The 144,179-nt window shown below is 41.0% G+C and overlaps 2 protein-coding genes and 2 long non-coding RNA genes across 6 annotated transcripts; all 4 read left to right on the top strand.

Moving 5' to 3' along the window:
* The first annotated feature begins 3,246 nt into the window (after nt 1-3,246).
* Nucleotides 3,247-8,401, top strand: LOC115587622 (ATP-dependent DNA helicase PIF1-like). 2 transcript variants are annotated; one of them, XM_030427544.1, is made up of 4 exons: nt 3,247-5,988; nt 7,173-7,322; nt 7,443-7,618; nt 7,708-8,401. In XM_030427544.1, the coding sequence occupies exon 1, from the start codon at nt 4,746-4,748 to the stop codon at nt 5,931-5,933; it is 1,188 nt and encodes a 395-aa protein (XP_030283404.1). In that variant the 5' UTR covers nt 3,247-4,745; the 3' UTR covers nt 5,934-5,988; nt 7,173-7,322; nt 7,443-7,618; nt 7,708-8,401. The 2 variants fall into 2 exon arrangements, with proteins under 2 accessions (XP_030283404.1, XP_030283403.1); XM_030427543.1 differs by having other exon boundaries at nt 3,247-7,322.
* An 18,040-nt stretch (nt 8,402-26,441) lies between these two features.
* Nucleotides 26,442-109,570, top strand: itgb2 (integrin, beta 2). 2 transcript variants are annotated; one of them, XM_030428391.1, is made up of 18 exons: nt 26,442-26,478; nt 31,386-31,477; nt 33,354-33,419; nt 34,008-34,059; nt 44,408-44,505; nt 75,269-75,470; nt 75,681-75,851; nt 76,784-77,025; nt 93,171-93,329; nt 93,601-93,696; nt 93,799-93,888; nt 94,041-94,178; nt 95,862-96,055; nt 97,352-97,584; nt 102,572-102,791; nt 102,910-103,121; nt 103,768-103,934; nt 108,906-109,570. In XM_030428391.1, exons 4-18 carry the CDS (start codon nt 34,011-34,013, stop codon nt 108,969-108,971), a joined length of 2,337 nt encoding a protein of 778 aa, XP_030284251.1. In that variant the 5' UTR covers nt 26,442-26,478; nt 31,386-31,477; nt 33,354-33,419; nt 34,008-34,010; the 3' UTR covers nt 108,972-109,570. The 2 variants fall into 2 exon arrangements, with proteins under 2 accessions (XP_030284251.1, XP_030284250.1); XM_030428390.1 differs by lacking the exon at nt 31,386-31,477 and having other exon boundaries at nt 26,461-26,478.
* LOC115588081 (uncharacterized) lies at nt 54,468-55,086 on the top strand. Its single transcript, XR_003985272.1, has 2 exons — nt 54,468-54,708; nt 54,945-55,086. It is a non-coding gene; the product is annotated as an uncharacterized LOC115588081 (long non-coding RNA).
* On the top strand, nt 59,430-65,645 carry LOC115588080 (uncharacterized). The gene is made up of 3 exons (XR_003985271.1): nt 59,430-63,763; nt 64,868-65,016; nt 65,193-65,645. It is a non-coding gene; the product is annotated as an uncharacterized LOC115588080 (long non-coding RNA).
* Nucleotides 109,571-144,179: the final 34,609 nt, after the last annotated feature.

Below are 144,179 nucleotides of genomic sequence, written 5' to 3'. Positions count from 1 at the left end.
TTCTTTTGCTCTGTGGGAGATCTCCCACAACAGAGTGGATGAGAAATCAAGGGGGACAGATCTGCCCAGCAAACATCAGAACGCAGAGTGCAGCCTACTTTGTCTGTGACCTGGTTCAGCACCCTGGACAGCTGCCTGCGTAACTGGATGTGGTAATTTGATGCATTTGGCTACATTTGGTTTAGAAACGTCATATATAATAACATTGTTTCGAGTCGTAAACAGTTCTGTAAGTGGAAGAAATAAGAATCAATTAGGCTATTAGTGTTAGTCCTTCTTCATATAAAGTTGTGTTACAGTCGCACAGCTGGAGGCCGCTAACAAAGTTAGAGACAAGAGAGACAATGAATGAAATCCTGCGAAATGATGTGCGGTCAATGACCGCTTATGGCTGAAATAGGTAAAACAATTGTTTACATCGCAGATTGATATCTTAATTGTGATAATGTTCAAAGTTATTATTATTATTATTATTATTATTATTATTATTATTATTATTTCACATAAACACACACACAGCAAGTATAATGGTACTGTGCTAGGTATTCTTTTCATGGTTCTTGGTGCTTGGAGCAATATTGTTGTTGTGGCATTCATGCCAATAAAGCGAATTTGAAATGAATTGAATTAATAAACCTTTAGATTCTTGCCTATAGACTGATAAGTGTTGTGTTTACAAATGAGCAATACATCCAGATTTCTTGAGATTTGTATTGTCAATGGGAATTTAAATTTTAATGTCAGGCGATGTTTTCTTCATGGAAATTATTTTTCGGGCAAACAATTATAAGAGAGAGAGGGAGTGCGGACGGGGGATCCGTTGTGTGACAGCGGAGCGGAGGGTCACTCTCCTGCGCCGCTTGGGATTGCAAATTGAAATTGAATTTTTGACCTTTTTTTGCGGGGGAGGGCTTCAAAACGAAAAAGCAGTTTTCTTTGTCTTTGTGTAACAAAATGAGCAGTCTTGAAGAAGAAAATGAAAATGCAATCTGGATGATTTATTACTAATTTTATTTATGAGTCAAAAATGCAGCTCTGACTTTGAAATGAAAAATTATTTCGGCTAATGCATTTTAATTTTCAAATTTGACATTTCAAATTAAATTTGGGTAGCTATTTGCTGGGCCATCTTTTGAAAATTAAATCTTAAATGTCCTTTTCCTTATCATTTGAATTAAGTTACATAATGAGCAGTCTTGAAGAAGAAAATGAAAATGCAATTTGGATGATTTATTACAAATTTTATTTATGAGTCAAAAAATGCAGCTACATTCTGAAAATGTCAATATCATTCCCATACATTGTATTACACATCAGTTGCTGAAGGCAATATTAAATCCTCTCCAAGTGTGTATGGCTGTTTCTTTTGGGCAATCCGAAGAGCAACTTGATAGAGCATTTCAAAGGTAGCTCACCAACTTTGGCTGATTTTTTCATCAATGTCTGTTGGCCTTGGAGGGATATGAGACAAGTTGGAAGTATTCAACAGGTTTGTCTTTTAAGTGGCTGTGTTGTTCTGTGATCAAAAAAAAAATTAACTAGAACTGCAAGCAGTTATGAACGGGGGCCAAGCCCCCCCACGCAACTCGGACCCCACGCACCGCAGAGCCCACGGAAGTCGGCCCCAAAGGATGACAGGCTCGGGGCAAAAGTGAGGACACAGGCCAACGTCTGAGCTGTGGTATTCACTGTAATGGGAAGTGCACTGGAAGCGCAAAAGGCTGAATGTGTGGCGATTTGGATTTGTTGTAATAAGGCACACCCACATTGACCAGTCATGACCACCTTCAAGATGTGGCCTCAGGATTGGCCCTACATCATACCGACCAAATTTCGTAAAAATTGGTGAAGCCGTTCAAGAGATAAAAACTTCCCATCTTTTTAGCGCTCCCTAGTGACCAAAATTCGGCTGATCCCTTCCAAGTGTCATGGTAACCAAGGAACTCAAATTTGGTGTTAATAGCATTTAGTTTGACCGAGATATGAAACAGTTTACATTTTTATAGCTAGCTACAGAAATTTGTTCGTTAATAAGTTGCGCATTTTTTGACCAAGCAAAATTCTTTTGAATACTTAAGATTAGGTCCAGCTGAAGAGTGTACGTGCCAAGTTTCACGCACATTGGACAAAATCCCAAGGAGGAGTTGGAAAAAGTAGGTTTTGCATTTGTGGCGATTTAGCGAAAGAAATTTGCAGCAGAAATGGTCGTGTCCTATGTCAGAAAACCCAGCTGTGTTCAGGGCACATATGGATATAAGGTTTGCAAATGTGTTATTTGAAATGTGGAAGTTACAGGCAAAAACGCGATTGCATCCATTATAGCGCCACCTAGTGGAGTACATGTGCAATTTTTGGTATGGAAGAACTGTGTCCTATTCTATCTGTACCATATAAATTTCAAAGCTCTCAGCATAATAGTTTGGCTGAAATTAATGTTTGTTGTTGTTAATGTTATCTTGTAATAAGCCACGCCCACATTGAGCAGTCATGACCACCTTCAAGATAAGGCCTCAGGATTGGCCCTACATCATACTGACCAAATTTCATAAAAATCGGTGTAGCTGTTCAAGAGATATAAACTTCCCATATTTTTAGCGCCCCCTAGTGGCCAAAATTCGCCAAATTGGGCTCATCCCTTCCCAGTGTTATGGCAACCAAGGATCTCAAATTTGGTGTTAACAGCATTTAGTTTGACCGAGATATCAAACAGTTTACATTTTTATAGCTAGCAACAGAAATGTGTTGACAGTTTTTGACTGAGCAAAATTCTTTTGATAACTTTAGATCAGATCCAGCTGAAGAGTGTACGTGCCAAGTTTCACGCAGATCGGACAAAATCCCAAGGAGGAGTTCGAAAAAGTAGGCTTTCAGTTTTTGCGATTTTGCGAAAAAACTTTCTACCGGAAGTGGGCTTGGCCATCCGAAAAATGATTCATCTCCATTCAGGGAATCTGGGGATACAAGGTTTTTGAATGTACGACATACGCTTTGGGAGTTATAGGCAAAAACATGTGTACCTAGGTTATAGCGCCCCCTGCAGGCGGATATATGTAGTTTTTTGTGTCTGAGATATTCGCAGGAGTCTAGACCAACCATCCAAATTGCACCGGTCTCCCTGGCACGGTTTAGCCTGCAGCACCACTTTTAGCCGGAGAAAAATAAAAATAAAAATCTTTACAATTACAATAGGGTTCCTAGCACCGCTGGTACTAGGAAACGCGTATGCTTGTGTGTGTGTCAGTTAAGTTGCAGCATGTGCGAGGCGCTGCAAACGGCTTTTAATTTTAGGTAACGCATGAGCACTCTAACGCGTTACTTTTATTCATATGTAACGTTGTAACGTAACTGATTACTTTTAATTGATGGTAACGTTGTAACTTAATTAACTACTTTCCAAAGTAACTATACCCAACACTGGTCAACTTAAACAGCAACGTGATAACAGTCAGACTGATGACCAGCATTTATGGATGAAAAACATTGTGGACCAATACAAAAACAGACCAGACACGCCACCATTTCTAAACATGTGCCTTGCAATATTTGCCTCAGAGTACAGAGTTCTTCCTAAATCGCAAATCCCCAAAGGTGATAACAATAATGTCATCCAGTTGAAAAATAACTTTAGGTTTATTACCAAAAGAACTAATGAAGAGAAACCTGCTGTGATCCGTTATGTTAGATTGTCACCAATGAAGCAGTGTGAAGCCTACCACCAAAGCATACTGCAACAATTTTTGCCCCATTATTTGGACTGCCAACTGAAACCTGCACAGTTTGAAACTTACAAAGACTTTTATGACACATTGAAAAAATGTCAAATCTATATTGGGTAGAAACCGGGCTCTGTTTGAGAAAGAAGCGGACCAAATAGCTGAAGCAGAGAAGATGTTGAAAGACAATGGGGAACTGGAAGACGCATAGGCACAGATTTGCCCTCAAGCTGAGCTTGAAAGACTGGAATGTCAAAAATTAACAGAGAAAGACAAAAATGACACAAATGATGAAGAGTGCAGTAATGATAACATCCCAGATCTACAGCCACATAAACAATCTGTTTACACAATAGAGGCTAATGCAGCTCAAATGACAAGAGCTGATGCTTTACAGTTGTTACAATCTTTGAATGAGGAGCAGTCTGCAGTTTTCTACAAAATTCAACAGTGGTGTTTGCAGAAAGTCAATGGTGAGAATCCTCAGCCCCTAAAAGTATTAATTACCGGTGGAGCAGGAACAGGCAAAAGCCATTTGATCAAGGCTATTTATTATGAGTCAACTAGAATTCTCAAAAGACTCCATCCTGATCAACCAGATGCCACTACTGTAGTACTAACAGCCCCAACAGGTGTAGCTGCCTACAACATAAATGCAAATACTATACATAATACATTTTCAATCAGAACAGACCTGTCCCTACCCATCAAAAACTTGACAGAAGAAAAAATGAACTCTTTGCGTGCAAAACTAGGAAACCTTGAAATATTGATCATCGATGAAATATCTATGGTTGACCACAGACTTTTAACATATGTACATGAGGATTGAGACAAATCAAGCAACCAGGTGACAACACCGCATTTGCTAAAGTGTGTATTCTTGCAGTCGGAGACTTTTATCAGTTGCCCACAGTGAAAGGTTCTGCTTTGTACAATGACTTCAAATACATAAACCTATGGGAGGATGAATTCCATATTGCTGAGCTCACTCAAATAGTCAGACAAAAGGACTCAGACCGTGATGTTGAAATGCTCAAAAGTTGTGAAACTGAAGAAGACAACGACGCATTACACATTTATGCTACAAATAAAGAGGTTGATGAATATAACCTGAAAAACTTAAATGTGACCTGTCCAGAGTCTGTCACCATAGAAGCACGTGATAAGAGTAATGCTGAGACAGGAAGACTACAGCTAAAAGATGGCCATCATCACAGAGTTTACAATACTTGTCTCCAGAAATATATCCATGTAGGAATAAGAGCTCGTATCATGTTGCTGAAAAACATTGATGTGTCTGATGGACTTGTAAATGGTGCTTTTGGAACTATTGCTAAAATGGTAGATGCCAATCAAGATAGTGAAGCCAATGACAAAAATTTCCCAGCTTCCATCCATGTGGCATTTGATGACCCCAAGGTCAGTCAAAAACAGCGGGCAAAAACACGCACCATTGACCCTGAAGGGAGAATGATAACCATCCTAGAACCTGAGGAAGAAAATGTTACCCTTAATGGAGGCTTACGCAGACAATATCCAACAAGGTTGGCATGGGCATGCACTATCCACAAAGTACAAAGCTTAACGATTGAGAGAGTTGTTGTGTCTCTCAGCAAGGTGTTTTCCTCTGGACAAGTGTATGTCGCTCTAAGTCTTGTTACATGTCTAAGTGGCTTAACAATTAAGGACTTTAAAGAATCTGCCATTTATTGTAATGCAAAAGTATCAGAAGCAACTGGCAAAATGCAGCCATTTATACCACCTCTCTCTTCCACCAACAACACACAATCTGCTTTTACCATCATATTGCACAACACTCAAAGTCTTAAGGCTCACTTTCCAGATGTTCAAACTAATACTCACATGAATAATGCTGACTGCATTTGCCTTACAGAGACATGGTTAGGAGTTGATGATCCACCACAGCCGCCCTGTCTTACAGGCTTCCTGTTCACACATGTTTCTCGAGGGGGTAGCTATGACAGTACTCATCCACAATTGCAACACTTGAAACAAGACTATCATGGTGGAGTTGGAATATATCATTCACTGACAAAAGATGTTCTAATATGGCCTACAAAGTGCTACAATATTGAATGTTTGATATTTCACGTGAAGACCATTAACTTGACTGCTGCAGTTGTTTACAGACCTGCAAGTTATCCTGTTGCCATGTTTTGTCAACACCTAAAACAACTGATTGACCTTATCGATTGATGTCCTGGCATGAAAATCATTATGGGAGACTTTAATGAAACTGCACTGGATAATGGTAAGCTGGTGAGATTTTTCACTGAACATAATTACACCCAGTATGTGCAAACAGCAACAACTGACAAAGGCACTTTAATTGATCATGTTTACATGAAAGATTGTGCTAACATACTTGTTGATGTGCTGCCAGTATATTACAGCTATCATGAAATGGTACGTATTGCAGTTCTGCAGATTTTTATTATTTCCTGTACACATTATTAAATAATGCCATTATCATTGTCATCTGTCTGTAAGTTCTGTGACAAGTTTGCAGATGCCTTTTGTAAATATTTTTAACATAACTTATTTTTTAGGACAGATTATACTATGTTTCTAAAATGACAAAAATTTAAAGAAACACATCAAAACAGACTATTAGACATAACTAAATATAGACACACTCTGCAACAGGCTAATTTCAAAGTCACTGTACACCTTGACGGCTAAGAAATTCCATTAGAGGTTTCCATACTGCTTCAAATTTTTTCTGCCTTTCCCATTTGTTATGTAAGTCAGCTTCTCCATTACAATACAAGATGACATCTCCTTCACCCACACCTGTTTTGAAGGTACATCTAATTTTTTCCAATATAAGGCAATCATCCTCCTGGCCTGCAGGAGTCCAAAATCAATTAAAGTTGTCTGTTTTGAATTAATGATCAAATTTGGGGGATATATACCTGATACACACTTTTGCTTGAGAAGGGACTTCCACATTAACAATATCAGCTATGGTTTGAAGGATTGTTTTCCAGTATTGTTTTAATTTGGGACAGTCCCATACACAGTGAAACAGAGTGCCTCTCTCCTCTAAACATTTGATACAAGTGTCAGGGATGTCAGGGGACCACTGGTTGAGTTTGACTGGAGCAACATAGGTTCTCATTAACCACTTGTACTGTTACAGCTTCATCCTTCTATTAATTGAGTGTTTTTGAGCTCTTAAGCATGCCTTTTCCCATTCAGTGTCTTTTATGTTTTCTTGCATATCTTGCCTCCATGCCTCTTATCTGTCAGTGGTAGACTTGTTATCATGTGACAATAGAGTTGTATAAAATAAAGAAATCTGTCTCCTCCCATTTTGATAGAGAACTATGAGATTTTCAAAATGTGATAATGGTGGTTCAGATGTTATCTGCTTATATTTTGATAATATGAAATGTTTCAATTGTAGATGTCATTACACACATTTTCTTACAGAAACCTTACCTGTGGAGAAGCATCCAATATTCCCCATCAAAAGCTGTGGAACCTACACCTGTTTGAACACCACATCCTAATCCAAAGACTCATATGAAGCTATAGTTGTCCAGAATACCTTAAACCACAAGTTCAAGACCACATAGAAAGGTAAGAAACTCATTGAACACACTGATCACATTCACATGCTTTTCATGCTAAATATGTCATTTACAATTCCTAATCCTATGTCCATCTCCCTCAAATTGATTCCATGTCTGTATCTATTAGGAGCCCAGACATCATCTCCAAATTCACCTGGAACCCCCCTGGGCAGACCGTCAACTATGTACAGAAAGCCCTCATCATTACTTTGGGCACTTCCATTCTCCTGCTGCACTACATCAATCAACATGCAGGATTTTGGCCCGGCAAAACTACTTGATCACTTCTTCAATCAGGAAAAGGTAGGCCATCACTCAGTTACCTGTTTACAGACCTTGCCATATATGTGCCACAATGACTAATTCTACAAATGTTTTCCATTTTCTTTCAGGCTTTCCCAAGCCAGTATTATGAAATACAACATCAGGGGTGTGGGCAAAGACGAAGGGACTCATGATAACATTGTCTAGTGTGTTCTACCATGTTTGGCTCAAAATAATCAAATATGACATATTCAGCACTGACTGATTCTTTGGGGACATTGACTTATGACATACAACATCTTGAATGTTTTATTTGAACGATGAATTTTGTAAGGGGAACTTTTGAATACACCAGATTGTGTTCATATAAAAAAACATCTGTCAAGCAACCATATATGCTGAAGGACACACACAAACAAAATGTGTGTTTTGGTATTTTTGCGAAAAGGTTCTTGTTTGTTACTATTATAATGATGAGTGTTTTCAATGGATATTTGGTGTTTACTTTAATGTTACAAGACATTACATGTTACTAAATGTCCTAACAAAGACATTTATTGCAATGATGTGGAAATGCTGTGCTGCCTTTCTGTGGATGTATGGACTCTAATGTCGTTTCAAATATAGTGCTAATTAATACTTTTAATTATAAGCAAAACTATGTATTGTCATATTATTTCATATTCGTATAGCTCATTCGATCGAAAAAATACAGAACTTTACTTTTTTTCATATCATGGACACTGCCATATTTTCAGCAGGATGTATTTCAGCTGTTTCAGTTCAAGTGTGAAACTGTTAATACAAGTACTTAAAACAAAATGGAGTCCCTGTATTCATTGTTCATCAGACACCCTCTGCAGATTTAGAAAACAGATTTAACTCAGAACCCAAACCATTTCATTTCCTGTCAGGCTTCTACTATGAAAAATCATCAAATTTTGTATGCATGCTCTCGGGGCAAGTATTAACTAATATCTTGAGTGCCATGTTGATAGGTGAAAGTGGGCGTGGCCTATTCATCATTAACCATCATTGTTTGCGTTTTATTAATTTATGGCGAGCTGGAAGGACCTAGAGACACAAATCTCGGTATGTTGAGTATAAATGACGTCCAAATGCTGCTCCAAAAATTTGATCCCAATCCGTCAGATGGGGGCGCTATAACATGGGGTGTAAACTTTGAAAGGCTCTCCCCGCCAAGCCATAAGGGCTATTGACTTGAAATTTTACAGTCCTCTACAAAAAAGCCTCTTGCACCGTGAAAGCCGCTATTACAGAGTTTTTTGCTAATTTGCACAACTGTCTCCACATTTCTCCCCAAATTATCAGGACTTCCGTCGGAAGCACGCAGGTGATGGCAACGTGAGACAAAACCTACCTTACCCCCGGCCAAACAAATTTAAAAAAAAAAATGGAAAAGAGCCTATTTTATCTGTACTAAACGATTGGTGGTAAAATGTTATGAATCTACGTTCGGGAAAGGACATACAACCAGCAAGAAAAGCGGAGAGGAGACCGCTAAAACCAACTAACAAACAAAACCCAGAAGAGCGCACGATGGAACAACTGCTGCAGAGATTCACGGAGGAAATCACGGAACAACTGGAAAACTTCAAGAAAGACTTTAAAGTATTCCGGGCCGAAACGAAAGAATCCTTTACTGATTTGAGTCGTGATGTAAAACAACTTAAACAAGAGCTCAAAAACGCCCGAGAGCAGGTGGAGGAGGCAGAGGAGAGATTCGGTATGTGTGAAGAAAGAGAATCAATCCTCCAGGACATAACAACTCATCTACTGCAAAAGCAAAAGGAAATGACCATTAAGATGGACTATTTAGAGAGCAAATTGCGACAAAACTCAATTAGGATATACAATGTGAAAGAAGGAGCTGAGGGAGATGACACAGTTGATTTTGTGAAAGGACTCCTAATGGACAAACTGGGAATAGATCAAGACCTGTTAAAGATAACTAGAGCGCACCGCTCCTCTCCTGCGCGCACAAATAATGCAGGAGCCCGACCGCGCTCCTTCGTGGTGAACTTCCTGAACTGGGATATAAGATAACAAGTGCTGAAAACCGCCTGGGCTAAAAGAGAAATTATGTTTCAAGGAAACAAACTCTACTTTGACCAAGACTTCACCGCAAAGGTGCAACAGGAAAGGAAAAGCTTGTATCCGATCCGAAAGCACCTTCAGGAAGAACAGGTGAAATCACATATAATATTTCCAGCTAAACTAAAAGTGTTCGGAAAAGACGGTGTGACGATTTATGAAGATGCCCACGCTGCAGGACTGGCCCTGGGATATAAGGTCCCAAGGACATATACCTGTGATCTGGAGGAAAAGCTTCAGAAAACAGGCTTATGGGAGGTGATGATACCTAAAGGGGAACGTCGGAGACGAAGGGAAGAGGAAAGACACGACAGGAGAGACTCCGCCGGAAAAAGCTGAAAATGGGAAAACAGCTGTGGGATTGATTTATTGAGAAGCTGCACAGAGAAAAAAAAATGGACTATGATGAACTGAATTACTACGGTGTATATACTTGGAGAAGTCTTTAGGAAACTTGGAGAGGGGTAAGACACCTGTAGAGTCTTGACAGTAACTGTGTAACTGAGATATTAACTGGAGTTGAAGTACTAATCTGCAGTCTCTCTCTCTCGCTCTATCTAGCTCTATCTACTTTCTTTCATTTCTTACTATCTGATTAATGTCAATATGTTAACCTCTCCGCACCCACCCGCCCACCGACGGGCGATTTCAGATAAATGACTGTATGTCTCTGCGCAGTGACGTATCCCGCTTCAACTTTCATCAATATGGACATACTATACGTCGTTAGAAAGGGGAGAATCTCTGCAATTCATTCATCCAGTTGATTTTGCAGAAATCATGAGCACCAAACCATAAATCATTGATATTCACCAGCATGGTAAACGTGAGACACAAGAAACACACGGCGACTCCCTACCTTTGAAGCGGCCATAAAGCCGTAATATGTGTCCATTCCTCAATTATCTATATTCCAGTTGTCCGTAAGAATCCACTGATCAAAAGCATCTAAATCAGGGGTGTCAAACTCATTTTCAGCCCGGGCCACATCAACATTATGGTTGCCCTTAAAGGGCCGGTTGTAACTGTAAGACTGTATGAATGTAACTACTCCGTAAAATATTGTAACAAATAAGTGTCTCTGCATTTAATTATTATTTATTCAACTGTACAAATATTGAACAAGCATTTACATAAATGTAAAAATATATTTAAGCACATTGCTCTGTAATTATAACTGGTCCCTTTAATTTATCAGGTTAAGAAACCCACCATTACTCCATCAATCACAGATCAAACTTTTCAAATTAATAACAAAGATAAGCCAAATATGATCACACACAAGTTATTACATCAACTTTGTTCAAAACGTTTTTGTCACTGTTGAGTTGGGCAGAACTATGGCACACAAATAATTCTGAGCTGCTAAAACACGTCTCACGTGTGTGGCATTTTAGAAAAACAAAAAGAGCCTTGCAGAGGGTAATGAGAGATGGTTTTGATTACAGTAGACATTTGAACACATACACCTGTAAACACACTGAATATGTGGTTTAATTTGGCAGCTAACAGAGCACACGAAAAAGCACTGACAGACAGGAAAGTGGGCAACATTGTCCTGTTCCAACTGGGACCTCCACAGGTGCAGTTTTCACTGGAAAGCTGTGACCATGTCGGACTTCTGTGTGATGACTTCACTAATCCAACCAAGCCCGTTTTTCCTCCACACATTGCAGATGCACCATCGGTAGTTAACCCATCAACTTGTCCCACGGTAATTTAGTTTTACTCACGGACCTTTCCACCGCATCAAAAATGTTCCTGCCCGTTGTCGTCGTCCTATGCATGGCAGCTACATCCAAGAGCTCGTCACTGACAGTGAAGTCTGCCTTCACGCCTCTTATGAAAGTGGACAGATGCGCTTTATCCATGTTGTCCGCGAAAAAGCAGGTAACTGCGTGACTCTTCGGCCAGCTGTGTTGTCAGATTGTCTGCTAGTTCCTTAACTCGGTCTGCGATGGTGTTTCTTGACAAACTGATATTGTTAAAAGTCTGATTCTGGTCGGGGTACACCTGCTCACACACCTGCTCACACACCTTTAGCTTGAACCGCTTCACAAATGCGCCCTCCGAAAAACACTTGGACGCTCGGGTGATTTCTTCAGCCACAATAAAGCTAGCTTTCACTGCTGCATCACTTTTAGCGGTAGCTTTGGTGAACACATTCTGCTGCAGCTGCAGTCTGCCTTTTAATTTGTGGACAACTTCTCCATCACTTCTTAGAAATCCGCTTTAGTCAAACGCTGATATGGAAACACTGGGATCTCGCGGCAGGATGCGGTCTTTTCGCGGGTCACACAATGCACGTCGGGTTATCGGGTCATCGACATGCATTGTGGGAGATGTAGTTTATGGTCACTGTACACTGTAAAGCAGTGTAGACTTTTATTTTAAGACAATTGTATACCTTTTAAGCTCTCGCGGGCCACATAAAATGACGTGGCGGGCCGGATTTGGCCTGCGGGCCTTGAGTTTGACACATATGATCTAAATGGTTTTCCATAAAATTATTCCAGCTTGTGAATATCGTCCTGTAAAGTCCATTTGTTTACCGTCTACCAACTTTGTCCGTCAAATAAAGTCCGTACTTTACCGGCCGCACCGAAATGTTTTCTAGTTCCTGTATGGTGATGTTGGGTATGCTTGTTTTCATCACTTTGCTGGCTACAAAATAAAAGTGTCCCCATCTTTTTCTGTTCAGTTTTCACCCCAGCAGAGCCCCTGAAGTAGATCGAGCGCTGCCTGTTTGAAGGACCAATAGACTTTGTTTACTGTGTTTCGCTGCCTTAGTATAGGAATAGCGTATTGGCTATCGACATGTCAATCACTCAGGCTTCTAGCCAATTATTTTACCTTTCTAATGAGGGCAGGCGTGCCCAGGTCAGGTATTTATGAGCCGAGGGGTTTCCGTGTGTCTGGCGACTTGTGGGCGGACTTTACGCAGCAGACGCATGGTGAAGAGACGCAGCAAACATTTACATTTCTTCGTAGGCATTTTCAAAGTTTACAATGGCGAAAGCCAGGAAGAAATCCAAATATATCCGAGAAGATGACCAGGAATGGACTATAGCATCATCTGATGAGAGTCAAGACAGTGAGTATGACTCTGAGAGAGAGGAGATGTTCGCTCAGGGACTTGACGACATCTTTGATCATGTTTTATTTATTTATTTTGCCATGAGTGAAATTTGAATGAAAGTTAGTGGGTGGGTTTTTTTTTTTATGATTACAGTGAACAGTACAGTATACATTAGCATGTCATAAATGATGCTAGCGCCCCAGGGCCTAATTAGCCTTGCTAAGCCTAGCTAGCTAGCTAGCTACTCAACTAAAGTTATGTAATCCTTGTAATCCTATTCTATAATGTCAGGGTTTTCCCTGCCATTATACGGCTTAGGCGCGGCGCCCAAGCGTTTTTGCCTCCCGCCTAAGCAGGGTTCTCCCCAGACGGTGGAACAGCGGCGCTATACTCCGCGCGTGACGGTGACGAGCGTCCGTCCCCCGGCTGACGGCGATGAGCGTCCATCCGTCCCCCGCCTGAAGGAGTTGGTGACCGTCTGTCCGTGTCTCCCCCCCCCCCCCGGACTGACGTTGATGAGCGTTCGCGCGCACCCCCCCCCCCCCCCGGACATACGGTGCGCCGCAACACTAAACAATTCTGGGGAGAATCATGAATGTAATTCATTTTGAGCCTCTAATTCCCTTTTATTTAGATTTTTTTTTTATCAAGCTTGTAAACAAATTGAACTAGATCTTTTTCACTGACCAGACACTGGGAATATTCCCCCAATTCAATTATTCTGTTTATGTACAGTTATTTCCCTGATGTTTTTGTGTAATATATAATATCATATCCGTGTTTATTTGTTTCCTACGTAAATAACACCCCATTGAAATCCATTTATATATTTTTTCATTATATTTGGTAACATTTGTGCATTGCATTGTGTTTTGTAGGTCACAGTCTGACAGTGACGTGGATTAGGAGCCTCAAAGTAGGACACTCAGACGCCAAACCCCATCTCCTGCTGAAGGTGGTCGGCAGAAGCGGCAACGATCCTCCTCTGCATCCACCAGTGCTACCTCCCCCGCTGCATCTTTCACTGCCCCCTCTGGCTAAGGGGACGCTGCAGCTTCTACACCAACTGCTGGACGTTCCGTGCTGCCAGACGTACCCGGGGGAGGAGCAGAAGAGGAGGATCCTTCAGAGCACCTAGCTCCCACACGGAGGAACAACAGTGGCATGATGTGGGGGATGACGACGTTGAGCCTGCTCAAGTTGCCTTCATGCCGGTGAGACAGCCCGGACCACAGCAGGAGACCAGAGTGGCAACCAGTCCACTGCAGTTTTTCAGACTGTTTTTCACCGACGCAGTGCTTGGGACTTTGCTCCATAGGCATTAGTGTTTGCCATCAAAGAGGCATGAAGGGAAAAAAGAGGTCTGGCATAACATTGGCGTAGATGACATTTTTTCTTACCTTGCCATGGTAATATACATGGGGATGGTCAAGTGCCCTACGCTGGTAGATTACTGGAAAGGGTCCCGCCTCTATAGCCTTCCATTCCCCCCCTCTGTGATGTCCCGAAATAAATTCCTCAGGATTTCTCGTGCTCTCCACATGAGTGACATCACAGCAGATGAGGAGAATACAGCTAAGAGGGGGACACCAGCTTATGACCGCCTGGGCAAGATCAAGCCCCTTTACAGCCAGATTGTCAAAGCCTGCAAAGCCCACTTCCAGCCAGAGCAACACATCGCAATTGATGAAAGGATGGTTGCATCAAAGGCCAGAATCTCCATAAAGCAGTACATCAGGAACAAGCCCACTAAGTGGGGATACAAACTGTTTGTTTTGGCAGATTCTGGGACTGGCTACACGTGGAATTTTTTTGTTTATGAGGGGAAGTCACCTAGCGCTGGAAGGGGACTGAGCTATGACTCTGACATGTACCTCATGGACTTCGATTCCCTTGGTACAGGTTATCAGCTTTATGTTGATAACTTTTACACAAGCTCCCAACTTTTTCTGGACCTGCTAAAGAAGAAGACAGGGGCTTGTGGTACCATCCGCACAAACCGGGTTGGTTTCCCCAAGACCACCATCAATGACTTCACCAGGGGCACTCCTCGGGGGACAATCAAGTGGATCAGGGACAGCGAACTCCTTTTTGTGAAATGGATGGACACTAGAGAGGTTGTCATGTGTTCCACCATTCACAAGGCATTCACTGGTGATACAACCCGAAGGAGAGTGAAGACAGCTGGACAGTGGGTGGCGATCGATGTCCCCATTCCAGCACCAGTCAAGGACTATAACCAGCACGATGAGGCGATGAGCGTCCGTCTGTCCCCCGGCTGACGGAGTTGATGACCGTCTGTCCGTCCGTCCGTGTCTTCCCCCCGGGACTGACGTTGATGAGCGTTTGTTGATATTGGCACAGTTATACATACAGTAATAGTGTATTGATGGATAATACAATCCTTGTTTGATATTCAGTTCAGTATAGTCTGTCATTTTTGTATAATGGTAACTATTCTGTAGTGTCTTCTCACATGACAATATCTCAATATGGCCACCTAGAAGCTTGTGGAAACCCCTCCAACCACCCATCAAATGAATGTGTGAATAAATTATGTTTTGAATCATGGCGAAAGGTTTTATAGTCACCAAAATGCTTCAGTAATGTTTCCAGTGTCACAGTAGTGAGTAAAAGCATTTGGCACAATTTGGCCATTTGGAGAGGTTCGTGGCACCACAAACTAAAACCTCCATAACTCCCATAAGGGTAGGCCTAGAAGTCTAAAATTTCACCCAGGTGTAGTTGACAAGATGAGGAAGGTATGTGCTATATTGCCATATGCCTTACATAAAGCACATCCTAGTTATTGTTATTCAAATATGACATTATTTTCGAAGACAAGAGCCATGTTTGAACTGATGTCATTTTGGTTGTGTGTATGGTACATGCTAAATAAACACATTCACAGAAACTAGAGGTTGTCAGCTTTCAAATGCCGTATCATACATCCACCTCGGACTTGTAGTTCTTGTGTTATCAGCTTTTCCATTTGGGTATGCTAAATAGGCGACATTACCGAAAATGGGTGGGTGTGAACAGGTTAACTGTGATAGGAATTATCATTTATTTTTTATTTTTCTCCCCTGTGAGGTATTTATTTATTTGAATTAACTCTGTTAGTCTTATTCCTTATAAAAATATGTTTTGTGCTGCAAATGTGCTGCAAATGTATTGTCTTTTTTTTGCGATGGAAGGGTCCCATTTTGTAAGGACCCTTGTATCCATGTGATTTGGTACACATGGAAAACACAAAACTACCCATGGGAAGTGGTAGCATCAATGGAGGTCAAATTTATATTTTCTTTACAATTATTTCCATTTTCTTTTTTTTATTTGCTTTTGTTTGTTCGGGTGGTCCATACAAGAGGAAATGATGGGATTTGGCTCAATCAGATGAACAGTAGGAAAGGAAACCTAAGGCAATTGGCTTTTTTAAAGTTGTTTGGTTTTGAAGGCAAGGGTGGGGATCTTGTATAAAGGGAAGAAACTAAATGATAAAAAAGGTATGCCCCTTTAATGATGACAGACATTAAAGTAATCTCACTTAATGTGAATGGATTAAACAACCCTATTAAGAGGAAAAAAATTCTGTTAAAATTAAAAAGGGAGGGGGGGTATATAATATTCCTTCAAGAAACCCACTTATCAAAAGAGGAACATCAAAAATTAGAACGAATTGCTGATGCTGTAGTCTTTTCCTCATCTCATAGTTCTGCAAGACGAGGAGTTGCAATACTAGTTCGAAATAATATACCATTTCAGGTTGGAAAACTTCTTGCAGATAAGGATGGAAGATATATATTAGTTGAAGGTAAAATAGAAGAGACAGAAATAACACTGTTAAACATACATAATCCACCAGAGCAGGGACCGGAGCTAATGGCCAAAATGATAGCATTAATTACTTCAGAGGCAAAAGGGACAACAATAATGGGTGGAGATTTAAACTTAATAATGGATCCAAAGTTAGACTGTCAATATAACGTGAAACATAAAGCAGAGAAAACATCGGCACTGTTAAAGAGGGCAGAAGCAGAAATCGGTATCATAGATGTTTGGAGGAAAATACACCCTAATGAAAGAGATTATACTTATTACTCAAAAGCCCATAATAAATATTCAAGACTAGATTACTTCTTCATGTTTAAATCAGATTTAGAAAAAGTAAAACAAAGCTCTATTGGCAAAATAGATATATCAGATCATGCCATAATATCTATGGAGCTAACATTGGCAATAGAAAAAGGTGTATCAACTTGGAGACTAAACAGCTCTCTTTTAAATGATATCGAATTCAAAAAGAGAATGGCAACAACAATAAAACAATACATCGAGATTAATGATAATGGGGAAGTCTCCCCCCTTATGGTTTGGAAGGGAGCTAAAGCAGTCATTAGAGGGGAGATAATAGCTTTCTCTTCATTTAAGAGAAAGCAAAGAGAAAAGGAAAGAAATAACTTGGTAAATAAACTGACAATACTTCAAGAAGAACATAAAAATAGATCATCCAAACAAATACTGGATGAAATAGATGAAATTAAAAAAAGAATAGATTATCTAGATATGGAGAAAATAGAAAGGGAATTAACCTTTGCCAAGCAGAACTATTATGACAGTGGACCTAGGGCCCAAAAACTTTTAGCATGGAGGCTACGAAGACAGAATAATAAAGCCAGTATATTTAAAATTAAAGATAGAACTGGTAATATGTTAATAAAAAGATCAGAAATAGCAAAAGAATTTGTTAAATATTACCAAAAATTGTATGCCCTGGAAATACAGGAAAATCGGATGGAAAAAAATTTAAAAGTATTTGGAATATATCATTCTGCCAGAAGTAACGGAAGATCAAAACAATCATCTAACTAAGCCAATAACAGAGACAGAATTGTATGATACCATAAAAAAGACAAAAACTGAGAAATGTCCAGGAAGTGATGGATTCACAAATGAGTTTTATAAAGAATTTCAAGTAAGTAGTCTTATATATTTGAGGTGTGTCAAAAATTTTAATTTAATGATATATTTATTAGTTGGTTAAAAATGATATATAATACACCTAAGGCAAGAATACGAGTAAACAGTATAATATCAGACTCTTTCAATCTTTTTCGGGGAACAAGGCAGGGAGACCCTCTCTCACCCCTAATCTTTATTTTGGCCATGGAACCTTTTGCAGAGAGAATAAGACAAAACTGTAAAATACAAGGACTGTTGGTGGGACAAGAAGAGCACAAATTAGCAATCTATGCAGATGATTTGATTCTCCACCTAACTAATATATCACAATCCCTGGAGGTAGTTATGGAGGAAATAAAAGAATACAGCGCAATGTCTGACTACAAACTAAATATGGGTAAATCAGAAGCAATGGTAATTGGGCAGCCAATATGACAAACTATTAGATCTAAATATAACCTAAAATGGCAACAAAATAAACTGAGATACTTAGGGGTGACCATTTGCCAAGATTTTGATAAGCTTTATCAATATCATTTTGAGGCTTTGGAGAGTCAAATTAAACAGGACTTACAAAAATGGATACTGATCCCACTAACAATAACAGAGAGAATTGAGATTATAAAAACAAATATTTTACCAAGATTTGTATTTCTCTTTCAAAATTTACCAATTTGTATATCAAAAAAGAACTTTTCTCAATGGGACAAAACTATAAATAAATGTATTTGGGGAGAAAGAAAACCCCGTATAAAACTTAAGATGCTTAAAACAACCAAACTACACGGGGGACTAGCTCTCCCAAATTTAATTAATTATTACTATGCTGCCCTAATCAAACCAGTCACCATCTGGTTAAGTAACACCTGAGTAGCAAAGTGGAAAGAAATTGAAATTCAACAAATGGGAAAATACTGGAATAGATATGTATCTGTTAAAATAACTATCAATGACATCCGAAAAATTGAGAACACATGTATAAGAAATACAATAATGGCCTGGGCAAAAGTTACAAAACCAAAGGATATCCAAAAGGATTTAATATTTATGAGAGAGATCGTGATGGACAGGGAATTTAAACCAACTTTGAATGACAATACTTTTAAAAACTGGGCAAGCAAAGGCTTGACCCGATAAAGTCAGATAGTCACAGATATAGGAATAGAGACTTTTGAGAACTTATCAAAATTATATAACCTACCCAAATCAGAATTTTATAAATACTTGCAAGTGAGAAGCTACCCGGCGAAAGAAATAGGATCACATAAAACAGTGAAGGACATACACCCTTTAGTAATTTGTGTATTAAACATATCTAACAAAGCTCATACAAAGAATATATTAGGTCAGATCTATCGGATTGTGGAAGGAAAACTTCGAAATCAGGAAACCACAGTAATTACTAGCTGGGAGAGGGAACTTAATTTAACTATATCACCAGAAATATGGAAGGAGATAAGTAATAATACATGGAAAACCACAAGCTCAACCATTTGGAGAGAGTACGCCTGGAAAATTCATCTACGTTTTTTTATAACACCTGTCATTCAAGCAAAGTACTCTAAGGAGGTAACACCAAGCTGTTGGCGAAAATGTGGTGAGACAGAAGCTAATTTCACTCATATATTCTTCTCCTGCCCAGCTCTGCAGCAATATTGGAGTGAGGTATGTGAAGCTATGGATTCCATATTTCAATGCCCAGTTTTTTTGGGGCCTGAGCAAATACTACTTGGTAGAACACCACTGCCTCTCTCCCTGCAGACTGATAAGTATCTTTTTAGAATATTACGAGTAACTGCACTTAAGCAGATAACAAAAAACTGGCTGAAACCGGTAGCGCCCCAACAAAGCAAATGGAAGGACTTGATTAATGAAGTATATAAAATGGAAATAATAAATCACAGGATTAGGAATTTATCTAAGTTGTTTGAGGTGAGATGGAAGAGGATACAGATATTCTTTGAGCCCGGAGATATTCCCCGAACCAAATAAAGACCTACAACTATGAACACCTACAACTGTGAACACACACATATGTATATGTACATACATCTGCAAGCTTTTGTAACTTTAATTTTGTATGTGTGTGTTTTTTGTGGGTTTTTTTTTTTGTGTTTTTTTTTTCTCATTTATTTATTTATTTTGGGGAATTTATTAATTACTTCTTTTTATTTATTTATTATTTTCTTTTCTTCCTTTTGATTGTGGGATTTTGGGAATATGGGGTGGGTTAGGGGATATGTACAGTAGTCACCTTAAAACTGGGTGTCAAGTAACTATTGTAAGGGATTAATTTGAAACAAATAAATAAAGAGTATAAAAAAAAAAAAATTATCATGACCATGGAACTGTGATAACTTAAACATTATAATACCTATTGAAACTTTGAAACACATATCAATAGGTACATTTTAAATTTATATTTAAATGTTTAAATAAAGTGTCTGTGAAAGTATAACACAAATGCCATTAGAATATTGTGTGTACTGTGTTGTTGAACTGTGCCAGTATGCAAACTGCTGAAACCAATTGCCCCTGGTGGGATTGATAAAGTTGCCTGAGTCTGAGTCTGTAGCTGAAAACCCAATTTGGAGAAATCTGGGGCTTATCATGGGTATGTGTCGCACAAATCTTTGAGGAACACGACGGCCGATGTCATCAGCTGCGGGGGATGATCAGGGTGGCCGGTTTGGGCGAAAGAGGTTAGAACCCGCAAATTGCCACTTGTGGCTGTATTTTTTATTTGTTGTCTGCCGCTTGAGCTCAAATTCCCGTGAGCTGGAATGGGCCAGAAACTTGAAACTTGGCCCAATGATTGGAAATGATGTGCATCAACTTTTATTAAAATATGAGCCCAGTCAGCCAGATGGTGGCGCTGTAACTAAGGATTTAAAATGCGTTTTTGGGAAGGCCACGCCCCTCACACCGTAAGTCTGATTAGGCGAGTTCAAGATCAAGCAGCGCTGCGCAGCGCTGCCTAAATCGTGATGCATGCTGGGTAAAATGTGTCCACGATGACCTGGATGGGAGTGGTTTCTGCTCCGCATCTGATGTCACATGACCTTAAGTTATCGCGGGAGCGAGGCTGCTGCAGAGCATTTGCGCAGTTCTTCTCCAGGTACTGTGCGACCCCAGACCCACCTTCATGACGTCAGGACTTTGCCCTAATTGGCTCTCATCTACGCTGACGTATATGACGTGTGTTTCGATGAATTTCCATATCCATAAGGCCTGTGCCTGTTTTCTACTCACATATCAAATACTTTCAGATCAGTAGCAGCCGTGTGGCCGCACCTGTGGGATAGTCAACATGAATAAACCTATAAAATCCTTCATCTGATGCAACAACCCTGAAAGATGTCGTCAATAAACTGCTCAGTTCTGTCAGCTTAGGGTGATGATGGAGAATTGGTTAACTGCTGTGTCCAGTGTTATCTGTTCTATCCACTCTTATTAATTAACCCTTTCTGTTCCCGTCACATTAACAATACAAAGAATTATCCTGAGCTATTCTGCGTGTGATGAGATGGTGCAGCGGGACAAGGCATCTGATTCAGTCATTTGTTCTAATTATTGTATTTTATTCATTCAGTGAAATGTATTTAATTCATTGTGAATAATGTTGCTATAATAAAATGCATCATCTTATGTGTCTATAGTTATGCTTATTTGTTAAATGTGGTCAGCAAATTCCCCTCAGCTGCGATACAATCATGCACATGAGCACAGTTGTCATCATAATAATTAATAACTGTTGTAATTGTACTGTATTGTTATTGGGCAAGACTTACTATAATGTACCAGATAGACAAAGTTCAAATGTATTTAATGGTGACATTACAAGGAAAACAGAACATGATCATTTACAGTAAGACAACATTTAGGCTATTCATCTACTCTTGATGAGCCACTGTGTGACCGTTTGAAGTGAAGCAATTACAAAGTATCCAAATTTGAAGTTGTTGTTGTGACAAAGCTGTCACTTTCTGTTGTCTCTAAATATGAACTGTATATATATATATATATATATATATATATATATATATATATATATATATTCAGAAGAATACATCCTCTGCAAAAACACAGGCTTGACATGGGTCTTGATCCTCGGTCGTCTGCATGCAACACGGCAGCAGTTCCACTGCTCTATTCCCTCAGCCTACATGTTTTGGTTGACCACTATTTTGACCATCTCAGATTGAATAATTTCTGAAGGAGATTAATATGAGGAAAAGGCCAGCATCTTACCCATCAGATAAGAAAACTGATCGCCGTCGTTGTTGATTTTCCTCAAACATTAATGGAATGTCAATTTCCTCCACTTCTTCGCAGATGAAGAAGGCAAACACCGCAAGCCCAGCCAAGTCACGTCACGTCACGTCTACAGGAAGAGAGAGTGTCCGACTTCATAGCAGCGTTTGTAGCCCCGCCCCTGCCGTCGCCAGCAGATCTCGCTGATGCAGTCAGGTAGCAGGAGGTCAACTTGAACGCGCCCAATGACTTGAAATTTGACACACAAGTACAGCTCCATGTGCTCTACAAAAAAGCCAATTGGACCATGAAGCTCCGCCTACTTAGATTTTTTGATAATTAGCATAATGTGAAAAACAGTAAAATGAATAGAACTTTTGAAAGATTGCCTCTATCAACACCAAATTGGGTATACAGCTTTGGGAGACGAAAAGACAAATTTCTATAATAAATGAGCCAGATTGGTCAAAAAACATGGCCGCCACGGACCAATGTATCTTCGCAATGGGCGGGGCTTAGACATGATTGGCCATAACTCCCACACCCTTTGCCCTATCATCACAAAACTTGGTGTGTAGGTTCATAACTGTACTGGCAATCTGCCTACGTGCTACACATGCGTACCTCAAAGACCATTGGACGGAATTTAACCAAATTTGGTATGCATGTTCTGGGGGCAAGTATTAACTTATATCTTGAGTTCCATGTTGATATGTGAAAGCAGGCATGGCCTATTCGTCATTAAATATAATTGTTTACATTTATTTTTAATTTATGGCAAGCTGGAAGGACCCAGAGACACGAAATGCCATTACCACGAAGCTGAAAACCCAATTTGGAGAAATCTGAGGCTCATCATGGGTATGTGTTGCCCAGATCTTTGAGGAACCCGGCGGCCGATGTTATGAACTGTGTGGGACAAGGGTCAGGGTGGCCGGTTTGGGGCGAAAGGTGTTAGAACCCGCAAATTGCCGCTTGTGGCTATATTTTAAGTTTGCAATCTCTAAAACAAGTCATATAAAATGACCAACTTTGTCACAGTCTGAAAATAAAACTTTCGCAATGAAACAATTTTTCAATATGCAAACACTGGCTGAACGTTCTGACCCATGGGACATTCATAAACTCCAAAAATCAAGATCTTGTTCAGTTGAGTGGGATTCTTGTATAAAGCAAAAATCAGTGATATACTGTTTGCAATATAGAAATGTAGCTTTACGTTTGACATGGTTTGTTAGACCTCTCGTGTTTAGTGAAAGAACATATAAAAACATGAAGGATGAGAAGGAGAAATAGAAAAGTACAATAAAATTAAGTGCTAGACCAAGTAAAGTGAATACTTACTAACCAGGTTGCGAACCTATAGTGCGGTTTTAAGTAAAGTAATAACCTGAGGAGACAATAAAATATAATGTAACCCCACTGTAGCAAATATCCTCTCACAAAAAAAAACCAAGGCACTTTTTTCTTCTCTTTTAAACAGAGGTAGGTGCATTTTTAGGTTGGTAAACAACAAGCTGCATTAAACTGTACTTAGAAACGACTTTTATAAAGCACATGTATATCTTCAAAATAACAATACAGCGAAATAAAAACGGCAGCTTTTAACTTGAAGGCATCTCATTCCTTACTAGCATAACCTTGTCATTGAAATTAAATGTCCAATGTAAAAAAACAACCCTCTGGCATTATTCCAAAAGAGAGAAGAAATGAAAGGTCATATTGCAAACCTTACTGATAACACCTCATTGGCTCACCAGTCATATTTCTATGGTGGGAAAATTTCAGCTCCGTGTACAAAAGCACGGCCACCAAGGAAGAAAGCTAGCTTGTTTTCTTTATGTGCCTTTTCCACAGCAGGCCACAGCTGGTTCCTCTTGTGTCTATACTCAACCAACCAGTCCTCTGCCAGCTTCAGGTTGTTGCTCTTCAGGAAGGATGATTTTTTTTGCTGCATGCCAGATGGCATCTCGATAAATTCGGGAGGTGAACTGCATTATGATGCCTCTGGCAGGGCTGTAGCCAGGATTTTTGAAATATCAACATTCGGCAGTCAACTACCGAGTGTGTGTGTGTGTGTGGTGCTGCTGCCTCACAAAAAACTACAAATAAGATGATCTGTAACTGCATACCTTAAGTGTTTGGTATAGGAGAGAGAGAGAGAGAAAGAGAGTGAGAGAGAGAGAGAGAGAGAGAGAGAGAGAGAGAGAGAGAGAGCCTGCTCAGGCTTCTTCTGTTCTGCATTGAATACACATTTAACCCATTTCAAATCAGTTGACTCAAAACTGTTGACAAATAAAGAATGGTATGGTAATACCATAGCTTACAAGAAGTCTTACCTTTTTCTTAATCAGAGTAGTGACTCTGGCCTTTGTATGTAGCTGGGTCATGGGCTGATAATGGGCTTGCATCTCCTGGACCTGACTCCACATTTATCTCACTGGTTCCTTCTCCTGCTCTTTCTCTCTCCTCTCCTCCTGTCTCTGTCCCTTCAACCTCTTTATCTCTCTCTCCTGTCTCATCCTCTGTCGAATTTTTAAAATGAAAAGTGTAAATATACTACTGAGTCATGATTACTATAATTTGACCTAATATTGTAATGCCATGTTTGGTCACATTACACTTATCCATCCAAACATCCAAATAATATTATTGATGGATAAATCATACTGTGACTGAACATGGCCTTAAAATGTTCTGATTCATTGCATGTCCTTTCATTTTTTTAGCCTAGGCTACATTTACAGTAGGTAACAAGTTATCATCTCTATCTGTTGCATCTGTAGGCTAGTTCATTATTTTTCTCTTAGCTTATTACAATTCTCACTTTTCCTTCTCTTTGCCTGATCATCCTCTGCCTTTCTTGCTGCAACAAATGATAACTTGGATTGATGCAGCCTCTTACCAATACCTTGCATTTTTGCTCTGATTCAGATGCGCGTTCAAGTTTGTGGGGGAGTGGCTTTGGACGGAGCACTGACGGGATGGGGAGGGGGGGGGACTTAGAGGAGGTGCCACTTTCAAATCTTGCTAGCTCTCTTGCTAGCTCTCCAGGATTGTAGACCCTAGCTTTAAGTAGCATATTGCCACCCCTCCTAAGACGCCTATGATGTCATTCACCACAACGAGGAACTGTTTAGGACAAAGACTGGTTCCTCACTCATAGAGCTTCTAAACGCAGACGGTGTGTTGGAGAAGGAAGATTTGGCACTTTCCACCAGGCTTCTATCATGCTGTGGAGTAAAAGAAAAGATCATCAGGAGATTTTATGAGGTTGAGGTTCTGGATTGAAGCAAAAAAATAAAAAATGACAGAAAAAAACAACACTGAAAAGATGACCATCTTGAAAGCAAGAACTAAACCAAGAAGGTGAAAAAGAACAGTGGCCTAGGTTCAACATCAAGCAGCCCCAGAACAACTGAAAGTGTTTCAGGACAAAGCCAGCATCACTGCCCCTCCACCTACCTGTATCCGCAAACATCACTGTTCTACCAGCTACCAGAACCAGACTACAATCATTAACAAGAGCAAGTAACATCCTTGTCATCATCACTCCTGAGCTATAAAAACTTTACTCTACAGTTTTCCTGATGTGCAGCATGCAGCATCACTGCTTTATGATTACTTAAATTATTAGATAACTATATATTCATTACAGTTAATAATATACATAGACTCATCACCCATGGCATAAGGCGCACTTGTGCAGTCATAGACAATCCAATTCAACTGCTCTGCCATACGTTCTTCATTTATCAAACTTATATAGAAATATATATATATAAATATAAATATAAATATATATATATATATATATATATATATATATATATATATATATATATATATATATTTCTAGTTTTAGCTGACATTGTTGAAAAGGTGATCATTCTGGTTGCTGTTTATTATGGGAGTCATAGTGGCTGCGGTGCTGCAGTGCATTATATTCATCAGTGTTCCTGATATTTTTGCCCTCTCCATTAAAATACTTGAAGGCAATATATATATATTAAGGGTTTATATATATATATATATATATATATATATATATATATATATATATATATATATATATATATATATATATATATATATATATATATATATATATATATATATATATATATATATATATATATGGCCTATACGGACAGGCTGTGAATGTCTCATTGTTAGAAGTTATGTTGAATTATTTTATGTGTTGAAATACTTGATGTTATTGCTTCCGAATTTCAAGTGAGGAATGAAGTCACAGGAAAGTCAAGTCTGTAAGCAAGTCTGTAGCACAATTCTCACATCTCAACTTCTGGCGAGGTGTGTAATGTGCAATGATGTTTGGCCTATTTCTTTGACACAACTCTTGCTGTTCTCTTGAATGCACCCTTTGGTTGCTTCAGACTTCCTGTCATGTAGGTGGAGTCACTTCATCCAGAAAGTGTTCAACGAATAACTGTCAACCACAAACTAGAGCTGCATCTTCCTGTAACTGGTAAGCTTCTTAATCATCAACTTTATCCAGGGTTGGGTCATGCTGGTTTTCATTTGTTGTTTTATAAATAGTTTATTTTAGATAAGGTTAGTAAATAATAGTTTTTAACTCTTTCAACCCTCCTCACTTGTCATTTTTATTGTTTTTACATGAATGTGTTTAAAAAGAAGTCTGACAAAGGACACAATAAACTGTACTTTACATACTAACATTTTGTGAAGAACATTAATTTCATAGTTATATAAAGTCTAAAAAGTCAGACTAATATAATAAAAAAGAAAAAGTCTAAATAGTCATACCACTGGTTTGTGACAGTCAATTCATATTGAGTCAAAAGAGGAAGACAAGCTTCTTGTTTTCTGGGAGGAAGTTGACTGACACATAATGTGCAAAAACAAACCAACCTTTCAATTTGGTTTCTGAATCCAGAGCAGTTTATTACTTAACGTTAATTCAATTTACATACATAGATACATACTTATGTATATACATACATACGTACGTGTGTGTGTGTGCAGGGTTTCCTCTACATGTAATTGACTGTGGCGCACCGCCACGGCAAAATAAAAGCCACCACACCTTAAAAATTCAGGCATAAATAAATCTAGTGTAGAGAAAAGAAATATTTTACCGTCGTCTTCCACCGCAATATTTGACGTTAACTAGCATGTTGGACATTTAGCTTGATAATTAGCTAGAGGATTAAAATGGTCACTTAGAGCAGAGTCCTGCACGGGTCTTATTTTGCAAACCAGCCCGAACCCGCCATATATATAACCGCATCCGACCCGTTTTCCGACAGTAGCACAAATTACTTTCCGCACCCGAGCCGACCCGCTATAAATTGATACCGACGTCCGAAGGAAAATTGACGGACGCAATTTTTCAAAGTGAAAGTAAGCCAGCGTGGGGAATGGGAGTTCTGGGAGGGCGCAAGCACGCATTAATGAGCTCATATGAAATATAAATGCTTATCATTTGTGTCGCTAATAATGACTGATGATAAGTGACGCCTTGAAAATGGCAATCGTAAAACCCGACCCGCCTCTCCAGGCGTCCGACCCGATCGCATCTGTGTCCGACACAGTACAATATTTTTCACCCGTGCAGGACTCTGACTTGGATAACTCCTCTCTTAAAACAAATAATAAAAATATTTCTTTACAACATGAATGTTCATTCCAAGCCCATGCGTTCATGATGGCTGTGTGAGAGCATTCCCTAAATAGCCTATGACATAAGTAAGTACCCCCCCCCACCAGCGCCACAGTCTCAGAAAATACTGGAGGAAACACTGGTGTGTGTGTCATTTAATCAACAAGCAAAACTCACATTTAACTGTGTCACAAGCAGGATTATCTGTGATGGTGTTTGTGTAGGTTGAATCAAAATATATTAGATATCTAAATTGTCTGACATGTTTTATTCATATAGTCACCTGTATTAATAAAGCACTCAAACTACATTTGAGTTGAATTTAACTGAATAAAAATGATTTCACCAGAAATACATGTATATACTATTCTATATACATATATAGAATAATATATATATGTACACATATACATATATAGAATATTCGGGCATATATAGAGTATATATATATATATATATATATATATATATATATATTAAAAATATTAAATTATTCTAACCCCCTCTATTTAAAAGTTTACATGTTTCCATTCCAAGTGAAAGACCTGAATGCAAAACTTTACTTTAGCAGATGAAAGCATATAAAAATATTGTCAGACAAATGTATGAAAATAGTAATCGGACAGCAAAAACAGCAGAATGTGTCCTTTCAGAGTGTAGCCTTCTGTCAGTTTAGGGTATAGTGTTACTACTTTATTATTGATTTTGCTCACAAATCTGTCTTTTGGATTTTATGTGGAAGAATTTATTCATACATTGAAGTTACATAGTTTCAGATTAAATAGTCTTTTCATTTAGTGCAGCACTGTAGCTCCATTTTATGCGCAAAAGGTGTCTGACAGACAAAATGTATCATTCATATTCATAGTCAGGAGAGTCTCTGGAGTCTCCAGATTGTTTCTTATGAGTTGTAAAAAAAAAAACTATACAGTCTATTCACTGGTCAAAGTTACTAAACTAAATGACTCAAATCTCTGGTAATTTCTGAGCCCATACTCAGTAGGATTAAGGTTATTGGACTACATTTTGGACTGTAATGGATACTATTACAGTCAATACTATTCACAATAATACACCAAATCTAATTTAAAAATGTGTATGGGCTAGTGTTATATACTGTACTCAGTGAAGCGTGCTTGTCAATTTGACCAAAAGAAGTAGCAGTTCAAACCTTACAAAAACTTTTTTAGCCTGAGTCAAAAAGAGGAAATGTAATGATGACACAACACTTCCTTGTAAGTTTTTTGATACCATAAAGGAAGGAGACTTCCTTTTATGGTAGTGAATAGCGTTGACCGAAAAAGAAACATTAGGCCCTGTGTCTACGAAACCTTGTATGCATATAAAATATGTACACTTGATGGATACAGCTGATGGATTTCATATCCACAGAGTGACTATTATTCACAAATGTAGTCCTATGATTGCATGATGCTCCAAGGTCCTTTGACATTTTAACATCAAACAAGCTTTAATTGCAGTAGTATTAGGTATGGTAACCCTAACAATAACCCCCTAATCCTAATCCTAGGTTTTTGCTTGTTTTATTAAACTATTGATTTTATTGTCAGTTGTCAGTGTGCACCAATTTTAATTAACAACAACACATTTTCCAGTTGTAGTTCTGCTGGTTAGGGTTTTGTTATGGTACAACTATGCCATCAGAACTGTCTCACCACCCATTTGCATGCGGCGTTTCACTTGAACAGACACACGGTTTATTTGCCCAGCATTAGTGTCTGGCCCATTGATGAAATAGCAGACAGAGCCATTATGACATCATCGACAAGATTTTGAAGAGCCAGAATGAAGCTCAAAGGCTGCATCCCAGCATCTGCACTTCATCGCACTTGCAGACTCGCAGATTTTGCATGTGAGCTCACACAGTTGTCATCAAGCAGACTTCCTGCAGACTTCATGGAGTTTGCTTTGGCTGCAGACTTGGCTGTATTTCACTGATTTTGATACCCATAATTTGTTGCAATAAGGATGTGACATTGTAGAACTTATCATGAATGTGTGAAACAATAATTTTATTTTAATGTTACTTGAATTGTGTAGGCTAGAGATATAATTCAACAACATCATAAAACAGAAATATCTAGTATAGACCGGTGATTCTCAAACTGTGCGGCGCGCCCAAGCACCAGGTGTCAGGGGGGCGTGAGAGGCAGGGCGGGACGCGAAGGTCTATTTCCTGTGGATACGTGTCCGCTGCGTTACGTCCACCACAATAGCGGAGCTGATAGGTTTCTCCTTCACTTTAAAAGTCTGTGTGTTAACTTCCAGCAGTCCCGCTGCACTGCATATCTGCTCTGTCCCAGCTCCGGCAGTCCGGAGCCCTCCGGTACGTATCTGGCGGATGCTGGAACATGACACAGCAATTCAGCTGAATTTAGCACCGAGCAGACAGGAAGTAATGTGGCGAAATAACAATATAACATCCGGTTACTTTTCAAAATAAAACATTCCGCTTTACAGAAGCAACAATCCCTTGAAACATAAGCTATACAGAATTCAGAATTACCACAACCTGGATGACTGAGAACCTTAATCAAGATGACACTGAACAAAAGCAGAGGCATTGCCATCTTAATAAACAACACCCCAGTGATAGGGAATTTACATTTTATTCCAGGGTGCATAAAACAAGTAGTAGAATTGACCTTGTTTTTACACCCAAAAATTCATTGGGAAACATTAAGAGTCACGAGATCAGGGATATCATTATATCAGACAACACACCTGTTTATATAGTGTTAAATCATTAGTATCCTCTATCCCAAACTTGGCCCTGGAGATATAGCGCTTTCCTGCACCACGACCCCAATTTGGAAACATTTTTAAAAGATAAGCTCAATACTTTTTTCGAACTGAACAGAACACCTGATGTTTCCCCTGGTCTCCTCTGGGATACTATGAAAGCCTACACCCGTGGCTTAATCATATCCTATTCTGCTGGGCTGAAAAAACCAAATCAAGCTGAACAAAGGAGACTGGAGCTTGAACTACATGAACTCCAGACATAAACATAACTCATCCCCTACTGACTATGGCTCTTTCTCTGGATATAAAATTAATTTCTCCAAAAGTGAGGCTATGCCCCTCTGTAGTGCATCTAGGGTAGAGCCTAACCTCTCGCAACCTTTCCGATGGTCCCCAGCTTGCTTTACCTATTTAGGGATAAAAATCTCACTGCGCTTAAAAGAGCTATACAAGCTGAACTTTGCTCCCCTCTTACTGGCAGTGAAGCATGACCTTGAACTATGGTGTGGTCTCCCATTATCTCTTCTTGGACACATACATCTGATCAAAATGAAGTTTTGCAGATGCTGCCTATTTTGTTGTCAAGACATTTTTTGCACAGCTGAATAGTTCGATCATATCGTTTATCTGGCATAAAAAGAGGTCCAGATTAAGATACAACTTTCTCTATCTTCCTGTTAAAATGGGCGGTTTAGCGGCACCTTCCTTCTCATCGTATCTGTGGGCTGCACAGTTTAAATTAATTTCTGAATGGTTTCTAAATTCTTACAATTCGGCCTGGCTCAGCTGTGAATCAGCTTCTTTAGATGGGATTCCCTTGCAGAATATACTTTAAACTTTGCCTGGGAAGGCTGCAACTTTGTTAAAAGATAATATAATTTTACAAAATATGGTTAATTTTGGGAATAAAGTCAGGAAATTAGATGGACAAAATAAACGTTTTTCTTTGTTAACCCCAATTCATGATAACTTTGACTTTCATCCAGGCCTTCAAGCGGGCCTTGCAGACTGGCATGATAAAGGTATTCAAGTGGTTGGAGATCTGGTCTATGAGGGCTCACTCTCCACATTTTGGCAGGTGAAAATTAAGTATGTTCTGACTAATGCTGATTTCTTTAAATTCTTACAAGTAAGGAGCTTTGTTTTGTCTAATCTGATGAGATAGGTGCTGGCCATCTCTCCTATAGAATCTTTACTGATAAAAAACACTGACCTTAAATATTTTACCAAAAAGGTTTATAAGATCCTCTCCTCCCTTAAAGTAGATAACTCAGACAAAGTCAGAAGTAAATGGGAGGCTAATCTGGGTACCACTGATGTTGAGGCATGGAATAAGCTGATTGGCAGATCCCACTACGGGCCTTAGTATCTAACTCTACCTGGGAGAGACAATTAAAAATTTTACATAGATTATTTATTAGCTCTGAGGCCCGGCACAGAATGTTCCCGGGCCCTCTCTGACCTGTGTCTTAAATTTAAAATTGCTACTGGCTTTTTTTTTCACTGCTTGTGGAGCTGTCATGTTATTCTGCAGTTCTGGAATACAATCATACAGCAGCTCACCCTCATCTTTAAACACCATTTGCACCTTGGTCCAAGGACTTGTTTGTTGGAACTCAATGATGAACTTCCTGCTGATTTAAATAATAGAGACCTCCTTCACATTCTGCTGCACTGCTCCAGGAAATCTATCCTAGTCCAGTGGATCTCTGATAAAGCCACATCCCTTAATCAGTGGTTAAAAATTGTGTCCAATACCATTCCATTTGAAGCTTTCTCTACAGCATTAAAGGACAGACCCTCTCTATTTTTCCACACTTGGGATCCATACTTTGAAAACTTAGGCTTTAATGCCTCTCAAAGGATGAGATCTGGACTCACTGACCTGGCCTGGGTATGAGACACTCTGCAGATCTTCATGTTTTGACGTGTAAGCACATGTCATTAATATAAAATCCGGTTGGCAAATTGACATCATGGCCACTGCTTCCTCTTTTGCTAAAGGCTGGTTAGACCAGCATTTTATCATCAACTTAGTGGTAAACAGTTGATAGAACTCGGATGCCCCCCTCCCCCACCTCCCTTTTTTTTTTGGTCTGTATATCTTGTATTTTGTAGCACCTTGTTGATCATAACTTGTTTATGTTTCTGTCCTGTCTGTTTCTACTAGGGGAGTTCAATAAAAATATTGTTAAAAAAAAAAAAAAGATGACATTGAACACATCACATTATGACAGCTGTCTGTTTCAGAACAAATCTGGTGGTTGGACGAAAAACACAGGCATTCGCGTGCATTGTAGCGTCGGACTAAAACTTTTACGGTTTATTCAAACTAGATCCAGTAGTGCAACAGAACGCTGCAGGCTTGTGTGGCGGGGTGGGAGTGTTACTCCAAGGTGCGTGACTTGTTGAAAACCACCGCTGATCTGACTGCCAAAAGGCAAAGCTGCTATGTCTCTCTGCTTCTAGCATGCTAGTCCTACTGGTGATTGTTTGTCCTCATCAACAGATTGTATTAGAAGTAAGCGCATGTTTGTTAAGCTGGGGCACTTGATCTCATGATTATTTGTGTTTCTTTTTTTTTTGGAGCCCACTTCGATCAGTAACGCCACAGTTATAACAGACTATCAAACTGAATGTGAAAACCTGCATTTTGACTGCACTGTCGGATGTGAATCCAGCCTGGGTTGTGCTGAGTTGAGCTGAGGTAGAGTAGGAAAACAGTTTTAGGTTTCTTGGAATTACCATCACTCAGAAACTATCTTGTTCATCACACATCACTGCCCTGCTTAAAAAAAGACAACCTCCTAGGGACTGAGTTATAATATGTTGTGACTGAGACCCTGACCCACCAAACATCCTGGAAAGTAATACATTACATTTTTTGTTCTAAATTACATCATTACATAATCACCATCAGTAAACTGGACACTGTCTGACTCTGTCACTCGCAGGGAGGGAAGCTGTTTTCTGGGGAAAAGTTTACTGAACAACACAATAGTGGAGGAGTCAAACACTTGGTAAGTATAGTTGACTCTCTTGCATTCAGCATGCCAATTGCAAACTCCCTCAAAACTTCTGACATGCAAGAAAAGTGTGCCTTTGAGAGTAGCCTTTTATATTATTGAGTGCACCAATCCTGCTGTGTGATGAGCATCCTGATATTCCACACAGATGGATTGATTATTTATTAGATTTTAACAAGCTTTTGCTCAAACTTTGAGAAAAATTAGTTTTTGTGTGCAAGTTTCAGATCTTTTATTTCGACTTGGGAAAAATGAGGACATAAACAAAAAAAAAGTGTTGCATTTATATTTTGGTGAGTGTAAGAAATGCACTTCCTGTACAGTCTTTGTGAGGGTTTTCTTCTGTCCATTAATGTGAACAGAATATATATAGAATAATATATAATAAATACCAAACAACCTTAAGGGCCCCTAACCCTTTGATTCATTTAAATTGGTATATTAAGCATTTATGTTTCAAGGGATTGTTGCTTCTAGTAATAGTCTGGATTACACTATACTCTATGTAAATGTATGATTTTAATCCTGATCAATTGAATACTGCTCTAAAAAGCCTGTATCTGTTTTGTTTTTTGGCATCAGGACATGGATAGGTGTTTTCCATTTCTTCTGCTTTTGCTGATGGGTACACATGGTAAGTCCTTAAACATCAGTATTACTTTAGTTGTTTGCAGTTTTGTATCCTTTGTTATGATAAGAGGTACTTTGACAAAATGGTGTTGCATACATTTGGTACATGCATTGGGTAGCGAGTAGCTCAATGACAACAAAAGTTCAGACAAAGTAGCCATTCAGTTTCATTTGCAGTAGTCCATAAAGTAGCAAAATCTGTTAAAAAAATAGTTATTCATGCCTTTTTAGACAAAGTCAAAGTCTTCATTTAATCAGGTCTGAAATAGTTATTTATAATTAGGGCCCGAGCAGGTCATCGACCTGTGAGGTCCCTATTGTAATTGGAAGGATTATTCTGCACTTTAACTGCAGTTTTGGAAGCCTGAACATACCCAAAAACTCACCAAATTTGGAATATACGTCACATCTAGTGAAAAATTTGATAATTTAATGTTGTTGGGTGAGGTCGTGACCTGCGGGCTCTGAAGCGCCCCCTAATGTTCTTCCCTGCCTTCCACATGCGCGTAGACGAACGAAATTCGGTACGCAGATTTATCATGAGCAGATGCACAAAAAAGTCTGTGGGGACCATACTGTCACTCCAACAGGAAGTCAGCCATTTTGATGTGTGGCGGCATTTTTGTCCAATTCATGCCTACTTTAAAAAACTATCTTGTCCTAGAGCTGAAACACCACAGTCTTCAAATTAACTCAACTATTTTCTTCATGCCTTGAAGAACAAAAGTTATGGAAATCATTCAGCTGCGCCAAACTTTAGTGGGCGGGGCAGTGGAAACCATTTTTTCCTCACGCCGTCAAGCATCGAGGCTTTATAACTTCAACATACAATTTCCTATCCACACCAAACTGCTCATAACTGTAGAGGCTGTCTCCCCGAATAAATCTCAGCATCAATACTTAGTCTGCCATTTTGCTTTTGGCCACCATTTTGAAATATTGCCAATCTTCGTACTTAAATTATGTCCTCCTACAGATGTAACACCACCGACTTCAAAGTCACTCAGTAGCATCCTCTGACCTTGACGATGAAAAGTTATGGAAATCTTTATCCTACGTCATACCTGCTGGCCACAGTGGAGCGGTCAATTCAAATCCGTCGCCGCAAAGCATCGTGTCCTCATAACTTCTCCATACAATGTCCTATCTCGGCCAAATCTCTCAGGAATGCAGAGGGAGTCGCCCTGATGAGATCTGTGTTGTCATGGGGCGTGGCCGTGACCTGCGGGCTCTGTAGTGCCCCCTATTGTGATGCCCCGACTGCTACTTGTACATAAAAGGACGAAAATTGGTACGCATATTCATCATGACCAGACGCACAAAAAACCCATTTGGATGCATACTCTCACTCCAACAGGAAGTCAGCCATTTTGATGTGTGGCGGCGTTTTTTACAAATTCATGCCTACTTTGAAAACTATCTTGTCCTAGAGCTTAAACACCACAGTCTTCACATTCACTTAGTGTCATCTTCATGCCTTGAAGAACAAAAGTTATGGAAATCATTCAGCTGTGTCAAACCTGGTGGGCGTGACGGGGGACGCCATTTTCTCCTTTGCGGTCAAGCATCAAATCCTTATAACTCCAACATGCAATGCCCCATCTCCACAAAATTCCTCAGAAATGTAGACAGCCTCGCCCTGAATACATCTAGACATTCATTCAAAGTTGGCCATTTTGAATTTGGCGGCCTTTATGAAATATTGCCATGTATCGTACTTTCACGTCTTCCTCCTGCAGATTGGACGCCACAGACTTCACAGTCAGTAAGTATACTCCTCAGACCATGCCAAAGACACGCTAGGAAAATCTTTATCCTACGTCATACCTGCTGGCTGGGGCGGTGCCTGCCATTAAAATCCTTTGTCATGAAGCACCAATTCCTGATAACTCCTTCATACTATTTCCTATCTCGGCCCAATCTCTCAGGAATCTAGAGGGAGTCGCCATGAATAGATCTGTGCATCAATACTGTTTCATATCCATAGCGCCACCCACTGGAAACATTAAGCAAGTTTTAACTCGGTCAATTTGGGCGTCCTACATGCATGTACATGAATGAAATTTGGCACGCATGTGTGTTATGACAAGACGCACAAATGACTCATTTACACCCACACTCTCAGTCCAACAGGAAGTGGTCAATTTTGATTAGAAGCACATGAATTTAAGGTGTAAGTGATACAAGTTGCCACTAGATGGCATTGTTGTCTTTCAAGTCACATGTATCCTATCTGAATAACCTCTGAATAATTCCATTCAATTCCAGTAAGTCAGCCTCATATTTATCAGATTTTATTGAAACTTCAAAATGTGGCAGCATGCACTTCTTGGAATAAAAACTAGCAAACGAAGCAGAACTTAGGTCAAAAGCTTGACAGACAGCCATAAATACATTTTTGAAAGAAGGCAAGTGAAGCATTATTCTACACTCATTTATTTGCAGTGATGACCAACATAGTCAGATGTACATGGCATTTGCAGGTAGTTTTGTCTAAATTGCACATTACAACAGGGCATATTTGAAGGGTAATGGGTGAGCCACATAATGGATAAGTCAGTGGTAGTAAGCCACATCACACAATTTTCAAATAAGCCAATTTGCTAAAAATGCCATTTGCGTGTTGTGTCTGCCCTGTCAATGTGGCACACAACAAGATGTGTGTAGTTGTGATTCTGCCCAGCTTTTCCGCGATGAACGAAGTGGCTTCCCCTGCGATATGAAACAACTGAGTGAGTTCTTTGGTTAAACACAGCTACTGCAGGACGCTCGTCAAACCTGGTCACTTGACCGCTGTCCCTTTCCAAAAGGAAAAATCACATCTGGCTGCACTCCACTACCTATCTAAATCTGTGGCATTCCACTTCCATCCTCCCCTATGATGCGCTGCCTTCCTGCCTTCACAGTGACAACAGAAGGCAGTGTCTTAGCTGTGCCGGTAGTCGAGTGGTTAGAGTGCATGCCACATACGCAGTGGACCCGGGTTCGAATTTAGGGCAGAGGAAGTTTACTGCAAGCCACAACCCCCCCCTTCTCTGTCCCACTTCCAATCTATTCCCTGCAAAAACACAGGTGTCCATGCCTGAATTCCAGACAAAGGCAAAGAGAAGGCCGTAACACTTCACACAACATAACAGTGCAGGATCGATTGTCAAAACATACCTGATTACTAAATGTTTTAGAAATCATTCACCTGTAGTCCATTTGGATTTCTGTGGATTGCAGGAAGTTGTTCTGACTTCACCTGAAAGCGCTTAATACTGGCAGGGGCAACCCACCACGTTACAAACACACATTGGGAGAAGAGGCTGATATTCACCCCCCGCGTGCACTGTCCCAAACACAGGCAGTTGCCGCCTCCGTGAACAATGATCAAGCAATGGGGCTTAAGCCGCAGCGTGTTTAGACGGCAGCACACTCCGACATGTGCGCGGACTGCGAGGGCCCGTTCATCACTGCTTGCAGTTTTAATTATAAAACTGCGAGCAGTGATGAACGGGCCCTTGCAGTCCGCACGTGTCAGGGCATGCTGCCTTCGACGCACGCCGCCGCCGGGCTTACCCGCACAAAACCTTCCGTTTCAGTTTTTCCTGTGATTTGGTGGGCTGTTTTTCCTATGATTTGGTGGGCTGTTCCTCCTGTCGGTATTAAAGAATGTCTGAAAAGGCTGAAAAGCTGAATGCGATACATCATTAGCTTTGGAATACGCAGTACAATGTCCAACACAACATTAGCATAGGCAAAGCATGCTTAACAGCATGATGGCTTGACATACTGACTGTTAACCACAGCTGTGTTTTGTGTTATTTAATGATCTCATATCATAAAAAACAAGGTTTCTCTGCTCTCAACATATATAAGCTGGTCCTCCCTGAGCCTGCCAACTCCCAGAATAAGGAAAACCACTGATTCCTGCATGATCTCTGCAGCCCACTAACTGGTAACAAGGCGCTCCTACAGGCTGTTCAGATTCTGCTCCTTTCGTCATGTAACGTCAGGAGTCATTTTCATAGGCCTGCCTCCTCTGCGCGGTGATAGGAGATATCAGAGAGGGGGGCGTTCATCCCCGCGGTGAAGTTCGGTGTGTCCAGCGGAGAGACAGCAGTGTTTTAACAACGTTGTCGCTCAGAGCTAGACACGCAATTGCTCTGTTGTTGGTCGTAATAATCTACACAAGTGCCTATATTCTGTCCCAGCTACAGAACAACAGAAGAGACCATGGTTGTGTTTCCTTTTTAATGACAACGTGCCGGCTGCGGCACAAACACAAAGTCGGTCAGTACAACGCAGTCTTTGCCTCGGCACTGATCCTCGTAAAACGATCAGTCTCAACCATACCGGACGCAGCAACTGCACCCAAGCCACCTTTAATTGTCGCCGCGATTCGATTACATTTGCCGACGAGTATGGTGAAGTCAGCTGAAAACTGGCTAACTAGTTGGCTCCACTTCGGTGGAGCAATGGCGTTTGAAGCGAGTTTGATAATAATGATATTACGATGGAGCTTGGTTTTCACTGTAGAAAGTCTGGAAACATGTGCAGACTGGAGACAGAAACTATGCGAACAGTGTCCAAGAGTTTTGAGACTGTGTTTGAGATAAACGAAGCTTTCGCTAGCTGTTGGCCATTAGCTACACGATAGCACTGTAACAACACAAAAAAAACTAACATTATTTAGCCACACTAACCATTCTGAAATGTCCTGCTGCAGCCGCAGAGTCTGTACTTCTTCAGCAGCCTCTCCTTCTGGGTCCGATTCTGGGTCAAACTGGTTCGGCTGAACGAAAGAATCTCCGCGAGCCATAGTGTTACATCCACCGTACACATTAGCGAATGCCGTTAGCATAACGGGCTTCCTCAGAGTGACAGTATCCAAAGCTCCCCAAGTACGCGTTGACAGACGGAGCTCATTAGCATTTAAAGGTGCAGGCACAGAAACAGAGTGCTCTGATTACAGCTCAGCAGAGCGACTTTTTGACAGCTGGAATGCAGGACCACGGATGTGTTTGAGTAATACATATCAAATACAGAGTTGTTGGACCTCTGACAGCTGTGTGACATTGATGAAAAACAGTATAATATGGGACTTTTATCCAAAGAAATCACTCAGTTGTTTAAAATGGCAGGGGAAGCCACTTTGTTCATCGTGGAAACGTTGGTCAGAAACACAACTACACACATCTTGTTGTGTGCCACACTGAGAGGGCAGACACAACACACAAATGGCATTCTTAGCAAATTGGCTTGATTGAAAATTGTGTGCTGTAGTTTACTACCACTGACTTATCCATTATGTGGCTCTAAACATTACCGTCCAATTATTCCATGTTGTAATGTGCAATTCAGACAAAACTACCTGCAAATGCCATGTACATCTGACTATGTTTGTCATCACTGCAGATAAATGAGTGTCAAATGATGCTTCACTTGCCTCCTTACCAAAATGTATATATGGCTGTCTATGAATGTCAAGCTTTTGATCTGATGTCTCCTTTGTTTGCTAGTTTTTATTCCATAAAGTGCATGCAGCCACATTTTGAAGTTTCAATAAAATCTGATAAATTTGAGGCTGACTTCCTGCCATGGAATGGAATAATCTAGAGGTTATCCAGAGGTTGCGAAGCACAAAGGACACCTGTGACTTAAAAGACAACACTGCCATCTAGTGGTGACTTGTGTCACTCACAGCTTGTAGGAGCCCTAATGGAATGAGATTAAAACTAATTTATGTTTCCAGTGGGTAGGGCTATGGATATGACAGAGTATTGATGCACAGATCTATTCATGGGGACTCCCTCTCGATTCCCTCTCGATTTGGCCTAGATAGGAAGTTAGTTATCAAGACTTGATGCTTCATGACCACGGATGTTAATGGCGGACTCCGCCGCGGCCAGCAGGTATGACATAGGATAAAGATTTCCACAACTTTTCATCTTCAAGGTCAGAGGATGCTACTGAGTGACTTTGAAGTCGGTGGTGTTACATCTGTAGGAGGAGATCATTTAAGTACTGATTTAAGTATTGATGCTGAGATTTGTTCGGGTGACAGCCTCTACAGTTACGAGCAGTTTGGTGTGGATAGGAAATTGTATGTTGAAGTTATAAAGCCTCGATGCTTGACGGCGTGAGGAAAAAATAGTTTCCACCGCACCACCCACTAAAGTTTGGCGCAGCTGAATGATTTCCATAACTTTTATTCTTCGAGGCATGAAGAAAATTACTGAGTTAATTTGAAGACTGTGGTGTTTAAGCTCTAGGACAAGATAATTTTCAAAGTAGGCATGAATTGGACAAAAACGCCGCCACACATCTAAATGGCTGCCTTCCTGTTGGACTGACACTAGGGGTCCAAATTGGTTGTTTGTGCGTCTGGTCACGAGGAATCTGCGTATTGAATTTCGTTCTTCTACGCACTTGTAGGAGGCGGGGCTGAACATTAGGGGGCGCTACAGAGCCCGCAGGTCACGACCACGCCCAGTGACAATGCAGGATCGCTATTTTCACTTAACCTGACGCAAATTCCAAATTTGGAGAGTTTTCGATTATGTTCAGGCATCCAAAACTGCAGTCGATGTCGGATCGGAATAATAATAATAACGAAGAATAATTCTTCCAATTACAATAGGGACCTCACAGGTCGATGACCTGCTCGGGCCCTAACCATTATTTAAAACTGCAAGCAGTGATGAATGGGCCCTCGCAGTCCGCGCGTGTCGGGCTGTGGCATTGTCGGACTGCACGCTCACCTGTTACAAGCATGTCATGACGGGGAGAAAACAAGCAGTGAACGTCATGTCAATCGGATGATGTTTGTCTGACTTCCTGTGTCCAGTGGGTGTCGCTATGGATATGACACAGTATTGATGCACAGATCTATTCATGGCGACTCCCTCTAGATTCCTGAGAGATTTGGCCGAGATAGGAAATTGTATGAAGAAGTTATTAGGACTCGATGCTTCATGACGAAGGATTTTTATGGCGGGCACCGCCACGGCCAGCAGGTATGACGTAGGATAAAGATGTCCATAACTTTTCATCTTCAAGGTCAGAGGATCATACTGAGTGACTGTGAAGTCGGTGGTGTTACATCTGCAGGAGGAGATAATTTAAGTATGAAGATTGGCAATATTTCAAAATGGCGGCCAAAAGCAAAATGGCCGACTTAGTATTGATGCTGAGATTTATTCGGGGAGACAGCCTCTACACTTATGAGAAGTTTGGTGTGGATAGGAAATTGTATGTTAAAGTTATAAAGCCTTGATGTTTGACCGCGAGGGGAAAAAATGGTTTCCACCGCACCGCCCACTAAAGTATGTCGCAGCTGAAAGATTTCCATAACTTTTGTTCTTCAAGGCATGAAGATGATAATTGAGTGAATGTGCAGACTTTGGTGTTTAAGCTCTAGGACAAGATCATTTTCAAAGTAGGCATGATTTGGACAAAAATGCTGCCACACATCAAAATGGCTGCCTTTCTGTTGGAGTGACGGTATCGGTCCAGAAGGGTTTTTTGTGCGTCTGGTCATGAGGAATCTGCGTATTGAATTTCTTTCTTCTACGCACTTGTGGGAGGCGGGGCTGAACAATAGGGGGCGCTACAGAGCCTGCAGGTCACGACCACGCCCCATGACAACACAGATTTGTTCAGGGCGACTCCCTCTGCATTCCTGAGAGATTTGGCCAAGATAGGAAATTGTATGAAGAAGTTATGTGGACATGATGCTTTACGGTTAAGGATTTGAATTGACCGCTCAAGGCATGAAGAAGATAATTGAGTTAATTTGAAGACTGTGGTGTTTAAGCTCTAGGAGAAGATAGTTTTCAAAGTAGGCATGAATTTGGGAAAAATGCCGCCACACATCAAAATGGCTGACTTCCTGTTGGAGTGACAGTATGGGCCCCCCGACTTTTTTTGTGCGTCTGGTCATGAGGAATCTGCGTACTGAATTTCATTTGTCTACGCGCATGTGGAAGGCAGGGAAGAACATTAGGGGGCGCCACAGAGCCCGCAGGTCACGACCACACCCAGTGACAATGCAGGATCGTAATTTTCGCCATATGTGATGTATATTCCAAATTTGGTGAGTTTTTGGGTATGTTCAGGCATCCAAAACTGCAGTCAAACTTGGAGAAGAAAATTTCTTTCCTTCCAATTACAATAGGGACCTCGCAGTTCTACCTGCTCGGGCCCTAATTAGATTTGTTTTAAATGTTTACCTCTCAGGATCTTCATAAGAGCAGGATTAAAAGCAGCACATCAATAGTTTTAACATAGAATGTGGAAAGATATATCTAAAGAACAGAATGAACAGATGAACAACCATAAACATCAGAAACCCTCAAAAATCTATATTATTATATAGCATGTCATATATTATACATGCAAGTTGTGTTTTCAGCGCAGAGGAAATAGAGTGTTCAAGCTCTGACAGTCATATAGGAACCCTGAAATTCAAAATGTTATGCCTGTTCTCCAGAGTGAGCTACACTGTTCCTCTCGCAAAAAGCTTAGAGAACAGCCAGCCATCAGCCAGTTGATAGGATGCCACAGTGGGCAAAGCCATTAATCAATGCAAAGGAAACAAGCTGGATTAAATGAGTCAGAGGGACACATGCTAGTTGCCACCAGTGTGTCCCCAAATGAGAGGCTGTTGTGTCGGGGAAGATACTAGATATTGTTAGTATTGTGGGCTTAAAGCTGCATTAGTCCAAGTTCTTCAACCTACCTCTGAGTTATAGAACAGCTGGTATTGTGTCTCTCTATGGTTGTTACTTCCTTGCTATGCTCAAAGCATTAGCTCTTGTTTTCCTTCTTTCTCGCCTCTACTAACCCACATGTACAAACCCCAATTCCAGTTATATTGGGATGTTGTGTAAAATGTAAATAAAAACAGAATACAATGATTTGCATATCCTTTTCCACTTAGATTGCACATTTCAACATTGATGGTGCCTTCACAGATGTGCAAATTACCCATACCATGGGCACTAACACACCCCCATACCATCACAGATGCTGGCTTTTGAACTTTGCGCTGATAACAATTTAAATGGTCCTGTTCCTCTTTGGCCCAGGGGACCCGATGTCCGTGATTTCCAAAAACCATATGAAATGTGGACTCATCAGACCACAGCACACTTTTCCACTTTGCGTCAGTCCATCTCAGATAAGCTCGGGCCCAGAGAAGCGACGTTATTTCTGGATGTTGTTGATATAGGGCTTTCGCTTTGCACTGTAGAGTTTTAACTTGCTGTAGTGACAAATTGTGTTAGCTGACAGCGGTCTTCTGAAGTGTTCCTGAGCCCATGTGGTAATATCCTTGACAGAATGATGTTGGTTTTTAATGCAGTGCCAATGAAATGTCACAGGCATTCAATGTTATTCCGCTTACATGCAGAGATTTCTCCAGAATCTCTGAAACTTTTGATAATATTATGGACTGTAGATGATGAAATCCCTCAATTTCTTGCAATAGTATGTTGAGAAACGTTGTTCTTAAACTGTAGGACTATTTGCTCAAGCAGTTGTTCACAAAGGGATGAACCTCGCCCCATCCTAGCTTGTGAACGACTGAGCCTTTCGGGGATGCTCATTTTATACCCAATCATGACCCCAACCTTTTTCCAATTAACCTGTCCAATTAACCTGTTCACCTGTGGAATGTTCCATGTGTTTTGTAAGCATTCCGCAAATTTCCCAGTCTTTTGTTGCCCTCGCCCCAGCTATTTTGGAACGTGTTGCAGACATCCAATTCAAAATGAATGAATATCTAAATTAAAAAACAGTAAAGTTTATCAGTTTGAATTGAAGTGAGTTTGATTAAATATCTTGTCTTTGTAGTGTATTCAATTGAATTTAAGTTGAAAAGGATTTGCAAATCATTGTATTCTGTTTTTATTTACGTTTTGCACAATGTCCCAAATTCATTGGAATGGGCACATCCACAGACACCCTCTTTTATACAGATTGTTTGGAGTTAACTTGGCCTTCATTTAGGAAACAAGATGCCAGTTACACAGTATGACTTATGACTTCGAACAGCAGGATTCAGCTCTGATGCCAAACTTGTTAATGCCATCTTGCCGTCTCTCTCTCTCATGCTTACACATTCTATGCTTGGTTCTATAGCTGTAGTCAGGTGATTGTTTAAAGTATGATTGATTACTGTTCAATACTGTTAATGATGTATTACATGTATAGAACTATTATACTATACAGAGAAGTTGTCTGATTATTTGTGCATATGTGTCGTAACGGCTGGTTGTGACGGTCAAAAAGATTGACGACTGTGTGCATTTCCGGCTGTGGTTGACAAGTACATTCTATGCTTTTAATATTGTTTTTCTTTCCAGGCTTGTGTCAACAAGAGGAAGTCTGCTCAAAGTCTGTGATCAACTCTTGTCGGGACTGTATCAGATCTGGGCCATACTGCGTGTGGTGCAAACAGCTGGTGAGAAATTAAGTTTATGTAACACCCTCAAACTGTCCCTGCTCAGGTATACAAACAGTAGAATGTATCAACATTAAACCATTGCTCAACTACAACAGCTATAATATTAGCAACCTGCTGAATAAACACCCTGTGAACACCCCCCCCCCCCCCATTTAGTCAGGGTGCCAAATGGAACCCTGGCCCCCATATGTCCAACTCTATTCTGAACAAACTACCCTTAAAGCTACTCAGCACCAACAACAATCAATCAATGATAATAATGAGAAAAAAAAAAGGGGGAAAAAAACCTCACCGCCTCTGTCCCTCATTAGGCCCCCCAGCTCCCCTCTCCATCCCCAACCACTGGTACCAAGAAGCTCCTTCAAAAAGGAAAGAGGGAGAGCAGAAGGCACCTGCAACAGAGCAGAGATGAATTAATACAGTATAAACATTAAGCACAGGGAGCCCTCGACAATGCATCTGCGACCACATTGTCCGACCCCTTAATATGACCGATCTCCAAACTATATGACTGTAGCAACAAAGCCCAACGAATCAGTCGCTGGTTTGGACATTGCAAGGAACTAAGAAAAGTCAAAGGGTTATGGTCTGTGAATACCACAACAGGTCCAGAGCTGACATAGACACTGAAATGCTGCAAGGCCAAAATCAAAGCCAATGTTTCCTTTTCAATAACTGAGTAATTCAACTGATGTTTATTGAACTTCCTCGAAAAAAAGCAAACAGGCTTATCAACATCCAAGTCATCAGGTTGCAATAACACTGCTCCTGCCCCGACATAACTGGCATCCACCTCAACTTTAAAGGGCTTATCCCACTGAGGAGCAGCCAAAACCGGAGCCTTACAAATGACGGTCTTCACATTCTCAAATGCAGCCTGACACTCAGAAGACCACTCAAATTTGACTTTACCCTTCAACAGATTGGTCAGAGGCGCCACCACAGTAGAAAAGTTTCTGCAAAAACAAGGGTAATACCCAACGAGCCCCAAAAAACACATCAGCTCCTTTTTGGTTGTAGGCACTGCATAGTCATCAATAGCTTGCACCTTTGTTCGTACAGGACACACTCTACCCTGACCCACAACACGACCCAGATAAGAAATTGTGGCCTTCGCAAAGTCACACTTGGCCAGGTTCACCGTCAAATGTGCGTGAGCCAAGCGGTCAAACAACTTCTCAATGCGGTCCAGATGAATGTCCCAATTGTCGGAGTAAACGACTACATCATCCAAATACAACGAACAACCTTCCAGATCTCCCACAACCCTGTTCATCAGGCGTTGGAAGGTTGCTGGTGCATTCCCCAAACCGAAAGGCATTATTTTATACGAATATAAACATGTAGGTGTAACAAAAGCGGCAATGTCTCTCGCCCTCCTAGACAACGGAACCTGCCAATAACCCTTGAGCAAATCAAATTTGCTCACAAATTGAGCCGACCCCACCTGGTCGATGCAGTCCTCCACACGAGGGAGGGGAAAACAGTACGGTTTTGTAACACTATTAACTTTACGGAAGTCCGAACAAAAACAAAAAATGGGCGTGTTATCCGACTTCGGCACAAATAAACAAGGTGAGGCCCAGGAGGAACAGGATGGCTCTGCCATGTCGTTTTCTAACATGTACTTCACCTCAGCGTCAAGATACTTGCGCTTCTCTGGATGAACACGATAGAACTTCTGTTTAATGGGCTTAGAATCGCCAACATCTATGTCATGTTCAGTCAGGTGCATGCAGGTAGGTGTATCATTAAATAGACATACATAACGTTTAATCAAACCATCCAACTGAGTGCGTTTCGCAAACCTCCAAATGACTGAGTAAACCATTCAAATTCTGTCTCTGAATTTTTAAGCCGGCCATAAAGTACAGCATCATCAGGGCCTGACACGCATCTCCCCCCTGCTCTGCCACAACAGGGGAGAGAGACACAGACACACAAGCAGAATGGACATCATTCAGTTTTACCTCCTGATTACCGGACTCCTGTACACGAACATAGTACGGTTTTAGCAAATTTACATGGCACAGTTGAGTGGAAGATCTACGATCAGGAGTAGCAATCAGATAATTCTGGTCAGACAACTTTTAACCACAGAATAAGGGCCAGAAAATTTAGCCTGAAATGGAGATGTTACAATAGGCAAAAGAGCTAGAACCTGATCTCCTGGGAGAAACACGATCTTCAACCTGCCGATCATAAAGTCTTTTCATGTTGCTTTGTGTACCAGCCAACTTACTCTTGGTCAGCTCCTGGGCCTTATACAACCTGTAACGAAAACCATGTACATATTCAAGCAGGTTCTGTGGTGGCTCCGTTTTCCTCCAATTATCCCGTAAAAGAGCCAACGGACCCCGTACAATGTGGCCAAACACGAGATCATTGGGACTAAACCCTGTACTCTCCTGAACAACCTCTTTAGCGGCCAACAACAGCCAAGGTAAACCCTCCTCCCAGTCACCCCTCAACTGAACACAGTATGCACGTAACATTGCCTTTAGTGTCTGGTGAAAACGTTCCAGAACGCCTTGACTGCGCGTGATAGGCAGATGCCTGATTGTGCTTAACACGCAACTGCTTCAAAATCTGCGAGAACAAATGGGAGGAAAAGTTTGATCCTTGGTCAGATTGGATCACCCTGGGAACACCAAAGATGGACATAAACTGGGACAAAGCACGCACGACAGACCTGGCTGTAATTGTGCGCAGCGGATAGGCAGCCGGATATCTTGTCCTCTGACACATCACTGTCAACAGATAACAAGCTCCCGATCTCGAAGGAGGCAAAGGCCCAACACAATCAATGATGAGATGCTCAAAAGGCTGAGTTATAGCTGGTATTGGGAACAAAGGAGCAGGCTTAAGGGTCTGATTAGGCTTGCTAGTAAGTTGGCATGTATGGCATGACTTTATGTAGGCTGACACATCTTTTTTTAACTGGGGCCAAAAAAAATACCTCAAGATGCGGTCATATGTCTTTCTGACCCCCAAGTGACCACTCACGTCGTGGGAAATCTTCAGCACCAAACTGCGCAACCTGAAAGGCACAACTACTTGGTAAATAGGATCACCAATGAAATTTTCCCACTGACGCACCCACTTCCTCATCAACACCCCTTTATCAAAAAAATAACACTGAGCATGATTTTTCACCTCAACCACCGGACAAGCCTTCTCCAGCAAAGCCTTGAGGGAACCATCAGCCTGCTGCTCTTCCACCAACTCACTGTAGGAGATAGACCAAGGAACATCAGGACATGTCAAATCATACTGCAGTGGACTGTCAGTCTCTCCCACAGAGCCTCTATCAGCCTGTGTGCGCGCCATAGCACACGTCACAGCGCATGCTGTAAATACATCAGGAAACTCCTTCTCGTTTTTATCAGGTTCACTGCTAACCAGGGGTGCTGAAACCAGGATAGGAGGTGGAACATTAGCCAACACTCTACTACCACATATGTCATTATCCAGGATCACTTTGATCCCATCTAAGGGCAAAGCCGGACGCACACCAACCACCACGTTACCCTGAAAGGGATCACAAGACAACGTTATTTCATGTTGAGGCACATGCAGAACTCTCATTTCCATCCCCAGCACGGGAATGAATGAACCAGTACACGACTCCTCTGAAAACGGTAAGACTGATGTTAATATGAATGAATCGAAAGCAGCAGTATCGCGCAAGATCCTTACGCGCACTCTCTCTTCACCACCTACTAGACAAACAAAACCTTCACTGATAAAAGGCTCAAAAGACGTACGCCCCACACCTGACACCTGCGTCCCCGCCTCAACGGTCGTTGGAAAATTATCAGCGACGGGCGCAGTAAACATGGCCGGTTTGGGGGTAAAACTGGACTCTGTGTGCTCAGACCTAGATTTTAAAACATAACAATCATGCCTCCAGTGGCATGATTCCACTTATGACAATAGTTACAAACTTTGTCAAACTCACGAGCACCACATTTGTTCCCTTGCTGCTCCGGTCTTATCGGGCGCCCAGACCACACACCGGCCCCTGAGGAACTGTTCCTGTGCCCGCTACTGCGAACAGCAGGACCAACTCGCTCATGCGTCAACTTGTAGTCATCAGCTAAAGCGGCCGCCTCAGCTGTCGTCTTAACCTTGCGCTCACTTATATAAGTTACAGTGCGCTCCGAAACTGTTCCAGTATAACCAACTCACGCAGATCATCATATGAGTCAACCTCAGCGGCCACACACCAACGATCAAACTGAGTGGATAGGTCCCGTACAAACTCCATATGAGACTTTTCACCCTTCCTCCAAGTCCTAAACCTCTGGCGATAAGCCTCAGGGACCAGCTCAAACGCCTTCAGAATAGCTGATTTTACTGCTGCATACTTCCCACTCACTGCTACTCAAGGACGAATAAGCTTCCTGCGCCCTGCCGGTTATCACACACTGCAACAATAATGTACACGTGGCCTCAGACCACCCCCGAGCGTCCGCCAGATGCTCAAACATTAGAAAAAACGTCTCCGGATCTCGCTTATTAAATTTAGGGACAAGCTTCAAATCCCTCAAATCATTCACAGCAGCAGAATTCATCTGATTTCCCTCAGGCACAAAGGGACCATCAGTCAGAACATCAGACACTGCTCTTCCCTCACGAACTGCAACTTTTGTTTCTGCAGCTCCGGTCTTACCAATTCGGTTCCCTGCTTAATTTTCTCCAAAGACAATTCCTTCTCTGTCTCCCATTTCATACGTAATTCCAGCAACTCTTTCTGCTGCTCAAAAGATAAACCTGGACCAAAACCAAGATCCGCGACAGGTGGAAATGAATCATCACTCACCGAAGCAGTTTCCTTTACAGTGCTCAAAACCTTTATTTTAAACAGATGCACCTTCAGATTCACGCTAACGGCCTCCTTAACTCGTCTGTCACCCACATCAACTTTATAATAGTCGACCAACTTTAGTAACTGATCCCTTGAACACTCGTCTAACAGCTGCTCAGACGGGCTCTCCAAAAATTTCTTAACAATTTCATCCATACCTAAGCTTGCGAGAGAAGACCAGAGAGAAAGAAAAAAAAAGAAAAAATACAAAGGGCTAAACCCACCTATGTGCTTCAGTTTGGAGTTTCTCCGCTAGCTATCTGCCTGACCACAACTAACTATGATAACTCCCCCCTAGTCTTCATGAGGCGTGGTAGCGGGTATTTATGCACCTAGAGCCCACTGGCCCAGAAGCAGCAACCAGTAAACTGGCCACCACCTCTAAACCACGGGCAGTGCTCCCGAGCAAAATTGAGGAAAAGGGGAAAGGGATGCTCTCAACCACCATACCCCAACAATAACAACCCCCCCACCAACGAGTCCCAAAGGGGAGACGCCGCTAAACCTACCAGGAAAAACTCCATCAAAATCATGCACACACACACTTCAATCAACACTCACCTTCTCCTGCAAGGACCCATTACGCATGAATGAATGAATGAAAACCAAAACACGCCTGCGCATCAAGGCTCCACACCTCCTCAAACACCATAAATGGAGACACACGTCACCATCCACTAAAGGACTCCCAAGGGAACCCCCCTTGACGTCAATTACTGCACAAGATCAGTTGACCTGCTTCAATCACTGCCACACGCCACAATTACCGAAACTCAGATGCCCTGCGCCAACACGGACCAAATGCGGTCACACTGCGACAAGACAAATTAAAATAGGCTACCCTAAAAAAACAAACAAACAAACATCAAAACCACAAAACAATCGGACAAGCCCCCAACTTTGTTACGACTGGCTCCGAGGCCGCAACAAAATATGGATAATTGACACGGGATGAAAACAAAAGAGTTGTGTTTATTGATTATAAACACAAATTAAATGTACCATGGAGTGTGAAAGGGTATATCAGTGGTGTAAGAGGGTGCTTGTATGTGATGTCAAATGTGAGGTGCATGTTGTCCGGTGCAGAAAAGAACAGAACAAAAACAAAACAGCAGCAGCAGCAGGGTGTCGATCCTGAGGAAAGAGAGAGTGAGGACTCAAGCCAGCAGGCTTAAATCAGCTGCAGAGCCAGTCCCAGGTGCTCCCAATCAGCCATCCACTGCAACCTGCAACACACAGACACACCCACTACACATAGGACACAGCCAAGGGCTAAGGGCCGTAACAGTAGGGGGCTTTGATATTTCAAGAGATCAGGACTTGATGGAAGACAGCAAGGAGTTGAAGTTTGCGACTGCTGCTGCAGCCATTCAAAGTCTGATGACAACTGGTTAACTATAGAATGAGAATGGGGGTACCTTTCATAGTGGACCAAAATAAGCTGTCCAGTGAAAGGAGCGAGTGCTTGTGATGCAGGAGATGCTGATGAGTACGCCTATGGCCGGATTTGTTGTCGAAAGTATGCCAGGGCGAGAGAGGGTTGAGGAGGAGATTGCGAGATAGAGGGCTCTCTAAAGCCAAGGAAAACCGAATTTTTCTTGTTGGCGGGAAAGTTGCGTATGGAGGAATTGTAGACTTTGCAGCAAAGGATGACTGGTGGGTTGCAGAGAGAAAAACTAACTAGGTCCGATTGACCAACCCAGGGAAGAGATTGTTACAGAGGAGGTTGTGGGAAGAGGATCTGGCAACTCAGTGCCAATATAGTGATAAAAGGTTGCTGCCAAGGAGGTAGTGGGGAGAGGACCTGGCAACATGGTGCCAGTAGACTAGAATAGGTTATTGGGAAGACATTTTGGGGAGAGGGACTGACAGCCTGGTGTCACATTTGATGTGATAAAGAAATAGTGGGGAGTAGGGCTGCACGATTCTGGAAAAAATGTGAATCACGATTTTTTTGCTTAGAATTGAGATCACGATTCTCTGGCACGATTTTTTCACAAATGTTTATTGCACTGATGAGTAAAAAAACATTGTAGTATGGCGGAGTCATACTACTATGCCTCTGCCAAAGCAATGTTTTTTTTTGTTTTGTTCAAGTTCTATCATTGGATGAGAAATTATTTTTGCAAAAGTAAAAAAAAAATAATTAGTCTCCAAGATGAGAGGGCATCCCTTAATCCCTCATGTTGTACAGTGTTTATTGGGGCTGTATCTTTGGCTAGGTGATATGTCATAGCTGCTTTGATCAGCTTTCTAAAACAGAGGCGTAATATTCCTCACGTAAACACGTGACATGAAGCCCGAACTTGGGCTGTGAACAGTTGACAACGAATTTGTCTTCAAAATAAGAGCTTTACATTGCACCCCATTGGAGTTTAGAACTGGGTTCTTAGCGGGGGACTATTAATTTGAAAGCAGTGACCGTTTCTAGCTTGCGCTACAACAACAAGCTAACACAACCAAACAGCTAGAGATCCGGGAGTCAGCGGCTGTCCAGTTGCTCATCTAGCAGGTGAGGTGGAAATAAGTGTACCCTCCGAGAAGGTAAATTGGCAAACCAAAACAGGCCCTCAATTTGCCGCCCTCTGTCTAAAACCGCGGACCTAGCAGCCAAAAGGACGGGCAGATTGGCGGCTTGCTGCCCCGTCTAAAAACGGCTTCTCACTCACTCCTTATAAACACTCAACTGCAGGCGGGCTTCCGCCACTGAATCACGTGTTGTAAAGACACTTTACCACAGGTTGAGGGAGGAGGCAGCGGCAGTGCTGCGTTTGGGGGCGCTTCAAAAAATCCGGGAGGAAAATAGGAGCATTTGTTTGTGATTCAGCACGAGATATAAAATGCTTCAGAATCGCTATGTGTAGAAATAAGATCACGTGTATGTGTGAATCGAGATCGCGATTTTTTTAACGATTTTTCGCGCAGACCTAGTGGGGACGCAGTAGACGTTGCTAAAGGTTGCTGCGAAGAGGTAGTGTGGGGAGGAACTAGCAACCCGGTGCCAGAAATAAGAGATTGCCTGCAGCCAAATAATATTTTGTATGCAAGAACGTATTCAGTAAGTCTAGATGTATGTGTAATGCTGTAGTCAAAAATATTAGGATCTCCTACTTAATCCAGTTGCATTGTGCAGTATGCAAGCCAGCATGCTTCTCTGGCTATTCTGATGCAGAGTCCTCTGCGCAGTGGAGAATATGTCACATACATCACGTCATGCAAATATAAAAGAAGCTGAGAGAGCACAACTATTTGACAGCACAATTGACACAAGGCTCAAGGCGCACTGTTTTGACGAAGTAGTATGTTCCAATTGTAGGCATACTGCATACAACTGTACGTACTTTGTAGGGGCTGCTGTATTGCTACAGTGGACTTACGTACTAATAGTAATGGAAAGTATGCTATTTGGAAAACACCCTATGTCCCAATAGTATGCATACTGCATGCAAAAGTCTGTACATTAGAAGGATGCTATTTGGAACAAATCCATGAAGGTTATTGCAAAAAAGAAATGGTAGTGGGTAGGGCTGCACGATATATCATTTGAGCATCGCGATGTACGTGTGTGCAATAGTCACATCGCAGAGCCTGAAATGTAGGATGCAAATGAACTCATCTAATTTCAAGGGTACCTGACACACACTGTGCATGCACAGCGATCCACCAATCACATTAGTTCTTAATCAGTGTGCCGAAGCAGACCATGCCCCTGCACATGGAGTAAGTCGCTGGTAACAACATTGAAAAATGAGCAACGATCAAGAGAAAATCTCGAAAAAAGAAGACTTGGTGCCAAATAGAAAAGCAACGACAGTTATCTGGAATTATTTCGGCTACAAGAAGGATGATATTGACCAAAAGTGTGTTCTGTGTCAACAGTGCCTTGCATTTGTTGCCACACCGAGAGGTTACACAACTAATTTGTTTGACCATTTACGTTGGTACCACACAGCAGAGTCCTGCATAGGTCTTATTTTGAAAACCTGCCCGTACACGGCATACTTAAAACTTAATCCGACCCGTTTTCCTACCGTAGCACAAATTACATTTCGCACCCGAGCCGACCCGCTATAAATTGTAACTGACGCCCCACCCGCACCTGAAGGAAAAAAAGACAGAAGTAATTTTTATAAATGAAAGTAAGCCAGCATGGGGAATGGAAGTTCTGGGACACGCAAGCACGCATGAATGAGCTCATATAAAATATAAATCCTTATCATTTTGAAATGCAGCATAACATAAAGTGCTCTTCAGGTCATCTGACGAAAATTCCTGTATTTTTTCATATTGCAATACATATCACAGGGTTAAAAAAAACAAAACGCAATGTCGTTTTTTTCCAATATCGTGCAGCCCTAGTAGTGGGAAGAGGAAGTGGCAACCCAGTGCCAAAAGCAAGAGATAGAGGTAGCTGTAAAGAGGATGTAGTGAGGAGTGGAATTGGCAACCCGGTGCCAGTAGAATGAGTAAGAGGTTGCTGGAAAGACGAGATGATGTTGTGTGAAGCTGGCAACCTGAATTTTGTTGTGTTCTGGTAGACGTGTTTATTAATGAAGGTGTAGATGTAGTCTGTAGTGAGATGTTGTGGTGTAAATCGAATCTGACTCTTGCTCAGGACAATGGCCCTCATTTATCAAACGAACGTACGGCAGAAAAACGTGCGTAACACCATTTCCACGCAAACTTTGGCATTTATCAATTTGGACGTGAGCCGAAGCTACGATCAGATCTCACGTCAGGTCTGAGCTCGTGTACGCACATCTGAGTCTGTGGATTTGCGATGCAGCACAGCAATATCTGGCTGAGTCTGAAAATAACAAACCTCAGCTTTCATTAAGCATAAGCAGTCACATATATAGATCAGATCAAAACGGATTCTTAAAACGAGTAAAAATTATTATTATTTTTTTTTAAAAAGGCCACGTTTTTACTGATAGGCTACCACTTTTTTGTAATATAAAATATGATAGGCTAAATAACCTAACATGTCAACTAATTAACGGAATACCTAATAACCCAGTTGGCAAACCCCGCTACAGAGCAGGAACGCAGACACACGCACACCGGTCACAGTGGAGCGCTGCTTCGGGTTGCTGAAGCGCAGGTGGCTCTGTCTCGGACCAGCAGGGGGAACGCTGCTGTATACCCCGGAGAAAGTGTGCGATATTATTTTGGCCTGTCAAGTTTTGCACAACATCGTATTAGAGAATGGAATGCCTTTGATGTGCCGGCGCAGTCAGATGAGCCAATGCCCATGGAATCGTGGCCAGCACAGCCTCCACTGAGGGCTATACGGAGGAGACAGGACCTCATTCATCGGCCTTAAAAATGTAAAGTATACTTTAAACTCTTGCAAATGCTCTGCAGTATTTAATCAGTAATGTGAAGTATTGGTGGAATTGGCTAAAGGCATAATAAACATAGAAAATGGACAACATTTAGTCATTTTTACACTTTATTAAGGCTTTTTTAGAGTTTCATTAATTTCTTTTAATGTGTTATTTATTGCATCAAGTGCGCCGACAACTGAGGCCAATAAACTGCATATTTCTGTTTGTCTGTCCAGGACCTCTGCTGTGATGTTGTTTGGTCTGGGCGCAGCAACGGAGCCAGAGGGCACGCGCTCTGGGGAGGAGACCTTGCCGACATGATGCTGGTGCCTGGCTCTGAAACATTTAAAAATACAATAAAAATGCATACCCATGTAACATGTGTAAGCCTTATTATGTGTAAGAAATGTTAACAGTCAGAGTTTGATAGATTTTACAATGCAAGCAAAAGGGGGTTGTTAGTTACCATTCTGCTCTGGCTCTGACGCGAGTGCGTCTGCGTCACCTCAGCCGGAGTCTGTTCCTCTGGCAACGCTGTTGACTGCCTCCGTTATTCTCTTCCATACAGCGTTTTTATGAGCTCCTTGAATTTCATTTTTCAGACTGCCAAAAAGCACATCTTTGTTTTGCTCCACCTTGGATGTCAGGATGCCGATCTCCATCTCGGAAAAGTTTCTCTTCTTGCTAGTGTTTCTTCTCTCCATGTTTGACCTCAGTGGGCGAGGCCTCCGAACCAAGAATATTTAAGGGCGTAAAATGTTAATGACGATCGAATTCAGCCGCCGCATTTATCAAGACCCGCACATTCATACGCTGAGATTGGTCAAATACGAATGCTTCATAAATCACACGTGTGTCCTGTCGTACGACCAATTCTGCGCTCAGATCTGCACCCGTTTTCACGCAAGATTGATAAATGAGGGCCATTATGTTCTGGGGAAGTCTTGCAGTCGGCTGTTCAGGATGCTGCTGAATAACTTCCCCAGGTTGCTGCTGACACTTATGCCTCTGTTGATGTTTCGCTCAAATTTATTTCCATTTTTAAAGACTGGTGTGATGATTCCTTTGCTCCAGATGTCAGGGAAATGTCCAATGTTCAGAACCAGGTTGAATAATTTTAATATGGCAATGCTGAATTTATGGTTATTAAATTTCAACACCTCATTTAAAATACCATCAGGCCTTCCTTAGTTGTATGTAAGGTCTGGATTTTAGCCAGTAGCTCCTGTTCAGTAATAAAGGGTTTTGACTGTCTTTAATGACTGATTCTAGAGTTTGTAGTTTGTTGAAGAGATCATTTTGGGACAAATTCAGTGTTATACAGGTTTTCAAAGTGTTTTTTCAATATTTCAACATTTTGAATAGTCAATTCTTCATTCTGTGATTTGCTGATAGAGTGCCATTTTTTCCAGGAATGATTTGAGTCAATGGATTCTTCAACAACATCAAATTGATGCTGTTCATGCTGCAGCTTTTTAGTTCGGAGTCTTCTTCTGAATAATTTCAATAATAGTTTCCCAATATTGGAGGCGGAGCTCAGGGTTGTCAGGTTGTCTGTGTTTTTGATTTGATAAACTCCTCAGTGTTTTTCTCAGTCTGTATCAAACCACTTTTTACTGGCTGACGTTTTTGATCTGTGGCGTTGACACTTTTTCAGGTTGGATAAAATGTGCCACATTGTCAAATATGTTAAGACTCCGTAAAGCCTGATTCAGGCCATTGTTACAGTGGGGATAATGGGTGGAAAGAAAATGGTCTAATTGAGATTGAATTGTTTGATGTCTGATTGCTTTCTGGTAGTCGTCCTTGCTACTGGTTGTCCATCTATAAGGTTGTTTTGTATAGTTTAATTTAGTGGGTTCTGTTACTGTCTTTCTGATGTAGAATGTTATTTTACTATGATAAAATAAGGGTGTGAGGGTGGCTGACTGTGAATGATCTGAGACGGAAGGGGTCTAGGTCTGTAATGCTATAGTCTACAGTGCTGTTGCCAAGAGGAGAGCTGTGTGTGTAGAGACCAAAGGAGTCCCCTCGAAGATCTACTGTTGTAATATTAAAACATTACCTTTAGCCATCCTAAAACACAATCTGTTATATTTAATCTTGTTTTTTTACCACATTTAAATAGTCATTGGGTCCTATTGTTCAGTCTCACGATGCTATTGGATAGTACATTTTTTTATAAGTCCCGCCTCGTGGCCATGAACTCACACAACCTCTCATGGTTTCCATGTACATATGTAGTTTTTGTAGAATACATTCATCAAATTTCTTTTAGAGCTTGTTATATATTTGTTGTAATATTACAACGTTGGGTAAGTGTGGTAGACAAATAGCAGGCTTGTTGCAGTGGGAACAGACGGGTTGTATTCCCTCCACTACACCACTGCCTGAAACAGAGTGTTTTTTTATACATGGAAAGTATACATACTATCCTTGTGTTTTGTTCTGGTCAAATTTGACTGATTTAAAAATTTTATCTCTTAAAAAATTAAGTTAATTTGATAAGACTGGCTAAAATTCCTCAGCTTTGTCCACAAAGAGGATATCAACAGACAATTCAGTTCTGGGAAAGGTGAACATTTTCCTGAATATGGATGTGTGGATGTAAGTGGGGGTATGCATGTTTTCCTTTTAGTATGATAATTAGAGAGCATTACAAGCAGTATTGTCATGTCAAGGCAGTATTGTGTGACTTAATGGCTGGTGATTGGGATGCACATTTCTTTTAGCAGAGAGCATAGGCTAAGCCATTTACATTTGGCATTTAGCAGATGCTTTTGTCCAAAGTGACTTACAATAAGCAGACAGTATTGTCTGCCTGAAAAACATTGGGGAATTCATTACGTGGGAACAGCCAAGAAGGTGCGCCTGCCCAACTGTGACCTTGAAGATGAGAAGAGCTTGAAGAAAAAGGGGAGAGGAAGCGATGACGTCAGAGTGGAGGGTAATCACAACATCAGTGCTGTCAAATAGTCTGACAACAGGGCCATCACACTTGTGCCATCCTTTGCTGGACCTGAACCTGTGCAGAAGATTCAACGCTGGGACAAAGCCAGCCGAACCTACACTGAAGTTGAGAGGCCTTACATTAGCCTCTTTCACACTGCCGTTTGCATGCGGGGATCCTTCGCCAATTCTCCACACCCTCCTCTGTGTGAAAGTTTCAGATGTGGAGAGGGGGGAAATTTAGCTCCAGTGCTGATCCGCCTCTGGAGGTAGTATCAGGGCCGCATTATTGGTGAGCCGTCCCAGTGTGAACTGATAATCCGGAGGCGCTGAGCGAGGGCGTGTCGGTCGGACAGTCTGATAACTGCACAGGTCCTTCACTCAACTAAATACAGAGAAATGTCCCACAAAGCAATGTTACAGGACCGTACAAAAGTAACGTAGTAACTGTAACTGTCTTTGGCAACTTACATGAAGAAAACAAATACCACAGCTGTACATGGAGAAGTGTTTGTCCTCCTGTCTGTCCTCCACCTGTCCTCCCGACTCTTCCTCACATTTCTGCTCAAAAAACAGCGTTTGTCACCGGCAAAAAACTTTAACTCACCGAGTGTTTGTGATGAAAATAAATCACAGCGACCGTCAGCCCTCCAGACCGAGACTTCAGGGAACTTTCAGTCAGACAGCGTCTGTGGTGATTATGTATAATTATGTAATTTAGCGCGACAAACTTTCCAGGATGTTTGGTGGGTCAGGATCTCAATCACTACACATTATAACCGCATCCATATGATTATAAACTGTCTGCGGGTTTAGATTAACGGGGGAACACCTGGTGAAACACCGACGTCATCATCATGACGTGTACCGTCATGCCTCTTAAGGAGCCGCAGCGCGTGTGAATCACCATCGGCGGAGAATTGGCGAACCAATGTACCGGAGTTAATGCGGAGACGCTTTGTAAAAAGGACTATTGTTGGTGCCAACAACAAGTACAAGTTGTGGATTTGTTGGACTCATTTACAGCCAAATAGAGGTCCCCCATCAAATCCCGTCGCTGGTACATGTACATCTTCTGGCACACCATCATCCTCTCTCAAGATGTCTAGCAAAGAGACAATGAACAGGAGACAGCTTCAGGCACAGCGAGCATCCTCTCTTATCTTTATGAACACGGTGCTCCAAACTCCAAAGAGAGGACGACCATCTTCAGACAAAGGGAGCCCAGCAACAGTGACATCAGGAAGCCCTCTGACTCCTCAGAGGAGACCATCCAAGAGAAGTGCACACCTACCATTGGATGTACGCAAGGACCTAGTTGCGCATTTCCCCGTGAAGACAGGGAGAGGAAGCTGCAGACACTGCATTAAAGGATACACTAACATGCAGTGCAGCAAGTGTGATGTTCACCTTTGCTTTTCAGAGGACAAGAACTGTTTTGGGGACTTTCACTAAGAATGAAAGTCAGCCATGAGAAGAAAAAAAGGAATGAAGAAGTCACTAGAAAAAGTAGAAAATGTTTAATAAAAAAAAAAGAAAAATCTTCATAAAAAAATGAATGTGTGATTTTTATTAATGTTATATACCTTTATGGGGCTAAGTAAGCAATCAACCCTGCAAATGAGCCCTTAGTTGTTCTGAATTGTTGTTCAGAGAACATGAGTACACAGTCAGAAATTCTGCTCCCAACTAAGCCCAACGTTGCAATATTACAACATTTCTCTAAAAACGTACATACATTTAAAAAAAGCTCTTTCATTTCTGCATCAGAGGACTCCTACAACATCTGAAGGGTCAAAAAAAAAATTTTTTAGGTTTTTTCTGTATTTGGGTTTTACAGGGTTAACCACGTATTATAGACCCTGTGATCGACATAGCTGCAGTAGGTCGAGCCTGCTTTTGTTGACAGTTTTGAAAAAGTTATTCCTGTGGGGGTGTGAAGTGAAGCCTGTTTTATTAACTCTATTGATTGTACAAGGTTTGCCTTATACCAAATCAGCATTAGTCCTGAATCCCTGCCCTGGATTACTCCCTTCAGTTTGGTGGATGGGAATACTATCTCTCTGTAGTCTAAGGGACAACCAGTGGGTCTCTCCTGTAGCTCTCTCTCCTCCCTCTCAGCTCCCTCACATCCGCTGTCAGAGCTGTCAGCAGTACCATGTGGTTCTCTGTATCTTTCTGTAGCTCTCTTACCACAGTCCTCAGGGTGGTCAGCTCTCTCCTGTAGCTGTCTCTGTCCTGCCTTAACTTGGTCAGCTCTGTGCTGATGATACAGTAGTCTTGATGTCCTGTGGTGTCCTGGGTCGGCTGTTGGCTGAACCGCTCTCTTAATTGTACCAGCTCTCTCTCCAATTCTGTGAACTTCACCTTCATATCAGTGATGGTGTGGTTCAGCTGGGGGTCCTGGGCTTGTTCTGGGTCAGTGGGCTCATTCTCTTCAGGGTGTTGGTCAGTAGTGGGGGTGGTGTCTGTGTCTGGCAGGGTGTGGGTGTCAACAACAACAGCCAACATCCTGTAGGACTGAGAGTATGGGTCTGAATGGGTTTTTTGTGAGTCTTGTCATGACACACATGCATACCCAATTTCATTCATGTAAGTGCATGTAGAAAGTGTGATTTGACTGAGGTGAACCTTACTTCCTGTGTCCAGTGGGTGGTGCTATGGATATGACACAGTATTGATGCACAGATATATTCAGGGAAACACCCTCTACATGTCTGAGAAATTTGGTGGAGCTGGGGAATTGTATGTTGAAGTCACAAGGACTTGATGCTTTATGGCGAAGGATTTAAATCAAGCTATCCACCATGGCCAGCAGGTATGACATCAGCAAAAGCTTTTAACAGCTTTTCATCTTCAAGGTCTGAGGATGATCCTGACTGACCGTGAAGTCTGTGGTGTTAAATCTGTAGGAGGAAATAACTAAAGTATGAGGATGGAAATATTTCAAAATGGTGGCCAAATCAAAATGGCCGACTTAGAAATGATGCAGAGATGTATTTGGGGCAACACCTTTTACATGTTTGAGCAGTTTGGTGTAGATGGGAAATTTTATGTAGAAGTTATTAAGTCTTGAGGCTTCACTGCGAAGGATTAGAATGGATGACACCGTCACGGCCAGCAGATATGACGTAGCTGAAAGATTTCCATAACTTTTCATCTTCAAGGCATGAGGATGACACTGAGAGAAGACTGTGGTGTTAAAGCTCTAGGAGGAGATAATTTTCAAAAGAGGCATAAAATGGCGTTTCACATCAAAATGGACGACTTCAAATCAAATTGGACAGACAGTATGGGTCCAAGAGGGTTTTTTGTGGATCTGCTAATGACAAATATGCACACCGAATTTCGTTGGATAATAACAGCAGGGGTTAAATAATTTCAGTTGGCAACAAGTAATTTAATCCCCAATTTAGTAGAATAAAATCACAGAAAAAAAAGCAGTAGAACTCACGGCTATGTTTAATGATGAAAGTAAGAGCATTTCCATACACATAATGCAAAGAGAACTCAAGGGATGGGGTTAAACTAACAAAACCACTAATCAGTGAGGCTGATCAGAAAAAATGGCTTCAAGTCAAGTCAAAGTTTATTATCCCTGGGGGGAAATTAAGTTGCAGTCAGGTATCAACACCCAACCAATGACACAACACATAAGATAATAAATATGGAGACAACATTACAACACAAATAGACAAAGACCAGTACATGAAAGTCAAACAAAATCTTCAAGTGTGTAAAGTTTTTTGAGAAGGGCAGTGTATAATGAGGTGCCAAAAAAGGCCCTAGATCTGGTATTTCAACAACATATGAAGTTGAATTTAATTTAAACTTTGTTTGCCATCATATTCCACATACTTTACACATTTACAAGTGTTTCAGTGAGAATTTGCATTTTTAGACCCAACCCAGCTAGCAAATTATTGTTCCAAAAATGTTCTGAGAATGTTACAGAGAATGTTCTAGCAATGTTTTCAGCGGGAAGTTTTTGTTAAGTTCCCAGAATGTTCTAGGATAACGTTCTCTAAAAGCATTCCAAAAAAGTTTTGTGATAACCTCCTTAAAATGTTCAGTGACAACATTGCTTGAACGTAAGGCCCTAATGTTCTTGAAAACGTTCTCAGCGGGAAGTTTTAGTTAAGTTCCCAGAATTTTTGAGGATAACGTTCTCTAAAAATATTCCAAAAATGTTTTGTGATAACCTCCTTAAAATGTTCATTGACAACATTGCTTGAATGCTAGGCCTTAAAGTTCTCAGCGGGACATTTTCAAATAAATCAACTTGCATTTATATAGCACTTTTTCCAGTACTTGCCACATTCACCCACTCACACACACATTTTGCCATGCAAGGTGCCAACTGCACATCGGGAGCAATTTGGGGTTCAGTATTTTCCTCAAGGCCACTTCAACGCACAACCGGGGGAGCTGGGATTCGAAGCAGTCACATTCATACACTGATGACGGAGGCTGCCATGCAAAGTCAGGAGCAATTTGGGGTAGTATTTTCCTCAAAGCCACTTCAACACGCAGCTCAACCCAGCCCTGGGGAGCTGTGATTCGAACCAGTGACCTTCTGATCACTAGACAACCTGCTCTACCCACTGAGCTACAGCCGCCCCAAACATCTCGTTCTAAATGTCCCCCTAATGTTCGAGGCGTACGTTCTCTAAAAACGTTCTAAAAATGTTTTGTGATAACCTCCTTAAAATGTTCAGTGACGACATTGCTTGAACGTTAGGCCCTAATGTTCTTGAAAACGTTCTCAGCAGGACGAATTCTTTAAATGGACTTGCATTCCAGTACTCAAAGCACTTCACAGTACTTGCCACATTCACCCATTCACACACACATTCATACACTGATGGCAGAAGCTGCCATGCAATGTGCCAACTGCACATCAAAAGCAATTTGGGGTTCAGTATCTTGCTCAAGGACATTTCGACATGCAGCTCAACCCAGCCCGGAGGAGCCGGGATTCCAACCAGCAACCAGACGATCTGCTCTACTTGCTGGCTGAGCTACAGCCGCCCCAAATATCTCATTCTATGTTCCCAGAATGTTCGAGGATAACGTTCTCTAAAAACATTAGAAAAATGTTTTGTGATAACCTCCTTAAAATGTTTAGTGACAACATTGCTTGAATGTTATGCCCTAATGTCCTTGAAAACGTTCCCAGCGGGAAGTTTTCTTTAAGTTCCCAGCACGTTCGAAGATAACGTTCTCTAAAAACATTACAAACATGTTTTGTGATAACCTCCATAAAATGTTTACTAAAAGCCCTGTTAGAACATTATGCCCAAATGTTTTAAAACATTTTTAGATGAAAGTTTTTAATGTTCCTGGAATGATACTATTTTAGAGTTGGATAACAAGCTTTGAAAAAAATCTATAAATGTTTTGCAGTAACGTTTCATTAAAATATTTAAACATTAAAACATTATGACAGCATTCCTACTTAATCTTAAGACAAAAGGTCCTTACTAGGATCACTGATAATTTCCTTAAAGGTCCCATATTATGAAAAACTGACTTTTTCTGGTATTTGGTGTGTTAATTTGGGTCTATGGTGCTGCCACACGCCTAGAAACTTTGAAAAAAGACCATCCATGCTTTTTTGAGTGAGATACAGGTTTCTGACAGTGTCCTCCTGCAGTTTCCAGATGAGCGAGTCAAATTTGGCTTCGGTTGTCTACGTTGTCGACCGATCATTTGCATATTACCACACACTATCCCCTCCCTTCACTGCATACCTAAGGTGGCTCCACCCTCCAGCTACAGCGTTACCTTCGCGGAGATCCGCCATTATGTTATGAAAGCACCATGTCGGAGCCCAACCTGAAGTGCTCTGTTGTTGGCTGTAAAGAGGAGCACACAACACTCCATCGTGTCCCAGCTGCAGAGGACAGAAGAGCGGCATGGATTTATTCATTTTTGAAGGCAACGTCCCAGCTACAGTTAGCAAAAACTGTTTGTGTGTGCTAACCACCTCCAGACTGACTGTTTCTCCAACCTCGGTCAGTACAAGGCAGGAGTAGTCCAGAGACTTTTTCTAAATGGTGGGGAACTTCCAACTTTGCGTGGAATACCTGCAGATGAGGGACATGTAAGTATACAAATAATTAGCTGTGTGTCTGTAGATAAGGGTGAACTCTTGAGTGATGTACGGTGTGTTTTTTGCCATTGAGAACAGGGTAATGTTAGCAGCTAACCGCTAACGTTAGCTTCTCTGACCACACAAGTTGGTGCTACAGCAGAATCATTGTGTGTAGTGCGTTTCTGATCTTGCACACTATGTAATACGTGTCCTAGGGAAGTGTCTGCATGTACAAATATTACCTGTGTTTATTTAGCAATTTTACACGAACTAACCAAGCAGTGTCACATAGTACAAGCTAACGCTAATCACGAGCTTCCAAGCTAATGCTAACCACGAACCTCTAGTTCGCGATCAACACGGTCTCCACATGCAAACCCAGAGACCCGGTCGGTCAAGCAGTACATAACGTTACACACACCCTCCACCGGGTCTAAGTTGTCAGGATTTTGTGAAATAATGCATTTGAAAATGTTTTGTAAACTGGAATATGTTGGCATAAGCCGAGGCAAAACCAGTGTACTGTTGACTGCTACATAGAGTTTAGATTCTCTGCCCAAGCCCCTGCCGCTATCCTTGGCCGGGCCGGGCCGGGCTAGGCTGGGCCCCTGACCAAGTATTTGTGCTTTCTTGTTTTTAAAGATAATGACCATATTTCCAGCTAGAAAACCTGCATCTCTCTCCTACCTCCATTTTTGTGTTGCTCCGTGGTGTACACGCGAGTTATCCTCATGGCTAAAACGTGACTTGAGACGTACGTGACATCACTCCCCGAGACACAAGAAGAAAGCAAAAATATATATTTTTACTAAGGACAATGACAAAAATAATCGTAGGGCACAGTGACTTTAAGAAATAACTTTAATCTGATTACTGGTTTGGAAATATTAACGTGTTAGATTACTCGTTACTGAAAAAAAGTGGTCAGATTATTAGAGTAAGGTTACGCGTTGCAGCCTTTAGTGCTCGAATAATACTGTAACAGTGCTGTCATGTGTTACTCCTATCAGTATCTGGGAATGCTTTGCAGGTAAATTAAACTGTGATCACTTGAGAACATTTGCCCATTTCTTGAAATTGTTTTCATGTTTGATTGTCTTTTTACTGTTCAAGACTCTACCTGGCTGCACTGCATTACAGTGAGAATGCTGATAGAGGACAAGCCACCACATCATCAGGAGATCCTCTTTTCAAACTGAGCTTTCCAAAGTCCAGGAAGGGAGAGTGCAGAGCCAAACCAGCGAAGACAGAGGCAACATTCCGTATGTTTTACAATCTTTTATTTGAACCTCACAAATTAACACAAAAGGATGAAAACAAACACAAACACTTAAAATCTGAATTCTTTTAAGATGGTTAAGTAATTACTGCAGCACAAGGCTTTTTGGTTCTACTGCAATTTTCCTGTAAACATACATTTTTGTTTATTGCACTGCAGACTGAGGTGATGCACTGTTGGACCTGATCTTCGAGAAGCTTTTCCAGGACCCTGCCCCATATGTGAACGAGGTGCTGAAACTCATTATCCCTGAAGACATCTCGGACCACGCAGACACGCAGCACAACTCTCACTCTCCACCCCAGAGATCACCAGCACCAGCTTACAAAGCTTCTGTAGGCTATATTGACTGAACACAATTCAATATAAAGTCAGCACTGAATGTTTACATCCATGGCAACTAGATACTTTCTTTGTTATTATTTTCATATTGATATTGAAGTTGATATATATAGTCAAACTGTTTTACTTCAGATATTTATTTTCTTGTTATTATTTCATTCATGTCAACACATGTTTACAAATGTTTCTTACAATAAAACATCTTTCCTAACTGTTCTGTGTTTTCATCGTTTGATAATAAAAAAAAAGAAAAGATAATAAAACTATAAGCAATGTAAGATAGAGGGCGCAGTTATGTACTTTTAATCCTAACACTTTTACGATAAATGAATAGTATTTATGGGACTAAAAGCTTACTGCACTATTCCCCTCAGACGTAAAGGTCCATAGTCTGTCTGATAAATGTTCAGTGCATTCTGCAGTGCAGATACATTCAGGCAGACAGGTTACAGGCCAGGACAGTCCACCATGCATGATGGTGGCTCAGGAGGCTGCTGTAGTCTTTGTGTAACCTAGAAATAATGAAAGGTGAGTGAGTGACAATAGATTAGAGAAAAGAAAGACAGCAAAATGACAACCATGTTTGCCCAGTGTTCACACTTCATTGTGGTATTTCCATACAGCAGATATTCTAGGGTTCTGTAGGCATTTGTTCACAATTGCCACAGGAACACCTGTTTTTATGCAGAATTTTTATCATTCATTGGAAACTATGATCTCTAATCATGTCGCATTGTTTCTTTGGTAATATATTTAAAGTTTATAAACCGTTGTAACTGGTTAAAAAACTATTCTGATGGTAAAGAGGTGATGGGAGGCAACTGTGGCTTATTGAAAACTAGTTGTTGAAAATTGCTGGCAGTAGCTAATTACACGTCGTCACTGCACTGAACTGCACTAAATAATAATATGGGGTTATGCTTTTCTCTTGTAACGGCTATTGCTAAATTGCATCCGCGTTACTGCAACTGAACAGCAGTAAACACCAGCCGAGGTTTGGCTAAGCTTTATGATGTAAACACTCGAGGCAGGAGAAGAGGGCTGTTATCAGTAACAACGCGGGGCAGACAGCCAGTAAGCCCATAAAACTTTTAGTCTGCAGTAACTAGGGATGCCAACTGTCCCTTGAAAAACGTAATCGTCCCGTATTTAGAAACAAAGTAACGCGTCCTGTATTGAACTTAAAAGGGACGCACTTTGTCCCGTATTTCCGTGAGAATCAAAATGGTCTTTAAAATGTCAATGGAATCAATGAATGACGGCGTTTTATATGGAAATATACGGTAATCTTACTGCCAGCCCTCTCCTGCTCTGTGACCAATGAGCCGACAGCACACTCACACACGAGAATAACAATGCAGAATCCGGCTCCTCTCATTGGTCGAGGTACTGTCGCTTGCAAGAAGATACCAGAAGACAAGAGACTGAGGCAACTGGCAAAACAATCCAGCATGGCTCACAACGACATCGGTTCACAGGACACTGTAGACGGTATGCCTTCCACCATTAGCAGTAACGTTACTCCCCCGATAAAAAAAGAAAAAGCTGCAAAAATACAGACTCGAATGAGAAAAAGAAAACGTGGCTGGAAAAAGTGTAGATGATGTCTGCTGGCGCGCTTTTTCTGTAGCCCATGGTGAACTGTTTGACGTGAAACAGCATGCATCTAGTGTCCTACACGTGAGGGACAACCAGGTGGACCCTTGACTGGTTTGTTGTCCACCAGGCAACACCAGAGGCAGATATGGTATGTAGAAAAAATACGAATGTTTTTTAAGTCCAATAAATGTCAGTATTTTGTGCCCAAAATTTTTTTTAGTGTAATAAACACATACAATTGATAGATGAATACATAAAATAGATAAATAATACATAAAAGTAATACTTAGATGAATAATAGATAAAGAATACACACTATACTATACATACATATATACAACCTTATACATGTCAGTTCAAACAGTCCATAGATAGATGTGACGTGCATAATTTGTACTGCACAGGCACTTGATATACTACACTATATATCAGTAAGAAAGTAACAACTTTCTATTGTTTTCTGTTATTTTATACTGTTTTCAGTAAAGCAGGACAGTTCTGTTAAATAAATAAATATTTATTTTATTCTGTCAAGTTAAGCAGGACAGATTTCTGTTAAAAATATCTTTTATTTAGCACAAAAAAATTAATTGTTGAATAATATTTTTTTCTGTGTATTCGTATCACTCAAAAACATGCATCAAACTAAATTCACATTCGAGTCAAATTATTTGGAAATCGTTTCATACACAAAAAGGGCCCAAAAGGGGGGGGGGGGGGGGGTCCCTTATTTATTTTTCAGGGAGTTGGCAACCCTAGCAGTAACATAAAAGTAATGTCGAGGTAACAAACTTAACTACTAACCACTGAGAAACATAAATGTTCATTCTTGGCTGCTTACTTTCTTGTGGAGCCTCTTGTTGTTCTGGGTCGGACCGTAGTCTGTTGTCCGGCAGCCATTACTCCCACAAACTCCGCCGTTGCCATGGTCACATGATGCCGTCCTCACGTCTTCCGCAGGCAGGAAAAGGTGGGCGGCACCATGGGCGGCGCACGCAGTAGCTCATTAACATTTAAAGGGAAAGGCACTGAAACCAGCCACCTGGAGCAGGGCTGTGAAACTGGTGTTTCAAGAACCCTGCTGTGCTCAATCCTTCAGCTTTTTTCGACCAAAGCATGTTACTAACATTCCATTTAGACATCAAGGAACCATGTTAAGAAGCAGAAATGATCATAATATGGGACCTTTAACTATTTGAATTGGACTATTAACACATATAAAAGTTTGATAACATCAATATTCAAAAGTCTTTCAACAGAGTTATTCATTTATATTCTTTTAGTTAAAACAAGGGTTAGGGTTACATTTTATTCAATTGCACTTACCCCAATAGACATTCTGCTAGAACCAAAAAGACAAAAAAATCAACAAAAACTGGCAAATCCCCCAGACATGTGCACTCTAAACCTAAACTTTAAACTTAACTTTTTGGCAACAACAATAATGTAAAACGTACTGTAAAACAGTTGTGTTGATCTGACATTGTCATCCTCCAGAATTTATCTCTAACTTTGTCACCCAGATTGTCCATACTGGCATTTTACATGCATATTACATGTCTTTCAATCCAAGGAGAGGGATCCGACTCTGTTGATCTTCCTGAGGTTTCCTCCATTGCTCACCCTGTAGGAAATCCGTCCCATGTAGCCTGTGCTGTAGAATACATATTAAAAAAACCCTTGGGGTAATTTTGTGATTTGTAATACTGGTTCATAAAATGATTTGTTTGATTTTACCTGAACATCATTGAATCATTGATTGTGATTGCTTGTGATAAGGTAAGCCTACTAGGCCTATGTGTTCGAATCAGAATGACACTCAGTGCGTTTACATGCACAGCTTAGTCAGACTACAGCCATAGTTCGACTATGCTACTCAATCGGACAACTGCAATTATCCGAGTATACATGCCGGTGAGAAAATCGAATTACTGGCCGAAAGCATGTCATACCCCTACGCTAGGTGGCGCTGTACCCATTTCAACTAGTGTTAACAGGGCCACCTCCGGCTGACCTCTTTACGTCACCAGCTGCCTCGGCATTCAAGAAAGATGGCGTACGAAGAGCGAGACGAAGCTACATCTTTGTACACTTCGTATATGGTGTACATGATAATTACACAAAGTAGGTGCACAATGGCGCTCTTTCTTGCGGTGATTTCGGAGGAAAGACGCCGCCGCCGCCGCTGTCCGTCTACTTCCGGCTCACGGCCCCGGTGAAAAATCTCGCGCCTGCGCAGAACGCAAAATCCGATCCGATCCGCTGGAAATGTATACGTGCAGGAGTAATGCGACTTTCAATCGAATAATCTACGTGGTGTAATTCGACTATGCGAAATCCGATCCGGTCCGATTTTAGTCAGACAAAGGTGTATACATGCATCTTAAAAATCCGAACATAGTCAGACTAACGCAGTAATTCGGTTTTCTTGAGTGTCATGTAAACGCACTGACTGATGGCCATTAGGGCAACTGCAGACAGCAACCTTGCACAGAAGCGTGCAGCCAGTGGCCAGACAGCATGGATCTGGCATTAGTTGCTTTGTAGCTGATAAAGTCATTTGCAAACGGCAACCTAGCAAATTTATCAGTCCTGGGACGGCTGGGAGTCTGGATGGATTAGCGACTTCATTGTGGTGTGTTTGGTCGTGTCTTGGCTTGCATTGGCTTTCTGAGGTAACTTAGCCTGCTTCCCTGAAGCTGGCATGGGTTTATGACATTTAAAAAAAAAAAACGTTCTGTTATCTGAGGCCTTAGAAACATCCCCAAGACATTTTCCAAATGTTGCTTTGAGAATGTTCTTTCTTTGTTAACATATCACATTACAGAAACGTTTTATAAAAAAACATTCTGTAATCTGAAGAACAGCTTAAATTGACACGAATCAAAGAGGTGATTCTGTTTTCATGACCTTAGCTTATAGGTATCGGTGGTTGTTGATGTGGTGTGCTAAAACGTTAATGTTAATTAGCTAACGTAGAGATATTAATGAGATATTTAGCTCATTTGTTTTAGATTAACTGTAGGTTTATGTGACATATGCGATTACACTTTTTGCTAAATATGGTGTTACAAGCTAACATTGGTAACATTTAAACATTTACCTAAGCTGCAAAATTGGACACACTGTTAGCAATAGATCGCTGACATGTCTACTTAACTGAGAGCCCATTTCCAGTTTCTTCTAATTAACGATAGGCCTAAATATTTGACATGTAACCTGTTAAGTCATACCTATAGAGCGCACTTTGAACAACCACACTGTCATTTAACATATCACATTACAGAAACGTTTTATAAAAAAAAAAACATTCTGTAATCTGAAGCCTGAATAACATCCTAAAAGATGTTCTGAACGTGATAATGTTATTCCTTCGTGAACATGTAATGTTGTGGTAATTATTTATAAAACATTGTCCCCCAAACATCCTTAGGATGTTGCAGTAAGAATGTTATTCCTTTGTGAGCATATCACAATACAGAAACATTTTATTAAAAAAAGTTCTGGAATCTGAGGCCTTAACAACATTCCCAAAAAATCCCAAGAATGTTACAACTAAAACATCCTTCCTTTGTTAACATATCACATTTCAGGAACATTTTAGAATGTTCTTTTCTGTGATCTGAGGTATCAAAGCATTTTCCATGTGTAGCTTTGAGAATATTTTTCCTTTGTTATCACATAACATCATGGGAACATTTCATTAAAAAATGTGCTGAAATCTGTGTCTTTAATAACACCCTGAAAACATTTTCCGCATGTTGCTTTGACAATGTTCTTCCGTTGATATTGTGCAACATTGTGGGAATGTTTTATTAAAAAACTTGCCTTAAAGACATGCCGAACTCTGAAAACAGAGTGTTGCTTTGAGAATATTTTTCCTTTGTTATCATCTAACATTGTGGGAATGTTTTAAAGAAGAACATTCTATAATTTGTTAACTGAACTACATCACCAAAACATTCTCAGAATGTTGCAGACAAAATGTTATACCTTTGTTAACATATCACATTACAGGAATGTTGTAGAAAAAATGTTTTGTGAACTGAGGCCTTCATAACACCCTGAAAAAACTTTCCAAGTGTTGCTTACAGAATGTGCTTCCTTTGTTATCATATAACATTGGGGGAATGTTTTAAAGAAGAACATTCAATATATGTTAACTCAACAACATCACCAAAACATTTTCAGAATGTTGCAGACAAAGTTTTCCACCAATGTTATCATATAACATTGTTGAAATGTTTTATAACAAACATGATATAATCTGAGACCGTAATAACATCCTGAAAACATTTTCTAAATGTTACTTTCGGAATGTTCTTCCTTTGTTTTCATGTAACATTCTCAGAATGTTTTATAGAAGAACATTCTATTATATGTTACCTCACCGACATCCCAAAACATCCAGAGAATGTTACAGCTAAAACTTCCTTCCTTTGTTAACATATCACATTATGGGAATGTTTTAGAAAAATGTTTTGGGATGGTAGGCCTTAATAATATTCTGAAAACATTTTCTTCATGTTGCTTTGACAGTGTTCTTCCTCTGTTATCTTATAACATTGTGGGAAAATTTTATAAAAAACGTTCTGTAATTGGAGGCCTTAAAAACATGCCAAAAACATTTTCTAAATGTTGCCTTAAGAATGTTCTTCCTTTGCTATTTTGTAACATTATGGGAATATTTTATGGAAAAATATTCTATAATCTGTTACTTCAACAACATCACCAAAACATCTTCAGAATGTTCCACCTAAAACATTCTTCCTTTCTTAACATTTAACGTTATAGGAACATTATTTCTTAAAATGTTCTCTTAACATTAGATAAAAACATTTTTTTAAAAACATAATAAGAACTTGTAGGGAATGTTAGCCAATGTTGTGGGAACATTCCCTGCTAGCTGGGAAGGAACCTTTTCGCAGTCCTTTTTCATAGTTCTTAGAATCCCCTTTCTTATTGTATTTGCCCTGCAAGAACTAACCACTTTGAAGTGTTGAGAAAATCTTTTAACTCCTACTTCAGAGTAGTACAGCTTAAGCACCACAGGAACTCTGAAGGATGTAAGTCATAATGATTGGGTGATCGGAGGTGCCAGCACCAGCAACCTGCATGTTTAAAACCCTGACGTGGGGTTGCTGTGGTTTAAAAATAAATTACAAGGAAAAACACTCAGTATTTGTACAGTGGTGTGTTAATATAATGTTAACACAAACAACTTCTACTGCAGCAGCTTTACATTAAGCATTTAAGTGGCAAAATGCCTTATGACTAGGGCTGGGCGATATATCGATATAAAACTTATATCGATATATTTTTGAAATGTGATATGGAATTAGACCATATCGCATACATCGATATAGTTCAAATTTGCGCTGTGATCCTTGCTCCGGGCAAACCGCTGACCCGGAGCTCTCTGCACTGCTCCCCCCGCCCCTCCTCCTTCATGCACAGAGAGGGGAGGGGCTGGAACAGACACTCCGGTACTCTTCAACAAACACTTTGGTGGCCGCCGTTGCCCCACACTTTGGCCTTGATACCCCGTGAAAAAATATCATCGCACGGCCACCGGTCAGCGTAGCGAGTTTGCCCTGAATTACAGCCACCTGAGTGCACAGTAGTCACTCACAGTAACTTCAGTGAGTCCGCGGTTCGCGCAGGTGGAGTCTCATCATCACGATGATCTCACGTGAAAGTCTCTCAAACAGCAGCAGCGACTCAAAACAGAAGAACGAAACTTACAGCACAGCGAGCGAGCGAGCTCAGCCGGTTTTGACATGATACGTAACTGACGTATGTGGTAGGATTTAGTCCGGTAAAGTTGGAAATATATTCACAGATTCGAACTTCCCGGATCAATAACTCATAAGTGAAACCTTGTTAAAACACAACTGACGGCTCTTTCCTACCGTAGTACGGTAGGCAACGAGCTACAACCGTATGTTAATCAAAACGAGCGTCTGGACATTAACTCTGGTCTGTATGGTCAGCCAGCTGTGAGACGAGGGCGCAGGGACAGTCTACAAAGTGCAACACTGAAAAGAGAAACTACAAAAAATATTCAATAACTTCACTATTATTCAGAGTGTATTGTCACCAAAATCATTCCACACATCAGTGGTCTCCTGCTGGTTATTCTATAATTTTTTTGTTTGGAAAAAATGTGCTTTGCCATAATTCTGGGGAATTTCTATTTGGGAGAAATATTCAATAACACTAACATTCTGTAAGGTGTCACAAAACTCACCTCACTCTAACCCTACTTAAAAAAAAGTGTTTTGTAATGTAACATTAACTTGATATTGGTATTTAAAAAATGTTTTAATACATAATCCATGTCTTATTATAAATTAGGATGTTATGGTGTCAGTCTGAAAGGTAAATCAGCAAATTTTACTCAGTGGCCTTTGTGCCCTGTCATGTGGCCTTGGTGCCCCTGACAAAAAAAAAAGTGAAGGCCAAATGGACTTGCCCCTAAAATGACGAAATTCCCACCCACATGTCATATTTGGCTTTGATTTTGACTGAACATTTGCTCTCACTTTGCATACAAATATCGGGATATATATCGTATATCGATATTCAGCCTAAATATATCGGGATATGACTATTAGTCAATATCGCCCAGCCCTACTTATGACTTTTACTTTGAAGCAGGCTAGTTATAGGAAATGCAATGTGTACAGTGAGATCAGCAAGCTTTCCACTAATTAAACAACAAGGGGCTGTTAGATGAAGAGCTGCAGGTGGTATGGGAGGTAACAAACTCCATTTATTTCATTAACATCAGGGCATGTGAGCGGAGCGAGCGGGGAGCGGACCGTGTGAAATATAGTCGGAGCGCAGGCGGGTTTTAATCCAAAGGCCAGAGCGATGGTTCCGTTTCACTCCAGTTCCGTTCCGATACCGCTCTCCATGAGTCTAGGGCATGCAGATGTCCACACAGACTCACGTGTGCCTTCAAGGGTTAGCCTACATCGGAGGTCATTCATTGAGAGATGGAGTTTGTAAAATATTTTAAAAAGCAAGCAGACAAGTCATATAGGTGCAACGTCAGGAATTGCTCCCTCTTTTAAATTTGAGCGAGTGTGGAGCAAATGAAATTTTAGGTGAGCGGTCTTTGAGCGGAGCTTTTTGGTATAATTTTGAGCGATTGAGCGAAGGAGCAAACACCCACGTAAGCGGGGAGCGGAAATTCTCGCCACTCAGCTCCGCTCACATGCTCTGATTAACATTATCAGGTTCCCTATTATCACTGGGTTTAAAAGGGGTTCTTCTTTTGGCTTCAATAACAAATCCCTCTCTATCATCCTATTGGTCAATTGTCCCCTTGTAAGTTAGTAAGCCTCACTGCTGCATGGAATAGATCATGGAATAGTTGCCGGGAAACTCCCATGTTGGCAGTTCCTCTCAGGTCGTCCATAGAACTGTTTGGTCTGCAAACACCCAATGTTTCCTTTGTCAATTTGTGTTGTTTTCAGTTTGCTCAGTGTTATTGTCCCAAATGAATGTAGCATATGTTTAGTATGACCATTTGGTAACACTTTCTATAAAGCCCATTCTTATAACGCATTATGATGCGATCATAATACGGTTATAATGAGGTTATAATGATTTATAATTGGTGTTATAATTACTTATACATGTTCATGATGTGTTATAATAACAATTATAAACAGATTATAATGTTTTTTTTATAATGTTTTATAAGGGCTCAAGCATCATAATGTATCATAAAGTATTATATTGATCGATTGATTATAATTTATTATAAGTGTTATGTCAAATAATGGCCGTATGAGAGGGTATAATGCTTAAACAGTGGTTATAAACCATTATAAGCGGTCATTGGATGCCACCAGAGTGTCCTCACTTTACTTAAAGCATCCAATGACCTCTTATAATGGTTTATAACCACTGTTTAAGCATTATACACTCTCATACGACCATTATTTGACATAACACTTATTATAAATTACAATCACGTTATAAAGTATAATAATAGTGATTATAATGCGTTCATGAGAGATTAGTTATAATACTTTATGATACATTATGATGGTTGAACCCTTATAAAACATTATAAAAAAAAAATTATAATCTGTTTATAATTGTTATTATAACACATCATGAACATGTATAAATAATTATAACACCAATTATAAATCATTATAACCTCATTATAACCGTATTATGATCGCATCATAATGCGTTATAAGAATGGGCTTCATAGAAAGTGTTACCGACAAGTCTTATGTCTTTTATGGTCTTTTTTCCTCCTCTTTTTACAGAATTTCACCAAAGCAGGTGAGCAGGAAGCAGCACGCTGTGATACCCGAGCTCAGTTAATAAAGAGAGGCTGCAAATTGGATGAAATCATCTCCCCTAAGAACAATCTGACAATTGTCAAGGAAGATCCTCTGTCACTGTCATTCAGCCAGCAAGAACCTGTCCAGCTGAGACCACAGAAGATTAATCTGAGACTTCGACCTGGTTAGTTGCATTGGTTAATGCTGAGTTTTAATAATTGAAGGATTGGTGTCTGGAGTAAAGCCAGAGCAGTTGTGCTCCAAGGTCATTATTTTAATTTGTGAACTAATGGGCAGGGCAAAATAAGTTCTGAAAATCCTACTGTGTTTTCATGTTTTTCAACACCATCATCATAACACTGAAGTGTTGTGTGTTTCTCCTCTGTGTTTACAGGGCTTTCTACTACCTTTAGCGTTTCTTTTAAAAGAGTTCAGGGTTATCCAGTTGATCTCTATTACCTGATGGACCTGTCTTACTCCATGAAAGATGACTTGGAAAATGTCAAGGAACTTGGACAAGATCTTTTTGCAGCTCTGAAAAGCATCACTGAACATGGACAAATAGGTAACAATATTGCTGTCTAATGAGTATCTAATAATCTTTGCCAATATTGATAATTTGAATAGACTTTAGAATACAGCCACAATTTATAGAGTAATTATCTTGCACATGTGATTTATAGTGAATACCTACTGGTTACCAATACCACAATACGTAAGATACTTTAAGCAGTCAAAAGGAAAGAAGTAGTTTGTCTGTAAGAGGTACACTCAATGTGATGATCATGGGCTGGTAATAGTACATACATTACAATTCAATAAAATTTTAAATATACAATTATTTCTTTTGCAAGGCAAGGCAAGTTTATTTGTATAGCAGAATTCAGACTCAAGGCAACTAAAAGTGCTTTACAGGATCTATTTTTATGATCTGTAAAGCACCTTTAGTTGCCTTTCAAAGACTTAAAAGCAAGCCACCAAACTGACTGATAGTTGTTTTTGTGGCGTATTTCTTAAAATACCAGTGGTTTTTCTCATCATCAATTTCTCACATTGGCAGAATGAGGAAAATATACTTATCTTGATACATTGGCTAGCAATTTGCCTAGGAGTCTATTGAAATATAGGTTTTATTCTTTAGCAGCCACATTTTTTATATAGTTTAGAGTTGTGTTTTACAATCAGAAATAGGCCTACTTGTTTGCAGCTAATGCTGTCTGACAATGTTTTGATCTTAAATTAATGCTTGGTTTTAGCAGCTGATCAACATAGTAATGACAGAAGCCAACGGATGTCATACTCATTCAGTTGGCTGCCAACTTAAACAAAAAAAAATGTGTAATGGAAACAAATATATGGGAAATTTGAGGTATTAAAAACTATTCAGGTGACCACAGACAATCAGATCCTATGTAAATTGATCAACCATTCATGAAGAGCTACCTCAAAGAAGGCAGAAAAAGAAATATGAACTAATTATCATTTCTACAACTATAGGGTTTGGTGCCTTTGTTGATAAGACGGTCCTACCTTACACTAACACCAACGAGAAGAAACTCCAGAAGCCATGTGATGAGAATTACCAACAGTGTCAGGCTGCCTTTGGCTACAGACATGTGCTTAGTATGACAAAAAGCGAGGTGGAGTTCAAAAGTAAAGTGACCGAGCAGTCAATTTCTGGGAACTTGGACTCTCCTGAAGGAAGTCTTGATGCCATGATGCAGGCTGCTGTATGTGGGGTAAGGACATAAGCATACTGAATTCTATGTATTGTGAGTAACACAAAGACATCAAGTATGGGTTTATTAGTTGAAAACTATGAAACAAAATACTCAGTTTGGGACCCAAACACTCATTCAAAATTAACACAGTCTATGCATTTTAACAGGATGTCTAAGGTGAGCACAATGGCTATGCCAGCTGTGAGCCCCAAGCTACTGTAGTATTTGAAGAAAACTTGCCGAAATTACATTGTCAAGGCTCAGTAAGGCTGGTTTCAGAGGATGATTTAAAAAGTTTAAAAAACTGTAATCAATAATTTAAAAAACTGTAATTTGTAAATGGAGTCCACCTGTGTGTAAACTTATCTCAGTGTAAATACAGCTGTTCTGTGTAAGCCTCAAAAGGTTTGCTACAGAACATTAGTGAACAAACCAGTGTTAATTTCGTTGACGAAGACTATGACAAAAAATATTCGTCAACGAACCTTTGTCATGGCAAAAAAACTAAATGAGAACTAAATAAAAAGTCAGATATAATGACAAAGACTGTGACGAAATATAACTGACACTATAGTCAACGAATAAAAACGAGACGAAAATGTCAGGGTGGAACGAATGGAGAAGAGATCCAATCAGAGCGAATCTCTGGAGGGTAGGTTGACCGATGCAGATTACAGCAGAGCCATTCTAAAAAGCCGCGGCAAGCTAAATAGGCAGCAGCATTTACACAGAAGGAGAACATAGACAAGTTTGCAGAACTACGCACAGTTTTGTGGACGTTTTCACAAGAGTTAGGTTGTTTACATGATATTTAGTTGCACAGCTTTGGCGGATTTCCGCTGACTTCGCTCGTTAGCAAGACGCTAGCGTTAACGGTTTGCAGTGCACCTGGTCCGAGGGCAACGGCATGCCTCATGAACAACAGAAATGTCAGAGCTAGGTCCAGGACGAAAACGAATAATTGACATCTGGGCACACCTCACATATGACAACCAGACCATCTGCAAACCGTTTGGAGCAAAAACACCACCAAATTGAAGCGACATTTACAGAGGGAGAGAGAGAGAGAGAGAGAGAGAGAGAGAGAGAGAGAGAGAGAGAGAGAGAGAGAGAGACATTTTCAGTTGACACAAACTGATTGATTCATTGTTATTAATTACTTATTGACTGAGATTCATTGATTGTTACTATGATTGAGTCAGTCATAGTTACAGTATTAACAACAGTATAGACAGTGTTGGGGAGTAACGAATTACATGTAACGACGTTACGTAATTTAATTACAAAATGTACGTAATTGTAATCCGTTACATTACTGGGAAAAAATATGTAATTAAATTACAGTTGCTTTTGGAAATTTCAATGATTACGACTTAAGTTACATTTGAAAAATCGCCGCCAAAGCTCGGATTTATTAAATAGTTTTTCGCCCCCCTGGATTCATGTTTGTTTTTAGTTTTTTTCATATCAACATCCTCCTTCCAAAACTGACGCTTATGATTGGCTCTCTCTGGTCATGTGCCATTCGACTCAACCGACAAACCGTACGGCGGCAGTCAGACTCAGCAGCAACAGTGTCGGCGGCGCACAAGATGTTCCTGGGCTGGAAATACAAAAAACACTTAATACAGACAGAAGCCAGGCTTCCCCGTATTACAAAGGTGGCTCTCTTTTTACCCGGCTAGATCACCATGGTAACTTATGCTTAGCTCATAACCTGGTCCCGACCAGGTTCTGTTCAGAGTTTAATCATAAAATCGGTTATAAAAGCGCCGCTATTTCACTATTCAACTCATTTACAGCTGACGTCACCTTTACTTTGAAAGTCCAGTCGAGCTGGATCAGAACGGAGCATTTGTGCGGAGGGAGAGATCGCGCTGATCCGCTGCTGTTTACTTTCTCTCTGAGCGTCTCCGCCTACAGATGTTCAGCTGAGGGGATACGCTGCTCAGCTGTTGATCTGACTCGCGTCAGAAGGTCATTTATTTACTTTTATATACAGTCAGTCACCACTGAAAGAAGTTGTGCGCTCGCAGCGGGACAGATACTTTAACTTAATGTCGTGGCGATGAATGAATTAATTGTTTCGCCTGTTATGTGTTGCCCAAACGCAAATCTTGAGTAGGGCTACTCTGTTTTCTCACATTTAAGAAGGTCTTTGTACAGAGACAACATGAGATTTGCTTGTAGCTACAGCACCTAAAAAACCCACTGTAACCTATTTTCATACGCACACCAGCCTCGCTTTCAACAAAACACACACTGGCATTTTATAATTGCGATCAGTGAAATATATGAAAACAATATAAAACACAGTTCAAAACAACAGTTGTTGTTGCTCTAAAGCTTCATATTTAAAAGCAGCTCAATGTAGAGCTGTCAGAAATTAAAATCAGCCTCCTCTTGTCATATTTGGAGCAACACTGTTGCTTCAGGCTGTGATCAGGCTTTTTTGTATCGCTCATACTCTCTCCATTAAAACAACCTGCTCCTCTTGGCTGAAATCAGCCCGTTGTCGCTCCACTTAGTGAGGAAGTGAGCCCCTCGCAGTACAGGCCTAAGGTCAGACTCATAATATATGGTTAAACCTTTGAACTGAAAGGCTTATCACACTGTAGGTCTTGAAATGTGAAAATGGTTAGCAGTTGAGAGATTTCATTCAAAATTAAGAAAAGTAATCAAAATGTAATCAAATATAATTAGTTACATTACTTTGAGAAAGTAATTGAAATAGTTACACTACTATTACATTTTCAACAGGGTAACTTGTAATTGTAACCAACTACATTTCCAAAGTAATCTTCCCAACACTGAGTATAGATTATAAGTAATTTGTTGTAAACTAGTGCAGTGCCTGTAAGAAAAGTGTATTCCTATAAAAAAGTGGGAGGTTAAGGAGCTTTTTCATGGATGGCCAAATGAGGCTGTGTTTGAAGGTGGGACGTCAGGGATATTTAGGTTTGTTGTGAAATCCGATATTCCAGGGTATAATTGGCTGTTTCTGACTATTTAGGGTCTGGGCAGCTAAGCTGCCAGGACACTATTGTATTCCTGGGAATTCTTTCTTTTTTTCTTCTTTCTTTCTTCCGAGGAAGTCATACTTCCCAAGGGCGAAAACTCACCAAACTTTACAGAATTGTCCGGCCCCATGCCAGATTGACTTAATTCCAAGGACATGTCAATATTCCTCCTGGGGGGGGGGGGGGGGGGGGGCACAATAAGCGTTTAAATTTAAAAAATTTGAAAATACCTACAAAATCAACAGTACATGCTACAGTTTTGAAACTTTCACCAAACTGTAGCCCCAATACTGCTGAAACTTTAGTCCACTTAAACTCATTACAAATTATGAAGTCAATCACTCAGTTTTTTTCAAAACCTGTAAAACTTATAAGACCTATCTCCTCCCACAATTTTTGCTCAATTATCACCAAAATTGCTAGAGAGCATCTTCAGACCGCCCTCCACAAAACTTGTTTCTCTGATTTTTGATTTATCAAAAATTAAGCCTACAGTGCATCAAAATGTTTGACCATAAACAGTACTGTAAACATATACTATTAAATTCTTGCTAAATACATTTTCAATCTTCCTGAAAAAAATATTTTGGAGTCATGGTTGATGAAGTTTGGTAAATATCAGAATTTTATCTCAAAAACTGAATTTCTGAGAACATTTTGAATTCTGCTCTCATGGGAACAACTGGAGTCAATGTAAGACTGGCATTTTTAAACATCAGATTTTCTCTTATGAAGCAAAACACTTAGAGTTAAAAACAAATCGCCAACATTTCCATGCTGTCAAGATGCAATTTATGTATTATCAGATTTTTGTTTAGGTAACAGAATTTCTGACATTTTGACCATTTTTGAAATCTTCCTTGACAGCAGCTGCCTGGACAGTGAGTCCCTGAGTCGACAAATCCAGCTACACACACAATTAGCTCAGCGGGTTAGGAGCTGGTTCTTGGTGTCAAGGGTTGTGTGTTCGAGACACCATCATCAAGGGTGATGATGGTGATGATGAAGATGATGACAGATCAAAATGTCAGATGTCCTCAATATGAAACACAAGACAATTGTCCTGATGGTGGCATCACAGCAAGCCTCTAAATTAAATAAAAAGAAATAGCTTGGACTGGACCATGGTTGAAAGCTAATTGAATTTTGCATAAAGGTCCAGTCTCATGCCAGATTACTTCAGCTGTAAACCCAAGCCAATAGTCCTGATGGTTGCGCTACAGCAAGCGTCTAAAGTTCAAACTTTGAAAATTCATAACAAATCAACCTGCTAAAACTTCACACTTTCATCAAACTGTAGCCCCAGTACTAAAGAAACTTTTGTACATTTAAACCTATTAAAAATTATGAAGTCCATCACTTTTTTTTTAAACTGTAAAACCGTATGAAGACCTCCCACAATTTTTGCCTACAGTGCATGAAAATGTTTGACTGTGAACACTACTGTAAACATATAGCCTACCTGCAAATAAATAGATAGATAAATAAACCTTCAATGTTCAAAAAATGAACATTTTTTAGAGTCATGGTAGATGATGTTTGACAAATATCAGAATTTTACCTAAAAAACTGAATTTTTGAGAACATTTTGAATTCTGCTCTCATGTGAATAATTGCAGTCAATGCAAGCAGCATTTTTAAACATTAGTTATTCACTTATGGAGCAAATTAATCATTTTTAAAAACAAATTACCAACATCTCCATGCTGCAATATGTGTATTTTCAGATTTTTGTCTTGATAACTGAATTTTTTACAGTGGTTTCAAATCTGCCTGCACAACAGTGAATGGCTTAATCAATTTGTCAAGCCACTGTTATGATGCCACTTGCCAATTAGCTCAGAGCGATAGATGACAGTCTTCGGTTCCAGAAGTTGTGAGTTCAAGCCTCAAGTCGTCCAAAGTGAACATTGTTGTCAACTGTCTTATCTTCCTATTCTCCTGTTTGTTGCTCAGAATTGCCTAATTTTGCCAAAAAAATAGCCCTGACCAGACCCATCGCTGCGCAGCAGCTATAATTTTGATTTTGCCATTATATTTCATCTTAAAAGCTATTTACTTGGTGTCATTATTTTCAGCACAACCATGTGTGACTGTACAGTTATTTTTTTTATTTTGACATACTCTATTAACACAATGGACCTAAAATCACAAAAAAAAAAAACATGAAATCCGAGTAGAAAAAGTTAGCCTAGATTTTTTTACTGTGAAAACCACAAATATGTTTAACAAACAATTTTTCTTTTTTTTTTTACTTATAATGCAAATATAAATTGTTGTTTATCTAAATTTGTGCATACATTTAAAAAAATTACAAAGTTATATGTAACTATTTACATTTAAATGCAGGCAATGCTCAGGTCTGCCTGTGCTCCTTCCAGCTGAATAAATAGCTGGACTGCCTGCTCCACATATAGCTTCTCCTCATTATTCTGACTCATTAAACAAAAAAAACGATTCCACTACTCACTAACTACACACTCCAAACACGCTAAATGTCACAAATCTCTCAACTCTCACACACACCGACCGTCGTTGCATGTCAATCATCCGCCGAGGTCTCTCCCACAACTTCCTGTTCCTCAACAACCAAACTTGCTGCTTGGACACTTTCGTGACAAAAGCCAGTTTTTACTGTTTCTTCCTGCACCAGACACAAAGCAAACGTGACGGCGATGTTCGCAATAAAGCGTGGCGGACATTATTTACCCTACGTCCGGTTTTTGACGTGCCGATGCTTCCGGTCCGTCGCCTCGGGAGGTGGGCCGTGTAGCTAGCGGCTAGCAGCTAGCTGCTAGCTAGCGGCTAGCTACACACGAACATCCACAGATTCCGATTCCACTTTGTTGTCCGGATCTCCTCAGACCCGAACAGACTTCGGTCCGGACTCGTTTAATCTCATTAATCCACAACAGTCAGTTTAGATGCACAGAACAGAACGGAACTGAACCGCCGGCAAAATCCCAGTCCAGCTCGCGCCGCTGCAGGTATAAATCTGCTTGTTTCTTAAGGTGGGGGGTCGCGGTGGGCTCTGCAGTGATTGGCTCTGGTGCGCGCGTGGCTACGGTGTGCAGTGATTGGCTCTGGTGCGCACGTGACTGTAACTCTGGAGGAGCTGCAGAGATCCACAGCTCAGGTGGGAGAATCTGTCCACAGCAGTGGCGTGCACAGACTTTTTGAAGGGCAGGGCTAAAAGAAAAAAAAGGGCACATACAGCGCGTTCTCGCCACTGAAGAGGGCACTAAGTTCCATGTGCTGCCGAGGGCACTTTAGACATGTTTATATGTTATACAAATGGCACATTATATAGCCTTAAAACAGACTAACTAGACAGACTACTCAAGTTAATTTGTAGTTAGGATCAGCATCCATGAGAACTGTGTAGATTCCACATTGGACTGTGAAGAACACACAGAGACATGGATGTATGAAGGAAATAAAACCCTAGGGGGTCTGGGGGTCCCCCAGAACATTTTCAATTAAGTAGATGCAATTTCCTGTATTCTAGTGCATTTTAACACCATATTAGCACCAGATAATCCAAACTGGTTCTGTGAGATATAGTTCTGGCTCAATATAGATCAAAAAGGGGCCCAACATAAAAGACATTAGGCACGTTCAAGTTGACCTCCTGCTGCCTGACTGCATCAGCGAGATCTGCTGGCGACGGCAGGGGCGGGGCTACAAACGCTGCTATGAAGTCGGACACTCTATCTTCCCGTAGACGTGACGTGACTTGGCTGAGCTTGCGGTGTTTGCCTTCTTCGTCGGCGAAGAAGTGGAGGAAATTGAAATTCCATTCATGTTTGATTACAGTCAACAACGACTGCGATCAGTTTTCTTACCTGATGCTATGGGAACTTTGCTGGCCTTTTTCTCATATTAATCTCCTTCAGAAAATATTCAATCTGAGATGTTCAAAATAGTAGTCAACCAAAACATTTGGGCTGAGGGAATAGAGCAGTGGAACTGCTGCCGTGTTGCATGCAGATGACCGGAGATCAAGACCCGTGTCAAGCTTGTCTTTTTGCAGAGGATGTATTAATCTGATTACTTTTATTTATAGTTTTATATATATATATATATATATATATATATATATATATATATATATATATATATGTATATACATACATACATACATACATATACATATATATATATACACACATATATAAATTTGCTGACTACATTTAACAAATAAGCATAACTATAGACACATAAGATGATGCATTTTCTCATAGCAACATTTATCACAATGAATGAAATACATTTCACTAAATGAATAAAATACAATAATCAGAACAAATGACTGAATCAGATGCCTTGTCCCGCTGCACCATCTCATCACACAGAATGGCTCAGGATAATTCTTTGTATTGTTAATGTGACTGGGAACAGAAAGGGTTAATTAATAAGAGTTTATAATACAGATAACACTGGACACAGCAGTTAACCACTTCTCCATCATCACCACAAGCTGACAGAACTGAGCAGTTTATTGACAACATCTTTCAGGGTTGTTGCGTTACATGAAGGATTTTATAGGTTTATTCATGTTGACTATCCCATAGGTGCGGCCACACGGCTGCTACTGATCTGAAAGTATTTGATATTTGAATAGAAAAGAGGCAGAGGCCTTATGGATATGAAAATTCATTGAAACACACGTCATATACGTCAGCGTAGATGAGAGCCAATTAGGGCAAAGTCCTGACGTCATGAAGGTGGGTCTAGGGTCGCGCAGTACCTGGAGAGCAACTGCGCGAATGCTCTGCAGCAGCCTCGCTCCCGCGATAACTTAAAGTCATGTGACATCAGATGCGGCGCAGAAACCACTCCCATCCAGATCATCGTGGACACATTTTAACCAGCATGCATCATGATTTAGGCAGCGCTGCTTGATCTTGAACTAGCCTATAGCAACAGTAATGTTTCATAGTATTTCTTGATCTTAATAGTCTTCTGGAGTTAAGTGTGTTTTCTTTATCCAATAGAGCTCTGTGATAAAAACACAGGGAACAATACACATTTAAAATATTTATTTGACACCTCAAAAGAAACAAACTATGATGAAGCATGGACATACAGTGGCTTGCAAAAGTATTCACCCCCCTTGAACTTTTCCACATTTTGTCATGTTACAACCACAAATGTAAATGTATTTTAATGGGGTTTTATGTGATAGACCAACACAAAGTGGTGCATATTTGTGAAGTGGAAGAAAAAAGGATACATTAAACATTTTAAAAAATAAAAAACAGAAAAGTGTGGTGTGCAAAAGTATTCACCCCCCTGAGTCAATACTTTGTAGAACCACCTTTCCCTGCAATGACAGCTGCAAATCTTTCGGGGTAAGTCTCTATCAGCAATGCACATATAGAGACTGAAATATTTGCCCATTCTTCATTGCAAAATAGCTCAAGTTTAGTCTGATTGGATGGAGAGTGTCTGTGAACAGCAATTTTCAAGTCTTGCCAAAGATTCTCACTTGGATTTAGGTCTGGACTTTGACTGGGCCATTCTAACACATGAATATTCTTTGATCTAAACCATTCCATTGTAGCTCTGGCTGTATGTTTAGGCTCGTTATCCTGCTGGAAGGTGAACCTCCGCCCCAGTCTCAAGTATTTTGCAGACTCTAACAGGTTTTCTTCTAAGATTGTCATGTATTTTGCTCCATCCATCTTCCCATCCCATGGATTGAACAGTGCTCTGTGAGATGTTCAAAGCTTGGGATATTTATTCATATCCTAACCACCTGTCCGGTGTGTTCCTTGGGCTTCATGATGCTGTTCGTTCAACAATCAGTGCGTTTACATGACACTCAAGAAAACCGAATTACTGCGTTAGTCTGACTATGTTCGGATTTGTAAGATGCATGTATACACCTTTGTCTGACTAAAATCGGACCGGATCGGATTTCTCATAGTCGAATTACACCACGTAGATTATTCTATTGAAAGTCGCATTACTCCTGCATGTATACGTTTCCAGCGGATCGGATCGGATTTTGCGTTCTGCGCAGGCGCGAGATTTTTCCCCGGGGCCGTGAGCCGGAAGTAGACCGGCGGCGGCGGCTTTCCTCCGAAATCACCGCAAGAAAGAGTGCCAGAGTGCACCTAGTTTGTGTAATTATCATGTACACCATATACGAAGTGTAGAAAAAGATGTAGCTTCGTCTCGCTCTTCAGTATGCCATCTTTCTTGAATGCCGAGGCAGCTGGTGACGTAAAGAGGTCAGCCGGAGGTGCGCCGTTAACACTAGCTGAAATGGGTACAGCGCCACCTAGCGTACCGGGGTATGACATGCTTTCGGCCAGTAATTCGATTTTCTCACTGGCATGTATACTCGGATAATTGCAGTTGTCCGATTGAGCAGCATAGTCGAACTATGGCTGTAATCTGACTAAGCTGTGCATGTAAACGCACTGAATGTTCTCTAGCAAACCTCTGAGGCCTTCACAGATCAGCTGTATTTACACTGAGATTAGATTTCACACAGATGGACTCCATTTACTAATTAGATGACTTCTGAAGGCAATTGGTTGCACTGGATTTTATTTAAGTGTATCAGAGTAAAGTGGGGTGAATACTTTTGCACACCACACTTTTCAGTTTTCTATTTTTAAAAATGTTTGAAAACCTTGTATCATTTTCCTTCCACTTCACAATTATGCACCACTTTGTGTTGGTCTATAACATGAAATGCCATTAAAATACAATTACGTTCGTGGTTGTAACGTGACAAAATGTGGAAAAGTTCAAGGGGGTGAATACTTTTTGCAAGCCACTGTATGAGTTTCCAACTGAAGAAAAGCATTTTTAAAAATTGAAATAGCATAAAAAATCCTAAATGCTTAGCCTGACAGGGGGTCAACTTAAACCTGGCGGAAACCCTGATATGCAATGCTAACCCCACTTTTAATTTTACTGGCTAGCTTTAAAAAGCTATTCCCGCAAGACTTAGCTAGGCTAGCTCCTCAGCCTAGGCTTAAACATGTGATAGGAATCTCTACCTAATAATAGCACTCCCAGGGTACATACACTAGTATTTAGTAATGCAAAATTGGTAACTTAATAGACAGCTTGCTATATTATCTACCTACCTCACACAGCAGTAGGATGCCGGGTTGCACCTCAGTCAGTATTAAGTCCCCACTGACATGTGACCATTTGAGAGAGAGTGTGTCTAAAACTGAATACTGTAATGGATGGAATGGACTTATTTTAACAACGGGAATGTGTTCTTAAAACTTAAAGGAGAACTTCGGTCGATTTAAACATGCAGCTTCATTGCTCAAGCTACCCTTGCGAGTACCGAAGACGCGAACAAATTTGGTCCAGCCATTACAGAGCTCCGTAAACGGAGATGTAGCATTGAACGCTAACTGCATGGGGTCAGAACTTCACGCTGTGTTTTAAGCATCTTAACATGCTCCACATCTCACACCAGAAGTTATGCAACATCAGCAGACACCTTAGCACACAGCACTGTAGCGTGTATGACTCAAACTGAATAAAAAAGTAGTTAAAATAGTGTGTTTGTGCAAGCAGCTACTTACCTGTTTGTTGACATCCGTGTCTTCCGGTAGCTAGACCAAACTAGTCAATCCGTCGAGCGTGCACTTACTCCCTCACTGGCGGAGACGGAAACGTATTCCAGCATTTTCGTGTGTATGTTCATAATGTACATGTCCATGTTACAACCTGTCATGAGCCATGAGCCTTACAATAGCCTGTTAAGCCTGTTAAGTGCACACTCGGTGGATACGCTAGTTTGGTCTAGCTACCGGAAGACGCGGATGTCAACAAACAGGTAAGTAGCTCCTTGCACAAACACACTATTTTAACTACTTTTTATTCATTTTGAGTCATACACGCTACAGTGCTGTGTGCTAAGGTGTCTGCTGATGTTGCATAACTTCTGGTGTGAGATGTGGAGCATGTTAAGATGCTTAAAACACAGCGTGAAGTTCTGACCCCATGCAGTTAGCGTTCAATGCTACATCTCCGTTCACGGAGCTCTGTAATGGCTGGACCAAATTTGTTCGCATCTTCGGTACTCGCAAGTCAAGGGTAGCTTGAGCAATGAAGCTGCATGTTTAAATCGACCAAAGTTCTCCTTTAAGTTACCATCTATCTAGCTGCTATCAATTTATTCCATCATTTACTAAATACAATGAATCTAACTGACCTAGCCTAAATTGTAAATTGAAAATAAAATCTAGAAAGTTTATTAGCCATCGGTTAATAAAATAAAATGAAATTAATTAATTAATAATAAAAAAAAACTGAAAATATGGGCTAATGGCCATACAAAGTGTATTGAACATAAACAGGGTTGAACTTGTTGAGACCATAAAATTACTCTGGGAAAGCTTGCATGCCTTAATTGGAATCAATATTCTCCATCCAATGGCAGCAGTTTAGTGTGTTTTTCCACCCAAGAGAGCACTTGTGTTTTACCAACCACGAGGGCACTTAAGCACGTGTTTATACAACCCAAGACTAGAGGGCAGGTTATCATGTTTTGCCTACCGGAAGTGCGCTTAAACTTGTTTTAACCACCCAAGAGAGCAATTAACTGTTTTATTTTCACCTAAGAGGGCAGTTTAGTGTGTTTTGCCAATGAGGAGGGCACTTAAAGACGCCCTTTCCACCCAAGTGGATAGTTTATCATGTTTTAACCAGCCAAGGGGGCAGTATAATGTTTGTTCCACCAAAGAGGGCAGTTTAGTGTGTTTTGTCAACCAGGAGGGCACTTTAGCACTCGTTTTTGCCTCCCACGAGGGCACTTTAGCATGCGTTTTTGCCACCCAAGAAGGCACTTTAGCACACGTTCTTGCCTCCCAAGAGGGCACTTTAGCACACATTTTTGCCTCCCAAGAGGGCAAATTAGTATGCGTTCTTGCCTCCCAAGAGGGCACTTTAGCACACATTTTTGCCTGCCCAGAGGGCAAATTAGCACGCGTTTTTGCCTCCCAAGAGGGCACTTTAGCGCATGTTTTTTCCACCCAAGAGGGCAGTTTATCAAGTAACCAGCCAAGGTGGCAGTTTAGTGAGTTTTTTCCACCCAAGAGGGCAGTTTAGCACGCGTTTTGGCTCCCAAGAGGGCACTTTAGCGCACGTTTTTCAACAACTGGGCCACAAGGGGGGGGCAAAGGTTCATTTTCCAGCAGGACGAGCCTAAACATACAGCCAGAGCTACAATGGAATGTTTAGATCAAAGAATATTCATGTGCTAGAACGGCCCAGTCAAAGTCCAGAGCTAAATCCAATTAAGAATCTCTGGCAAGACTTGAAAATTGCTGTTCACAGACGCTCCATCCAATCAGACTAAGCTTAAGCTATTTTGCAAGGACAAATGGGCAAATATTTCAGTCTCTATATGTGCATTGCTGGTAGAGACTTACCCCAAAAGACTTGCAGCTGTCATTTCAGCCAAAGGTGGTTTTAAATAGTATTGACTCAGGGGGGTGAATACTTTTGCATACCACACTTTTCTGTTTTTTATTTGTAAAAAAAAAAAAATAAATAATGTATCAATTTGCATAGCCCTCAGTGATCACTGGTTCCTATGAAGAAATGCATTGCAGTGTCAGCAAGACCACCGTTCACCACTGTGTGTATGGGGCATGCAGGGCCATAAGTTTCAAGACGTTGAGCCAATTTGTTAAATTACCCAACATGGCTGAGGCACAGGCAACAACTCACCACAATGTTTTATCTGATTAGATGGCAAGTGTCTGTGAACAGCATTTCTCAAGCTAACAGAGATTCTCAAGTTAATTTACAGTGCCTTGCAAAAGTATTCACCCCCCTTGAACTTTTCCATATTCTGTCACATTTTAACCACAAATGTAAATGTATTTTATCGGGATTTTATGTGATAGACCAACACAAAGTGGTGCATAACATGGTGCATAGCTCAAACTCAATCTGATTGGATAGCGAGTGTCTGTGAACAGCAATTTTTGATTCTCAATTGGATTTAGGTCTGGACTTTGACTGGGCCATTCTAACACATGAATTTGCTTTGATCTAAATCAAGAGCCACACATCACAGTTTGCAAGTTATATTAACAGAAAGTTTGATACAAGTTATATGTATCTATCACATAAAATCCCCCAAAAATAAATTTTCATTTGTGGTAAAAACGTGACAAAATAGGGAAAAGTTCAAGGGGGGTGAATACTTTTGCAAGGCACTGTACAGGTATTATTCTTAACAACCAGTCATTTACCTTGTTAGTAGACTTGAAAAACAAATGGCTCTACGCAATGATAGCCTATTAATGTAATGTTTGTATTTCACTCATGTTCAGTAGATCATTAGAAACAGCCCCAAGCCAACAGAGATGTTCAGGGGGGCCAGGTGCTTTACTGATAGCCAGCTGGTGACCCAGCTTATCCTTTACCAGCATTGATCATGAAAGGGTTCTCTGGTCCAAACCCTTCAGAGGAGGAAGAGGCTTTCAATGTGCATCTCAGTGCTATTCAGTGATTTGGGCCTTAGGCGAAAGGGTGTATTCTTCCCAAGTGGTCGGATGTCATCCCAAACGTTGTGGTTGCATGTTGTGTTTTACACAGTTTGTGTGAGAAGGAACCCCCTGGAGAACAGTCCACCTCAACTATGCTGTCAGCACTATGTTGATCAACCTGACAGAAAGGCCCAGCAATCACAGATGCCCTTGTCCATCATATGGAAATCAGAATTAACCTGGCAGCTCCCTTAAGCCATAAGGACAGGAAAAATCCAACCATACATCAGGAAAATTCTCTTGTCAACTACTGTTTATTACATGGAAATGGAGGGCATCATTGCTTGGTCTTTCTCTGCTTGCTCCTTCTTGTCTCAGGAGGGCATCAAATATGGTTGTCATCTCCTCCGCTCTTGAAGTAGACCTAGTGTGTGCAGCAGAACATGTCCAGAATTGCTGCTTGTTGCCCATATGATCTCCTGAGGTCCATCGGATGAAACGCTCTCACTCAGTACTGGTGGATCTATTTCAAAGAATGTCCCCATTAATCACTTAGACACAAAACAGTGGGAACATAAGGTAGCTAGCCTGTGGTCTCCCTTTAAGGGTTCAACAATAAACAGTTTGTTATAAATTGTTTTAATAACTTGATACTAACCTGAACTGTTGATGCGAGAAGCCCAAAGATGGTCGAGGTCTCTCTCCATTTCATCAAAAAACCTGAGAGCCATTCTGATTTGCCACCAGCACCGCTCTCTCGTTTCTCTGACATGTACCACTGCTTCAGACTCTTCCACTTGTTGCACAGTATGGACCAGGGTTTTGGCGAGCATTCCTTTTCTTAAGTCCTGGTAGATTGTGGCAATACTTTGCTGTTTAATGGCTGAAAAATTCATTTTGTGAATAAGGCTGAGGAATTGTTTTGTCTCCTTTCTGGTCCACACATGTCTACTGCTTCCAGACCTGTTTTAGCAGACAGCAAACACAGGTCAGCACTTATTCAACAGCTGATCAATGATTAATGAGCAGACACAGCTGATCAGTCATGTGAGGTTAGTGTTTATTCAGAAGGGCTCTTTAAATCAAACTTTTGCACATTGACTCTGCTTATATTAAAGATACTCTTTGCTTGAACCTAGTCAAAGTGGATAAACAATGTTTACTAGATGTCAAACTTCTTATGTATAGATGCTAATTTTATCTGCCAAGAGAACTGACATGTGTTTTTATTGTTGCTGTGTGTATTATTGTGGATGTAAACTCAATAAATGAACAAAAGGAATTGCTGATGTGCAGTAACATGACAAATCTACAGGATGGAAGTTTTATTGTAGCTGGAGATTTTAATCAAGCTGACCTCAGAACTGTTTTACCTGGGCTGCCCATTAGCTCAGTTGGTAGAGTGTGCTTCCCATATACAGAGGCTTTGTCCTACAGTGGCCTCAGGTTTGAGTCCCGGCCTGGGTGCCCTTGCTGCCACAGCACCCCTACTGGATTGTTTTGAGTGAACACACTGACAAATGTTCAGAGATGCTACCATTCAGGATAACAACATCAGTCTTGACAAATACACATCTTAAATTGCATCTTATATCAACAAATGTGTTGTGCATTTGGTAATCCCAAAGAAAACAAAATCTCAAAGTCTGCTGTGTCTGGTCTTAATGACTGCTGCCCTGTGGCTCTCACACCAATCCTGATGAAGTGCTTTGAGAATAAAGTACTCCAGCACATCAAAGACAACAGCTCTGCTAGCCTTGACCTGCAGCAGTATGTTTTCAGAACCAACAAAGGATGCCATATCTACTGCCCTCCACTTAAGAGGGAGAGAACTCTACTGTGAAGTATAAGGACGACACAATCATTGGTCACATAATAAACAACAACTGGAGTTCATCAGGAAGATATCAACAATCTAGAAGAGTGGTGCACAGATAAATATTTACCGCAGAATGTCAGCAAAAAACCAGCTGATTGGGGATTTTAGTGGGGCTGAGGTGGAGAAGTTGAACAATTTTAGGTGAGGGGAAAACATTTCAAGGAGAAACTATCATGGTCTTAACACATAACCACCACCTTTTGAAAAAAAAAAATAAGAAAAAAACAGAAAAGGTTTTATTACTTAAGAAAACTTAAGAATCTGTAAATCTGTAATTTTTCACAAAGTTTGAATTTTTTGCAAAGTTTCATGAGTTCTTGATCATTTTAAGCTGCCCCTTTTCAGACCCTTAGCTACAATTAATAAGTCATACTGCTCTGTGGCAAACTAAAAGAAAGTGACTCATGAAGCAATGTCAAGGGTTCTTCTCCCCACTTTGGAAAAGTTTTCAAAGTAGTCGCTTGGTGATACATGTTGTTTTTTATGTTTCTTGCTGGCAAAATGGTTAAGTAACATGTCTCATGATTCCATTGTTGCGGGGATTAGATCATCATCCTCTCACTTCCCAAAAAGAAACTGCCCAACATGGTTAAAAACTTTTCACATGCACTCACGGTCGATTGGTTGATTGACTATTTTAGTAAGGTTTTCCTTAAGCAAACTTTAAAGCAAACATTTTTTTAGGAGGTAGACAACTTTTTTATGAAATAAAACTTTCCTTTTAATTCAGCTTTTGAAATCTTCTTGCTTACATGGCCCCTATAACATGTTGTTGTTTAGGACAAAATTGGTTGGAGAAACAGTAGCACTAGGCTGATTGTGCTGACCACTGATGCTGGATTTCATATGGCTGGGGATGGAAAACTGGCTGGCATACTGGAACCCAATGATGAACACTGCCACATGAAAAATAATCTTTATACCAAGAGCACTGAGATGGTATGTATGGAATTACATGAGGTAATCTTAATTGTCTTTTGATTTCCATGATTGCCATATAAGTAATGGGGAGAAGTAAGAACATTAAAACCAGTGTTGTCTTAAATTGAAACTATAACATTTATCTACACTGTTTTCAAAAAATATTTTTTCTTGAAAACAACATTAGTGAGTTTTGTTCAGTGAATGGCAAGTCGTAGTTATTTAAAAGGTGTAACATGAGCATTAGGGTGTCAAAACTTCCTCTGATTTCAATAATTGTTGTTTACAGGACTACCCCTCTGTTGGACAACTAGCTATGCAGTTAGCAAAAAACAATATTCAGCCTATATTTGCAGTGACACAGAACGTTGAGATTGTTTACAAGGTAAATGAGATGAACTTTTAATTTCTCTGTCTGTGTTTTTATTTATTTATGTCGAACACATTATATTCGTTCTCTGATCGCAGTGTTTTATTTTTATTTCAGCAACTTCAGCAAATGATTCCAAACTCAGAGGTGGGAGTTCTGTCAAAAAATTCAGATAACGTTGTCAAACTGATTCAAGACGCCTACCATGTATGTTGTCAATTCACTACTGGCAAATTTTGCTGCCTTTCTCCTTTTATGTATGCTTGTGTTTCTTTAAAACTACCCTTTGTGACCAATACATTTTTTCTCAATTGTTTGTCTATATCTAACAACATTCTCAAATATGTTATCCATGACAGAAACTGTCCTCAAAAGTAACTTTGACCCATGTCAATCTGCCTGCCAATGTAAGCGTTGTCTACACCCCTAAATGTGCTCATGCAGGGCCAGCAATGGCTAGTGAAGGGGTTTGTGACAAAGTAGGAGCAGGACAGGAGGTAAGTTCTTCATGTAGTTTGTATTATTATTATTGTAGTTATTATTATTATTCGTTTTTTTTATTTATTTATTTGTTTTATTTGCATTCTATTTAACATTGAAATGAGGGCTCCCAAAGTTTGTATTGTAATTCTAATTAAGGTGTCCATCTATTGCCAACCCAATTATCATGGTACAGGTCCTGGTGGGATCAGACTAAGTAAGGTCCATTTCCCCAAGTCTTCTCCAAGTCAAACATGGTTTTGACTCTTTTGTTTTCAGTTCTGTTTTCCATTTGTTTAGTGAATTTCTTTGGACCTCATTGAAAATGAGATGGTATATTGTAAGGGGTTAATAATGAGATATTACATTTCATGCTGACATGCCCAGACTACTTCCAGAGGGAGGTGGCCTTCTCAAAAGCTTCCAAATTAATGCCAGGGAGCAACAGCTCCCCACCAAGCTTCTATCTTAAACTAACTTGTGAACAAGCAATTAGTTTGAAAAAAAATGTTGCAGAAGCTTGCTGGTAGTTTTACTGTCTTCTTATTTGCATAGTGATTAAAGTGGTTAATGTAGTAAACTTGTTAAGGTGAGGTTATCTTTAGGACCCAAATTCAGAGATTGGAGACAGGAACTAAGTGAGTAAAGAATTTATAGAACAGTGCTCTCTGAAGGGTATAGTGGATGAGAAGACCAGGTTTGCTGGCAGGCAGGCAAGCAGGGTTGACTGGAGCCGGCATGGAGGAACTCAGAAGAGCAGAGCAGAAAGGCGCTCAAGGTTTCTGCAGATGAGCTGACAAGGATATAAGCATTAACACAAGAGCAATCACAGAAACAAGAAATAACTTGGGCTATCTAGAAATGATAACAAGTGGCAAAATGTAGTCACCACAAGGGATGTAATAATCTGGCGCCAAAGTAGAGGAGAGACCAGGATAATATAACCAAAGGGTGATCAGAAACAGGTGCGCCATTCTGCTGCTGCTGCCACCACGTCCACAGACACACACACAGGGAAGGAGCAGGTGAGGGCAAAAGAGTGGAAAGGCAGAAAGGGAGAACTGTACATAGAAAACAGAAAAACAGCCCGACTGCCACCATAGCACCTTGACAAAACTACTTTTGCCACTTTCGTGATGCTAACTGTTAAAATATAGACAATAGACAAACCAAATTGCCTGTAGTAATTTGATTTTAGACAAGACATGGATATGTGAAGAACATGGTTTCAAGACTCCTGCAAATCCAGAAAACACATGACCTACCAACATTCTCTTCTCTTGCAATTGTAAAGAGCTGGTCCATTGTTCCACAAGCAGCACTGCATCCATATTGATTCTTATGAATAAGAGGTTCAGCAAAGATCTTCCCTTAGGAAGACAAAAAAAACTCAGTGTTAAGGCAACAGAGATGAAGATACCGAAATATTTGGACATATTTGGGCTGCTGTGATAGACACTCTTCTTCAATGTTGCAGGCAGGTTAAAGAAGATGCCTATATGTTTTTTTCCATATGATTGAATACTGACATAAAGGTTGAATGCAAAAAAACAACAACAATGCCTTTGCAGACTTGGTTTCTTGCAACTAAGGTTACAAGATTCTGTAAAAATAGGATTCAGTAGGATCTAGAAAGACCTTTTCACCATTGAATCAAAGTATTTTGGCTGTACATCTAAAACTTTAATTGCTCTCTTCAGATTTCCTTTGAAGTCACCGTGACAGTGGCCTCATGTATGGAGAACACAGAGTCTTTCACTATCAGACCACAGGGTATCAAAGATACGTTGACAGTGACCTTATCTACAAACTGTGAGTGTGAATGTGAAGACCCCAAAAACAGTAACCACCCACACTGCAAGGGCAAGGGAAGAGTCAGCTGTGGTATTTGCAGGTAAGCTCTATACCTCCTACAGAATGACTTTGTCATAGAGTTGGCATGTACTGGAAGTTATATTTATTACTCAAATTACAACCTGTGTAGAGTAAATTCAATACATTCAGGTGCATAAAATAAATGTTTTAGGGTCAATAACTGTTAGCTATACATCAATATTATGGCAACAGGAGAAATAACTAATAATCATATTAGTACTGAGTATGGATATGAATGTGCTTATTGTTAAACATGACTGCAAAATTCAGGCCCATGAGAAGGAAGAGGGATCCACAATAATTTAAGGCTTTAGCCCTAAATAGGCTGTTCAAAAGAGTGTCTTGGGGGATGTTTGACTTTGACACCAGATACCACAATCAGTAATCAGTAATGTTCTACCAACAGACAATGTTTGTTTCTTTTAGCCGTGCCTATGATTTTTTTTATGACCTTAAAGACACAAGGTTTCAGTTACCCATATTAAACCTAGGGTTGGTTTGTTATTGTAGATGCATGTTTGATATATTTGTAGAACTCTCTCAACATCCTAACATTAATCAATATATGAGATGTTCTAACAAATAAAAAAATTAAAAATTCACATAACTGGCTTCTGCAGGCCTCTAATAAGCCCCTCCAATTTTAATTTGGCCCAAAAAGATTGGACAGGCTGCCTGTCTGTCTTCCTAAAGAGTTGCCGGAGCTCCAGGTGTATTAAAATCTGTGGAAGAGCAGCTGGCACCCAAAGACCACACAGACTGAGAGTAAATTAAAACAAAGTTTTAATGAAAAGGTTTGTTAAAAAAAAAAAGGGGGTGGCGGGGAGACCATGTGGGGCATGGATACTGATACTGTGATTGTCAGAATTGGTCAGAATCAGAATAACTGAGATGCCAGCGGCCCTGTCAAGGTTTTAGAAGTATTAGCTAAGTGGGCTAAGCAATAATAAGAATCAGTAGTATTCACACCATAAAGTCATTGTCATAAATCAATATGCCATACCAATCACTCTAAGAAAAAGGATAAGTGTATACAACAACATACACATTAATTCACTAGTTAACTCCTTGTTTGTTTAATCACTACGCAAACAGGAAATGCAAGGGCAACAATTCACTTAATGAGACTGTGGATCACTGAAAAATGAAATGTCTCTCAAAACTGATTTTGTAAAATGTCTAGTATGAAATACATTATAGTGGGAGGGATGCTAGCGAAAAAGATGGCAAGCCCTTTGTTGTGGTTTTGTTACAGTTAATAGTATTCTTGGCCAATTTTAGATTTGATTGCTCTCTCTAACTTGTCTTTATTCAGCTGCAGTGAAGGCTTCGTCGGTCAATTCTGCGAGTGCTCCATTGGTGATAAAGATGAGCACTCCCTGCGAGCATCATGTCAGAGGAACAATGGCACCGAGTGTGAGGGTCAAGGAGATTGTGTGTGTGGCAGGTGCCAGTGCCATACCACAGAGAGTGGAAGCAGTTACCATGGTGACTTTTGCGAATGTGACGATGAACATTGTGAGAAGTCCCACAATAAACTATGTGGAGGTAGAGTATCAGTCATTTTCATTTCCACTGCATTTCAAAGCCAAATAATAGTATAAATGAAGGTTGGACTTTAATTATTTTTTTTAAAGTCTCAAGGACTTTCTGCCAGAAAGTCATTTCTAACATCAGCCAATTCTAACTATTATTCTACTAGTTACCAGGGCGTCACTAGGTTTCAAGGACAGGGGAGGCTTAGCCCCCAAGAGATGCACAGGATGTGAGCGAACGTAGCACAGAAGCACAAAATTTCAGAAACAGCTCTCCCCTCTCACTCCCTGGGCTCCTCTGCCCTGACACCTACAGGTCAATAGGGGTGGTGGAGTGATTATTATTAGTATATTATAATTATTATCCACTGATGATAATCATACGTGAATGAGCTCAGCTCTTGTTTCACGGTGTGCATCCATATGTGAAGTGGGAAACCCAGCTGATGCTCTGGAAGGAAGTCACCCCAAAGATAGTATGGTAAAGAGATTGCACACTTGACTCTATAAACAACCAGGGACAGAGACAGAGATTGTCTATAGTGTATAGGGAGCACTTGGTTCATTAATTACATGGGACGTTATGCTGTTAGCTGGGGGCTAATTAAAACTAACAGAAGTGATGAATACTTACTGTCTTGAATAACTTTACATTCTTCTTTCTTCTCACGTTCTTCTCATGCTGTTCTAGTCGGCTCTGTGTGCTTCAAGGTACACACATGCTGCAGGTACTGAGTGCAAGCAAGGTCTCAGGGAAAATGTGGACTGGATTTTCAGTGATGTGGGCGTTCTCTATCAGTACGTTTACATGCATAGCTTAGTCGGATTACATTCATAGTTCAACTATGCCACTCAATCAGACAACTGCACTTGTCGGAGTGCACATGCCTGTGAGAAAATTATTGGCAGGAGCATGTCATAATCTGGTACGATAGGTGGCGCTGTACCATTTTCAACTAGTGGCAATAGAGCCACCTTCAGCTGACCTCTTTATGTCACCAGCAACAACAAACTGCCTCAGCATTCGAGAAAGATGGCGTTTGAAGAGCGAGACGAAGCTACATCTGTGTACATTTCGTATATGGTGTACATACGTCACATTGTTCTGCTGGAGTTTGGCCTCCAGCTTCCTCCTGTAGGCATCTTTACAGGCCCTCAGCATGTCCCTGAGTTCATGCTGCACTCTCTTCAGTTCTTCCCTGTCTCCAGACCTGAACGCCCTCTTCTTCTTGTTAAGAAGGGCTTTCAGGTCATTGGTGATCCACGGCTTATTATTAGGGAAGCAGCGTACAGTCCGGGTTGGCATGGTGGTGTGTTCACAGAACCTGATGTATTCTGTGATGCAGTCGGTCATGCTGTCGAGATCCTCTCCATGTGGCTCAACAAGTGCATCCCAGTCTGTCGACTCAAAGCAGTCCTGTAGTGCGTCAGCAGCCTCCTGAGTCCACCTCCTCACGCTCCTAGTGTGGACAGGCTGCCGCTGAACAAGGGGGATATACTTAGGGGTCAGCAGGATTAGGTTGTGGTCAGATCTTCCAAGAGGGGGGAGGGCTGTGGGACTGTATGTATCCTTAGCATTTGCATACAACAGATCCAGTGTGTTACAGTCTCTGGTGGGGCAGTCAACATACTGGTGAAATGTTGGGAGGGTTTTGTCCAGTGAGACGTGATTAAAATCCCCAGTGATGACAATAAATGCATTAGGATGCTGCGTCTGTATCTGGGCAACAGCGGAGTGGATGACGTCACAGGCCAGCGCTGCATCAGCTGAAGGAGGAACGTACACACCGATAATGATGGCGGACGTGAATTCCCGGGGCAAATAATAAGGCCTCATCCCCACAGTCAACAGTTCAATGTCCGGGGTACAGATACGTTTCTTCACGTGAACATGTGCGGAATTACACCACCTCTCAGTCACGTACAGTGCAATTACTCCTCCTTTTTTCTTTCCGCTGCTTATCACGTCCCTGTCCGCCCGAAAAGTGCCGCAAAAGTGCCACAAAAGTTCAAAAAAGGAAAGTGTCCATCCTCTCACGCTCACCGGAGAAGAGTTGTCATAACTCACAGCAAAAATCTAAACAGAAATACAAAAAACTACAAAAAAAAACTACAAAAAGCTTGGAAACCCACAGGAGCTGCTGCAACAGGCTGCCCCCTAGTACGGCGCCATGGTAACAATGCGACCCGCACATTAAATCCTGAACACAGACAGTTGAAACACAGTTTGTAAACCTGGCTCCAAAATTATCTTTTTTAAACTTTTGAATTATTACATGTTTTAAGGAAAGACATTTATGACCTTTTTAATGTGTTTAGAAGAAAATGGCTGAATTTGCTTTACACTGACTTTAAGAAGCAAGCGAGAATCGCAAAATTTGGTTCGGCTTCCCCGACACCAGCGTGCAATGAACTTGCTCCAAGGTGAACGATCTTTCAGGATTCAGCCTCAGCCATCGTGTCAGCATGCCATTGACAAAGTCGAAAAGTGTTGGCGCCCTCTCATATATTAATGAGCCGGAGATTGTTTCTTCTGCCCCAGTTCTCCAAGTCATCTGTTTTTGATTCAAGACAGGCAATTCGCTTGGTGGCCGAGTCTAGTGCGGCTCCTGTTTTTTCAAGTGCGTTTTCTGCATCACATATGTGACTCTCAGCTTCCTGGATAACCCTAACCCTAACCCTGGATCCTGCATTGGAGGAAACATCCCGCTTTACATCTGTCACCTCCAGTGTTGGTCACGTTAATTTTAAATAGTAATTAGTTATAGTTACTAGTTACTTCTCCCAAAAAGTAACTGAGTTAGTAACGGAATTACTCCAATATAAAAGTAATTAGTTACCAGGAAAAGTAACTCTTGCATCACTTTCTTTTCTTCCCCTTTTGAGCTCGGGATTGATTTTAATGCACTCTGCATCTATGTATTTAGAAAATGTCTTTCTGCATGGCGGACCGGCACCTGCTCTCCCTGGTATTTAGCCAATGAAGGAGTCTGGGTCAGCTGTTGATAACAGGAGCATGTTCTCAACAACATACCTGCCTATCATTGCATTCAGTTCAGTCTGTGTCACAAGTTTTAGTGAAGCTGGAGCAGAAACATCCAGCTTTAGCTGCTCGGACGGCTCCGTGTCCTTCTGCGTTAGCGGAGCTCACGTTAGCCACACCTGCTATCATCATCAACAGTGTCAACAATGGAGTTTTTGGCCACTAGTGTTGTAGAAGCGTGCAGTTGATAGATGCTTCATTAGATTAGAGTTGCTTAAAACGGACGTGGACAAAGGAGGTTAAAGTAGTGTCAGTAGTTCTACTTTGAAAACGTAGACTTTCCCTCTGGACTCGCCATTTCTGCAGCTCACCTCTGCTTGTTTGTGTGTGCGAGGCTGTGTGGTTTGTGTGTAAACCGAACACAGCCTCTGATTGGCTTACGAACTCTCACTCTACCTTAGAGAGCCAATCATCACCTCTGCAGTTGTCCCGCCCCTCCCTCCTGCCTCACCGGAGAAAAATAAAGCAGCCCTGCTGCTCCGCTGGCTGAGAGCCGAGTCGGATGGCAACAGCTTCAATGAGAAACTTCAATTTGTAACGCGCCACATTTTATAGTCGGTAACGGTAACGGTAACGGCGTTGTAAAGATGGGAAAAGTAATTCATTAGATTACTCCGTTACTGAAAAAATAACGCCGTTAGTAACGCCGTTATACTTAAACGCTGTTACTCCCAACACTGGTCACCTCACATTCCAATGCAGCCATTGAGTTCGCCAGATCTGTCAGATGGATGTCAATATTGTCCAACTTTTGTCCGAAGCCTGCTCGGAGTGATTTGAGCTTGTTTAAAACTTCAGCTTAGCCATGTTGTTAGCTTCTGTGTCCCTCATCGGAGTTGGCAAAGATGTTGTTGTTCCAGTTTTGCGACCTCAAGTACAATTATCACACTGTTTGATTGCTGTAGGCTTTGGCATATCAACACCAAGGTTGGTTCAAAAAGTTATCAGTATATATTAGGGTTTTTTGATTAAATCATGCACAGTCGCTCAGAGTGATGCTCTCTCCTCTCCTGGTATGTGTTTTGTTGCATCTCACCGTTAGCCGGTTTCAGTTTCTATGCAAGTTCAATCTATGAAATTGATTCTGCCGCTGAGCCACAACAATCTGCGGGTAAGTGGAGTGAAAAGCTTTTGGCCAATCAGAGTGCTGCATTTTAACACCCTCAACCACCTGCCCCTCCTAGCCGAACACTTAGCGCGTTCAATTCAATTCAGTAGCTCAAGCAAGCTAGGCTGGCCGGATAACTGATCCCTCTTCTGCCGCTTGCTGTCACTGCCAATGCAAACAGCATTGAAAAGGTAAAATTGAAGATGTTCAGTTTACCAAAAGTGTTGTTAACCACTCGTCAAAGTTACTGTTCATCAATGTTGTGTGTGCTTTGCAAATAGTAGGCTAACTGTAACGTTTCCCCGAATCCATTACTGCTACAGACAAAACTGTAGGCTTGCGTGCCATGGCTAAACCGCCTCCAAAAAAAGGTTCGGAAACCACAAAGATTTCTTGAAAGCTATCAGGAGAGATGGCCTTGCCTCCACATGTCCAGGCTTCCTCATCAAGCGTTCTGCACCGTGTGCAAGACAGACATTGACATCAGTCACCAAGGGGCAAGAGGCAACCAGCACAGTCCCGTGCACAAATGTTTCCCATCCTCCAAAACATAATGATATTAAATAGAAGGTTGATAAGAAAAAACATTCATAGTATCAATTGGTTAGCCACAAGGCCCTAGCAGTGGCTCTGCTGTGGGGTTATTTGGGCTTCTGTTGTAGAGTTGCTCATGGTTGTTTGCATGGACAAGTCGTATTCTGTTAGCTGCTGGCTGGTGGGCTGAAGCTGCTTTTGTTTAATTGTTGATCTTGATGCTTTGCTCGATTTCATTCATATTTAAGAAAGTGTCAAATTTCCATAAAAGTATATCAGCACTCCAACTCTCCTGTCTTCCTTTACAACTTGTAGGAAATGGAAAGTGCAACTGTGGCAAATGTGAGTGCTTTCAAGGCTATGAGGGCTCAGCCTGTCAGTGCAGGAAGTCTTCTGCAGGGTGTCAAACACCTAACAACACTGTGTGCTATGGCAGAGGGACCTGCAAGTGTGATCAGTGTGAGTGTGATGAGGGATACCAGCGTCCAAAATGCCATGAATGCCTCGGCTGCCCTGACCCTTGCCAGACCAAATTGTAAGGAGTTCTACTCAGTGTGTACAGTCAAATTATTATTTAACATTTGGTTTAGTATGTGTCATTATGTAGTACTATTGCTGTAGTTATGTTATTGTTGCTATCAACTTCTCTTTAGGAACTGCATTGAATGCCTTGGCTTTGACTCGGGTCCCTTTAAAAAAAACTGTGGGGCTTGCAGCAAGAGCATCTATCATGAGATGGTAGATCAGTTCCCCATAACAAGCAAGCAGTGCCACCAGAAGGACACAGAGGGCTGCTGGATCACGTTTAAGCTGGAGCAGTTGGTCGGAAAGGATAACTATAAAGCTGAAATTCTGAAACGGAGAGGTAAGCTGCTGATGAACATTTACTTGTCTCTTAATGTGTGACATAATGGGGAGCAGGGACACACCTCTGTTATCAGCCACCTTGCTCTGACCATGCCCATCTTGGAACCTGATCTTGTTTATCTCGACTACACACCTGTCAAGTTTTCCTGACTACAGACAGGCAGACAGCGTAAACTAATACCAGTTGTACTAGAGTGGACAGGAATGACTGGCTACTGCTAAAGTGACCACCCTAGTTTGTGTACCTTTACTCACTTTACCATCTACAGATTCAGCCTTCATTTTGATCTCAACTACAAACAAGTATAGTTTCATCACTGTACTTGCACAGTTGTAACTGCATCATGCTGACAAAAATCTGTCCAAAGATGGACAGACAGACAGAGATGACAGTTATAAACACCTGGCAAAATACTTAAAATTGTTTCAATGTTCGTTCCCGTAAAAAAAAAGAGGTTCTCCAGGACCAAATTTTGTCATGATGACACACACGTACACACAAACAAACTGAAAACATTACCAACAATTTATCTAGTACTTCAGACAATTCAGTCTGGACCAAAGTGGTGGACTGGAAGACATATATTTTTGTTTCAACAGTGTTATAGCTTATCATTTTGGATATGTTTTAAATCTTCCTCCAGACTGTCCTGAACCACCTAGCGTCACAGCTATCATTGGAGGCTCCATTGCATCTGTGGCTGTCATTGGCATCCTGCTCCTGATGCTCATCAAGTTATTCATTTACATGAAGGACCTCAAAGAGTACCGAAAATTTGAAAATGAAAAGAAGAAATCCAAGTGGGCAGAGGTGAGCCGATTTCTTTGATTGCCGTTTTTTTCTATATCTTCCTACAAGAATAGAAACAGAAATCATCACAATTAAGGTGTTGTTTGGTTGCATTTTCTATTGTTTCTTGCTAAATGTCATGCAGTGAAGCCTGCTTCCCTTCAGGCTTGAATAGTAAGTCATATGACCAACCAAATATTGTGATTTTCAATGCTGTTACCCGCAAGTAGCACACTGTTTGCATAACATGTGTTGTAAAAAACAGAGGTTGCGGAGGTTGGGATGAGTCTTACATTCATAATTTATCATTTAGTCCCTTGTTGTGCTCAAGACAATATCTTGCAGGTGGCGTGATGTGACACTTCTCTCCTCCCCTCATTTACCCATCCTTTACCAAACTTTATTTTATCCTTATTCTTATTAAATCATCACAAAAGTCTGTTAAGAGGTTGAAGTTTAACAGATTTGAAAAGATCATCTTCTCAATAGTACCAAATATCAACATAGAAGAATTAACAAGATATCTCACATTTACAACTGAGTTAGTGAAATCAGGGTTTCCCACACATTAATTTATTTGTGATGGTCCACCACAATATCAATATTGATCACCACATTATTGATTTTCTGAGCTGCGCATCCCTTTCTCACTCACTCCAGACATTGCACCCGTCAGTGAATACCTTGATGTTATATACTCCGATACAAAGGATGGTGATTTGGTAAAACCAACGAAGACGAGGAGGAGGAATATTTAACACTGGCTTGAACGTAACTTCCTCTGCATAGAAGACGACTGTCCTCATTGTCGAGATCAAACCCCCACAAAGAGCGCCCGGCCTTGAGGCCAGTTTGTTTTTGTGGCCAAGCCGTGTAATTACATTATCATGTTATGCACTCAGGACATTTTCCAAAAAGCTAACATTGTGAAAGATGCGTCTGTAAAATGGTAATAAAAGCCCCGTGAAATGACTTGTTTTACTGTCAGAATTTCGGCAATTCAGTCCAATAAAATCGACTGGAAAGTCTAGAAGCGCTGTCCGATTTATCCCAATCCCAAGTTTGCTCGGTGGTTAACAGGAAGTTAGCCGACTTTCTTTGGAAAACACTGAATATACATTATTTATCTTGGTCTGTGATGTTATAAATGGCAATTCACATGTGGTGTGAAATAACAGACAGGCGTGTACATTAGCATTACGCAGGCCTCAGAACTCTAGGGTCTAAGGTCCTTTAGTCCTGTGAGAATAGTTAGGACTGCTTTGTAAACTTTAGGCCATGTCTTAATATGTGAAATTGGTTACATTTTCTGATGGCCTCATCCTGCCAGTTTTATGGCTCTCTGGGTTAGGGCTGTCACTTTTTCAAAAAATCAAGTTCGAATGAATTTGAAATGACACGCAATTTATTCAAATGAATTCGTATCTGGGTCTGCCAGTTGGACTGGTCTGTGAGCATGGTCGTAACCAGAATTGACGTCACCGAGGTCTGGACCTCCGTAATTTTTTCCAAGTACACACATAAATGTTGTCCAATAATAACCTAAACATAACACTTCTTGAAAGATGTAAAAATATTGTACTGCGCAAAGATAGCCAATTTTATCATCTGACCAGCGGCACTGGAATGACGGTTAATTGGCCTACATACATAGAGGGAATCATTTTAGTAGCCTCTGAATTAAAGTCAGTTAAACAAAGCATTACTTTATCACTTCTATCAACTGATGATGGGGGGGGGCGCTGCAAAAGCAAACCAACCATGAACCTACCTAAAGGCAAGAAAGAAAGAGAAAACAGATCAGTGATGTTTTCAATACGGACAGCGACTCCAGAGTATTTATCAGTCATCCCTGCCAACCATAAACCATAAACTATGAAAATCGAAATGGATGTTTGTTACTACCCACTGGCAAAGCTTGCGCTGGACAACCATGGCTGGTGTGACGTTAGACTCAAAAGTTTCTCAAAATCGACTCACCAATAACAGGCAGTGGGCCGAACGCATTCTGTATGTATGTATGATATGAAATAAGTATTAATTCTACAAAAAAATGTTGACAGCTCTGGTTTAATCAAATGTTTTTGTAGATTTATATTTATCCAGCTGGCGTCAGGTCAGTGTATTTGCCAAAGGAGAGGCAGAGATGTACTTATTGACTAAGTTTGGAAGAGTCCAAGACCAGTCCAAGTTCCATTGCCAAATTATCATGATGGCTTTTTATTTTGCCACTATATGGTTCAGTCTTGCGTATATAAACTACTTTGCTATTCTATAAATGAGTTAATCATTATAACCTGTGTAGGTTTTCTTTAGGCCTAATAAGCTGTATTGTAATATGCTATATGGTATGAAATATATTTTTCTCAATTTATCAATGATCCTCTGATCCCCAAGCATGGAGGGGGCCCAACATTTCTAGAACACTACATAGCAAATTTGAATTTTAGACCACGGTATTCCTAAAATCCTGAATACAGCCCTGTCTGTGAGCACTCAATGTTAAGTGGATCGATGGTTGTCCCCTTCATGGAGTTGAACTTTTGACCTGTTTTAAAAACAGCCCACATTGATATCTTGCTATATCATAATCTGAAAATGGCAATTATCTAGCTGGAACATATGAAGGATTTAGTCTTGGCTTTCCTCTGCATCTTATGTCTATCAATTTGCAAACAACACTGCCTATCTATCAATTCTTATGTAGCTGAAAAAGTATCATTATTCCACCAATAATAATACTTATGAACAGTTAGGTAGTGACACCCCAACAGATGAGGGTTTGTCAACAGAGTTAGATTTTTTTTTTCCCCCTCTTCTTTCCCTTAATACTAATCCATCTTCATTGCAAGCAATAGTCATGCTAGTATGCCATCAGCAACATTCCAAAGACAAAAGGCTTCTGTTTTTTGCTAACATTTTACATGGAAATTAATCTTCAAATATTTGGGGAATTTTACCAGAGAGAAAGGTAAATTAGGGCAGCATTTCAATAATCACTTATTTGAGGTTTTTTCTCTCCTCCTCACACATGGTGGCAGGATTTGAGACCTGCACAGGTGATCATCTTTGTGAGATATATTCCTGTCTCTGAATGCTCTGTTCATAGCCCACTGGTATACCTCTGCCGGTTAGCACATAATAGGCCTAATCAGTACTTCCAAAACATTTTCTGCAAGGTCCCACCTTTTGTAGGTACCCATACAGAAATACAGGTATTTTGCTCACATATAATTTATTTTTAACATTGTCTGTAATTAATACAACAATTAGGTTTAGAGAACCTTTAGTGACTAAATGCTTTTTGAAGCAGTTACTTCCATTCAATTTTACTGGAAGAAATCACGTCAAGGCCACAGATTGATGAGTGGAACCCCAAAACATAAGCAGGTTTGTCTCTGTCTTTTGCTTTATATTAGTTAAGACACAGCCATGACTTTTTAGGACATAAACAAAAGATAAGCAGAGCTCTAGGTTTGCTCACAGAAGAGCAACAGGATTAAGTTAGGCAAATGGCAGTAAAAGAGAACAGGAACTGAATAAATAATAGATGGAAAATGTACTTTGACAGAGTGCAGCCTTTAAAAGTAATGGCTCTTTGGCTCAGAACTCCCTGCCGAAAGAACCTTATTTACAGTACGATATAAATACTGTTATTACTATCAATATTTATCATTTAGGATGTCCCGATCCGATCTGCAGGACTGGGATCAGGGCCGATGTGGACATTTTTCCACTTATCGGGGGTGGGCAATTTTAAACGTGGACCCAAGAAAAAAACATTTCGGGGAGGCTGTAGCTCAGCGGGTGGAGCAGGTCAATTAGCACTGGGAAGGTCGCCGGTTCGATTCCCGGCTCCCCTGGGGTGGAACTGAGCTGCATGTCAAAGTATCCTTGAGCAAGATATTGAAACCTAAAATTGCTCCTGATGTGCATTTGGCACCTCTGCAATCAGTAAGGGCCCTGTGATGAGTTGGCAAATCGTCCAGGGTGTACCCTGCCTTCCCCTAGAGAGATAACTGGGATTGACCCCAGTAACCTCTGCGACCCCTTGAAAAAGGGATGATATAGCGGTTACATCGCCATGACCCTCACGGATAAGTGGCAGATAATGAGATGAGATGAGAGAGAAAAACACTAAAAGTTAAACAAGTTCACTCAAGCAACACAGGCAAAGACACCAAAGCAACAAACACTCGCCTATACTCTCAAAAGGAAAGAGAAATATCCTCGAGACAGCGACAAATATTACAGAGAAGGTAACTGAATGAATCGCTCTGGATAACCAGCTTATCTCTGTGGTAGAGGATCAAGGTTTTCTTTGTCACCTGGAGTTTTCGAATCTCTGGTATGCTCTACCATATCGGCATTACATCACATTGGCTCAACTCTCAAGTTATGTGTCGGTATGCGCACTAGTTTGTATGGGTCTCATACAGCAGAGCATGTAAAACATACAGTAGAGATGTTGAATGCTGTGAAATAGACAAGCAACGTGTCCACATCATTTTACATGACAACGTAAGGAATATGAAAAAAGCAATGGAGGACATGGAGGTACCAAGCGTGGACTGCATCTCACACACTTCAGCTGACTGTACACAAGGGTCTGCTGTCACAGCGCAGCATCACAGACTCACTGGTCAGGTTTCAAGCTCTTGGAATGGGCAAAGTTTCACTGACTGCACTGATGGTAGAATAGTAGTGATAACACATGTGTAAATAATTGCAAACAACTGCATAGGTGAACTGGTCGAATGCTTTGGAAATACACAATATTCTGTAGTTATGTGGCCATTACAATACAGGAAATTCACTTTCCACATTTTATGAGAGACCTTTGTTTGTGCCAGCCACTGGCTGCTATTATTTGAGATTTACCAAGTCTGCCTTCTACATCGTGGAGATTTACACATGGGCAGACTCTCCAGACCTGTCCTAGATTAAAACATGGCTATAATAACCTTATCATCTGGATTTCTCTTTTGCCAGGCTGACAATCCACTGTTCAAAAATGCCACCACCACTGTGGAAAATCCAACCTTCACTGGAGAGTGATGGCTTCCTCCTCAGGACAGGGTGTTCAGTACATCACTGTTATTGGAGTTATTTCTTTATGTGAACAGTGTATTTTTTGTAATGGTCAGATATGAAACATACAAATGTCTACATTCAAAGACATATATTCTGGCTCCCATGTTGACTTGCTTTTTTTCTTAATAATGAAATACTGCCATTTACTGTCTATAGAATTGCATTGTATTTCTTTACTAATTATACTAAAAGATATTAATATTTTTGCTCATTGCTTATAATACTTAGATTTTAGATATTATGTTGCATAGTGAAGCTTATAATGTATACACTAGGGGAGTTGGTCATGTCAAAACATGTATTATTTTTGGACAAAGATGCTCATTTGATAGCTCAAAACTCTGTTTTTCTGTTTATGTGGTACATACTTTTAGTGATTGCTTAAATGATTCCTTTGATATGAGGTTTTGAACAAGAATGGGTTTTGAATATGTTGTAAAACCAAAACAGTGAACCAACAGACTCTTTTATGCCTCTTTTCACATTCAAAATTGCATCTAACCTCTCAGTCTTTTCTGTATGCCGCTTAAAGTGAGTAAAGTACAGGCTGTTTGTTGAAATAACTTGATGTCCTTAATGTTTTTTAACACACACACACACACACACTGTTTCAATTAAATTAAAGTGAAATCTGGATTTTATTTAAAATTTGTTACACAACTGATTAAAAGTAGTCAGCTGGAAATTAACCAATTCCAAACTCCAAGCTAGAATACTGTAATGATCAACACAAAACTGATGGTACAGAAAATCTAGTTAATGACAGGTTAAAATACCATAAACTGAGAAATTTAAGAGACTAAATTAAACAAAAGGAAGAATAAAGAAAGATATTATATGAAAGCAACTGATAAACATGACAACAAATGACTAATCATTCATTAAGGGAGATTGATACCTCAAAAATACTGGGACCAATATGCTAGCTTTACCCTAAGACTATGACAAACTGGAACTAGAGCTGCAAGCAGTTATGAATGGGGGCCAAGCCCCCCCCGCGCGACTCGGACCCCCAACACCGCAGAAACCACGGAAGTTGGCCCAAAGGATGACGGCTCGGAGCAAAAGTGAAGACACAGGCCAACGTCTGAGCCGTGGTATTCGCTGTAATGGGAAGTGTACCGGAAGGGCAAAAGGCTGAATGTGTGGCGATTTGGATTTGTTGTAGTAAGCCACGCCTACATTGACCAGTCATGACCACCTTCAAGATATGGCTTCAGGATTGGCCCTACATCATACCGACCAAATTTAGTAAAAATCGGTGTAGCCGTTCATGAGATATAAACTTCCCATCTTTTTAGCGCCCCCTAGTAGCCAAAATTCGCCAAATTTGGCTCATCTCTTCCCAGTGTCATGGCAACCAAGGAACTCAAATTTGGTGTTAATAGCATTTAGTTTGACCGAGAAATCAAACAGTTTACATTTTTATAGCTAGCTACAGAAATGTGTTTGCTAATAATTTGCGTATTTTTTGACCGAGGCTAATTCTTTTGATAACTTTAGATCAGGTCCGGCTGAAAAGTGTACGTGCCAAGTTTCACGCAGATCGGACAAAATCCAAAGGAGGAGTTCGAAAAAGTAGGTTTTGCATATGTGGCGCTTTAGCGAACAAAATGTGCAGCAGAAGTGGGCGTGTCCTATGTCAGAAAACCCAGCTGTATTCAGGGAACATACGGATGTAAGGTTTGTGAATGTGTTATTTAAAATGTGGAAGTTCCAGGCAAAAACGCGATTGCATCCATTATAGCGCCACCTAGTGGAGTACATGTGCAATTTTTGGCATGGAAGAACTGTGTCCTATTCTATATGTACCATATAAATTTCAAAGCTGTCAGCATAATAGTTTGGCTGAAATTAATGTTTGTTGTTTATCTTGTAATAAGCCACGCCCAAATTGACCAGTCATGACCACCTTCAAGATATGGCGTCAGGATTGGCCCTACATCATACAGAACAAATTTCGTAAAAATCGGTGTAGCCGTTTAAGAGATATAAACTTCCCATATTTTTAGCGCCCCCTAGTGGCCAAAATTCGCCAAATTCGGCTCATCCCTTCCCAGTGTCATCGCAACCAAGGATCTCAAATTTGGTGTTAGTAGCATTTAGTTTGACCGAGATATCAAACAGTTTCCATTTTTATAGCTAGCTACAGAAATTAGTTCGTTAATAATTAGCGCTTTTTTTGACTGAGCTAAATTCTTTTGATAACTTTAGATCAGGCCTAGCTGAAGAGTGTACGTGCCAAGTTTCAGGCAGATCGGACAAAATCCCAAGGAGGAGTTCGAAAAAGTAGGTTTTCCAGTTTTTGCGAAAAAACTACCTAACCGCAAGTGGGCGTGGCGAATCGCAAAGTGATTCAGCTCCATTCAGGGAATCTGAGGATACAAGGTTTTTGAATGTGCAACATACGGTGTGGGAGTTATAGTCAAAAACGTTTTGGCCTAGGTTATAGCGCCCCCTGCAGGCGGATATTTGTCGTTTTTTGTGTCTGAGATATTTGCAGGAGTCTTGACCAACCCTCCAAATTGCACCGCCCTCCCTTGCACGGTTTAGCCTGCAGCACCACTTTTAGCAGGAGAAAAATAAAAATAAAAATCTTTACAACAATTACAATAGGGTTGCTAGCACCGCTGGTCCTAGGAAACGCATATGCCTGCACACGCGTTCCCTCGGCCCCTCGGGCTTGGCCCCCTAATTAAAGCTGCAAGCAGCGTTGAACGGGCCCTCACAGTCCACGCGCGTCGGGGCATGCCGCCGTCGATGCATGCTGCCGTCGGGGCATGCTCAAGCAACACCTTCCGCTGAGGAAGTCGTTGCTTTATAATTCGGTGGCCTGCTATTGCCGGTGTGAAATAATGTACGCTGAAGTCAGAAAAATTATGTGAACTGCTGCATGATACCCTGGACAAAGACTGAGTCGATGGTCCGCCTCTTGAGCTGGCTGAAGAGAATGTGCACACGAGGCATGATGCAATGAAATAGTTTCAGGAAGAAGTTGAAAGAGTCATCCTCCAGTAGCCTCACAAACCTTCCAGCTTCTCGCACAGTGGTAGGCTCAAACTCCCCTAATGATTTCAAAACACTGGATGATGTCACCTTTGTGCTAAACAGTGTTCATTGCACAGATATGGAAGTTCCATCTTAAGAGGGGTACACACTACAGGATAATCGGGGTGATTTTTGTCCCGATTTCCCCCTTACGATCAAAGCCAGCAAAGGAACGATTATCTGATGTTTGCAAAGGACTGTGGTGTGGGGTGTGTTAAGAGTGATTTTATCCGGTCAGATCCGCTCGGAAGGCGTCGGAAGGAGAGATCGTAAATAATGAACATGTTTAATATTTGCGACTAGAAATCCTGTAATGTGTGGGGTGTTCCGAGCGGAGCCGAGCACGCACAGCGTGTGATGTCATGTGTACCGGACAAACAGCCAATCAAGACACGAGCTGAGTCAGCTGTGTTTCTCCGTCAGCCTTTTATTTACCTGTTGCCATGGTTACCCGCAGTACCGAGGGCAAGAGCGCACAGCGCTGCTCTCGAAGCTATCTGTAATACTTGTGACAATTTTTACTCACCTCCAACTCGCGCTGTAACGCATACAGCCCACACTCTCGCCGTCTCCATGACTTTTTCAGCCAGTAATAGGCCTAAAACAACCACCACTGCATCTTCCAGTTCGTCCGCCATGTTTGTTTACACTGAAGTCACGTTTGACCACGCGAGATTTGCAATATTAAGCGTGAAGAACCTGATACTCTGCTGAAGAATCAGTTAGTGTGTGAAGTTCCCTACGGAGAACACCACACACTGTAAGATCAGCAGAGAGAGATCTTGTGCGATCTGTCTTTCGTTATCATCAAGTTTGTGGTCTCCTAATCTGTGAAGGTTTGAAAAATCCTGTAGTGTGTACCCGCCTTTACTCTGTTTTTTATTGGGAGTCTGGGTGCCACCACTCTGTCACACACACTGGTTCTCTTGGATGATCTTGAAAAAAATCCAGAGAATCCAGCCAGGTCAGAGAAGAACTGATTAACTGATGGGATGGGAGATGTCACCTGCTGCATGATAAAAGCTGAAGAGGAAGAAATTGCAGCTCATGGGGGAGTTGCTGTTGTGCTTTTCCCTCTGGGGCTTTAGCAGCCAAAAGTGTAAGTCCTACCTCTGAATTAAGACCATCAGCTGAAAGCCAACAAGATTTCCTACATTTCTATGCATATATTGTCTATGTCTTCCATCAGCTCTCCACTGTAGCGATGATGTCACGCAATCTAGCTCACACAATACACCCATTATAAAATCTGAAAATGGCCTAAAAATCCTTAAAACTAAAACTGTGATGCTTTGAAAACTGTAAAAGATGTATTAAAACTAAAGACATGCCCAACAGTGCAAAGTCTTCTGACTCTTTAAAAGCTGGAATGGTGTCTCTAGCTGAAAGCATGAGGGACAAGGAGAGGTTGAAAGTTGATGAGTTTTGAAGAGGATTTGAAGATTTCCCCATTTACTTTCCATTCACAATGATTAGACTGCGACCAGAGCGGCATCTATTGACCGATTTGCACCAAATTTTACACAAATCCTCATCAGGCCATACCACAAAATGATGAACATCTATGTAATAATCAGACAGCATTTTGTAAAGATATGCAAAATTGTCTGTTTTCAACACAATATGCAGGAATTTGTCATTTTATATTTCGGGCAGTTTATGGACTATCAAAATTCTTTTGATAACTTTTTGTCAGGAGGGTCTACAGATGCTTCATGCAAAGTGTGGTGCAAATTGGTCAAATCATTTAGGAGGAGTTGTTTTTCATTGTTTGCAATTTTGTGAATGGAAAAATGGCCGTGGCCTACATCAAACAATTCAGCTGCATTCAGGGAACACAAAGGTATGAGGTTTAATGATGTGCACCATATTAAGTGGGAGTTATGAGCGAAAAAGGCTTTTGCATTGAAAATAGCGCCACCTGCTTGTGATTTTTGGTGTGTGGGTCACAGGGGCCATTCTAAAGCACCTCTATGAATTTCATTTCCATAAGTGTTATGGTGTGGGCACAGGGCCAAATATACAATTAAACTGACACCAGAGCGCCACCTATTGGCGGATCGGTAAACCCTTCGTCAGATGTCCTCAGGAGGGCACTGACAATAAATGTACTAAGTTTTGTCTTAATCCGATGAACCATTGTGGAGATATAAAATACATCAATTTAAAGAGCGCCACCTTGTGGTCATCGCCTAAAATTTTGCGCAGGGCCTCAGGGGCTCATGGGGAAGTAGTATCCTGAGTTTGATGTCATTAGACCACACCAATGTGGAGATATGCAACACTTCCTGTTTGTAACCAAATCTGCAGGAAGTTGTTATTTAATAACTTGAGTATTGTGTGGCCTATCAAAATTCTTTCAATAACTCTGTCAGGAGGGTCCACAGATGCTGTGTGCCAAGTTTCGTGCAAATCGGTGAAATCGCCTGGGAGGAGTTTGAAAAAGTAGGTTTTCGACATTTTGCGACGTAGCGAAAAAAAACGGTAGGTGGAAATGGGCGTTAAGCACAATTCACTGAACGCATGGATATAAGGTTTTTGAATGTGCGACAAATTATATGGGAGTTATTAGCCAAAACGCACTTTCCTTAATAACAGCGCCACCTAGTGGTGGAAATTCAGGACGACAATAGATTATAAAATTTTTCGCCAGGTGTGACTTACATTCCAAGTTTGGTGAGTTTTGGGGTATGTTCAGGCAGTAAAAAAATGCAATCATTTTGTGAGAAGAAAAATAATAATAATCATTTCAATTACAATAGGGTCCTTGCAGGTTCCCTGCTCGGGCCCTAATAATCATTACGATTACAATAGAGACCTCGCAGGTTCCCTGCTCGGGCCCCAATAATCATTTCAATTACAATAGGGTCCTTGCAGGTTCCCTGCTCGGACCCTAATAATCATTACGATTACAATACTTAAGAATTCGCTCCCATGAGTCTTTGCAACATCAGCACTCACCGTCCGCAAATAGTGCTCCTCCAGTTTCTTCGTTAGAAAGCGTCAGACCACACTCCACACACTGGGCTCTCAGCTCTGCCTCGCTACTTCCGTCTACAAAGCCGTACTTGATGAAGTCAGGATTATACTTGAGCAAAAATGTTAGTCTTTTAGGGGGGCCGACAGCACTTTTGTCTTAATTTTTTCGTTTTAAAAACTTCTCCATCAATATTGCTGCAGGTGATCGGCAAGCTGAATGTCTTCTTCTGTTCTTCTGTGAGCGTCTTAAACAACTTACTGATGCATGACCGCCACCGTGTGGTCAGAAGCTGCATTGTAATTGAGCGTCTCATGGATAACAGCTTTTCTCTGGTATCTTCAGTTGATAACCTATGCAGTCCCACAGCCCTCGCAGCCCACAGGTGCAAAACTGAAAGTTTATTGCGGCCCTCTAGGTGGCGCTTGCGGCCCAAGCTTGGGCCGCGGCCCTATGGTTAAGAATCACTGATATAGACGATATTATAGTAATGCAGTGCCAGAACAGAATTCAAAATAAAAGCAGAGACTTACAAAGGCAGTCTGCAATTTCACACAAATTCAATCAATGAGTCAGAGGCTGTTAATTGATTGATGAATTAATTAAACGGTTAAGTAATCAATTAATTAATTGAGCATTTAAAGGTCCCATATCACGGTCATTTCTGCTTTTTGACATGTTTCCTTGAAGTCTATATGGAATGTTAGTAACATGCTTTGGTCGAAATAAGCTGAGGGATTGAGCACAGCAGGGTTCTTGAAACACCAGTTTCACAGCCCTGCTCCAGGTGGACAATTTTAGTGCCTTTCCCTTTAAATGCTAATGAGCAACTGCGCGCCGCCCATGGTGCCGCCCACCTCTTCCTGCCTGCGGAAGACGTGAGGACGGCATTATGTGACCATGGCAACGGCGGAGTTTCTGGAAGTAAAGGCCGCCGGACAACAGACTGCGGTCCGACCCAGAACAACAAGAGGCTCCAGAAGAAAGTAAGCAGCCAAGGATGAACATTGATGTTTCTCAGTGGTTAGTGGTTAAGTTTGTTACCTCGACATTACTTCAATGTTACTGCAGACTAAGGAAAGTTTCAAGTGCTTACTGGCCGTCTTCCCTGCGTTGTTACTGATAACAGCCCTCTTCTCCTGCCTCGAGTGTTTACGTCATAAAGCTTAGCCAAACCTCAGCTGGTGTTTACTGCTGTTCAGTTGCAGTAACGCGGATGCAATTTAGCAACAGCCGTTACAAGACAAAAGCATAACCCCATATTATTATTTACCTTTATGTAGCCAGGTAAGTTGATTGAGAACCTGTTCTTATTTGCAACTACTGCCAGCAATTTTCAACTGTAGTTTTCAATAAGCCACAGTTGCCCCCCCATCACCTCTCTACCAGCAGAATTGTTTTTTAACCAGTTACAACGGTTTATAAACTTTATAAACACTTGTGTACAAATGCCTACAGAACCTGAGAATACCTGCTGCATGGAAATACCACAATGAAGTGTGAACACTGGGCAAACATTGTCATTTTGCAGTCTCTTTTCTCTAATCTATTGTCACTCACTTATCTTTCATTATTTCTAGGTTACACGAAGACTACAGCAGTTTCCTGAGCCACCATCATGCATGGTGGACTGTCCTGGCCTGTCTGCCTGAATGTATCTGCACTGCAGAATCCACTGAACATTTATCGGAGAGACCATGAACCTTTACGTCTGAGGGGAATAGTGCAGTAAGCTTTTAGTCACATAAATACTATTCATTTATCGCAGAAGTGTTATGATGAAAAGTACATTACTGATTCCTCTATCTTACATTGCTTATAGTTTATCTTTTACTTATTACCATGAAAATTACATATCAAACAATGAAAACACAGAACAGTTAGGAAAGATGTTTTATTGTAAGAAACATTTGTAAACATGTGTTGACATGAATGAAATAATAACAAGAAGAAGAAAATAAATATCTGAAGTGAAACAGTTTGACTTTATATATTAACTTCAATATCAATATGAAAATAATAACAAAAAAAGTATCTAGTTACCATGGGTGTAAACATTCAGTGCTGACTTTATATTGAATTGCGTTCAGCCAATATAGCCTACAGAAGCTTTGTAAGCTGGTGCTGGGCCTCTCTGGGGTGGAGAGTGAGAGTTGTGCTGCCTGTCTGCCTGGTCCGAGAGGTCTTCAGGGATTATTAGTTTCAGCACCTCGTTCACATATGGAGCAGGGTCCTGGAAAACCTTCTCATAGAACAGGTCCAACAGAGAATCACCGCAGTCTGCAGTGCAATAAACAAATGAATGTTTACAGGAAAATTTGCAGTAGAAACAAAAAGCCTTGTGCTGCAGTGTTGTAAAGTTTCTCTTATTTCTCCTAATTACTTCTTATTTACAGTTGTGTTCAAAATAATAGCAGTGTGTTTAAAAAAGTGAGTAAAGCTCAAAATCCTTATGACAGTTTTTATTTCCATACACGCAAATGCATTGGGAACACTGCACATTCTATTCCAAATCAAAACATGAATTGTTGTTACTTTACAAAAGTGAGGCAAAAAATCATATATTACGCTGTTTACAAACTCAAACATTTACTTTATAAATTGAAAAATGCTTGAAGATTTAGCTTTCTTGTGAATCACTGAACTAACATTTAGTTGTATAACCATTGTTTCTGAGAACTGCTTTACATCTGTGTTGCATGGAGTCAACCAACTTCGGGCACCTGTGAACAGGTATTCCAGCCCAGGACGATTGGACTACATTCCACAATTCCTCTGCATTTCTTGGTTTTGCCTCAGAAACAGCATTTTTGATGTCACCCCACAAGTTTTCTATTGGATTAAGGTCTGGGGATTGGGCTGGCCACTCCATAACGTTAATCTTGTTCTGGAACCAAGATGCTGTTGCAGTTTGCGTGTCACATTAACCTGTCACCTTCAGCATCATGGACAGCGCCGCAGAGGAGCCGTGGAGAGGCCGCAGCTGAGCGCGTCTGCGCTCAGGGCTTATTAGGGCCTGATGTGCGTCACCTGGTAGACGCCACTGAGAGAAAGCCACTCTCGCCACACAGAACTCTTCTCCCCTACCCTTTCCCCTGATTTTAGAATTGCTAAAGTATATGAAATAAAGTATATATATTTTTTACTTGCAACTTCGACTCCTCCTGATATTCGCACCTAACATTTTGGTGCCGAAACCCGGGAGAAGAAACAAAACAAAAACGGAATGAATGAAAGCTGAAGACGCGGATAACAGGATAAATCAACAATGTCGAACCTGCAAAGACAAAAGAAAGTAAGGGGAGCAGTACGGGCCGCTACCACGCGACTCTTGGACAAGATTGATCGGGAGGTTGGAAAAGAAGATCCCAGCACAGATGTGTTGGAAGAATACTTGGAACAACTGATAGCGAGAGAAACAACTTTATTGGAAAATGACCGTGACATTGAAGCGGAGACAGCAGTGGATGATTTGGAAGATGAGGTTAACTCAGCCTTTGAATACATGGATCGAATCACGCCAAGAAAGACCAGGATAAAACGCATCCTGAGAAATACAGATGACAATGAGAGCGCAGCTTCAGTGACTTTCCAACACTCAAACAATGAGGTGAGAAGACAAGCAGTCAAGTTGCCAAAATTGGTCATTGAGAAATTTTGCGGAGATGTCAGTAAGTGGCAAAGTTTTTGGAGCCAGTTTGAGACAGCTGTTGACAATAATGCAAGTCTAACCAAGTCTGATAAATTTACATATTTGAAATCGCTGTTATATGGCACAGCAGCTAATGTAGTTATGGGACTTTCTTTATCAGACGAAAATTATGACAATGCAAAGAAAATGCTCATCAGCCGATTTGGGCGTAAAGATCTCATCATAAATGCACATATAAATAAGCTGTTAAATCTGACACCGGTAAAAAAGGCCGGGGATGTCGCAGCTTTACGCAGGATATATGATGACATCGAGATTCAAGTGCGCAGTTTAGGCTCAATGGGAGTAGTCTCTGACACTTATGGCAACTTGCTCTGCCCTATTCTCATGAAGGTGATACCAGAAGAAATGGCTTTGCAGTTCACCCGTCAAAACGGTAGTGAACGAGACGATGCAAATAATGACAACACGTTCAGTGTCAAAAGCCTAATGACGTTTTTCCAAAAGGAGGTTGAAAGTCGTGAAAGAACAGCCAATCTCACCCTGAGTGTGCAACAACCCGATAAAGAGAAACAATGGGAAAAATCCTATGTGGAGAGAAGAATACCAGAAAAAAGGAGATCTTACACAGCCTCTACAGCCTCGTTTCACGCTGTCAGCATTAGAGATGAGCCAAAGTGTATATTCTGTGGAGGAAATAATCATAGATCTAAGAACTGTACAGAACTGACTCTTGAACTAAGGTGAGAAAAATTAAGAAAAGAAGGCAAGTGTTTTGTGTGTTTAGGCAGCAGACACGTAGACACGTAATTGTAAGGCGCAGGGAATTACCTGGGAAGAATGTGGACGAAGACACCACAAAGTAGTCTGCCCTCAATTAGTCAATCAACAAGAAAAATACACAGACGAGAGACAGGAAAGCACACAGCAAGCTGCCCGAAATCTCCCAGCAGATGCAGTGATAGCAAGTGCAGCTCCCAGTAGTTCTATGAGTAGTACAGTTTTACTCCAAACAGCTACCGTTTGGATAGACGCACCCACTGTAAGTCAAGTGGTTAAATGTCTTTTAGATGGAGGTAGCTCGCGTAGTTTTATTCGAGAAGACATATCCAGAGCACTCAACCTGCCAGTAAAAGGTAAAGAAACACTGAATGTTTTTGTATTTGGCTCCAAAACACCCCAAAGACTGACATGCAAGAAGTTGAGGGTGCGTTTAAGGAACATCAGAAATAATCAGAACATCGAAGTTCATCTCCTGGAGACGCCCAAGGTGAGCTCTTCAATTATTAAAATGGCAAGTGAAACGATAAGAAATGATTGGGAGTCAAAAGGAATGCCTATGGCGGATGTTCCCGTGACAGGAATGGAGTCAGAAGAACTGGTAGTCCTAATTGGAGGAGACCAGTACTGGAGAATTGTCACTGGCAAAATGGAAAAGCTGGAAGATGGACTAGTTGCGCTGGAAAGTGTGTTTGGATGGCTGGTGCAAGGAGAGGTCACCACACTGTATATTGTTACCGAAGCTGTTGACGTTGAATTGCTGCATGTCTGTGTTGAGCAAGATCAAGCACTCTCCAACCAGTTGCGCAGTTTTTGGGAATTGGAATCACTCGGAATAGGTAAGGAAGAATTACATTCCAAGATGGATGAAACAGTTCTGAAAAGATTTGAAGAAACTGTGAAGTTTATTGACGGCAGGTACGAAGTCCGAGTGCCCTGGAAAAATGAGCATGTAACTATGTCTTCAAATTTTGTTACAGCAAAAAAACAGATCTGATAATCTAATGAGAAGGCTCAAAATTAATCCAACTCTTTTTGATAGATATGACGCAGTTATTCAAAACTATTTAAAAGAAGATATAGTGGAAATGGTCAATGATAATGTGAAAAACGGCCCAGTCTACTATTTACCACATCATCCAGTCATAAAAGAAGACAGAGCTACGACGAAATTAAAAGTTATATTCGATGCCTCCTCTCATGAGAAATTTAGCTGCTCATTAAACGAGTGTCTGCTTATAGGTCCCAATTTAAATCCTGACCTTTTGAACATTCTGATTAAATTCAGACAATATCCAGTAGCTGTAATGGCAGATATTAAGTCAGCCTTTCTGCAAATCTCCCTCGACAAAAGAGACAGAGACGCACTGCGATTTCTCTGGACAGATGACAAGCCGATGTTGCAAAAGGAGATAAATGTAAAAAACCTCAGGATGACAAGAGTCCCGTTTGGAGTGTCATCGAGTCCTTTTCTGTTGGCCACTACTGTACGACACCATCTGAAACAGCATGAAGAAGAAAATCCCGAAGTCGTACAGACAATAAGAGAATGTCTTTATGTGGATGATTTCATAAGTGGAGCCGACAACAGTGACGCAGCGGAAGAGCTGTGCGTAAAGGCCCAAAAAATAATGGCAAGTGCGGGAATGGATCTTTGTAAGTGGAAAACTGGGATTGGGATGAAGAGCTGCCAACAGATTTGGCCGCATGCTAGAAGGAATGGTGCGAGGAACTGCAAGATGTGAGTAAAGTGTCAATTAACAGACGTTATGATAAACAGCTAAATCAGAACAAAAACTCCCAGAAAATGCAAGAAATTCATGTATTTTGTGATGCTAGTGAACGAGCCTACTGTGCCACTGCGTATTTACGCACGACAAAGTCGGATGGAACGTGCACTGTAAGTTTAATCTCTGCCAAAACTAAGGTGTCTCCACTGAAACGAGTAACTCTGCCTCGACTGGAACTGCTGGGAGCCCTCATCGGCGCCAGACTTGGTAATTATTTGAGTAACATCTTGAGTCTGAACAATGTTAAATGTCATTTCTGGACTGACTCGATGATCACCGTATATTGGATTAAAAGCACAGCAAGACAATGGAAGCTGTTTGTGGCTAACAGAGTAGCGGAAATCCAGAGCCTTACGCTGCCGGAAAACTGGAGACACTGCAAGGGAAAAGAAAATCCTGCTGATCATGGAACTAGGGGACTCAAATCAGAGACACTTGCAGTTGACACACTGTGGTGGAACGGACCGAGTTGGTTACGCACAGCCGACGTGACATCAGCGGAGGAAATAAACACGCCTCTGCTGACTGGAAATGAGACAACTGGAAACAAAGAGGGAATTGGACAGAACATCAAAGGTTCTCACCTTGAAACCCTTTTTGGATGAGGAAAATTTGATGCGAGTTGGAGGACGACTGCAAAAAACAAATTGGGCTTACGGCCAAAAACATCCATGGATTCTGCCGTCAGAGGATAATTTTTCCGAGTTGTTAATAAAAGGGTCCCACGATGACGTCATGCACTCTGGTCTACAGGACACCTTGACACAAGTCAGAGAAAGGTATTGGCTTGTAAGAGGCAGACAGATCACGAAGAAAATTTCGGAAAAATGTCTGATATGTCGCAAAAGTAAGGTTAAGGCTGGCCAACAACCTTTTGCACCGTTACCACGTGATCGTATTACAGAAGCACAGCCATTTGAAGTGGTGGGTGTAGATTTTGCTGGTCCCTTACTTGTTAAACCAGACAGACAGAAAACATATGTCGCTCTGTTCACATGTGCAGTTACGCAAGCAGTCCATCTGGAACTAGTCTCTGACTTATCCACAGATGCGTTTTTGCTGTCTTTTCGCAGATTTATTGCATGAAGAGGAATCTGCACTACTATCTATTCTGACAACGCGAAAACTTTTAAGCGAGCAGAACAGGATTTAAAGGAATTGTGGAATGTGATGAAAGGAGAAAATATGAAAAACTTTTTTTCTGGAATAAAAATCACATGGAAATACATAGTAGAAAGAGCTGCATGGTGGGGCGGGATGTGGGAACGTCTTGTCCGCTCCGTCAAAACCTGTACCAGGGAGGTCCTTGGGAGGGCCTATCTGACGTATGAGGAGATGCAAACTTTGTTAACAGAAGTGGAAGCAGTGATCAATTCGAGGCCGCTTACCTATTTGCATACTGACTCTCGGGATCCATCACCCCTCACCCCAGCTCATTTCTTGATTGGACAAAGAATAACCACTTTACCCTCTCAGCCTGTTCAAGTCACAGACAACACGAAGGTGGATGGAGAACAGCTGACGAAGCACTGGAACTACCGCCGCAAACTGGTGGGTGAGTTTTGGAACAGATGGAAAACAGAATATCTGATGGAGTTGCGTTCCACTCACTGTACCAGAAATGTGAAATCAACTTCATTCAAGGTTCTTGTTCATGATGAAAGGCTGCCACGTCATATGTGGAGGATGGGTCGAGTGGAGGAAGTGTTTCAAGGCCGTGATGGAAAAGTAAGATCATGTTCTATTTGTTTACCTTTTAACATTATTCTAAGAAGACCTATTCAGCTGCTTTATCATCTGGAAGTGGAGTGATGAACGTGTTAATCGTCCATCGGCCCGGAGTTTGTTGCAGTTTGCGTGTCACATTAACCTGTCACCTTCGGGGGTTCCGGTGATGACGTCATACTGAGAGGATCGAGGCCAGTTAGCTCCCGGCAGAATTATCCACAAACTTATATTTTAAGAGTCATATTTGTAGCCATACTTAATATATCGAAACGTGAGTGGTCGATGAACATCTCTGGTCGAGAAATGCCGACAAACAAGACCACAAAAGCTCTGTCCCAGAGAACTACTAGCCAGCAAGTCGACGGCGGAGCTACTGCTAATGATGGCGAGGTAGCAGGAGCTAACCTTGTAGCTGCAGTAGCGGCTGAGACTACGGCTAAAGTTGCGGCCGTAATGGAAGAGAAGATGTCCATGATTTCTAATAAACTGGATATCATTACGGCCAAGCTGGAAAGTGAATCACAGCGCATTGAGGAGGCAGAAAATCGCATTTCACGTGCTGAAGACACCATTGCAGATTTGGAAGGCAGGCTAGCAGACACGGAAAATAAACTTGCTGCCCTCACTAACCGCATGGATGACCAGGAGGCGAGATCCCGAAGGGAAAATATCAGGATTTTTGGGATCAAAGAAGGGATTGAAGGGAGCAATGCGCTGCATTTCTTTGAAACCTGGCTGCCCAAATTTCTTCACATGGAAACCAAGAAAGGCAGGATCCGGCTGGACAGATGCCACAGAGGTCTCGGCCGACCTAAATCCGGGATGCCCCGCGTAGTCATCATGAAGCTTCACTATCCGGCGGACAAAATGAAGATATTAGCGCTTGGTGCGAAACAGAAGCTCGAATACGAAGGGACCAAGATTTCCATTCGCCAGGACATCCCGCAAAATATCCTGCAGCAACGGAGGAGCTTCAACGATGTGTGCCAAAAGCTGATTTCCAGGAACGTCAGGTTCAGGATGCAATACCCGGCGACCCTCCGCTTTACCTACAACAACAAGGATTTTTCCTTCGACACAGCGGAGGAGGCTGCTCACGTTATTGGGGCAATGGAAGCGGTTCCGTGAGTACTCTGAAGAGCTGCAGCAGCGTACGCTGACCGGGGTGGTTCGGTGCACAAGTAATTTTATATGACATTAAGGTGAATCTATATGCCACCCTGTGCGTACAGCGTCCTACGGGCAGCTATACATAAGTTGGCTTTGTGATGTACTGGCTACATATAAGGTGACTTTATTGTGGGGGTTCGAGTCGGGAGTGAGTGGGTGTCATGAAGGCTGCGTTTTATGGACCGTTTTATGGAACTGTGGACCGTGGTCAAGTGCGCTCACAACGCGCGTTGTTTCCTCCCAGCTCCAAGGGACCCTTTGTTCTGTATCCCTGAGAGGACTGTTCATGTTCATGAGCCCAAAGGGACACGTTCGTTTCAGCTGAGTGTGTTCAGTGACGAGTACACGTTCCCTGTACTTACGTTGTTTGAAGATAGGTTTAAAGTGAGTGAGTTAGGTCTGGGTCCCACCTTTTTCAGTGTTTTATATTTTCTTAGTTTCCTTACCTTAGTTTTTTTTTTTTGTTTTTTTTTTGTTTTTTTTGTTTTTTTTCTTCCCTTTTGTGCCCTTGTACTATCTCCTTTATGTGTTGCTTTAGGACTAGATGTGCTCATAGTCAGTCATCTAGCTGGGTAGAACAATGAACACCACTAAGTATGTCTCGTTTAACATAAAGGGAATAAACAATGCTGTTAAACGTAAAAAACTATTATGTTGGCTAAAGAAGGAAAAAGCTAACATAGTCCTATTACAAGAAACCCATTTGGATGACAAGGAACATGAAAAACTTAAGAGAGAATGGGTAGGACAAATTTATTACTCTTCATTCTCTACAAGTAAGAGAGGGGTGGCCATCTTAATAAATAAAAACACTCCGTTTACTTTAGAAAAGTGTATTAAAGATTGTCAAGGTCGATATGTGATTATTACAGGATTCTTATATGGGGAACATATAATGATTGGATGTGTATATGCTCCAAATGTGTACCAGGAAGAATTCTACTCTAAATTGCTAGTTGACGCCTCTGCAATGTCTGCAACATTCAGTATACTTGCAGGAGACTTTAACCGTGTTATGAACCCTGAGGTAGACCAGCGCCCCCTGACTAAAATTTTGTCTAAAATGGGGGGGGCCACGACAGAGCTATGTGAAGACTTACAGTTGTTTGATGCTTGGAGAATTCTCCACCCTAGAGGGAGAGATTATACCTTTTTTTCACATCCACACCAAAGTTTTTCCCGAATAGATTACTTCTTTGTCTCAAGGAAGGTGTTAGATAGAGTGGAGGATTGTTCTATAGGTTCCCGTCTACTATCAGACCATGCAGATACGTCCATTTTAGTCTCCCCCCCCTCCCCCCAACCCACACCACGCTACTGGCGACTAAATCCTTCACTCTTTAATAGTCCCTCATTTGTGACCTTTTTGGAAGAACAAATAAATATTTTTCTTTCAACTAATGATAACAATGATACCAATCCATCAATACTCTGGGATACCCTCAAGGCTTACTTGAGGGGATCCATAATTTCATATAGCACAGCTAGAAAAAGGGAAGCCTTGAGAGAGCAACTGAACCTAGAGAGAAAATTGGCTGATCTTGATAAACAACTAAAGGATAACTACTGTGCAACCTTACTCAAAAAAGTTGAAGCCACGCGGTCAGCTCTTAACCAACTCTTGACACAAAAGGCAGAAGCAAGTATCTTTTATGCAAAACACAGACTGTTTGAAATGGGTGACAAACCAGGGCGACTACTTGCACGCTTAGCAGCTGGTAGGCGGGACGTTAGGGCTATCTCCTCCTTAAAGGACGAAACTGGGAAAAACCATTTTGAGACCAAAACGATGGTGGAGATAATGAAGAGTTTTTATGAAAAACTTTACACCTCAGAATCCACAACATCTTCACATTGTATACAGAGTTTTCTGGAAAAGCTCAATCTCCCCTCCTTGTCAGAAGCAGACAAATTTGTTCTTGGAAGACCAATAACCAGTGAAGAGATAAAAAATGCAATCAGTTCTCTGCAGAATGGAAAAGCTCCTGGACCGGATGGCTACGGTCCAGAGTTTTATAAAAAATTATTAAACTCCATAGATGGACCTCTGCTAAGGATGTACCTTCATTCAATAGAGACAGGTTCCCTACCAGGCTCATTGTATGCCGCCAATATATCTTTAATCCTTAAGAAGGGCAAACCCCCTGACGAGTGTAGCTCATACCGGCCTATTAGCCTGATGAATGTGGACAGTAAATTATTTTTGAAAATATTGGCAAAAAGACTTGAGAACTACTTGCCACTCTTAATAAGATCTGACCAAACAGGCTTTATTAAAAACAGGAACTCTTATACCAATATGAGAAAATTACTTAACATCATTCAATATGCAAATACTAATCAGGCACAAGGGCTTGTTATCTCACTCGACGCCGAAAAGGCATTTGATCGCGTGGAATGGCCCTATCTATTCACTGTTATGGAAAAATTTGGACTGGGGGAGGAGTTTATTAAACTCGCTCGGCTGATATATTTCTCACCCAAAGCGAGTGTACTTGTAAATGGTATAAAATCATCAGAGTTTAAGTTAGGGAGGTCCACTCGGCAAGGGGACCCTTTGTCCCCGCTTATTTTTGCTTTGGCCATTGAACCACTGGCAGAGGCTATTAGAAGTCATAAAAGCATAGCGGGTTTCCAGATTAAATCGTCAACATACAAGATTGCATTATATGCATTTGATGTTCTTCTTTTTCTCACCAGCCCTGACAAGTCAATACCAGCTCTAATGTCAGTTATTCAGACCTTTGGATCCTTCTCTGGATATAAGATTAATTTTAGTAAGTCAATGGCCATGCCAATTGGATATGGGCAGGATGTTCCAAACATACCAAACTTTCCATTCTTTTGGTCTACCTCTGGATTCTCATACTTAGGTATTTCTGTATCCCAGAATATTAAGAATTTATTGAGAAAAAACTTCAACTCTGTACATAAAGATATCAAGAGCGATCTTAACAGGTGGATGGATTTGCCAATATCTTGGATGGGCAGAATTAACTTGTTAAAAATGAATGTTTTACCTCGGCTGCTTTATCCAATGCAGATGTTGCCTCTGTTTATTTCTAAAAAGGTAGCAAGAGAGGTTGAAAGGGACTTCTCAAAGTTCATTTGGCAAAAGAAAAAACCTAGGTTAAGTATGAAAACTCTACAGCTTCCTAAAGACAGCGGAGGTCTAGCATTCCCTAATATTATATTATACAATTGGGCCTGTCATGGCAGATTCATATATGAATGGGTTCACTGCTATTTAAAGGGAATAGAGGACCCATTCGAATCATGGGCTTGTGTCCCATTTACATTACTAGGGGAACTCACGAGTAAAAAAACTGCCCCTCCCGGGGTAAGGGACAATCCAATCCTTCAAAGCTCTATTAAGATCTGGCATGACATGCACAGGTTTGCAGGCAGAAAGGGTGCCTTTTCCTATTTGACTCCACTTATGGGTAACAGGGACTTCCTACCTGGTGTTGATAATGTTGTATTCTGCTCTTGGTGGGAGAAGGGAGTGAGAGTGGTTGGAGATTTGTTTGATGACAATAATGTTCTTATGTCCTTTTCACAAGCGCAAAACAGATTTGGACTTCCACAAAAAGACTTTTTTGCCTATCTCCAAGTCCGTCACTTTATTACTACAAATTTCAAGTCAACTCAAACTGAAACACTGAAGGGACCAATTGAGAAGTTCATAATTAATTTCACATTGAATAAAGGTCTTATCACATACTTTTATAATAGTCTTCAGAGTTGTAACCAACACAGTGTTGATGGGCTTATGAAGCGATGGGAGGAGGACCTGCAAAATGTATATGATGAGGATGCCTGGAAGGGATGTATTCGGACTACTCACTCCCTGTTTCTCAGCAATAAATTTAAAGAAATACAATATAGAATACTTCATAGACAGCACAGGACACCTTCTGTTATGAACAAAATTGACCCTAATAGATCACCATTGTGCCTTAAATGTAAGCTAACAAGTGGGACATATATACACTGCTTATGGAGCTGTCCGAAAATATAAAAGTTCTGGTCATGTGTATCTAAGGAAATGACAGCAATATTTAAAAAACACATATGTAAAGATCCAGGTCAGTTTCTATTGGGGCTGCCACCTTTGAACAGAGTTATGGATGTCAAAAGGTCAAAATTACTCAATAAACTCTTACTTTTGGCCAGAAAATGTATATTATTTAATTGGATTAGTGAGAAACCTCCTTCTGTAACTCAGTGGTACAAGGAAATTTTTAGAGTTTTTCCTATGGAAAGATTAAGTGCTAAATTAAAAGGAAGTGATGACACTTTTATGGACATATGGCGGCCTCTAGTGGATTACCTGCCTAAGGATCTAAGGGAAATTATCCAGAGGGGAAACAGTGGCTTAGAAGGTGCCAAACTGAGCAGACCGGTGATGAGAAATATTCCTTTGTAGGTACAAGGACATCCCTTGTTTTGTTGGGTGTGTGTGTTGTTTTTTTTTTTTTTTTTTTTTTTTTTTTTTCTTAAATCTTGTTCTATTCCGTTCTTTTCATCTCCCACTTTATTGCTATTTTGCTTATTTATTTTCTCCCCCCAGCTCAGACCGCTATTTAATGTTGTATGCTATATGCATTGTTGATATGTAAATTCAAAATAAAATAAAATCTGATAAAAAAAAACAAAAAAAACCTGTCACCTTCAGCACCATGGACAGCGCCGCAGAGGAGCCGCAGAGAGGCCGCAGCTGAGCGCGTCAGATAGGCGGGTGAGGAGGATGGTGTGGGAGATTGTGTCGAAGGCTGCAGAAAGGTCCAGGAGGATCAGAATACTGATGTGGCCAGAATCTGCAGCGATGAGGAGGTCGTTGGTGATCTTGATGAGGGCAGTTTCTGTGCTATGGCGTGCCCTGAAGCCAGACTGAAGGGGTTCATAGAGCTCATGGTTGGACATGTGCTGCTGGAGTTGGGCAGCAACTGCTCTTTCCAGGATTTTGCTAAGGAAAGGAAGGTTGGAGATTGGCCGGTAGTTATGTAAGTCATCTGGGTCAAGACCTGGCTTCTTGAGGATAGGGGTAACTGAAGCTGTTTTGAAGGTGGACGGTACAATGCCAGATTCTAGGGATGAGTTGATAATTTCCATTATGAGGGGGCAAAGGGCAGGCAGTGAAGACTTCACCAGAGTTGTTGGCATGGGGTCCAGAGAGCAGGTGGAGGCTTTTGCCTGGGAGACTAACTTAGCTACAGAAATAGAGTCCACAGGAGAGAAGGAGGAGAGAGAGCACTGGGGCAGGCGAACAGTGGGAGGATCAGCTATCTGTGTCAGAGGTGTATGTGGTAGGGTGGTGGCAGATGCCAGAAGTTGCTGGTGAATGGTAGCCACCTTTTCCTGGAAGAAGTCCAGGAACTTGAAACAGAGGTCAGGGGCACCAGAAAGCTGGGGGACATCGAGAGGGCTAAGGAGCCGGTTAATGGTGGAGAATAACATTCTGGGGTTATTTTGCTGTCTCCAATGAGAGTGGTGTAGTAGTTTGTTTTAGCCTTGGAGAGAGCTTCTTTATAAGACCTAACGTGGTCTTTGTAGGCTTCATGGTGGACGGTGAGGCCAGATCTTTTATAGAGCCTCTCCAGGCGGCGACCAGTAGTCTTAAGGGTGCGGAGTTCAATGGTGAACCAGGGGGCAGAATGGGTAAAAGTCCGGGTTTTAAGAGGGGCAAGGGAGTCAAGACCCCAGGAGACAGAAGCATTATAGTGGGCCACCAGTCCATCCAGTGAGGAGTTGAGGGGATCAGAGGCCAGGTGGGTTTCCAGGATGTTGGTCAGGGCCAGAGTGTTCACTGTCTTGATGTTCCTGTATGTGATGTTTCGACTTATGCGCTGCTTGGGCACAGGGACAGGAACAGTGAAGAGGACAACATAGTGGTCAGAAACGGCGAGGTCCAGGCATTGTAGATGGGAGGGAGCTGTGCCAGTGGAGCACACCAGATCCAGTGTGTGGCCTTTGACATGGGTGGGACCTTTAACATGCTGAGTGATGTTGAAACAATCCAGGAGTGACAGGAATTGTTGGCAAAGGGGCAGCTGGTGGAGTCCACATGGATGTTGAAATCACCAAGCAGGAGTGTAGATGTAGACATAGAGCAGAGGGAGGTGAGTAGCTCAGACAGCTCAGACAGGAAGGTGGAGGAGGCTTTTGGAGGGCGGTAGATGAGGACAACCTGCAGCTGTGTATGCCCAGCCAGAGAGAAGGCTGCACATACAAATGAGGTGACATTCAGCACTGGAAGTTGTTTAACCAGGATGTCGGCTCGATGTATGACTGACAGCCCACCACCACAGCCCTCAGAGTGGGGCTTCTGGATGTAAACAGCCTGGGGGAGTGGCTTGATTCAGAGTAAAGAAGTCCTGTTGATGCTGCCATGTCTCAGTTAGGCAGAGAAAGTCAATTTTCCTGTCTGTGAGGATGTCATGAATGAGTAGTCCTTTGTTGTTTAGTGAACGTGGATTTAGCAGCATGAAAGCTGATGACGTTGAGCCGGTGCGATGGAGCGCCTGTCAGTCAGCATAGAGGGAATAGCAGCACCGCTGTCAGCGCTGCAGGGAAAAACATTGTCCGTCATAAACTTGTGTCTGGAGGCCCTGTGCATATAGCGGGCGCGACGAAGGAGACCAAGAAATGTAATCCTAGTGATGGAGTTTGGGGAGAATTTACAGCAGAGGTCCAGGAGCTCCAGCGCTGAGTATTTAAAGACCCCCTCAGCAGCGGCGGAGCAGCAACCAACCAACATCTTTGCAGGTCGGGGGAGACCACAGCAGCAGAGGAGAGTGATACAGCAGCCAGGCGGTGAATAATCCTGAGGTTGTAGTGGAGAGAGGACCAACGGAGTAATGCTGGATAGCCCGCAGAGAACTGAGAACGCCGGTTTGGAAGTCAGCGTTGCCAACGGTTAATTAGTCTTGTCTAACAGCGGGGCTAACAGCTGACCAGCGGGGCTAACAGCTGACCAGCGGAGAAAGGTGAGTCCACCAGAGCCAGACGTTCAGGTGTGCAGTCTTCAAAGTTTGTAGCGCAGCTCTAGAGCTTGTAAAGACAGTTTGGCTTTCATATTTCAGCAGAAAAAGTTGTTTTGTTGTGGATGGAGAAGCGGCGATATTCACGCCAGCGTCCTCTCGCATCCGGTTGCCATGGTGCCTAATGATTCAATTACACAGACTCAGCAGCATGCATGTCATGACTGATGGGTCTGTTGGTTTTCTGTTACTCTACTACACCTACTAGTAAATTATTTGCCATGTAAAAATATAATTTCTACCAAAAACAGTGATTGATCTGATTAGTGATTTTGGACTGCTATTATTTTGAACACAACTGTATACATTCTTCTCATTATTTATTTTGAAAACCATCTTAAAAGAATTCAGATTTTAAGTGCTTGTGTTTGTTTTCAACCTTTTGTGTGATGCCTGTGTGTCCATGTTTGTTTAATTTGAGAGGTTCAAATAAAAGATTGTAAAACTTACAGAATGTCATGCCTGTCTTCACTGTTTTGGCTGTGCACTCTCCCTTCCTGGACTTTGGAAAGCTCAGTTTGAAAAGAGGATCTCCTGATGATGTGGTGGCTTGTCCTCCATCAGCATTCTCATTGTAATGCAGTGCAGCCAGGTAGAGTCTTGAACAGTAAAAAGACTATTAAACATGAAAACAATTGCAAGAAATGGGTGAATGTTCTCAACAAGTAATCACAGTTTAATTATCCTGCACAGAATTCCCAGATATGGATAGGAGTAACACATGACAGCACTGTTACAGTATAATTCAAGCACTAAAGGCTGCAACGCGTTACGTTACTCTAACCTGACCTCTTCATTTCAGTAACGAGTAATCTAACGCGTTAACATTTCCAAACCAGTAATCAGATTAAAGTTATTTATTCAAGTCACTGTGCATTACAATTATTTTGGTCATTTTCCTTAGTAAAAATATATATTCTTACTTTCTTCTTGCGTCTCGGGGAGTGATGTCACGTACGTCTCAAGTCACGTTTTAGCCATGAGGATAACTCACGTGTAACACTACGCAGCAACACAAAAATGGAGAGAGGAGAGAGATGCCCGTTTTCTAGCTGGAAATGTGGTCATTATTTTGAGTTATTAAAAACAAAAAATCACAAATACTTGGTCAAGGGCCTGGCCCGGCCCGGCCGAGGTTAGCGGCGGGGTCGGACTTGGGCAGAGAATCTAAACTCTGTGTAGCAATCAACCAGGGGCAGCCATCATTTCAGAAGTGAGGGGGACACATTGTTCAGAGGTCTATTGAGTGATTTATCATTCTCTCGCATGCAATTGCACCTCTCCTAAGTGGCTCGAGAACCACATAACCACAAACAGCACAGCACCAGGAGGCCGACTTTAGTTCTTTAGAATTATATACTGTCAAAATCTAAAGCTGCCAAACTCTGGTTGAGTTGACACAGAATGACCCTTGAGCATCTACAGGATAAGTAGGCAGATAATTAAGTGCCAAATGACAACACTGAACACGAAAAGTTCTGTAAAACACCATTCCGGTTTCAAATGATCAGCCCCAAAATGGAATGGAAATAACAAGGTAACAGGGTAATAAGCCACATAATTTAATTTAATGGCAAGGAGTGACAAGTGAAAGTGACACAAAAATAACCCTACCCTAACTACATTACAAAATAATATTATCAGTTCTAGATTTCTTTTAGACCTAAGCAGAAACAATATAATAAAAAAAAACAGCTATATTAAATAAAAAGTAACAAAGTTTCTTTGTTGATAATCCTCTACAGTTAAATAACTGTGATGTTAATGTTTGTGTGGGGGCTAGACCGATATAAATGAAAAAATTAATCAAATATACATATCTATGTGTCATAGGCCAATATCTCTGAATCCTCTATCATGTAGGAAAAAGGAAGCCTCCTGCAACATGTACATTGTAGTGGATAACTACTTCTGTAAAACTTATCAATCACATTGTTTGAACTGCTCCCATAAGGAAAACGGTTCCAGAGTCATAAAGGTCGAACTAACAGACTTATCTACAGCTTCCTTCCACAAGCTGTTAGATTGATAAGCTGCTGATCTGGAGCCTGTGCACTGATGCACTTCACGAGCCCCTAGTCATAGTTTTAGTTTTAAATTCATTGTGTCTTCTGTTGATTGATCCTGGAGAAACGTAATTTCGTTTTTGTTGTGCTGCTTTGTCAGTACAACAAAATGACAATAAAAGCTTTGATTGGTTGATTGATTGATTGATTGATTGATTGATTGTAGGGCTGAAACGATTCATCGAGTTACTCGATTAACTCGATTATAAAAATTCCTCGAGGCAAAAACTCTGCCGCGAAGCCTCGTTAAATTCCTATGACGCGCACTATACGTGCAGGGATCTGATTGTTCCACACGGACCGTTGTTCAGGAAGCACACCAGCGTTATACACCCTTATAAGAGCATGCTAACCATGTAGCAACATATTAATGCAGCACACCCACTTAACGGGAAGAAGCTCGGCTAAACGCTCACGATAATCATTTTCACCTAATCGAAACTCAATTCCGACACCAAGCAACTAAAGGAGCACGTAGAAAAAACACGCTAATGGCGCATGTCCGAAAAATCGGCGTTAGCAATTACGCTACTTCATGCTAACGCTACATACAAATTTCAACGGTATACGTCTCATCACTCTGCGCCCAAAACTCACTGAAACAGCCGCCGAAGAAGAACAAAAATAAACATTACTTTATACAGACATGATCATGAATTACGTGCTACATTGGCTGTTTTGTGATTATAAACTCTGTTTGAGTGCATTACACCGCCTCCACCGGCTAATCCAATGTGTCTGTGTCACTTTGAAATGATTCCTGACAGTTCAGGATAAGTTTCGGTTCCAGGAGGACACGTATAATGTGGAGTAGGTAGGACCCTAGTCTTCTCACACAGTGTATTTGCCTCCTTGTGATTGGCGGATTAGTGTGGTTATCATGGATTTGGGGACTGGATTTATTCATAATTTATTTATTTTATTTATTTATAATTGTTTTATTTACATTTATTTTTTATAAATTGTACACACTGTGTACCTGTTTGGCTTGATATTTTTTAATCATTCTTTGTTCTCAGGTGGGTAATTTGCAGAAGGTGCAATCCTTTTTTTTGTAATGTTGTATTAAGAAAACAAAACCAAGGCCAAATGGCCTTTACTATTTAAGTTTGTATTCACAGTTTTACATGTTATACATGTTTTACAGTAAGTTGATTTAACTGTATTGTTGTTTAATTATTGGCACTGGCACTTAATAAATGGGCTTAGTTTTGGAGCCAAATGTTGGAGTTGGAATGAATACCTCTGTTTTTTTGAGAAATGCTTGATCATTTTACAGCCACATCATTTTCGTTATGCATTATTTGTTTTGGTTGTTTAAAAATGCAAAAAAAAATTATCTGATTAATCGATCGATAAAGTGCTAGATTAATCGATTACAAAAAGAATCGATAGCTGCAGCCCTAATTGATTGATATAAAACAAAGATGGAACAGTCTTCAGGCCAAAGTATACAAAGCAAAAAAGCAAAAAAAAAAAAAAAAGCCTACAAACGTCACATCTAGGCCAATTTTCCATGAAAGCAATACAGGGTGCCCTCACACATGGTGGCATCACATGTCAGTCATGGTCTAGTCACTACAACATACAGTATATACACTTGACAGTACACTTGTCTCACCTAAGTGAAGCACCAAAACGTGGTTCTACGCCTCTCATTAGCTGCAATGAATTGCTGAGCAATTTGTCTCCTATTTACTCTGTCCAATTTGTCTATGTGGATATGACACACAGCAACACTGTTGAGCCGAGACTGTGTCATTGTGCTTCGGAGCCAGGTTTTTAACTGAAGCTTCTTTCAGCCTCTGCGGAGGAGGCAGGCACAGTAAGAAGCAACCACACAAGTATTTCTACTTGTTCAGAGAGACCCCTGACTTCTGGCAACATTCCTTGCAAAATGGTAGCAGCTTCACTGCTTGACTGAAAGTCATACTTGGACTTGAACATTGCTAATTGCACTTGAAGAGAAGGTCTGTACACTTCTGGGTATTGCAGCAAAACATCATCATCTGTCACTCCTGTTAAGAGGACTTTTTCAAGTTTCCTGATCATGAGCAGCCCTTCATTTTCAAAACGTTCTGTGAATTGCATACTCACAGTGTCCAGAACCTTGAAAAATTCTGTTCTGAAGTAGTCAACTGAGGAGGGAGTTACATGGGCAGCAGCCTCACCAGCCAGGCGTTTGGGAGGGTTTCGGACCTGTGGCATTTCAATTGGAGACAGGGTGAGTTTTTCACTCATTTGTGATGCTTTGCTGTAGAGACTTCGAAATTTCTCAGGTGTTCTTTTTTCAGTTATGCTCTCTTTGACGCAAGTGACAGCAGCAAGCATACCATCAACTGTCTGTGTACGACTCTGAAGAGACTTATTGAGGCACTCCAATTCCTCTGTAACCTCCAAGGCAAGCAGAAGACCAAGAACTACATTGCCCTTTTGCAATATTTCAAGCAAGCCATTTGCCCTGCTGGCTGAATCTGACTTAGCAGATGCCATTTCCTCTAAAGAAAGCAATACAGACTGATACTGATTCAGTAGTGAACGAATGGCACCTGAACGTACACTCCACCTTGTGGGACACAAGCGCCTGATAGACTGGGCTGGCCCGCTCTCTGCTTTCGCAATATCCTGAAAAATGGACTTCATTTTCATTGACTTACCAAACAGAACTCCCAAATTTTGAGCCCACTGCTGTAGACGAGGCTGTGCAGGCATGTTGTGTGATTAGGTTCACACAATGGGCCCCGCAATGTACATAAGGAGCCAAAGGTTGATGCTTCTTAATAATGGCCTGTGCTCCTGAATATATCCCTGCCATGTTTGCAGCACCATCATAGGCTTGCCCTCAACCCAGTGATTGACAAATTCAGACCGAGCAGTACATCCATAATAACCTTTGCAAGGTTTTCTCCTGTGGTCACAGACACTTCATACATGCCAACAAATTCTTCATGAACTATCAGATCATGATCAACGTATCTCACACATACTGCCTCCTGCTCCTTTCCTGACACGTCTTGTGTTCCATCCATTATCACAGAAAACTGCAGTTGTGGAAGTGACCTGATGTTATCTGCAATTTCACGAATTATTGAGTGGCTCAATACATTCAGGATCTCGTTTTGAACTTGGGGGCATGTATAGTCAATTCAGGAACTCAACCATTTCCTTAGATCAGGGTCATCCTCAGATTTGTATTTCAATAGCTGTGCAAAATTTCCTTCACTGTCATCATGCCCTCTTAGAGTTTGACCCTGCCTTGCCAAGAACTGCACAGCACAGACTATTTTTAACAGACAGGTTCGTGCCTCCTCTTGCTGTGATGCACGTACGTTAGACAGTTGCACATCCACTGATTTAGTCTCATAGATTTCCATTTTTACGGCTATTTTGTGACATTCTGATCGAGCATGTAATGCAAACCTTTCACGGCCCTTCTTCCAGTTTTTAAAACCAGTTGAACTGAATGTATCCTCTGTTTTTTGCAAGCTGTGATGTTTTTTTTTTCAAATGCTTTGCGACAGTAAAAGCACAATGCTCCTTCAGCACCTGGGATTAAATGAAGCCAAGGGAAGTCCTGATACCATTGTCTCTGAAATCTTAGAGTTTTATCTGCCAACTTCTGAGACACGATGGTCTTAGGATCCGGCTGATATGGTTTTACAGTGACCACAGAAGATCCATCCTCTGCTGTATCTCTGTCTGAAGCCTCTCCATGACTGTCAATGCTGCAGCCTGGTCTCTCCCCTGACACATGACCTTCTCCCTGCGCTACCTATTGCACCACACACAATAACATTTTAGAATGTCGGAACACAAGCCGTTGTCTCTGCATCTTAAAGTGGTCTCATTTCGGCCATGATTACCTTTAACCCAAATCAGCTCCTTTTTCCAGCATATGGGACTGAAAGCCCCCATATCCTGGCCTGGCAAATCCTCTCCTTTCCACAAAGTGAGAGAATGTTGTTTATCTTGCTATAAACAGATCACCAGAGATCTTCTTTGTAATTTACAACGACTAAAGCACATCTGGTCTGTTCGCCTTCCTCCAGAGAAGATGAACAACTTTTCCTTAGGTCGAACAAGGTCAAGCCCGATGGAGTTTTCTTTGGTCACACCAAAAGGAAGAAGGACTGGTTTCTAACATAGATGTGGTGATTTAAGATGTTTTACTAATCTACGTGTCTCTTCCTCTGGAACATTCTCCAGTGGGGGAAGGCTTAATGGGAAACCTAATCTGTGTGTTCTTCTCCTCACATGTCCAACTGTTATTTACAACCGTTGTTGTTCCTGGGTCTGACATACCATTCGCCCTTTGCAGTCTTCTGTTCTCACCCTAATTCAAATAAGTCCTAAATAACAAATAAACTACATCTCAATTTCTTAAATTTAACGGATCCCGAAATAGAGTAAGAAGGTCATTCAACAGATCTTTCTTATGTTATTGTGAAGCCCAAATGAAGTTTATTACTCAATAAGTTTGAGGTCAACAGAAACCCCCTCCCCTTTGTCGATGGAGGAGAGATTTGAAGATCATCATTCCTTGTGTAATACTTGTACTATTTACCAGTTAAATGTCTGATATGTTTTGTTAAAGATAGAACTACAAGGAATATGTATAAGTCCTTGGTTCTACTGTGTATTGTATTCTTTATTGTCATATGTTGTATACTTAAGTGCTTCATGTCTTAATCAGGTTATAATTCTTTTGAATGACAAATGATCATTATCATGTTGCATCTTTTCACGAAGACAAAAATTCGACTTTTAAGATGGTGAAGTTTTGGGAAGGTTAAAACACGATTTCAAAATGTTAAATACAATAGTATAGTTAGATTAACTTTTGGGAGCCTCAACTCAGATCACAGGAGGGGTGACACTGTCAGCCGGCCCCTGCTGCAGGTCATAAAAACAGACACTCTCCCCTTCTCTCTTCTTCTTCTCTTCCGGGCTCTCTTCTTCTCCGGACACGCTCTCTCTCTCTGTCCTCTTCTCCCCCTGCTTCTTCTCCTTCTTTTCTCTTCTCTTCTTTGTTTTCATTTTATTTTATTTTTGTTTTTAAAGTAATCTTTACTTTTATTTTTGCAACAAGCTCTAAGACAAGCGAATTGAATCCCTACTTTAAGTATTTACTTTATTCAAGTTTTTAATAGAACAAATTCTTTTCTTTTTGATTTTATACTGTTAAAGTATCACCGCCTGATTCAGAAGAAGTTAAATTAATTTCAGAAACAGAACTTGAGTACCACTATTTGAAACCACCAAGAAAAGTCTTTTTCAAGACTGTGATCATCTGATGAAGAACGTTGCAAGCCTTGCAAAGAGTCCAACAAAAGAGACTTTGTGTGCTCCCAGCCGAGACCGACTCTGCCCCAGCGCTCCCAAGGCGGGAAACCCCGCTGGGCCTTCGGACCAAGAGTCCCTCAACAGAGTACCGGCCTTCCCTCTGGCTACTGAACCGACGCGCCGTGCCGTGGTCCAACCCAGAACTCTCAAAGAGACCAAGCTTCAGTGCCTCCTGCCCCCCAGACAAAACAGGCTGAACGTCTTCATACAGCTGGATCCACACACGTGAGAATGAGTGGTGTCTAAAGTTCTGACTTCTGTCTAAAGCTCTGACTTCTGTCTCAGGTTCTGACTTCTGTCTAAAGTTCTGACTTCTATCTTATAAACTTAAGAAAGTTGAGGTTAGGGCCTCGTAAGTATTAAAAGATTACTCCCGTAATATTTAATATATAAAAACCCGACCCTTTACTTTACCATCTGCCGACGGTCACACGACTTTATTACTTTCCTAATTACAGCCTTTCCTTTTTCTGTTATCTGTTGTTCGTCTAAAATTGTCATGTCTTTTATTTTACCCAAATTATTTAGTCAATAAACATATAATCGTTTGTCTTTGTCTGGAACTTAATTTTAACGTGGAGAACCGATGGATACGTGCAAAGAATTCACTACTTCAGAATATTGAGACTAAATAAATTGATTTTGAATGGACTCTAACTGTCCAAGCCAACTTGTACAGTTAAGTGTTTGGAATAATGTCCTCCGGATTATTCCAATAACTAAACACGGAGGTGGTGCCCCTTAACGAGTGTAATATTAATTGCCAGTGATTAATAATCATATATATATCAAAGTAGTGTGTGAGCAGTGTCTCCTACATTATATATTTATGGTGCTGCCCATGTCAGGACCGCATACCACCTACAAGAATATAAATAAGACTAGTTCTGAAATAGCTGTGAAAATGCTAATCTTATAGTCACTCTTATCCTATAGACACTTCCTTATAGAATTAAGAATAGTAGTGGTGACATAGCCGTGGAAATTAATCGCAAAGTAATTTTTTTTTAATTTTTCTAAGCTAGTTATATTCTCTTCTCACCTGTGACCCTGCATGATCATCCTTGCCGACCTCTGGTCCTCTGCCTCCTCTCTCACCCTGCTCTTTCTATTGTGGTAATAAAGATTTAAAAATATGTGGAAAGCAACATTTTGAAATAGAATTGGGAATACAGTAGTAGTAGTGAAATTGTTGTAGAATTTAACCTCAAAGTCCCTGCTATCAATATTTTCTCTCAGCCAGTTATAACAGAGATGTTCTAAGGACTTTGGTTATAATTTCTCCTCACCTGCTGTGAAGACCCTCCCTGTTCATTCCTGCTGCTGGCCTCTGGTCCACTTTCTCCTCCCTGACCCTGCTCTTTCTATTGTATTGTATTGTATTGTATTAAAAAAAATATGTGCAAAACAATAGTGAGCACAAGTTCTGTGCAGAAATTAAGGAGGAGTGGTTTTATTCCTAGGTGGTAGAGTAGCCAAAAATTGTAGTCAAGTAACAGTATTGTTACTTTAGATTCAATATTACTTACGTAGAAGTAAAAAGTAGTCATCCAAATAATTACTTGAGTAAGAGTAAAAAAGTATTTGGTGAAAAAACTACTCAAGTACTGAGTAACTTTTGAGTAGCGAGTAACGTCTGATTTATTCATCAAATAAGAACATTAATCTAATCATTCAATGAAAATAATAATCAGCAAATTCATGTATTTTAAACTTTAACTACCACAAAAATAAATTAAATCTTTACAAAAATACCATAGTCAAAGGAACACATATACATTTATATTCTTACATATATTATTTTCTACCCAGAAGTGGTGACGTCAGAGTAGCCAAAAATTGTAACGTTACCAGGGATGGAAATGAACTTTTCTGTCCACCTGTCACTGTGGCTGGTAAATTCTAAATTCTACCAGCCACTTTTATATTTAAGCGTTGATGTGTACATTGCAATGCTTAGAAACATATTTTTCTTGTACAAGACATGCACATAGTATTTCTTTATGTTCAACCGTTATGGTGTAACGCCACATTTTAATCTACTTCAGTTCTTATAAACTCCGACGAAAAGGTAGCTCCCGTTTACCTTTATTCATGCGCCACAATAAATAGTTCCAACTTAGAGTCGATGGTTGCCAAACAACGGGGTAGCCGGCTCCATAGACATATATATGGCCGGTGTTGTGCCAGAAAACGACTGCTTGCCAAAAAACCACTGACCCCAACGGGAACGCCCATCGGGGGTGTTTCTGGTCTCTCCACAGCAAATGACTGCTCCCGACGGGAATGCCCACTCCTGGGTTACAGGGGCAGTGACTGCCCCTGTAACCTTGTCAGGCAGCCTCATGCTTCCTTGTCTTACAACAGCAGCAGCAGCATAAACAACAACGACAATAAAAGTATACCACCAAAACTCATCTCATGATTGTTAATTTAAAGACAAGTTGTAGCGTATGACAGAATGACAGCCTACTTCTCAATACAACATATCCTCGCAGTTATGCTGTGGACTGCAGTAACACGCCGGTGGGTGTTCCCGTTGGGGTCAGTCGTTTTTTGGCAAGCAGTCGTTTTCTGGCACAACACCGGCTCCGCTGCCAGGAGCGCGGAGTAATAATTAGTGAAGAGTCCAAGTGAAGGCTTGCCAGCACTAAAGCGGCCAAGACGGTCATTTTGACCGTTTTCAAATGTATGTGTGCAATAACTTTGTCTGTATTTTAATTTTGAATAGTATATTAATTACATAAAAGACAAAGAAAATATGATATGTTTTACCTATTTCGGCAGCGGTCATATTGTGTCATATCGGGGGTTTCATTTTTACATTTTTTGTGCTTCTTTGCAAATGTACTTGTAAGTAAATTATTATATAGTTGTATTTAATAGCCTGGTTGGTATGGGCAAACAAAAACAGGAGTTGATGCGACCGATGCGACTGACTGTGAACCGGGGAAAGCCGAGGAAGAATGTCTGCATCCGTCTACACAGTTGTGGGCACCTGTAGTGGGGCGTCCTGCAGCAGCTGGCAGAGGAGCTGAGGGCAGAATACATGGATGGGAAAACGGCCGCGGAAGTCGGCACAAGGTGGGCAGCAGCGGAGGCAACCACCGCAGCAGCAGCAGCCACGGAGACGGAGGCAGTGCCGGTCAGAGAGCTGCAAACGGAACACTGCACAGGGACACTTGAAATGCCACAAGCCCATGTGTGCGAGGAGAGCGGAGGTAATCTGTAGACTGTGACCAGTGATCAAAACGGCTCTTTTTTGTTTTAGACCAGCTTGTTTCCAGCTTTTTCGATTATTATTGTGTTAAAATAAAATAAAATAAGTTACTTACACTTTTAAGAGTTTTCTCTATTAAAATATTGTGTAAATATATGCAATAATTACGTTTACTATGTGCGATGATATGAATATTGATGAATGTATAATTAAACTTGTTAAAATGTACACTTCGGTGTTATTTCGTTTTTTTGTTTGAATATCAAGACACGATGAATTCATTCATCACAATTTACATGAGAGATTATAGAGTTTAAAATCTAACGGTCCAAATGACCGCTAACGGCCGTTATAGTGTTTGAATTCCGGCATTTCTGAAGTCCAACTGACACTTTGGTCGAATCAGAAACATAAAATTTGACCAGATCTAACTGTAGGGTTGTGGAAAGCGCCGTTATGCCTTAACCAAGATATTGATCATTAACATTAATGATTGATTGGATCAGATCTGACTGGAATGGCTGGTAAACTGATTCAATTCACCCTCCAGCACACAAATTCACCCGCATTGGGCAGTGTCGGGTGCTAATTTCCATCCCTGAACGTTACTCAAGTAAGAGTATTGTTACTTTAGAATAATATTGCTCAAGTAAAAGTAAAAAGTATTTTGCAGAAAAACAACTGTTACTCAAGTAAATGTAAGTAGTTGCTACCGCCTCTAGCAAGCGATTTAACATATAGCTAACAGTTAACAATTGTTAACTTGCTTAACTTGATTTATTGACATTAGTCAGTCATCATTAAGCTAAACATTATCTACATGCAACAGCATTACTCAACTTACACGATTTGTATGGAAAAAATTAAGCAAAGTCTTTTGCCTCTTCGCTGGTTTGCTGAACATCCTAACAAAGATCTGAATCAACTTACAACTGACAGCGAAATGTTTGCCGCCTGCTCATGGTGCGTTTAATGGTGGCTCTGCAAAACGCGTTTCCAGTGTTAAAAATGAATTGAATGGTTGTAATGGCTGTAAAAAGTGCGGGGGACAGAGGGCACTGATACGGGAAGTGCAGGGGACGCGTACCCCGCATCCGCTACGCCCAGGCCAACACAGTCTCACTCCCAGCTCGTCAAAAACCGACGCTTGGTCAGGGCCCTTCTGCATCAGTTTCTGGCGCACAAGGCCTCCCGCAGCTTCTTAATCCGACGCAGCGGGCTTTCAACTGATTCTAATGTAATTCCATCCGCTTACTGTCCGTTTTCACGATAACGGTGATTTTCACAATGATAACCGCAACATTTCTCAAGGCAGAAACACCATTGTGTCCTTGTTAATTACACAACATTAGTGGGTTAATTTCCTGGACATCGATGTTCGTGTTTTTCCCCTTAGATTCTGAGAGAGAACTAGAAAAATTTGCATTTCCTACGAAAATAGAGTGTGAATGCTGAAGACTGAAGCGAAATCTGCTGAACGTGCTGCCGAAAATGCATAAAACTATAGGCTGAATGGTCGGGATTTTGCAGAAAAAGCAGAATTTTCCAACAGCTGCTGAGGCAGAAAGGCTTGAAAGCAATAGGTGTAATGGGCTAACAAAGTTGAACATTTTGATAGCTGAACAGTTTCTCTAGCTGAACATGAAGTTGTGTTCTTGAAGGAGTTGAAAAGGCAGAAACATGAATATCTAAAAAGACTAAAAAGCTGTAGAGTAACAGGGCAGAAAGAGCCTAAAAAGGAGAAAGAAGGCAAAAAAGGTGAAAAGTTGAAGGCAGACGAGGACCGAAAAAGTTTAAAAAGGTGAAAAAGGATGAAAAGCTGTAGAGTAAGAGGGCTGGAAGAGGTTAACCTCTTCCAACCCTCTTACTCTACATCTTTTTACCTGTTCGTCCTTTTCTCACCTATTTGAGCTCTTACACCCTTAAACCTTTTCACCTTTTCACCCTTTTTTCACCTTTTAACCTCTTCAAGCCCTCTTACTCTACAGCTTTTCCTATGTTATCACCATTTAACCTCTTCCAGCCCTCTTAATCTACAGATTTTTACCTTTTCATCCTTTTTTCACCTTTTTAACCTCTTCCAGCCCTCTTACTCTACAGCTTTTCATTCTTTTTTCACCTTTTTAACTTCTTCCAGCCCTCTTACTCTACAGCTTTTCATCCTCTGTTCACCTTTTTAACCTCTTCCAGCCCTCTTACTCTACAGCTTTTCATCCTTTATTCACCTTTTAACCTCTTCCAGCCCTCTTACTCTACAGCTTTTCATCCTTTATTCACCTTTTTAACCTCTTCTGGCCCTCTTAATCCACAGATTTTCATATTCTTTTCACCTTTTTAACCTCTTCCAACCCTCTT

This window comes from Sparus aurata, chromosome 9, assembly GCF_900880675.1.
Source record: "Sparus aurata chromosome 9, fSpaAur1.1, whole genome shotgun sequence".
NCBI lineage: Eukaryota > Metazoa > Chordata > Actinopteri > Spariformes > Sparidae > Sparus > Sparus aurata.
The sequence above is the reverse complement of the archived record's forward strand: the minus strand, read 5'-3'. Positions and strand labels throughout refer to the sequence as shown.

Coding starts and splice junctions, on each gene's coding strand:
- LOC115587622 (XM_030427544.1), top strand. CDS start 4,746: ATGCTCAAAAGTTGTGAAACTGAAGAAGACAACGACGCATTACACATT.
- itgb2 (XM_030428391.1), top strand. CDS start 34,011: ATGGATAGGTGTTTTCCATTTCTTCTGCTTTTGCTGATGGGTACACAT. Junction 75,852..76,783: donor CACTGAACATGGACAAATAG/GTAACAATATTG, acceptor CTACAACTATAG/GGTTTGGTGCCTTTGTTGAT. Junction 93,330..93,600: donor ATACCAAGAGCACTGAGATG/GTATGTATGGAA, acceptor TGTTGTTTACAG/GACTACCCCTCTGTTGGACA.